Here is a 144179-nt window from a genome sequence, read left to right as displayed (position 1 = left end):
TCTACCTATTTCTTTTATTTCTTCTATCTCTGTTAGAAGACAAATTTCACCTCCTTAAGTCACCCGGTGTGTTTCTTTGATAAAGCCATCCTGGCGAATTTATACAGGTTCCTTCCTCCACGTCTCTAAATCTTGGTTGTTTCCTAGAGCAAATTACACATAGCAAGAGTGGTTAAAATGGGCTTCATTACTAAGAAAAGAAGAAATACCAACCCATGGTCTAATGCCTACTATAAGTCTACAAAGTGTTTTCCCGGAAGAATTTCCGCGTGGCTTTTCAACATGGGATCTTCCCCCAAGCCAGATCTGAGGCTGCCAGCTCACTTTCCTGTGTGGAGTTTAGCACGAGGAACTGCTAAGTGATTGACAACATATGGCCACCAGCAGAAAAGAGAAAGAACAGAAAGCTATCTCCCAGGGGGAGAGCATTGTTCTCCCACACTCTCCCCAGCTGGTCTCTCACAGAGGAGCCAGGCTGAAAAGAAGAAAGTGAGGAGCTCTTTAAAATGTGAGTCCTGTGAAACAATCCTTCTCACTTCCCCACTACTTGAGTCTTTGTCCAGCAACAGGAACAGGAGAATGGCCCCGGTGGAGCGGAACAATAACCTATTTATTCTGATATCCTGTCTCCTAAGGAGACGTTCTTTTGAGCAAGGGCTAAAAGCCACATGGGCACCCTATTGTGTGCTTGGAGTCAGGAGTTGGGGGACTTGGGAGAGGGTGGGAAGGGTGGTTTTCTTCCTGAAGCACAGGGGCTGGGTAAACAACATCCAGTCATTTGTTCCCCTAATTTGGATTTCTAGAGACCTTTGCTAGCAGGATTACTGAGCTACAGAAAGAATGCAAGAATGCTGTGAATGGTGAATCTGAATGGTGACCACACACACACAAGTACATGCGTGTGTACGTGTGTGTGTGTGTGTGTGTGTGTGTGTGTGTGTGTGTGTGTGTGTTTTACTGGAGATTGAACTCTCAGAGCTTCACCCCAGTATCTTTTTTGTAATTTTTGAAAGAGGGTCTCACTAAATTGCTGAGGCTTTCCTGGAATCTACAATCATCCTGACTCAGCCTCCCAAGTATCAGGATTACAGGTACACACCACTGTGCCTGACTAGGAACTGGAACTTTATTTTATTTATTTTTTATTTTATTTATTTGTTTATTTACTTATTTATTTATACAGTCAGCACTGGGGATTAAACCCAGAGGCATTCTACCTCCAAGATACACCCCCAGCCCTATTTTTTCTTCTTTACTTTGAAACAGGGTCTCACTAAGTTGCTGGCCATGATCTGTGATCCTCCTGTCTCAGCCTCCCAAGTACTGGGGTTACAAGCATGCGCCACTACATCCAGCTAGAGTTGGTATTTTAAATGACTCTGTTTCACTTCAGGAAGCCACACATGTATATTCAGACCTTTTAGAAATCTCTTTCCAGTCTCAACTACCCAATTCCTAGTCTGCCTAGCAAAAACGCTATTCATTCTTTAAAAGCTAATTTAAAAAAATTGCTTCCTCTATGAAACTGTCTCTTTTTGCCCCATCTCCCCATTACCCACCTCATGTAATGATGGAGCCTTTGGTTTGGAATTGTATAGCCCGGGGTTATAATTATCTGTCCTGATATCTGTCTCCTCAATACAAGGGCAGGTCCATCTTGAGATCACCTATTCTCAATATATTAAATTCTTGATGGTCCTTAAATATGTATTAAAATAAAATAAATTGATTTTTTTGGCACGGATTTGTTCTTCGAGTTTTATAAGTTGCCACTTTAAAAAATCTCGCTCACACCACGCATGCCAAAAAGCAGCGCCCCAAGCCCCGGGGGAAGCCTGCGTGGCAGACTCTTGGCTCAAATCCATGACCACGGCCCACACTTCGTATTTTAACAAGCTGATATACCACCCACTAGCTAATAATTATCCTCTCATTTTCTGATGCTATGTAACTCCTAATGAGAAACTCTGAGAGTCCAAGCGTGCTATCCTTTACTAGAAAAAGTTGCATGGCAAACTGTTTTTCAGAGTTATTTATCCAAATGCTGCGATGACTAGAAATTTCTTCATAATGATTGAGTAGGGCAGAAGAAGAGGAGGCACCCAATGATTAGTGAAGGGCATAGAAATATGAAAGTTTATTTTCAGTCAAGGAAAGAATGAAAACGAAAATAGCTTCCCCCACGCAGGAGGGAAGGGTCCCCCAAAGAGGGTGACCACTGAAGGTCTTGGGAAGTGAACCAAAATATCTCTTTGTAGCTCCCCCCCCATTTGCTCTTCCATGATTGGTCAGAATTGGGTCTTGGGAACCCAATATCTGTTGCCCAGTTTTAAGCCTTAATTTGAATCGTTATCTCGTGTGCTAATTGGCTCTAACCTCCTGGTGCCACGTGTCTGCTCATTTCCCCCATCCTTGTCTGCACAGGTTGTCCTCAGAACACAGCCCAGAGAAGAGGCTGAAGTTTTGTTTTCATTCCCATAGTCCTTCCCTGGGCATTGTTTCCCTTGTATCTCATTAACTTTCCCTGGTCTTGTTTCTTAGACAAATGACCGCTTTAACCCTTCCTGTTCCCAGATCCTCTGCCTTGCTTCATTTATTATTACTGTTATTGTTATTATTGGAACTGGCGATTAAACCCAAGGTCACTCTACCTCTAAACTACACACCCAGCACTATTTTATCATTTATTCTGCAACAGTGTCTCACTAAGTTGCTGAGGCTGCTCTTGAGCCTGCAATCCCTCTGTCTCCGCCTCCCAAGTACTATGATTACAGGTGTGAGCAGCTGTGGCCGTCTGAGAATTATTTTTTCTGGTACTGAGGATGGAACCCAGGGGCATTTTACCTCCAAGCTACACCCCCAGCCTTATTTTTTATTCTTTATATTCAAACAGGATTTCACTGAGTTGCGAACAGATTCCCTGAGTAGCTGAGGCTGTCCATGGACAGCAGTCCTCCTGTCTCAGCCTCCGAAATACTGGGATTACAAGCGTGCACCACCAAGAAGATTGGTTCTGATACACGGGCACTTATTCCCTCAAGTTTTGCGTTATGTTTGAATTTTTCCATCAAAATTAATAAGAGAATTTTAGTTAAAAAAAGAAGTAAAAGTCCGGGCATGGTGGCACACGCTTGTAATCCCCGCGCTTAGGAGGCGGAGACAGGAGGATCACGCAGGTTTGAAGCCAGCCTTGCTGGCTTAGGAGATCCTGTTTCCAAATAAATATATAAAATAGGTCTGGGAGTATAGCCCAGAGGTAGAAGGGTTTCCAGGAACCCCAGTACCACCAAAAAAGAAGGAGGAGGAAGAGGAGGAGGAGGAAGAGGGGGAGGAGGAGGAGGAGGAGGAGGAGGAAGAGGAGGAAGAGGAGGAAAAGGAGAAGGAGGAGAAGAAAAAGAAGTACTTTGAATTCTGCCTTTGCTCTTGGTAAAAATATTTTTGAGAGGCCAATCCATAAGGGAATAGATAAGCAGATGAAGCATTTTTGTGTGTGTGTGTGTGTGTGTGTGTGTGTGTGTGTGTGTGTGTGGTGGTACTGGAGTTCCTGGAAACCCTTCTACTTCTAGGCTACACTCCCAGACTATTTTTGTACTTTTTTTAAATTTGGAAACAGGGTCTCTTAAACCACCACGGCTGGCTTTGAACCTGCGTGATCCTCCCGTCTCTGCCTCCCAAGCGTGGGGATTACAAGCGTGCGCCACCACGCCCGGCAACAGATGAAGCATTTCTAATTAGACCCATCTTTCTCATTTTAGTTTATCTCATCCAAATCCTTTCTAGACTTTTATCCATTGGACAAGGCTTATGTTCCCAGGTCTGGTCATTTTCTTATTGCTTAGAAGAAAAAAAAAAAAAAAAAACAATAGTGAGGCATAATGGGAGTAAAAAAAAAAATACCTCTTGCATTAACACCAGGCAGCTTCTGTTGATTGTCTAATACAGACCAAACCATGAACTACTATTTAATAATAAACTAACCATCCCTGTACTAAAGCCAAATTAATAGATCCTATTAATTATCCTGTTTTAGAGAAGTCTTGATGTTCCTTACAACGAACACACAACTTACAAATGGAAGAGGTGGAATTAGAGCTCCCGAGTCTGGTCACAGAAGCCCCTGCTTATAAGCACTCTGCAGCCTGAAATAAAATAAGACACTATGGCACAATTTAAGGAATTTGCCAGAACAAATCCAAGTCCCTGTCCTTCATAGCCTGGCGCTATTTCCACCTTCTAACCACAACCTCCTCCCTTGATTGTGGCTTTTACACTTTTGCAATTTCCTCATGGATTGCTTCCTGTCACTGGGTTGTAGGTTTCTCTCTGTATGAGTCAGTTTTGCTGCAGTAACAAAAACTCTAAAATTGAATTGACTGATAGCCACAAAGGTCTGATCCTTGATCGGGTCATGTTTCGGTTGTGGTTTCATCTTGGCCAGGCTGTTTTCTCCTTCACTGCCTGGACAGGTGGGGAGGTTTCAGGAGAAGAGTTAAGAGCTCTGATGAAAATTTGTGGTGCTTCCTAAAGCTATTGTGAGTAACTCTTTGGCCAAACCTGGTCAATCCCCAAGTTGTTAAGGCAGTCAGTGAAATGATTGCTTCTCTCCCAGGAAGCCCATCCAGACATATGGAGTGATTAACTGTGAAAAGTGATTTAATCTAACACTTCCTTTTACAGTATCCACCTTGTTCTCATAGTACTTGCTCCACTAATGCCCCTTAGTCAGTAGATAATGAGTTAACATGCCCCTAGAGTCTATCTTTATCCATTCCTCTGGTTCAAGGTTTTTCTTGAATCATACAAATAAAACCTTCAGGGTTCTTAAGTCTAACCCTGATCTTAGAGAAAATGAACCCTCTTACTCATTCTCCTAAAGCCATTCAAGATATGTCCTCTAGATAGTGAAATCAAAAGTTCATCGGCACCCAGACCTTTGGAGAGTAAGGTTACATTTATCATCATCATCATCATCATCATTATTATTATTATTATTATTATTAATTATACTGGAGGTTGAACTCTGGAATATTTTACCTCAAAACTATAACCCATCCCTACTTTATTTTTTATTTACAAACAGGATCTTACTAAGTTGCCAAGGGTGTTGCAAAATTGCTGAGGCTAGCCTCAAGCCTGTGATCTTCCTGTCTCAGCCTCCCAAGTACTGGGATTATAGGTGTGTGTCATCATGCCTGGCTCCCAAGGTTACATATAGAAGAAAGAAGGAGGGAGAGGATTATTGGAAATTTCAGGCAAAGCAAAGAACATAAGCCCTATAACAAGGCCTTAAATACCTCACCTCACCTCTGGAACCTATTTTTCTCACATGGTAAAAATCTCAGTAGGTTGTTCTGGTATAATAAAGTAAAAAAAAAAAAAAAGTTACTTCTAATGGTGTATTTCCATCTATCTTTGCAACTTTATTCTTCATACTTGCCGGAAACCAACTGCATCCCTGACACATGTCTGTGTTATACACAAGAAGAAAGGTAAAAGAACGAAGGGGTAATCATGTGCAGCAAGCTACTTCCTGTAGACAGGACAAAATAAATCACCAGCACTACAACCTGTACAACTCTGCTTACATATCATTGGTCCAAATTAGGTCACCAGAGCATCCTTATTTCCAAAGAAGTCTAAGGCCAATATCTTTATTATTTATTATTATTATTATTATTATCATTTTATTTTTTACTTTGAAGGAATTACAGAGTCATACAAGGCTATACAATTTTTTACCAAAAAGCCCTTTGAAGGCTGGGTGTGATGGTACATGCTTGTAATCCCAGCGCTTGGGAGGCTGAGACAAGAGGATCACACAGGTTCGAAGCCAGCCTCAGCTACTTAGTGAGGCTCTCAGCAACTTAGTGAGACCTTGTTTCTAAATAAAGTATAAAATAGGTCTGGGAGTATAGCCTGGAGGTAAAAAAGCCCCTGGGTTCCACCCCCACTACCACAAAAATAAAAATAAAAAAATAAAAAGGTCCTTTGAAACCCTTATGCTTTGTTGTTCAATGGTGACTGATAACTATAGTATATCATCAAAATTAAGAAACATGCACTGTAGCTGGGTATGACGACGCATGCCTGTAATCCCAGTAACATGGGAGACTGAGACATTAGAATCACGAGTTAGAAGTTAACCTCAGCAACTTAACAAGACTCTAAATAAAAACAGGCTGGGAGCTGGGCCTGGTGATGCACTCTTATAATCTCAGCATTCAGGAGGCTGAGACCAGAGGATTGTGGTTCTCGGACAGCCTCAGCTACTTAGTGAGGCCCTTTGCAACTCAGTGAGATCCTATTTCAAAAAAAAAAAAAATTTTAAATAGGGCTGGGGCTGTAGCTTGGATATAGAAGGCCCTTGGATTCTATCTCTAGCACAAAAAAAAAAAAGGAAAAGGAAAAGGAAAAGAAAAAGAAAAAGAAAAGAAAAGGCTATGGGGGTATGTATAGATTAGGGGTAGAATGCCTCTGGGTTCCATCCTCAGTATAAATAAATAAATAAATAAATAAATAAATAAATAAATAAATAAATAGAAAAGGAAAAACACATTGACATATTACAATTAACTAGATCAAACTAGAGACACCACAAAGAATTCACTAGCTTTTGCATGCCCTCAGTTTTCTGATTTCTCTGTCTTTTGTGTAAAGGTGTGTGACATTTTCTCACCTGTCTAGAATCATATAATTGGGGTTGTAATCAAGATATACAATAGTTCCATGACCACAGAAGAGCTCCAGGAGATAAGTCTTTTAACCTACATACATTGCCGCCCTGAACAAAATCGGGGCTCCTGATAGGAAGGAAGAAGGGGAGGTGGACTGAGGTTAGGTAGAAAGCAGCGCCCGCCACAGAAAGCAGCTATTTTTAGTAGAGGGAGTTTTTCCTCCATCTTAGATGTATGCACAGATTCCATCCACCCCCATCCTTCCTTCTGACATATACACTCCTTTTGTTTTTTAGAAATGTCTCAAACAAATGCCATACGATTTGATTTATCTCTTGCTTTAGGGCTGTAATGACCCCATTGAGACATGGAATTCAGAATTTCAAGACAGGGCAAATACATGTCTGATTCAATACCACTAAAAACACCCAAGAGACCAGTGAAAAAACAAAGGGATTTTGTTGTTATTGTTCTAATGAGAATAATTCCTTGACGTGGGACCAAAAGGCAACAAGTATAAAAATATGGAAAACACAGAGGATCTCAGACTTTATTGTGTTTGGACGGGGTGTTGCATATAAGAACAGCCATGACTTTCAACCCAATTCTAGCATTACATGAATGAGAGACAGCTTCGTACTTGCTTAGGGACTGAGGAAAATTTCATCTCGTCTAACAAGAAAGTTCTTACAGTATCAATAATGCGAAGAACGGATTTAAGGTATACATACCAAATAATACTCATATTGGAAAAATTATATTTCCCAGAAGGTATGAATAAATTTCTTAAAGGATAGCATCTCCAGTCATGGTACAAGCCTGCGATCCCAGTACTTGGGAGACTGAGACAGGAGGATCACAGATTCAAGGACAGCCTCAACAAGGTAACAAGTCTCTCGTCAATCTAGTGAGACCCTGTTTCAAAATAAAAACTAAAGGCCTGGGAGTGTTGCTCCCAAGTAGAATGCCCCCTGGTTTAATCTCTGGTACAGTAAATAAATAAATAAATAAATAAATAAATAAATAAATAAATAAATATGTTTATTAAGTGTACTTTGTTTAAATACATTTGTTCTGTCAAAATGGGTGGGTTGAATCTTATTTGATTGATTGATGACAGGTAAAGGGAATCTCATAAAATTTTAATAGGTTATACAAGAGTCAATCTCCCTGCAACTATTTGCTATTGATGAGTCTACCGTAAACACTCTTAATAGAATCAGGAGCAGGCTCAGACTGGCAAAATGATACCAGCCCAAGTAATAGACTCTAGGAAAACCAGTTTATCCTCCTGAACTTGTCCTTTTAAGATACTGCCTTTCCCCTATATATGGAGGAGGTCTTCAGCAAAGTGGTGGTTGATATGGGTCATGTAAGACATCAGAGTAGGCATTGTAAAAATAAGGGCACTCTGTCATCAGAGAAGAGATGATTGTGAGAAGGATCTGAGAGTTCCCAGTGAGAGAGAGAGAGAGTGAGCGAAGGGAGAACTCAGCTCAGGACCAATGGGGTTTGGGGCTTATGTGATGGGAATAAAAAAATTAACATGAGTGAGTCAGAGGCATAGAAAGAGATTTATTCAGGAAAACAAAGGACCACATTTAAGAGAGAATGAGGGCCATCTTGAAAGTGAGAGAGAGTCGCTTTGGGGATCCATAGTTCTTTTTTAGGGACTCTTGGTGAAGGGTAGGCATGTGAGGTATGTGAAGATATCAGTCTGTAAGTGACCACAAGACAGTTTACAGTGTCTGCTCATCTTCCGTATTCTTGATGTGGTCTCCATTGTCTGATCAATAGATAACACCAGTTCATCCCCTAAGTCACAGGTTTCTCAAGACATCCTATCTGTCTTGCTTCAACTCCTTATTGGAAGGGTTAATTAGTAATGCACGAAGTAATTATAGTTTTTGGTTAAATATGACTTAGCTTCATCCAGCAGCACCATGCCACTAAAGAAGATACAGAGATGACGATGTGGAGGCTCACATCTCAGGTTGGACCAAAAGGACCTGAAATGTAGTAGATTCAAAATTATTGCAAATTCTTCATTCTCTTGCCACTGGAATGTGGAATGCGATTCCCTTTACCTGGAATCTACACTTACTTTTTTTTTTTTTTTTTTTTTTTTTTTTTTGCTTGAGCAATAGAGGGCAGCAGAAGGTACACGCTTGACCTTCCAAGGCTATGTATAGGATGTCTTGATACTGCCAACCACGTCTTAGAGAACACTCTAAAAATAAGCTACTCTCCAAGGCTTAAGTCACTATCGCATTGGGGCTGCCAGGCTAGACGGGCCATGTACAGATCTTTCACTTTTTAGTCCTGAGCTCTAAACCCTTATCTGCCCTCCTAAGGGGAAGCCCCATGACTGAAGCTATCTTAGATGGTTCCAACCAGACTAGCCACCAGTTGAGTACCACTGAATGGCCTCTGTCTCTGTTTAGAGTGGCAGGTATTGGCCATTAGAAGCCTACCAAATTCCTGACCGATTCCATTATGAGCTATGAAGAAAATGGTTGCTTTTCAAACCCACAAAGTTTGGAGTTATTATTTTATGAAGACCTGTGACTAAACTATATCACAGTTTCCTTCAAAGCTGGGCTCTAAATAGGAAACCAATGAACATAAAGTATGAATTGTGTTCCTGGCACTGTTGTGAGGTACATGAGCGCTTCTTACAGAACTCCATGACTAGGTACTGTTATTAACATCTCCAGGAAGCACAGCCATATTATGTAACTTGTCCATGGTCAATCTGGTAGTAGAAAGCAAGACTTGGGAAGGTAGCGGGAAAAATTCAAACAAGGCAACCTAGTTGTTATAAAAAATGTAGATCCCAAGTCAGGTGCACCGTGCACGCCTATAATCCCATGACTCGGGAAGCTGAGAAAAAGGATTGCAGGTTCCAAACCAGTCTCAGCAACTTAGTGAAACCCTGTTTCAAAAGAAAAAATAAAATATAAAATAAGGGATAGGGGTGTGGCTCAGAGGTCAAATGCCCCTGGATTCAATCCCCCCCCATACCATACACATAAAGACAAAGATGGATTCCACTTAATCAAGCAAAGGAAAGTGATCCTGTGTGCTCTGTTTTTAGGTGGTCTGTTTGAGCTGTTTGCCTTCTGTTTCTCTCTGGCCTGTGTGGAAAGCTTCACATAGGACACTCTACTGAAAGACTGAAGGAAAATGTCCACGGTGCCATATTACATATCGCATGACACAATGCCCTATTTATAAGGATCCTCGGGAAAAAATATCCTTCCTGATACTTGGATCAGGAATAGTTACAATTGTTCTGAACAATTGGTTTGCTTTGAATAACAGTGACTGTTTGGCTTAAAAACAAATATAGGGCCCTATCCCTTAGCATCTCAGCTTCTGCAACCTTTACCTAGGTCCTAGTGTGTGCTTCCTTCCCGAATTCTTTCTATGTTATGCGCTTGTCACTTGTGAATAGCCCTAACTTTTTTAAAAACACATTTTGGAGCCAAGTAAGGTATAGAGCAATCAATTAATAAAATGATGTCTAGCAAGTTAGTTTTGAAGCCGGGCGTGGTGGCGCACACTCGTAATCCCGGCATTCGGGAGGCTGAGACAGGAGGATCGCGGTTCGCGGACAGCCTCAGCTACTTAGTGAGGTCCTCTGCAACTCAGTGAGACCCGGTTTCAAAATAAAGAATAAAAAATAGGTCAGGGGGTGTAGCTCAGAGGTCAAATGCCCCTGGGTTTCATCCTCAGACCCGTAAATAAATAAATAAATAAATAAATAAGATACTTTTGAGGACCTGTGTAAGTTACAGATATACTTTTGAGGAGGGAGATATGCTGGTGGTCCACAGCCCCTGTGATGCTTCCTGGGTACCACTGGAGCTTGGAAGACAACCTGTGATCCTCATATCTTACCTCTCAAGTACTGAAATTACAAGAGTTCCCACCACTCTGGGCTCAAGTTTCTCTACTTTTAAACAATATCTAAACTTATAAGATTTCTTTTAACACCTCTTTTCCTCAAAAGACACTCAGCTCAGTTATTAGAGTGAACAAAGACAGATGTAAGGATGCCAATTCAGGTTATCTTTATTGATTTTTTTCCCTTCTGCTTCATTACATTTTTATGCTCACTCTTTGCCCCTGAAATTCTCATACAGATTCTAAAACTGGATCTCTAGTTTCTCTGAGCAAGTGTCTTGGTAAGCAAAGTAAAAGGTAAACTTTTCATTGAAAATGTTGCATATAAATTAGTTCTTGGCCCCAGCCAGGAAGGTTTGATTCTCATCATCAATGAGAGAATATTTTACAATAATTGTTTTCAGGGCTCGATAAGGCTGCCTACCACCAGCAGGAGTTTAAATGAAAGAGAGAATCACATAAAAAAAAAGTGTTTTGCAAATGGTTGAAATCCGGGTATTCTTTTCTTAGATTACAGCACTATGAGACAGATTCGGTTTCAAGCGTAGAGACTCAGCATTGTTCTTGTGCTTACCAAGCATCCAGAAGCATTCTTTTGCCTAATAATTACCTTCTCCAATAATGCAACAGTTCCCAGAAATTAAACAGAAGGTTTTAAGTTAATGATAGTGTCTTTTTATTTATCACAATACTAGGAAATCCAGTGCAGATTAATTAAGTGTTCCTACATTAGTTTCTATATGGTATTGATTTTCTATTCAGAGTTTAAAGTTTATCCTCTCATGGTAAAAAGCCTGTTTATAAAATCGTTTGTAATCTTCTTCTGAAAAGGTTTAATTTTTAATTCAGTGTGTTCTCTCCTCTGCTTTAATTGTTCTTAATAAATGATGCAAACGCATATGGTATGCTTTTAAAATTCTCTTTACGACATGGTAAATGGGGAATGAGAGAATTCTCAGGCATTGATTTTTAGTATGGTCACATAATTTTTCTGGAAATTCTATGTGAATAAGTGTCTTGTACCATTACAATGAAAATGTAGAACAAAAGAAAGATAACACGGGTTTCTGTCAGAGAGGAAAGTCCGCCAAGACCCAACATGATGACCTAGAAAAATAGTTTTGATTAATGACTAAAATGCAAAATAATGTTCTTCCACACTGTGGCCCCAGGATTTACTATTTCTTGGTTACTAACTTCCTTTTCCTTCTTCTTAATTCCAATTAATTTTTATCTTTTGTCAATATTTAAAAATCCTTTGAGCTGGGCATAATGGAGCACACCTATAAACCCAGTAGTTGGGAGACTGAGACAGAGGATCAGCAAGTTCAAGGCCAACCTCAGCAGGCAGAGAAATTCTCAGCAACCTAGCAAGACTCTTATACAAAACAAAAAATAAAATTGGGCTGAGGGTATAGCTTGGAGGAAGAATGTTCAACCACCAGTACCGCACACACACACACACACACACACAAAAGCCCTTTGTAAGATTCCCTTAAAATAGTATTTTGTATGTTTTAGAAAAATACTAAGGCATTACTGGAGGAAGAGTTGAAATCAGCAGTGAGTTACATGACATTGCGAGTAACCACCACAACAAAAATGTTAATAACTAATCAAAAACAATTAAACTGGAAATGTTAGCACCAAAAAGTACATGAAACACAGCCAAGACATTCTTTCCTTTAATTCTCTTTCCCACTATGAAAATAAAAGAGACTCATTTACATGTAAAGATCCTGATTTTTTTATTTTGACTGTCCCGTTGGGGAATTTCCATTCATTTCACTGTCATTTCCATTTGTATCTATATCTTAAGAGAAAAAGCCAACCTAATCCCAAATGGGCCTCAAAGTCATGATGTGGAATGGAGACCATTGATAAAAAGATAATTCTCCTTTTCTCCCAGCCCGGTGGATGAGATCTGTGTGGATTAAGTAGATTTGGACCAAATCAACAATAGTTTAGAAAAGGCCAAGCTGTGAACTCGGTGTTGGAACAGAAATCACTTGGGGAAGTCCTATCCAAGGAAGAGCAAGAAGCTTCCTTATTTTCAGCAAACAGAGTCACTTAAGAAACCCAAAGACAAAATGCTTGGAGACCATGCACTGGCCTGCAGATCCATGTCATTTGGCTTATGTAAATTTCAACTTTTTTTTTCTTTTGCGGTACCGGAAATGGAACCCAGGGGCATTCTACCTCCAAGCTACATCCCCAGCCCTATTTTTTATACTTTCTTTTGAAACAGGGTCTCACCGAGTTGCAAAGGGTCTCACTAAATAGCTGAGGCTGGCTGCCAACTGCGATCCTCCTATCTCAGCCTCCCGAATGCTGGGATTACAAGCGTGCGCCACCATGCCCAGTGTAAATTTTAACTTTTTAAACCAGGCATGGTGCTGGGGGTGTAGCTCAGAGGTAGAATGCCCCTGGGTTTCATCTCCAGTATTGCAAAAAAAAAAAAAAATTCGTTCCAACATTGAACTTCTCGACTAAAAATGTTAAAATTTCACTGTTAGCAGGTAGTTTGTGGCAAAGATGGCTAAATAAAGAAGCAAAATTTGAATCTGTGTATACTCTTTTTTTTTTTTCTGTTGAGACTATCATTATTTGTCTTATGTGAGAGGCAATTATTACCTGAATTGGATGTCTGAAATATAACTTATGCAGGAATAGTTCTGTAAATACATTTAAATACACTGTAAAGATATTTAATAAATATAGTATTTATACTAAAAAATAAAAAATAAAAAAATAAACCAGGCATGGTGGTGCACACTTGCAATCCAAGTATTTGGGAGGCTGAAATAAAAGGATCTCAGGTTCAAGGCCAGCCTTAGCAAGCAATGAGACTCTCAACAACCTCACAAGACCCTGTTGCAAAATTATATTATTAAATTAAAAATAAAAAGTGCTGGGGGTATAGCTTGAAGGCAGAGTGCCCCTAGATTCAATCCTTAGTACCAAAAAACGATAACTTTTTAAAATTTATTTTGAGCGCTCAAAAGCATGAGATTTAACATAATAAACAGGAGATCGGCTTTTTCTGGAGAAATAAAAGCAGGTGACACGACTGAGCCTTCATGTGGCAGCGACTGGTCAGGATAGAGTGCACGGCTCCTGTTTCGATGGATGGAATACATACAGTTCTGGGGTTCTCACCACTTGGGCTCCTCAACTTGACCATCCCTGGCCTTCTTCCTTCACAGTCCTCCCCCCCTGGCTTCTGTAGGCAGCGGAGTGTACCTGCTGAGGTGGAACAACATTTGCTCTCCCAGATGGGAGGCCCAGATAAAAGGATGTGGCCACTGCTGACCTTGTGAGTTGGGCTTTGGAATAAGCTGCTGGAGTGAGAGGGCACAGTAAGCCCAAGGCCCTGGTGCTGAGAAGGTGATGCTGATGCGGTGACACTCTAGCCACAGTGGGGGTGAGAATCTCAGGAGACAGGCTGTGCTGACAGTGGAATTCCTTACATAGATATGCTGATGCTTTCTACCAGCTTTCTACGGATGGACCTAAGGTCTCATACAAGGGCTTCAGGGTTTTTGTCAACATTATTAACAACATTATTAATCTTAATGGAAAGGCAAGGCCAAATTCCCAATGCCTGGTTGGATGTACGTTAGCTCTACCATCTAATCAGATCTTCTAAGAGCAGCAATCTCTGAAAGTGGAGTCTTAGGTATAGTCTATTTCCTATAGAGAATGTTCACATAGCAATCGAACTCATGGAAAATCAGCCTACTTTTATTAATACCATGTACTAGAAAAATCTAAGTAATAGAGATATGTCTCTCCAAATAATTAAATTATGTTAATTTTTTCTTGTGGCACTGGGAATTGAACCCATGGGCACTCTATCTCTGAGCTATTTTATTCTTTTTTTTTTTTTTTTTTTTTTTTTGGTGGTACCAGGGTTTCTAGAAACCCTTCTACTTCTGGGCTATGCTCCTAGACCTATTTTTATACTTTTTTATTTGGAAACAGGGTCTCTTAAGCCAGCGTGTCTGACTTCAAACCTGCACCATCCTCCTGTCTCTGCCTCCCAAGCTCAGGGATTACAAGCTTGCGCCACCACGTTGGGCTTGAGACTCTGTTTCAAAAATAAAGAATAAAAAATAGGGCTGGGGGTGTAGCTCGGAGGTGGAATGCCCCTGGGTTCCCTCCCTAGTATCATAATAATAATTAAAAATAATTAATAATAGTAATAATAATAATAATGCAAACTGGGCAGTTATATTGAGAATAAGTTTATTGGCTTACAGTTTTAGGACCTAGGCAGTGTAAGACTGAGGGGCCAGGATCTGATGGGGACCTTCTTTCTGTCACCCCAAGGCAGAAGTGCCAAGAAGGGCTAGAAAAAGAGGGAAAGGTAGCTGGACTCACACTTACAAGGAGCCCGCTCACCTTATGAACTCACACCTGTGATAGTGGAACAACACTCACACCGCCCACCTGGCCCACTCACCTTCCAGCGGACTCCGCCTCCCAATCCTACTACAGTGGAGACTAACCTCCTAACTACATGCTGTTGGAGAGGAAAGGTTCAAGTCATAGCAATCCGTAGGAGACACACTAGAATATCTCTCCTGGATTTGATTGCTTACTCTGCATGAAAATTGTGAAGATTCCCCCAGCTGGACAACCTGACTCAGAGAACCTAGACTCTGCTCGTAAACTCATTTATTCTGAGAGCCAGGCTGTAAGGTTTGGAAACCCTGCAAGCTTGCTTCAGGCTAAATTCCTGTCCCTAAGCCCTGCTCTACCTCATATTCCTGAGTTTAAACAGTAGCTTCAAAATAAACGATGATAGCTCCGTGACTACACAGACAGGAAGCAGATCGTGTGTGGCATTAATTCCATATCCCATGATGTTTTAATTTCTGTTTACAATTCCTCAGTGGCAGAGACCTCTAAAGCCTCTAGAATCAATCACGTTATCTTGAAGAAACAAAGATAGGGGAAGTGGTGCTTTCTGGGAGTTACTGTTAAATGGAATTTTTATGATCTTGGCCAAATTTGTCCTTTTGTTTAAGATTTTTTTCAGAATTATTTCTGGGAAATTAAAAATAATAAATATATTCTTATCAATCGAGTGGAATAAATTGAAAAAATGTGGCTACCCTGTCATTTATTCAGGGACATGTGAAAACTAATATTTATAAAGTCATAAACAAATGACAGAAATTCAGTCTTGAAAATAAAATAATGTTATTAATCACTGCTATGACTGATCAATATGATAATATACATATTTTTCTTTGTTCAAAGAATATTTTAATGTAATTAGAATTCATTATTCGGTTTCTTTTCTGGACATTTTTATTAATTCTTTTACACTTCAAGGTTATTTTTCTATTTCTCTCTTTCTCATGGTACAGGGAATTGAACCCAGATGAATTCTATCTCCAACCTATATCCAAGCTATATTTTATTTATTTTTTATTCTGAAATAAAGTTTTACTAAGTTGCTGAGGTTTTCACTAAATTGCCAAGGCTGGCCCAGAACCCACAATTCTCCTGTTTCAGCCTTCCAAATGCAGGGATTACAGGAGTGTGCCACCACACTGGGCTCGCTTCAAGGTCATTTCTAAAAGCGATTTTTATTTTAGAAAGAAGGATGGCGTGTAAACCGGGCGTGGTGGTACATGCTTGTAATCCCAGCATTCAGGAGGCTGAGACCTGGAGGATCGCAGTTCGTGGACAGCCTCAGCTACTTAGTGAGGCCTTCTGCAACTCAGTGAGACCCGGTTTCAAAAATAAAGAATAAAAAATAGGGCAGGGGGTATAGCTCGGAGGTCAAAAGCCCCTGGGTTCCATCCTCAGACCCACCAAAAAAAAAAAAAAAAAAAACCCAAGAAGGATGGCGTGAAGATCAGCTCTGAACAACAGTTATGCTAGACCTCTCACATCATATAGTACTATCTTACCCCAAATTAGATTGCCATGCTTTAGCAGATGAAGGTAACAGGTTTTATTTTGTTCGTGTGTGTGTGTGTGTGTGTGTGTGTGTGTGACTGAGGATTGAACCCAGGGGCATTCTACTTCGGAGCTACACTCCTGGGTCTTTTTATTTTCTGTTTTGAAAGGAGATCTCTCCAGATTGTTGAAATTCTTTGCTACACAGCTTCCAAGTACTGGGATTACATGTGTACACCACCACACACAGCTTTACATGCTAGGCAAGAGCTTTACTACTGAGCTACACCTCCAGCCTGAGGAAGCAAGTTTTCAATTGCCCTGCATCTGTACTGAATTTCATGCCAATTTATTGTCTACAGTAGAATTATCTCCACTCTGAAGTTTGATCAGAGGCCCCGTTTTTAGAAAGTTAGAGAGTATTACAGAGCACAGTGATGCACACCCGTAATCCCAGTACTAGGGAGGTTGAGACAGAAGGATTGCAGGCCAGCCTCAGCAACTTAGCAAGGTCCTCAGCAACTTAGTGAGAGCCTGCTTCAAAATAAAAGATAAAAAGTCTGGGATAGCTACCTCTGGTAGCTCAGAGGTAGAATGCCCCTGAATTCAATCCCCAGTGCCAAAATTTTTTTTTTAAATAGAGAAGGAATCTCACCTTCGTTGATCCCATAAAATTTTGCCCACAAATAACTGCATCATGAATAAGTGTTTAGATAATTGTCTCCCCCAACAGACATAAAGTCTTAGAATACAAGGAATGTGCAATAACTAATAAGTATCTACTATGTTTCAGGTACTCAATAAATTCCACTTGAATGTATGAATGAAAGAATGAATGAATGGAGACAGTGCTCTCCTCTGTGAATGGCCTGTCATGAATACGTGAGACTTACATTCCTATATAATTCAACAGATACTTTTGAAAGGGATGATCAGTTTTCTTTAAGAGCATACTCTGACCCTCATATCACTGATACCACTTTAATTTTTTATGCTTTTATTAGTGCCTTATATCTCACATCAGGTTAATCATGTTGACAGTGGCTGTATGCACACAGTACTTGGTACCCTCCTCCCGCCTCCCCATCTCCTCCTTCTCCATACAGATACTGACACTGACACTGGTATTTCACATGTGTACGCATACCCAGTGGTAGTAATTCCTTCAGTGAACCTCACTCCAGATGTCAGGTATAAGTACCAGTGATTTCTCGAGCTTCGATCAATGCCTACCACCTCAGTTTTTAATTTACTTATGTGATTATTTAGTAAACATTTTTCTCTAAGTCTAACGCCCTTTGGAAATAACTGAAATGCACACCTCATCCCTGTTGTAAGAATATCAATAAATGTTTGGCTTTTAGGTGCTCGTTACATTATTTTTCAAATGCACACTAAAATCATCGCGTAATTACCGAAACATTGCACGTCCATTCTATGGCTGCCTGAAATCCCCTTGTGCATACTGTGGGAAACTATCACAGGATCTCCCATACTGTTTTCCAAAGTGGTTGCAGTGATTTGCAATCCCACCAACAATGCTCTGTAAAAGTCAACCTTTCACATAGCTATGGAGATCAAAAGATGGACCTCAGAGGAGGTGTGTGAGCATCGAATGAAGGCCATGTAAGTCTCCTGCATCTCTCATGTGCTCCACAAGTCCTACCTGCTGGAACGGTCCTGATATTTCCAGCTGCAGCTTCTCTTTCAACACATCTCGCTGCCTCTAATAATCTGTTGGCCACTTTCAGACACAAGATAGCCCAACTGTATGCAAAAGCAGCATTGGCCATAGCAATTGCATGGAACAAAAATAAAATAACTATGGTCAATATAGTGCAGGAGCAAGGGACAGAATAAAAACTTCTTCTCTGGGCGCCTTCCTCCCATAATTATCTGCTGTTCAAGATGTACCGCCTGCGCTCTCTGGGCTCCAGTGTGCGTATTTAGTAAAACTGAAGAAGTTGATTATTTTTTTCCTTTCTAAATTTTATATGTATTTATTTATCTATTTATTTATTTAACTTTGAAACAGGGGTCTCACTAAGTTGCTGAGGCTGGCCTCCAGCCTGTGATTCTCCTATCTCGGCCTCCCAAGTTTCTGGGTTGACCGGGGTCAACGCCATTGTGCCCAGTCAGCTATTTTTCTGCTCAAACTGTGGGTTGACAAAATGCTTCAGTGCTTTGTATTCCATCCCTTTGCTTTCTTGTTTTGTCTCTTAACTTTTTCTTCATCTTAGTATGCAAGTCCACGTAGAGCAAAGTTCACCGTGAAAATGAAAAGGTCTCTCTCTATGGGGATTTCAAGAAAGGGTTTTGCAAGTGCAAACAGGTTTTAACTTCGAGTCTCTTAACCCTTCTCCTATTGAACCATTAACCAAGATGCTTACAAGGCTTCTCTAATCCCCTTCCTTCTTCCACCCAGGCAGCACTGACTTGCCATTATTTATTCTTCCCTTGTTGGGGGACTTACAATCTCAGAAAGAAAGTAGGTTAAGGACGAGAGCAGAAATCAATAACTTGAATCCAAGCAATGGACAAGAATTTTAGTTTGCTTTTTTTTTTTTCCAGAGAGAGAAAGTACTTAGAGTTTTGATTGTATGGTAGAGACCTCTAAAGCATTTAATTAAGATGTCTCAGGCAGATAATAACCAATGTGAGGGGCTCCTCGGATGAAAATCTGGCAGACATCCTTGAGACAAACATATTGCAAAGCAAGAACTTATTTCTCCTTCTGTCTCCTCATCCTTCGGGTCCAGGACGCATGACCCTAAGGCATGTCCTTCAAAGGTCAGCTCTACTGTGTTGGAAAACCAGAGGTTCTGTATTGGCAGATCTGAGTTCAAATCCTGGATTCTTCATAATCAATGGTGGGATTAAAAGGTACTTAATTTCTCCAACCCCCAATTTCCATCCAGAGAGAGACAGAGGGGCTGGCCCATCTGTCTTTCCTTCAGCTTTTTAAAAATCTCTTCTCCCCTTTCCCTTTAATAATTTCCAATCATTTCCCCCCATCCCACACCTAGACTCCAAAGGGCCGTCCTTTGCTGAGGTTCCTTCAGGTGTACTGTGTTAGTCAGCCCTTACTCACTGTGACAAATACCCAACAATCAACTTATCGAGATAAAAGGTTTACATCAATTTCCAGCCCTGGAGGTTCCAGCCCATGATCTCTTTGCTGTGGACCCCTGTTGCTTTGGACCTGGGGTGGGACAGCATGCCACGATAGGGACACTTGGTGAAGCAAAACTTCTCGTCTCATAGTCAGGACACAGAAGAGGGAAAGAGAGAAGAACCAGGGTCCAAGAGTCCCTATGAAGGACACATTCCCTGTGACTTAAAACCCTCCACACAGCCTCACCACTTCAAGGTTGCACCATCCTAGAACCAAGACTTCAACTCATGCGTCTTTGTGGGACATTCAAAACCAAATTATAGTGGGTGCTCTTGAGATTTCTTGATAAAGAATAATTATTTTATAATCAGGCATTGGTCATTATTCTGCTCTTATTTCCTATTGCTCTCCTTCTTTCTTTTGCTATGAATCCTTCTGAAAACTGGCTCAAATGTTAATTCTTTATCAAAAGGGCAAAGTCAAGTGGAAGAATTGAAGAGATAAAAGCAGGCAGCTAGCAAAAAAGTCACTAAGTTACAGCTTGGAAGGAAGATCACGTAGTCCAGTGGCTGCCTGGTGATGAGGTTTTGACTGTGAAAGGTTGTTAAACTCTTGTAGGAGAGAAGCCAAGTTTCTAGGAAGGCAACGAGAAGAGCTCATTGGAGGAACAGCAGCCAGCTCCCCTCAATAGCAAGCATGTGGATACTGAGCTCACTTTCATCATAACAAAACATTCTCTCACTTTCATCTCTCTCTTCTTTCCTCTTGGACTTCATCTATGGCAGATGAAATTTTGGTTTTTTAAACCAGAATATTTAAGTTTCATCTTCACTTCTTCCTGTCCAATACTTCTTTCTGATTCCCCAAATAGACCAAATGTAAGGCTTTCTTGAACTCTTTATTAAATCTTACCATAAGTCTTTCCCGGGTTCACCCAACAAATAGAATAGCCAAGTCCTAGAAATTAAAACCTTGCCTTCATAGAGAAACAAAAAAATATAGAGAAAGAAAAAAATAATAACTTAATAGAAAGAGATATTGATACAGATACATATATATGTGTAAATAAATTCTTTCACAAAATATTTTATCTCTATGTTAAAAAAAACTGAGCTCCAAGGATTATATGGTTAAAGTTTCCACAGTGGATAGGAAAGTCATAATTTCAGAGTTCCAGTCATGGCTGCAATGAAACAGTGGTCTCATCTTTCTTTAATATAAAGGATCTGTATTTACATTCTTTTCATGTTGACTGAAGTCTGTATTTACTATATTTGCATGGACTATTTTACCTAGAATAAAGTTTCATTTCAAATGCAACGGAGATTACTATCAGTAAAGACTTGTTAAATGTATCTAACTGAAAACCCAGATTGATTAATATGAAAATCGATCAATGTATTGACCAGCACGGTTGGAAACTTCGGAACTAGGGGAGCTTTAGGTTTGACTGAAGGTCCACAATGTCTTCAGGTCTCAGTTTCCTGTAATTCTCTTATCGTTTCCTTCACTTGTGTTTCTCTTCATCCTTAGGTTGTCTGTCTTTATGTGGAGAAAGTAGAAAGATTTCTGCAAGAATGTCTAGACCTCAAAACTTCCTTCACTTCTTGATGGAAGAGATTTGCTTTTGCCTCAACCACCAATGAAAAATTGGAGTTACATGGTATGGTGATACACATCTATAATCCCAGTACTTGGGAGGCTGAGATAGGAGGATGGAAAATTTGAGGACAACCTCAGCAATGTAGCAAGGCTCTCAGAAACCTAGTGAGACCCCATTTCAAAAGAAAAATAAAATTAGGGCTGGGGGTGTAGCTTTGAGGTACTACATCCCTGGGTTCAACCCCCATAGCACAATAATAGAAATACAATTCAAAGCCAGACATGGTGACACATGCTTATAATCCCAGCATTTAGGAGGCTAAGACTGGAAGATAGTGGTTCATGGACAGTCTCAGCTACTACTTAGGTCCTTTGCAACTCAGAGAGACCCTGTTTTAAATATAAAGAATAAAAAATAGGGCTGGGTGTATAGCTCAAAGGTAAAATGCCCCTGGGTTCCATCTCCAGTACTGAAAAATAAAACTAAATAAAATTCAAAGTCTTATATTGATTGCACTAGCTTTCATCAAAATATTATCTCCAGGACTTGGGGGAAGATGGTGACCGAGGGAAGGAGCACATACCAGTCCTGCTGATACCCGATCTCCACTGCCTTAAAAACAGCACTCTAAATACTATCGGTAGAGGAATAGAACTATAAGCATGAGGCTGCAGGGGAAAAAAAGGTTAGAAGACCATTCAGTGAGCAGAAAAATAACCTGCCTGGCTTACAGCCACGGGCAACACAACAGCGCCATCTTACCTCTCTGTTCCAGAGACAAACAGGAAAACATCCAAGGACCTGAAGTGAGCAGCTGCAAATCATCGCACTTGTAAGCCATCAGTTCTTCATGCACAAACACTAGCTACAACTTGCGGTAGTGGCTGCCGAGCTCACTACACTCTCCAGGGATCCAGAGCAGCATTCAACATCAGAAAAGAAACCTGTCCGCCTTTCGGCCGCTGGCACCACATCTTGCCTCACTGCACCTGACTCCAGGGACTATCAGGAAAACATCCAAGGACCTGAAGTGAGCAGCTGCAGATCATCAGAATTGTAAGGGACTTGTGCAGCCACGAAAAACTCCCTGGATCTGGGACTTTGCGGTTCAACTCAGTGAAGGTGGGAACAGAGTCTACAATTTGCATCAGTGAAGGCACTCAACAATAAATACCATAAGTGAAGCCACGCCCAGCACGGTACTCCCAGGGACTTGTTCAGCATGAAAAACTTTCTGGGTCTCGGTTTAATCCAGAGAAGATCAAGTATAGAGTCTGCTTTAGGACATAACAGAGGCTCAGACAGACTCAGGTTCTGCATCAGTGGAAAGTGTGGGTGTGTGGGGGGACCTATGCTTAACACTAGACCCTACTAGTAGGATCTTCAGGATCACCACAGACAACAGGGAGAAGTCAGACCAACTCAGCCCTAGCTGTGGAGAACAAAGACTCTTATATTAAGTTTGGTTTTAGAGGCATCCGCCACCTACGGAGGGAGGGAGAGACCAAGACTCCACATCTGTGGAAAGCATAGAGGCTGACCTGCGCTTAACACTAAGTCCAGCCCCATTGATATCAGCCATCTGCATAAGAAAGACTCAGAGAACCAGGCTTACAACAGGAAAGGTGCTGGTGGCACTCCGTGTCTACACAGAGACAGACTGCAGAGGCCCAGTCTGCTGAGTAGTTATATATTTGTAGAGTTGCATTAATTTTTTTGGCATTGCTCTGGATTTTTATTTTTGTGTGTGTGAGTGTATATGCCTGTTTTTTTTACCCTCTTCCCAAACCCTCTCCCAAGCTTCTTCCCTTGTATATACCTACTCTCTTCTCTCCATCCCTTTCTTCTTTTTTCTTTTTTCTCTCTTCTTTTCTCTTGTGTGTCTTGTATTAAATCCATTTATATTAAATCACTATACTAAAAACTACATTTGTTACTAGAATACCACTACATATTCACTATTACTAATTTCTATTCTATACTACCTTACCAAACCCATATTCTCATTCTATGTGATCCTATCTGTGGCTTTACCCTATTTTTGCATTCACAACTTCATTTCCCTCCTCACTCAACCTTCACTATTGAATACAACACAGTTTGCTCTTGGATATACCAGCTGACACCTAGAGACTTAGAGAAATCTATCTAAAGCAACAGTTAGAAACTTCTGAAATCACGGGAAGGAGGAATGATGGAGGACATGGACGAAGCCTGAGGAACGGAAGGTTCCTGAAAGAGTTAAAGGAGATTCTATGAAAGGTCGAATTCTCCAAAACTCTGGGCTCGACCATTGTCTTTCTGGAATTTGCCCCCCAGGACCCACCTGCAAGGTCAGGGGACTGATCTGAATCACAAGGCCAGGGGGCTGACCTTAATCACAAGATTTGGGGCTGATCTTAATCACAAGACCTGTGATGTCACAGCTCTTCCTTTTGTCTTGTTTATGATTGGTAATTTACATGTCTTTCACTTCATGCCTCACTATTGTTCTTTAGTGTTTACACTTTTCTACTGGGAATTTCACTGGAGAAGGGTACAAATCTTGGTTTTGGAAAATAAACTTTTGTCAGTTGCTCATCAGGTGATTGTCCATGTGTTCATTTTCAGGGTAGTTGCTCATCAGGCAGTTACATTTGAGTACGGCTGCTCATCAGGGGCTGTTGTTTCATTTCAGGACAGTTGCTCATCAGGCAACTGTCCGTTGTTCGGGGCAGCTGCCCATCAGGTAGCTGTTCGGTTTCCCCTCTCAGGTCTCTCTCCCTCCCAGGTCCCAGAGAAGAATCTCTACAGAGGAATAGCAAGGAAGCAATGAGCCCCCACAACACCACAATAACAGAACCCGACAACACAGAATTGCAGGGATGTCCAAAAGGTCAAATCAGGATAACTATAAAAATAATACAGGACTTCTGAAAAGAATTTAGAGAGAGTCTGAAAGAAATAAAGGATGCAATCATTGCAGTGAAGGCATCAATTCAAACTATAAACAATTGATTAGACCACATGGAGAATAGAATCTTACTCCTAGAAGATGATTGCTCCAAAAATGAATGCATTGTATATAACTTAGAAAAAACAATTTGACAGCATGTATTGGACATTGAAGAAATACGGGCCCATTTTAAAAGAGCTAACCTAGGAATAATTGGCATAGAGGAGGGAAAAAGAAGGTGAAACCAAAGAGATCAGCAATCTTTTCAAAGAAGTAATATCAGAAAAGTTTCCAAACATAGAACAAGAGGTCAATACACAGGAAAACAGTATGAAGGATCCTCAGAAGAATGGGAATGAACTTACCATTGATCCAGCAATACCATTTCTCGGTATCTACCCAAAAGAAAGGAAACCAAACTACCAAACTAATGCATGCGTATCTATGTTCATAGCTGCACAATTCACCATAGCCAAACTATGGAACCAGCCAAGATGTCCATCAACGGATGAATTGATTGCAAAACTATGGGATATGTACACAATGGAATTTTACTCAGCCATAAAGAAAAACACAATTAAATCATTTACACGGAAGTGGATGGAACTGGAGGACATTATGCTAGGTGATATTAGTCAGTCACATATATAAAAAATCGGATGCTCTCCCTAATATGCAGTAGCTAGGGAGAAAATGGATCATAGGAGGAACTCTAGATAAAGAAGGAGATTCTATAGATGAGCAAATAAGGTGACCTAACTGAGGGGATGGGAGGGGAGAGGAGGGAAATTCTGTACTGCACATGATGTCCTTTAACAAACATATCAATGTCAATCACTAAGCCAAACATGAGAAGGAGGGATGGGGAGGGAATGGGGTGGGGATAGGGTAAGGGATAAATGGGTGATGCATGCATGTATGTCTTCACCATATTGCATCCCATTAAGTATATGAATATAATGCACCAATAAAAATTCTTTTAAAATGTTATCTCCAGACTATAAACTTCAGAAGGAGGATGGAATTATTTTGATAAACTTAAGCCAATTCCTACCTCTAGAGCTGGTGATATACTGAATTTCATATACATCTTACATCTGCTATTCTAAGAAGAAAAGGTGAAGAAAATTATTGGGAGCAACCAGAATGTCCACTGCCAAGGAAGATGAGGCCATCGTTCTAAAGTGCTCATGTACTTTGCCTTAGATCTTGTCCGAACCCGCAAAATCTTGAAAATATGTAGTTGGTGACCAGGAGGAACACACACATTAGATTTTGTGAAATTTACTCGGGACACTATATGATTATTCTAGTCTAGGAGAGGAGTTCGCCACCAAGTGACCAATAAATGCAATGTTGTGTGATAAGCCCTTGTATTGAACAACAGAAACATAGCCTTGAAAGACACAGGGCTTAGATCCGAGCTCTGCGACATGCTACTCAGGAGGCCTTAGACAATCAGACATAAGTCTTCATCATCAAAATGGTGCAGTCAAACATTGTCACTTATGACAAGTTCAGCTGCAAGTACTCTAAACTGAACTGAAATTGTTTTCACAGTAATAACGTCAGTTACCCCATGTTGGAGAACACCAGAGTTGATGAATCCAGCCACTTGATGACATCATTAAGGGCTAAACTTTTTTTGTGTAGTACTGGTGTTGCCCTCAGTATTATCCTTTTGCTAAATGGCTACTGGGGCCTGAGCCATCCGTTCACATAGCATGTCTATAGACACAAAATGAAAAGCTATGCATCTCTTCTCTCTCTCTCTTTTTTTTTTGGGGGGGGGTTTGGGGATGGAACCCAGGGGCCTTTGACCTCCGAGCTACACCCCCTGCACTAAGTTGCAGAGGGCCTCACTAAGTAGCTGAGGCTGTCCGTGAACCACGATCCTCCGGTCTCAGCCTCCCAAATCCTGGAATTACAAGCGTGCGCCACCACGCCTGGCTTATGCATCTCTTCTTAAGAGAACCAAGATTCTGTCAAAAGTCACTCTACTAGCCGGCGTGGTGGTGCACACTTGTAATCCCAGTACTTGAAAGGCTGACACAGGAAGATCTGGGTTTGCGGCCAACCTCAGCTACTTAGTGAGGTCCTCCACAACTTAGTGAGACCTTGTTTCAAAATAAAGAATAAAAATCAAGGCTGGGGGTGTAGGTCAATTCCCAGCACCACACACGCAAAAAAAAAAAATCACTCTTCTGTCTACTACCTCCATCTCGGTAAACTTCCTCGTATTTGTGTTGAATTGCTCAACACAAATGAGGCTCATGTCTGACCTGTAGCTGCAAAGCCAGAGAAATGCATGATCAGCCCAGACTAATGAATACATATTCCTTTGGGATGTGTAGAGATAATGTTCCCCTCTCCCTGAACATCTGAAGATACAGAGAAAAAGCACTTGCATTCTGGAAGAAAATTCACTCAGAAAAAAATTGTGCAGGGTTGGAGGTAGAGGCAGACATGGGTCATGTGGACTTGGGAGACAACTGACATGCCTATAAACCACCCCAACGGGGAGTTATATAAAGAGGTTAGAATAGCACATAGTATATTCAAATAGCTCAATAAATGGTCATTAATGTTTCCATAAAATGAAAGACTGGTGCGACCAGTGGAGTTTCCCACAAGATCAGTCATTGAGACCTCGCAGGTACAGGTGTTATGAAATTGCCTAGGCAAGATGTTATAAGCGAAGGGACAAGGCAGGGATTGTGAGGAAAAAGATGGCTAATCAAAGATGTGCTCAGTTCTTGACTTCTGGTTTGAAATGGGGTAGCAGTGAGGCGGCTAGAGAGATTCCAAGCTTTCTGGCCCGACATGAGCAATGACTATGGATACTGGTGTTTTTTGCTACACAGAGAAGCTTGAGGTTTGGTTACAGAGGCACAGCTGCCAAGTCAGGGATGGACATTATGAGTGGGAGGTGTCTTTAGAAAATTCCAGTACACGCTTAATGGCAGTATCAAGCTGCCACCATTTACTTAGCATCCTGCTCTTCATCCAGACAGCAAAGACTGGCGGCAAGCCTACTGGGTGCTGGGGACTGAGCTCAATTATTTGCTCGCGTGCCCATTCCATCCTTAGCCTTGCTGTGGGGTCCCTGCCCGAGGATCTCCAGCCATGGCCTTTCGGCTCTGCTCTGGAAGCCATTCACTGGCGCATGGTTGATAGTTAATCACGTTGTTGGCAGCGGCATTCTCAAACACAAGAGCCACCCTGTGCATGTTAACTCCAGAGTGTGTTTATCTGTCTCTCATTATAATTAGAATCAGCCTCGACCCATGAATTATTTCTGTACACTCAGAACCTGACAATCAAGTGCTTGAAAATGCACCAAGTGTAGACTGTGGACTGGTGAAATATGCCAGAATCAAACATCTGTCGTTAAAATCCTAATGTGGATAATAAAGTTTGCACACATACACAGAGATCTATATTCACATACACAAATAAAATGTAATATTTACCAGTACTTTGTGAGTTATCAAGAGTTTTATAAATGTTATCATAATTTTCATGTCAGTAGGCACTATTTATTTATTTATTTCTGTATTGAAGATTGAACCCAGGGTCATGTCATTCTATCCCTGAACTACACCCTCAAACCTTTTCATCTTTTATTTATTTATTTTTTCCAGTACTGAGAATGGAACCCAGGGGCAGTTTACCTCAGAACTACACCACTCCCAGCCCGATTTTTTATTCTTTATTTTGAAACAGGGTCTCTGAGTTGCAAAGGGCCTCACTAAGTAGCTGAAGCTGACCTCCAATCGAGATCACCCTGTCTCAGCCTCACAAATTCTGGGATTACAAGTGTGCACAACCACATCTGGCTATCTTTTATTTCAAAACAAGGACTTACTAAGTTGCTGAGGCTGGCCTCAAACCTATAATCCTCCTGTCTCAGCCTCCTGAATACTATGATTATAGCCATGTCTGGCTTAATTTCTTTAATTAAACCTTCATTTTGTTTTAGATTTACATATAGTTATAAAAAATTAGCCAGAGAGAGTAGAATACACCAAACCTAGTTTTCCATTACCATATCACAATTGAGATGTTGAGATTGAGCCAGTCAAGATACAAACATTTCTTTTACCTTGAGCTCCTCTCATGCTGCCTTCTGATAGTTATACCCCTCCCTAATCTCTGGGAACCACTAATGTGGCCTCTATTTTTATATTTATGCCTTTTCAAGAGTGTTCCATAAATAGAAGCATAAACCATGTAACTTCTGTAGATAGCCTAATTTACTTGGCATATTTCTCTGGATATTTATCCAGGGTGTTGCATACATCAATAGTTGATCTTAAGCCGGACGTGGTGCACGCTTATAATCCCAGCGTTCGGGAGGCTGAGACGGGAGGATCGTGGTTGGCGGACAGCCTCAGCTACTTAGTGAGGGCCTCTGCAACTCAGTGAGACCCTGTTTCAAAATAAAGAATAAAAAATTGGGCAGGGGGTGTAGCTTGGAAGTCAAAGGCCCCTGGGTTCCATCCCCAGACTCACAAAGAAAAAGAAATGGTTGATTCTTCTTTCTCATGACACAGATAGATCACAGTTAGTTTATGATTTTGCTATTGGATGGATATATCATTTCTAGTTTGGACCTATTACAAATAAATCTACTATAAAGATTCTGTGTGTGTGTGTGTGTATGTGTGTGTCATTGGGGGGTGAAGGGTTGAATAACACAGGAGCTTTCTACCTCTGAGATACACTCCCAGGCCTATTGCATTTTTATTTTGAAACTACATTGTGGAGGGCCTTACAAGTGCGGAGGCTGGCCTTAAACCTGTGATCCTCTGTCTCAGCCTTCCAGGTACTGGGATTTCAGGTGTGTGCCACCATGCCTTCAGTCTTCTGGAACAAATACTCAGGAGTAAAATTATTCAGTTGGTTCAGAAACTGCCCAAATGTTTGCCAGGAGTTTGATGATATTAAGGTAGATATATTATTAGATTCTCACAGGTCCCTGAGAACAATCCTTTGTTCATCTTTACTATACATTTAACTTTATTAGTAGTTTTCCATGATATATAGGTAACTTATTACAGTCTACTGGGGTCATTTTATCAGTTTGAGTGACATGGAAATATCACCTCTTTTATCATCTTTTACCTCCTCCAAACATAATATGATTGTTTTAAATATTCATGCTACATTCCTCTAAAGCCACATAAGGTAGTGTTATACATTTAACCATGATTTAGAACACCCAAAAGAAATAAAATGTATTGTTTCTATCCATATTTTTACTATTTTTCTTGTACTTTCTTTCTGATTTCCAATATTTCTTATTTTATCATTCTCATTGTGTTTAAAAAAATGTCTATAGGAAATAAATTCTCTTATTTGTACTTCATCGGAGGAAATCTTCACTTCTTCTTTCCTAAAAGATATTTTTATTGAATTTGGCACTTTGTTTGCATTTTCCCCCTCACTGCCTGAAAACACTGTGCCATTTCATTCTGACCTCCATAGTTTCAGAAAAAAAAAATTCACAGTTTTTCTTATAGGTAAGGTGTTGTTTCCTCTGGCTGCAAAGAAGAATTATTAAGTTTTTTCTTTGCCCACAGACCACTTTGGGAATCTGATAAAAGCTGGGATTTCCTCTTTTGAAAAATATGTGTTGTCATTTGAATCTGAAATATCCCACAAAACCTCATGTGTTAGGCAATGTGGCAATGTTTGAGAAGTGAAATGATTGCTGCATTGCCTGATACATGAGGCAACGATGCTGGATCAATTCAATAGTGGGTTGACAATCTGAATTTATTTACTGGCTGGTATCTGTAGGCAGGTGGAGCAGGACTGCAGGAGGCCCATCATGGGGACCATGGCCTTGGAGACCCTATCTGTCTCTGGTCTCTTCATCTTTCTGTTTCCCAGCTGCTAAGAGTTGAGCAGCTTTCCTTTACAATACCCTGCCACTATGATGTTTCTGACTTGAAGCTCACCAATAATAGACTGAACCATGGAAATAATGAGCCAAAAACACCTTTTGTCCTCTACATTGTTGTTAGGTAGTTTAATCATAAAAACAAAACATGAATATGCTATTCTCAGGTAAATACACAAACATTTTGCCTATTGTGAGTAAATTTCATAAATTGCAGGTTTAGGACCTCCTATTTTGGAAACCAAAAGCATGCTGTAGTCCCATGTGGGAGAGAAAGAGAAGCCAGATTTATAAGGATACAGCAGGAAAGCACTTTTAACAAAGGAAACTTCTTGGCACAAAAGAGGATCTCAGTATCAAGAAGCTTTGGGCTCATGCATGAGAAGAAGACAACCGTGAAGGAAACTTGGGAGAGCCACGGCAGTGATCACACTGACATGTAATCTTCCCCAGTACCCCACTCTCACGAGGGATGACTCTTGGCTAGGCAGCTCCACTAGTTTTTCTTTGCTCTATGGACAAAGATACTGTTTTCTTAATCCCCATGCTGGCTATGCAATAACCATTATTCCAGGGCATTCTGACTGCACAGCATTTTGGGGCTTCTTCTGGAGCAGAAGCAAAGGACAGACAGTGTTTGGATTTTGGAAATGGACTTAAACAGCCCTTGGCAAGTGACATAAGTGAACATCTAACTTAGAGACATGAAAGACAGTAAAGAGTCAGAAGGCCACCGAAAACAGAGAAAACAACAGTCAGCTAAAGTGAGGGATCTTTTAAATTTTCGTAGCTGTTTGGCTTTGGAAGAGTCACTACCATTTGAGAATATCAATTTATTCTCTGCCATTACATCAACAATAATATTTGCACATCAATAATCCCTTATGTTGTTGGTTTTATGACAAGTAGATTAGATCATCATGTGGAGATCGTGGTGGACTAGAAAATGTTACAATAATATTATTTTTAGGTCTCTCTGCCAATTGTACACTTCAACCAGAAGTAGAACTGCATGTACAGAACTGTTCTTTTGAGTAAGATATTTATGTAAAAGACTCGATATGGAAACTAAATCCTATGCTAATGACATGACCTTGTTTGCTCTTCTTAGAGAGAAAAAAAATTCCTAAGGTACACGAGTGTTTCCCATAAAAAAGTAAGTGCATTTTATTAGAGCAGATGGCTGAAAAGAAAAAAAAATAGAGCATAATAAAAGGTATCTATAAAATGAGTCAAATAAAAATTAAGTGTTGAGTGAAAACCACCTAATGTTTTAATTATCTTTCAGGACATTGTTTTATGTGTGGAGACAAAATGATAAGGAGAAATTTCAAAGACTGCTTCCTCTGGAATCATAAAGAACTGGTAGCATTCCACTAGCTTTTAAGTGATACATGACTAAGTCCAGCGCAGGTGTTTAAACTTTATTATGACTCAGAGCTAAGTATTTACCACGGCAATTCTAAACAATAACCAGGGAGTTCTTTGTCAAACCAGGAAGGAGGTGATGCTTGAAAAGCCTGAAGGCCCAAGTGGCACATACTTTTCCAGTGATTCTTTAGGTTGATAAAGGTTAATAATTAATATTCTCTGGAGACTTACAGCAATCGTTGTGCAAGAACACAACACTGAGCGTTCTTCATCCTGACACACTAAAGCACAAGTGTTTCTTTATCAAATAGTCTTTGCAAACATTCCTTCCAATCATTCGTTGTTAATCCAAGGTTCCTGCATGTAAAGAAGTGCTGTAAGGGCAACGAAGTGAATTTATCATTGATAAATATTTGGATTAAGTTTGGTGGATGGGGTATTAAAAACGGGCGGGGACTCAAGGCCTCCCCACATCTTTGCAACCAGGCAAGACTGGAAGATGAAAGTGTCAGATAAGATTCTGCCACACGCAGGCATCGACCTCTTCTGTAAGCAAATCTAAAACTTTGCTCTTGGTCATTTCACACTCTCTGTAATTTACAGGAACTGGCCACTCCAGGAAAATGCAAAAACTTCGTAGCTGGGGAATACAATTAGTCTTAGGTCAGTGCCAAAATATTCCAGAAATGGCTGATCATAGGGCTGAGCACTTAAACCTAAGGATTCACTCCATAGGACGTAGAATCTCAAGCCACATTCATGCCTCAGCAGAGGGGGCTGGACAGGCCTGTAAGCCAATGCACATGTCCTGAGCATTGATCAAATTCATTTTTGGGGGGTGGTACTGGGATTCCTGGAAAACCGTCTACCCCCATGCTATACTCCCAAACCTATTATATATATATATATATATATATATATATATATATATATATATATTTTTTTTTTTTTTTTTTTTTTTTAATTTGGAAACCGGGTCTCTTAAGCCAGCGCGGCTGGCTTTGAACCTGCACATCCTCCTGTCTCCGCCTCCCAAGCACGGGGTTTACAAGCGTGCGCCACCACGCCCAGCATATTTTTGTTTTTTAATACATTAGATCTTTTAATTTTTTTATTCTTGGATTGGTACAGTATAGTCTCAACTCATAATATAACTCACAGTGATAGTGACGTCCATGCACCCAGCACTTGGTAGGTTTACCTCGGGCTCTCCCCAATCCCCCCTTCTTCATACAGGATATCGACGTTGGCGTTGTTATTCCTACATATGTACTTAATTATATTAGAAGTGATTCCTTCACTGACCCTCCCTCTCCTGCCTCATCCCCTAGACTACCTTCCTAGTTCCACTGGAGTTTCTCCTCCATTACTTGATGTCCCTCCAGTATCCTATGACCTTCTAGCTTCCACACAGAGAAAACACATGGCCCTTCACTTTCTGTATCTGGCTAATCTCACTTAACATAATGTTCTCAAGGTCCTTCCATTTTCCTGCAAATGACATCACTTGTTCTTTATTGCAGAGTAGAATTCCATTGTGTGAATAGCACCATAATTTTGCAATCCGTTCATTTGTTGATGGATGCCTAGGATGGCTCCATAATTTGGCTACTGGGAATTGACTTCCATTCTGCAAATTAACAATCTTCTCTGGAATCCACTGGAGACCAAAATGGCTGAGGTATGGCAGAAGCTGCCTAAAGCTACAGCCTTAGATAAACGGCGACCACCGCCTTTGAAATATTTATCTGTGATTAGGGTACAAAATTTGTACCAGAAAATCTCAAAGATTCATTGAATTTGATTAGCACACATACATCTTCTATGTTCTAAGATGTGTCATACCATGGATTTGTGTGTGTGAGGGGAGGCCTTAAGGACTGAATTTAAAGACATTCTATTTCTGAGCTACACCCTCAGCCCTATTTTATTTCTATTTTAAAACAGAGTCTCACTAAGTTGTTGAGGGACCTGCTAAATTGCTAAGGCTGACCTCAAACCTGTGCTCATCCTGTCTCAGCCTCCCAGGCATGCACCACTGCACTTACTACTATAGGTTTGAGGTACACATTGAGTAGAAGTCTTAACATGGTTACTATTACCATTTATCTGACAATGACTACATAAATCTACTTTAGGATACATTTTAAAGTCAATAAACCTGTATTGTTAAGTGACTTTGTACTTCTGTGAAATAAGCAATTGAAACAGTTGGTTGTAATTAAAGCAATAACTTATGTTTGATTAAATGTCTACCTTCTCAGGTCTGTGATAGAATTTCTCTAATGGCTACTTACACTGAATGATTATGAGACTTAAAAAGTAACGTCCACATGAGAAAGAAGGCCAGTGTTTCCAAGGAAGCAAGTGTTGAGATAAACAAAAAGATTCAAAACTCTCTTACTGTAATTTTCCCCTCTAAAAAGGTTAAAAATTAGAGATACCTGTTTTGACGGGATGAAACTGATTGGCGTAATTGTCAAGGATATAAATTCTATCTCTGAAGTGAAATCTGTTTTCATTTGTTTACGTCATTCTCCCATTTAGGAAGCTTTTTTTTTTTTTAGTATTTTTGGAGGAAGATCCTGCTAGTGTTTACATTTCAGAACCAACGTCATTGCTAGCCTCGTTTTGTGATCAGGTATTGAGGGCCACGGAGTCCTAGTACTTGACTATTGTAAAGTATAGTCATTGAATCCCTTCAGATCTGTACTCTAGGCACTCGGACATCTTTCTATTTCCTTGACCACTCCGAAGTGTGTACACCTTCTTGTCCTAACATTGCTGACCTGTGTACCTATAACATCTTCCTTGTGTGCCTTCAACTGTTTATCACTCAGGATTCAATCCATGAGGCAATTTTATTCATTTATTCATTCATTTATTCATGCATGCCCTCATGTATTTTGGTACTGGGGATGGAACCCAGGGACATTCTGTCTCTGAGATATACCCTCAGCCCTTTCTAATTCTTTTGAAACAGGATCTTTCTGTGTCGCTGAGAATCTTGCTAAATTTCTGAGGCTAGCCTCAAATCTGTCTTAGCCTTCCAAGGACTGAAATTATTGGTGTGCAGCCTCAAGCCCAGCTCAAAAGCATTGCTTTCCCTAGGACTTCTACTCTGAGGCCTCTCATGTCTGCTGTGGTGGTACCTTAAGCTTACCACCATGAGACCATTAATAACATCATATTTATGATTAGTATTTGCCTAGTTTTCTATGTCTCATGTTGGATCATAAGAGCAGCTTAATGCCCTTTGTTAGGGTCACATTTTCTGATTCTTCATGTCTTTGGCATTCAATACAATCCCTGGGGCATAGTATAGAATAAAATATGGGATGAGTAAATAAATGGGTGGATAGTAAGTTAAAATTCTACCCTGGACTTAATAAAAAGCTGGTGAATAATTTTAAATGTAGCTGGAAATGCTGGCTTAAGCTAGGAACTGGGAGGATGAGACAGGAGGTTTGAAGATAGTCTCAGCAATGTAGTGAGACTCTCAGGAACCTAGTGAGATTCTATTTCAAAACAAAATAAGTAAATAAAAAATTAAATTAAAAAAGGACCGGGGCCGGGCATGGTGGCACATGCTTGTAATCCCCGCGCTTGGATAGGCAGAGACAGGAGGATCACACAGGTTCGAAGCCAGCCATGCTGGCTTAAGAGACCCTGTTTCCAAATAAAAATATAAAATAGGCCTGGGAGTGTAGCCCGGAGGTAGAAAGGCTTCCAGGAACCCCAGTACCACACACACACACACACACACACACACACACACAAGGACTGGAGGTATAGCTTGGAGGTAGAATTCCCCTGAATTCAATCTCCACTACCACAGAAAAGAAGAAATTTTAAGTGTGATTGCTATTCTTTTCTTTTGGCAAGGAGTATTTTAGTGGCGGATGTACAGGGGTGGGGTTAGACTAGCGAGTCAAGAAGATATCAAAACTGAAGTAATCTCATATGAAATAGCAAGAGGACTAAGAAAATGTCAGTGCTGAGGGCAAGAACAGAACAGATTCAAGAAATGTTTAAAAGATAAATAGAATCCAAGTGGGGCTGGTTCTGAATGGTGAAGAACAGTTCCTAGCTAACTTTTATGTTTCTGGCTGACATTACCAGTTGGAGAGTCTCTGTTCTTGATATGGGGAATATACCAAGGGATATACATTTTGGATTGCTTTATCATAAGAAGCACACAATGCCATCAGAGTGCCTATGAAGAGTCAGGGAGACACCTGGATTAATCGTAGCTTAGGTGAAACCAGAAGTTGGTCATTAGACTTGGAAAACCATCACGTCTTCCATGTGAAGCTGTGAAAGTAGATATTGTTATGGTTAGATAAAGAATATCCTTGAAAGAGCTCGTGTATTAATGTTCAGAGTTGATGTAATTAAGTCATGAGGGTTGACATCTCATCAGCAGATAGATGCATTGTAATAGACTTACTGGGTGGTAACCTAGGCAGGTGGGGTGGGGCTAGAGGAGGGGTGTACCTGGGTGCATGGCCTTAGAAACTGTGCTTTTATCTTTGCATCCTCTTTCTTGCTTTCTCTGTTTCCAGCCTCCTTGACATAAGCAAGCTCTTTCCCTCTCTCTGCTTCCTGCCCCCATGTTCTGAGCTCCACAGGCCCAGCCTCACATGGACTGATTCTGAAATATCCACACATACACAAAAAAAACTGTGAGCAAGTACATCTTCCTTTCTCTAAGTTGTGTAGTCAGTTGTTTTGGATTACAACAGTGAGAAAGTTGGCCATGACAGAAACGTTCCTGAGAAAGAGTCAAAAAAGGTCTGAGGACAGAATTAGGATTTATCAGCATGTGACCAATAAGTAAGCAGAGGAAACCAAAGCTGTTGGAGATATTGAGAGGAGGCCACTAGAAGGGCAGGCTGCAAATGGAGTGTACTTCTCTGCTGAGACTGCCATAAAAAGACTGAAGACTAAGAACCTTAAATAATAAAAAAAAACATTTCACAGTCTTAGAAGCGGGAATTCCAAGACCAAGATGTTGGCAGGTTAGATTCTCGGGTGGTTGCCTTCCATCTGTGTCTTCTTGTAATCCCTCCTCATCTTATAAGACACCAGCCACACTGGATTAAGGACCTACAGGTACGGCATTTAATCTTTTTTTCTCCTTTTTTTTTTATTGGTGCACTGTATTCATACATCATAGTGGGATACAAACTTTTGTAGACATACATGCACACATTGCCCAGTCAGCCCCCACCCGATCCCCACCCCATTCTCTCCCCATCCCTCCTTCCCATGCTTGGCTTAGTGGTTGACATCTAGTATTATAGCAATTTATCCAAAATTAAAAATGATAATCTCACATAACAGTTTCATTTGTCTGATACCAAGCTTTTGATGACTTAAAGATAACATTTCAATATTTCTTTTTGCTTTCTTTCTTACCAGAGAATATTTTTTTTCTATTTTTTTAGGTGAAACTATCATATATTTATATATTTATTTTTCAGAAATCTCTAAACACTCAACTGCTAAATATAGTTCCACTGGGGGTTAGAGTTCCAAGATGGGAATTTTAGGAAAATATAACATAATCCGTAACATGGGGCTGGCTTAACAACATGGAAATCAAAGAAAAGAGAAGCCCGGGAGAGAGAGAAGAGTAGAGTATTTAGATAATTTAGATAAGTGTGAAATTTAGATAAGCTACTGGATGGAAAGTGTCCATGGCTTGTGTCAGGTAAAGACAAAGCATCATCTAAGCAGAAGAACTTTCCAAAGTAGAGGAGACTGCAGTGGGATGGTTAATTAGAGTAAGAGGTGCTGGAAATAGGAACAGCAAAGGGCAGCTTGGCTCATTCCAGACTCTTCCAAAACTACTATAGTTACAAGGCCAGGGGAGGGGAGACCTTCCCTCTCCCCTCTGAGAATGTAATAGCCAACTCTATGGAACACCAGGCAAATCAATGGGAGGAAAGATATGCCTAGTATGTGCATGAGGACCTCACAGGCACTGAAGAAATCTCAACCCAGTAAGATTTAGAAGTTTATCTACCCTCTCCGGGAGAGGAGGAGAGAACAGGCAAAGAGAGTAAACGTCTTAGGGGGAGACACCAGTGACCTTGGAAGAAGCGTTGACAGTTTGTGGCAAAGCTTGGGCTCGTATCAGCTTCTAGACCCTTCTCCTGTGATACGAGTTAATCTGCCCTGGTTGATGAAATTCTCAAGAGGGGGACTGAGGACAATCGCGTGCCTTTTGGAGGATCTGTCTTTATACAGAGAGGGAGAGTTCAGAAAACGTGCCTCTCGGTGTTTGCTGTTCTCCAAATCCCTGCAACTCAAAGTAATCAATATGTCAAAGCATCCTATTTTGGGGTGGTGTTTACTGATCAGAATCAACCATCTGATCAACTTTTTCTAAAATGCAAGCTCTGGAGCCAGACAGGCCTGAGGTCAAATCTGGGCTCTGACTCTTACTATGTGACCTTTGCCAAATACTCGAACTCACTAATCCTCAAATTCTTCATCCGTAATGGGGAGATTACGACACTACTGCCAGGACATGTTCTGAAACGTTAATGATGATTACCTTTGGGTAACAGGGTTAAAGATCCTTTTTAAGTTTTTCTTTGGTTTATCTATTTTTTTCTCAATTTTTCTACCCACAAGTAACACGCATTACTTTTGGAAATATACTTTTATTGGAGTATTGTGGTCTCACATTATAATGTAGTTCAGAGTGATAACAGACATACATGAGCACACCACTTTACTTCTGTAATTTTAAAAAAAATTATGTTTTATCCAGGAATGGTGTTACATGCCTATAATCCCAGTGCTTGGGAGGCTGAGACAGGAGGATTGCAGTTTGCAGCCAACCTTAGCAACTTTATGAGGCTATCAACAACTATCAAGACCCTGTTTCTAAATAAAAAATAAAATAGGTCTAGGGGTATATCCTGGAAGTAGAAGGCCTCTGGGTTTCATCTTCAGTAACACACACACACACACACACACACACACACACACACACACACACAGAGTTACTTTTTTAAAGAATCCTTTAATACTTTCTGTGAATATGTGACATAGTTACAGATTTTATTAATATCGGTAAAGAACTGCAAACAGGTGGATGATTACTAAAACAGATACTCTCATTTTTTTCCCCTCTACTAAAACAAGAAACACGCACTGAGTCTCTATTATATGAAGGACATTGCATCAGGATCTAAGTTGAAATAGAGATACTTTGCAAATGTGAAGACTTTACAATTGGTAGTGTAGAATTTTAAAATTAAAAAAAAAAAAAACATGATGTAGCCTGTGTCCCAATGGGACCAACCTTTAAAAATAGGCGAAATACTCTTAGTAGTTTATAGGTGAAATAGCTTTGGTCTCCTTGGGAGAAGAATGACCATAATTGCTAGAGAAATCACTAAATGCTTGCTGGAGGAGCAAATCAACTATCATGTCAGGCTTGTAGTAGGCTCACCTCACAAATGAAGAAAAACAGGTCAGCAGATAAGAGCAGAGAAAGCAGGATGATTGAATCTCTAGAAGTGGCTCTCCCCGCAGACTCTACAGCCTCAGGTCAAGAAGTTTAGGGGAGCTAAAGCAGAGGATCCAGGGTTCGAGCCCAGTAACTTAGCAGCAACAAGGTCGTCGGCGACTTAGTGAGACCCAGTTTCAAACTAAAAAATAACATGGAGCTGGAAGTGAAGCTCAGAGGTAGGCTGCCCCTGGGCTCCATCCCCAGTACCACAAAAGAAAAAAATAAAATAAAAATTAAGGGCAGCAAAATGTCCTTCCCTCTTTACAGTTGAGATATTTGAGCTTTAAAATCGACTGCTTGTTGATTCAGAAATGATTCAGTCATTTCTCTGTGTGTAGAGTTTGCAAAACCAGAAAAATAAAGATTGTCAAGATGTTTAACTTTGGTTCAAGTTAATTTATATTAGTTACCAACTTGGTAAGGGCTTAAAAATTCCCTTCCTTTTTTTTTTTTTTAATAGTACTGAGTATTAGACTCAGAGGCATTCTCCCTGTGAGCTACACCTACCCCAAGTCTTTTTTATGTTTTTGATCAAAGCAAGGTCTCCCTAGGTTTCTGAGAGTCTCACTACATTGCTGAGGCTGCCTTTGAACCTGCAATTCTCCTGTTTTAGCCTCCCAAGTACTGGGATTACAGGCATGCGCCTTTCTTACTCTTAAACTCTGAGTGAGGCTTTTATTTTTGGTTTCTATTTGTAAATAGTCCAGTTTTTTGCATATATGTATTAGCCAGCCATGTGAGTACAAAGAAAATGATAAAAAGTAATAACAACAACAACTCTGTGAGACAAAATCTTGTTGGAGGGCATCAGGCCTCCATTTCACTGTGAATTCTAAAGGAAGGGCACGTTGACCATGTGTTTTTGGAGCGTTAAATAGTAATATGCATGAGTTATTTGCATCTCCAGGCTTTGAGTATGACCCTCAAGGACTAGCCAGCACTTGGCTCTGCTGAATTTAGATGCTCCTCAATTTTACAGGTGACTGAGGATTAAATCAGAAACCCTAAAGGTAAACCAAACTAAAGATCAATATCAGTGCTATCTGATTAAAAACCCACCAGTCTACCCCATCAGGGACTCAAACAGCTCAAACTCAGCATCTAACAATGCAAAATATCCCTTTGCAATAACTAAAAGTCTTCGAAAAAAATTTGTGTGTGTGTGTGTGTGTGTGTGTGGTACTGAGGATTGAAGCCAGGGAGGTATTCTACCTCCAAGCTATATCCCCAGCTTTATTTATTTCTTTTCATATTCCTTTCTTTATTTTTTTTTATTTTTGAGGATGGAACCCAGGGGCACTTTTTTATCTTAATTTTGAAACAGGGTCTCACTGAGTTGCAAAGGGCCTCCCTAAGTAGCTGAGGCTGTCCATAAACCATGATCCTCCTGTCTCAGCCTCCCAAATGCTGAGATTACAAGCGTGCGCCACCATGCCCGGCTCCAGCTTTATTTTTTATTCTTTATTTTGAAACAGGGTCTCACTAAGTTATGGAGAACCTCACTAAGTAGCTGAAGCTGGCTGTGAACCTGAGATCCTCCTGTCTCAGCCTCCCAAATACCGGTATTATAAGCATGTGCCACCAGGTCTGGCTTTAAAGTCTGAAATTTAGTAGGTGTTTACTTGCCTCGTTATGTTTTGGAGAATAAGAAAGATGTCTGTACTGTTCGGAGGAATTTAGACAAATTTAAGTAGGGGGGAGAGTTGAGTGTGATGACACAGGCTTATAATCCCAGTACTTGGGAGGCTGAGGCAGGAAGATTGCGGTTTTGAGGCCAGGCCAGAAATTTAGCAAGACTCTATTTAAAAATAAGTAATAAATAGGGCTTGGGGTATGGGTCAAAGGTAGAATGCCCTTGGGTTCAACCCACAGTACAAAAAGCAAAATACAAAAAGAGAAAAAAGAAAACCCACATACTTCTCCATTCTCAGTAAAGGAAGTAGTGTTGACATCACCCTTAGCTGAAATCTAATCTGTTTCCATCTCAGATTATTAAATAACAAAAATGCCTTCTCTGAAGTTATGAAGTAATAGTAGGATTGAGGAATACTTTCCTTCTGAATCTTTCTTACTTTATTTGCTCACTTATTCAGCAAACACTTATTAAGCCCTCTGATGTGCTTAGGGCTAAGAATGTGGTCCTGAGCAGAGGGAACTAGATACTGCCTGCCCTCAAAAAAATCTATAGCTGAGTTGGGGGACAGGAAGAGAAATTAAAGAATGACACAAATATTTATAAACTCGCCGCTGTCATAAGTGCCTTAACAGAAAGGCGTAGGGTACCAAGGGGACTTATAATGCAAGAGCTACTCAAGCAGGCGAGGGACACATGCCCATCAAGGCGGACATGATTCAAATGAGGAAGGTGGGGAGTTGGCTGGGTGAAGAGGAAGGAAGAGAAGGAGGAAGGGAAGACTGCACAGGCTGAGGAGTCATGTTCTAGGAATGTAGAGAGCCTTTCAGCAGGCAAACGGGTAGAGCCAAATGAAAGTGGACCCAAGAAGCTTTGTTTTGTTTTGTTTTTGCGGTACTGGGGATGGAACCCAGGGGCATTTGACCTCTGAGCTATACCCCTGCTCTATTTCTTCCTCTTCCTCCTCCTCCTCCTCCTCCTCCTCCTCCTCCTCCTCCTCCTTCTTATTTTTCTTTTTTCTGTTTTCTTTTTTCTTCTCTTTTTTTTTTAGTACTGGGGATGGAACCTGGGGGTATTCTACCTCCAAGTGGCATCTCCAGCTCTATTTTGTATTCTTTATTTTAAAATAGGGTCTCACTAAGCTGCAAAAGGCCTCACTAAGTAGCCGAGGCTGTCCATGAATCGCGATCCTCCTGTCTCAGCCTCCCAAATGCTAGGATTATAAGTGTGTGCCACCACACTGGGCTCCAGAGCAGGGTTTGAAGGCACGTCCAAGGTGTTGCTTTCTCTTTTAAGCAAAGACTGAGGACAACCAGGTTTGTCTTTTGAAAAGCTGATGTTAGATATGGTTTCAGAAAAACTGAGTGAAAGGGCCCAGAGTGGCTGAGGGATTCTTGCTCAAGGGAGGCAGAGGTAGGCAGGGCATGGGGGATGCTGAGATCAGTCTTCTCCCATCAGGAGAAGTGGCTCCAGCTTTGGCAAGGTTGTTGGTGGGCAAGGAGACATCTATCTCTCCCGAGAGCTTTGCACCTGTCTGCCTCCCAAACCTAAGAACAGAAAGCAGCATTTTCCTAAAAGACACATTCGGAATTAGCTTTTGAATTCTTAAGTTAGAGAAGGACTTCAGGTTCCAAGATACAGCAAAAGAACTCTCCGACTTGACAAGAAGTTCATTACACAAGTAGCTGGAAAAATTCCCGACGAGAGAGCTATACAAAACTCTCCATCTTTGAGAACTGGAAGGTTGACCTTATAATTCATGACTTAAGCAGAACATGTCTGAAAGAGAAAGGGGTTCCTATTCATACTGCCACGACAAAACAGATGTCAACTGGAATCGTCTGGGCACACCTGAACACCCCAGGGACCTGGAAAATCTGGAAGTTTATTCTGTCCTCTCCCTACACTTACTTATCCCGATTTATTTGGAAACAAAGTCTTCTCTTACATCATCGAATGCAAGCACAGGCACCTAGTTGACACCAGAGACACTTTCATTTTTCTGATTTCTGCCATATTTGATCGATTTTGAAAATAACATTTGCATCACGATCACCCTGTGATGGCTGGTTATTTACAATTGCCCCAGGAAGAGGCCGTTCAAAATAGAGAGTGCTACTCAGGCGCTCATTAGAAATGCAGAAAATGAGCCGGGCATGGTGGCACACGCGTGTAATCCCAGCATTTGGGAGGCTGAAGACAGGAGGATCGCGGTTTGAGGACAGCCTCAGCTACTTAGTGAGGCCCTCCACAACTTAGTGAGACCTTGTTTCAAAATAAAGAAGAATAAAAAAAAATAGTGCTGGGGGTGTGGCTCAGAGGTGAAATGCCCCTAGGTTCCATCCCCAGTACCACAAAAAGAAAAAAGAAAAAAAAAAAGAAAAGAAAGAAGAAAAGAAACGCAGAATATGGGGCTCCGCCTCTTAGACCCCCTAAACTGGAATCTGGTTTTTTTTTTTTAACAAGATTCCAATATGCGCCTTAAAGTTGGAGGAAAGAAACTCTGGACTTTGACCTACTGTAAGAAAACGTTTCACAATGTGGGCTTGTCTGCATATACGCACAATAGGAACTTAATGAAGCAATACTTACCGTTATTTTATTAGGAAAAAAAAAACAAAAAAACAAAAAAACAATGTGCTTAGGACTCCCTAACTGGATTTGGGGAACCACTCCTGGAGGATCTCAACTTGGAGTTTGAAAGCACGATTCCAAAGCAACTAGAAACAATCCAGAGGAAATTTGGGGGGTAGGGGGCCAGATGCTCCCCGGAAAGTGTAGGCACTTTCTACGTGGTTACTTTGGGAAACTCGTGCACTCAGTCACTCCGGAGTTTAGTACTTGGAGCGAAAAACTCCCCAGAGGTGCCTAAGGGCGACGAGGGGCTACAGAAAGCTGGCCAAAGCCCTGGCAGGGGCTGGTCTAGGGGACGTGATTGGCTGCTAGGAGCCAGCGAGGGCTGGAAGCCTGGGAGGGGAGAAGGCTCTGCGGCGAGAGGTCCTGCCCAGCTGTTGGCGAGGAGTTTCCTGTTCCCCCCGCCCTGCGCTCTGCGCCCGGGTAAAGTTGAGTGAGTCACTCGGCTCTAGGGCCGACGACACCCCCGCGCACACACGCTCGGGGCCGGAGCCGGCCTCCTGCGCAGCTCGCCTCGGCCGCCGGGGGCCTCCGCCGGCCTCCAGGCCCCCTCCTCGCTGGCCAGCCCGCGCCACAGCTGGCCCGCACATCTGCCCGGGTCCCGAGAGGGCGCGGCGCGGAGGCGCAGCCCGGGGTCCGGGGAGGCTCCACCGGCTGCGCTCGCAGGGGCTCGGGGCTCGGTCTATGACGAGCAGCGGGGTCTGCCATGGGTCGGGGGCTGCTCAGGGGCCTGTGGCCGCTGCACATCGTCCTGTGGACGCGCATCGCCAGCACGATCCCGCCGCACGTCCAGAAGTCGGGTGAGTGGTCCCCTGCCCTGGGCAGCCGGCGCTTGACAGTCGGCCTTGGGCACCGCAGCTGGAGGGCGCCGGGGCCAGATCCGGGGAAAGCTGTCCCTGGAGGCGCCCTCGTAGCGCGACTCCTGTGGCCGCGGGGACGAGGGGTCCGATTTGAAAAAGAGAAGCCAAGTGTGAGCTGGAGAGGGGCGCGGGGCGCGTCTGGCTGGCTTTGTGCGAGCAGGAAAGGCGTTGCGCTGGCCCGATCGGTCCGGGCGAGCTCTCACCCCCGGAAAGGGAAGTTGGAGAAGTTGGTTATCTGCAGGCAGCTCCGGGGAGGGAGGCAGCCGCCCAGGCCGGCCGAGCTGCTGCACACCTGGGCCGGCTGCAGCCGGGGCGTGGGGAGCCTGCGTGGCCCACCCAGGGGGGTCTTCCCCAAACGCCCCTGCAAAAGCCCACTGCGTCCTGTGCGCCTGCAGATGCCCCTGCAACCCCCAGGCCGACTTCCAGGCCCACAGTCTAGAGGATACAGATTCCAGAAAAGAAGTGCTTTCCAAGGGGAAGTGCTTGGCAGGGCCTGCCAGGATGCCCGGGGAGTGGGGGTGGCCAGGTGGAAGGTTGTTTAAGGAGCGCCTACTGTGTGCTGGACTCCGGAGATGTGGCCTAGAGCCAGACAGTCCTGCCTTGTCTTGGGGAGCCGATGTGCCTGCAATGGACTGCTTCCAATCATCCATCAGCGCCCGTGGTCCCGGTCTCCAGAGGTCTTGGAATTGGGTTCTCAGCGACTTTGTTTTGAAAAGGGCAGGACCCCATATGAAATCAGAAGGGAGAGATCTGGCAGCCTAGAGAATCTGAGAATCTGCGGCTGTGGTCTGTGCAGCAGAGTATTTTGGAGGGAGGATATCTCTTCTCTGGGACTCAGTCTCTTCATCTGTAAAGTGGCAGGGTGCAGTTTGGATAATTTTACATCCCTTCCATCTTTAATACTTTACATCCCCACCCACCCAACCCCCACACAATTTGGTGACTGGGAAATGCCCTGTATAGTTTGGATAAAGTGTAGAGGGTTCCCTAAGTCACCTGAAGCCAGCATTTTATTTACCAAAGGGACACCGTCAGGGTTTATCTTGAAGTTTATTCAGAAGAAATTTGTATCAGAGACTAAGCAGTACATTTTATAGTATTTCAAGTAGATCGGGAACTTTTTAAGACTGTGGATTATATTTGAATGTGTCAGGGAGATGGAATTTCTAGTGGGATGGGGAAGAAGAATTATTGCAAGCAAAAAAATCTTCACACAAATTTCACTTCTACGGCTTAGTAAAATCTCTGCGTTTTTGTTTTTTTCCTGAGCCGTTTTCCTGTATATCAGGACCAGAAGGTTCGACAGCATCTGATTTCACTCCAAACTCTTAAAAGCAGAGTTATATTTTGTTAATAAATATAAACATGGCGCCCTTAATTTTCTGTGTACATAAAACTTCTGTTTCAGATCAGGAACGAGAAAAATTAGCAGGCCCTGATTGTGTGAGTTGGGGTTTGTTTACAAAGATAAGATTTATGATTAGCAAATTCCAGATGCAGACTCACATGAGTGAGTTTCATTCTATCTATGCGCACACTTTTAAACAACTAGCATGGAAGCCAAGCATTTTTTAGTTGGGTTTTAAAGTTTTATAAAACCAACAGATTTTATTTTTAAGCAACTGAAGCTTCGAAATGGTTTCGAGAATCGTACTTATTCGATAGGAATTAAATTTTCAAAGTTGATTAAAGATTGAAGGTCGCTATAATCAAGGTGAGAAGCCTAATTCCATGTGGATCTTACTTAGTTTTCCATGTAAATAAATAATTCCAGGATTCTTCTAATATAATTGGTAAATATATATATATATATATATATATATATATATGGCGATACTAGGAATGGAACCCAGGGACATTTTACCTCCAAGCTATATCCCCAGCCCTATGTTTCATTATTTATTTTGCAACAGGGTCTCGCTGAGTTGCAAACGGCCTCACTAAGTAGTACCTGAGGCTGGCTGCTAACTGTGATCCTCCTGTCTCAGCCTCCCAAATGCTGAAATTACATGTATCACCACACTCTGCTCCACAATATTTTTTTTTAATGGTCCTAAGCATTGAACCCAGGGGAGTTCTACCTTTGAGCTATGTTCCCTCCCTGAGCTAAGGTGCTCAGGACCTTGCTAAGTTGCTGAGGTTGACCTTGAACTTGTGATCCTCCTGTCTCAGCCTCCCTAGTACTGGGATTACAGGTGCATGCCACCATGCCCAGCTTCCCGCAATACCTTAAAGAAAAATGAGATCTGAGGAAGAAATCACTGACAACTTTCTATTATCATTTTAAAAAACTATTTTTTACTTAGTAGCTTCAAAAGTAAAAAAAAAAAAAAAATTGCAGTTTAAGAATGAATCTCACCAAGAAATATATTTTTAAACTTAAAAAAAAATGTTTTTGGCTTCCAGCTTAGTACTTCCTAAATTCTCAAAAATTAGAAATGCTTCTTTGTGGAGGGGCATTGTGAACTGCATATCTGAAAAAAAGGACTTTTTGCTATTCATATACATAAATATGATTTTTGTGGGGGACTAAACATTGGTAACAGTGTCACAGGGATTACCTGTGTCTCAAGTCACTCTCCTGATATGCTTACCTTGTCAGAGGCTAGAAACCATTAGGCCCAGAATGTGATCTTTGGTTTACCTGCTTCTTCCCCTTCTGCACGCCCCACGATGCACATTCTTAACTCCAGGACACTCTTCTAATAACATCTTATTTTTTAACAATTTTTTATTGAACATAAATAGTATACATTTAATCTATATTTGGTGCCCTCTCCCCCCCGCCCCCGTTTTCCCTTCTCCCCTCCCACCAATGGTTGTCTAGGTTAACCATGTCTTATTCATAAATAACATCTTATTTTTAACAAGTTATAGTTTCTACAAAATACTCACCACATTTTGAATTAATTACCTTTTTGTAAAAAAAAAATTAGCATTCCTGTCTGTGCAGTCAAAATATCTCCCCCCAGTTTTCTAACTTCAGTTTACCATTGCTTGGGTATCAGTATGACTCCTTACATCTTTCTTTATTTTTGTATTGAGGTTAGAACCCAGGACATTCCACCTCTAAGCTTCACTCGGCTCTATTTTTATTTTTTTTTCAATTTGAAGCAGGGTCTCACTAAGTTGCTGAGGCAGCCTTGCTAAGTTGCTGAGGCTGGCTGTGAACCTGATATCCTCCTGTCTCAGTCTCCCAAGTACTGAGATTGCAAGTGTGCATGGCCACATCTGGCTACATTATTTTCTTTAAGTTTTATTTTTAACTTTGTTTTTCCAATCAGTAATGGCACTCCTTTGATGCCATTATGAAAAGTAGATCTTTCTTTCTTCCTTTCTTTTTTTTCTTTCCTTCTTTTCTTTTTCTTTTTTCTTTTTTTTTTTTTTTTTTTTTTTTTTTTTTTGTGTGTGTGTGTGTGGTACCAGGGACATTCTACCTCCAAACTACATCCCCAGCCCTATTTCATTTTTTTTCTTTGTTTGGAAACAGAGAGGGCTTTACTAAGTTGCAGAGGGTCTTGCTAAATTACTGAGGCTGGTTTCCAACCTGAGATCCTCCTCTTTCAGCCTCCCGAATGCTGATATTATAAGCATGCACCACCACGCCCAGCCAAAAGTGGTCATTTCTTATTCTTCCTCCTTAACCCATGTGTTGAGTATTTCCTTGTGCTGGGCGGGGTGCTCAGTCCTGGAGACCAGTGTATGAGGCAGATCTGTTCTCTTGTTCACTGAGTTTATGAAAATAATACGTATTTTAACCCTAAAATACGTTCATTGCATACTAACATTTCATTTTCTGGATCCTGTTTCCAAAAGCCCACTTTTCACTGAATGTCCTGGAAGGGTGGGTATGTTGAATGCTTCTCAGAACCTCTGAAAGTATTTCACACTGGGGAATGAAACTGACTAAATTATGAAATTATGTACATGGACAAATATGTAACAACAAATTCCACTGTCATATACAAGCATAATGCACTAATAAAAAGAATTTTTAAAAATGCATAGCCCCAGTCTCCATCCCCAGACCCGCAAAAAAAAAAAAAAAAAAAAAAAAAAAAAATACACAGCCCCAAACAACAACTAAGTGACTTGTTCTTACTTTTCTGTCTCAAACTTGCTACAGACCAACGGCTGGGCCACCTTTAACCCCTGTCTCCATTCTGTAGCCAGCCAGATGGGCTCAGCATCCTCACCCAGGGTGTTCTTTGTGGACAAGCTGTAGGGCGCAAGCTTTGGAACCAGGCCGTCTTGGGTTCTGAAACCACGTCCCATTTACTGGCTGGTAGCTGGTGGCAGTCACTCTATTTTTTCTGTCTCACATCTGTAAAATGGGGATGATGGAGTCACAAGATTAAACACAATAGCACCACCAAGGGCAGAACTGAGTGTGTGCAGCCTATTAAGTGCCAGGTAATGCCGGGCGTGGTGGCGCACGCTTGTAATCCCAGCATTTGGGAGGCTGAGACCGGAGGATCGCGGTTCGCAGGCAGCCTCAGCTACTTAGTGAGGCCCTCTGCAACTCGTGAGACCTGGTTTCAAAATAAAGAATAAAAAATAGGGCAGGGGCTGTAGCTCGGAGGTCGAATGCCCCTGGGTTCCGTCCCCAGACCCACACACACACACACACCAAAAATAACGTGCCGGCGATTATAATTGTTAATGTCTTCATCAACCCTTTCAAGGGCCGCAGAGACATGGTCCCCATGTGACTCTGTGTTTCCACATCCTACCTAGGCCTGCGCTTTCCATCTGTATTTGCATACTGTGAGCAATTTGGGCTGTCGTGTCTTTGTTTGAGATGTAACCTCTTTCTGGAACTCCTGCTACCTCGCTAATTTTCTCTCATCTTTTAAGACCTGTGTTGTGCTTATTAAAAAAACAAACAAACAAAAAAACAAACTTGCTTTGAATAGCCCAGGTGTAGCAGCACACACTCATAATCCCAGCGTTTGAGAGGTTGAGACAGGAGGATTGCGCAGGTTCGAAGCCAGCCTCAGCTACTTAGTGAGGCCCTTTGCAACTCAGTGAGACCCTATTTCAAAATAAAAGAATAACAAAATAGGGCTGGGGGTGTCGCTCGGAGGTAGAATGCCCCTGGGTTTCATCCCCAGTACTGCAAAATAAATAAATAAATAAATAAATAAATAAATAAATAAATAAATAGAAGAAGAATCTCTTCTTGTGGCCCATCTCCTCTTATGATAGCAAGTAAAATTCTATCTTGATGGGACTCCCTTGCCCATTAGAACTTTTGAGCAAGAAGAGTCGTCTATCTTAGGATGCCCCAGTGCTAGCAGGCAGTGGAGCATCCTGGAAAAGCCAGGCCCACCCAGCCTCCCCTTCGTCATGCTGCAGGATATCAAACAGTTTAGGCCTTGTATTTAACAACCAAGCGGTTACTGTTTACTCTTTGGGCTGAGTGGCCAAATTGTTCCCTTCAGTTATAACGCTTTGACTTCTGATCAGTTTGAACAGCAATTGGCCTCTTTTTAAAAAACCCATATAATTGGTTCTTGCATTCTGATGAAGGAAGGAAAAGATATTTCAACTTCTAACAAACACGGTAAAAAGTTGCTAGAAGTTTCCATCTAACTCTTCTGAGCTATAAATTATAAACTAGTCTCGGGCATTCAAAGCTGTTACAAAACCTTTTAAATATTTTCTTTTTGTCAACCCAAATTACCCAGTAAATATTCTCTCTCCTCTCCCCTCTCCCCTCTCCCCTCTCCCCTCTCCCCTCCTCCCTCTCTCTCTCTCTCTCTCTCTCTCTCTCTCTCTCTCTCTCTCTCTCTCTCCTCTCTCTCTCTCTCTCAGAAAATGATTATAAGGAGATCTTCATGTAAAGATGTAATACTGAATCTAAATTTAGTTTTTAGGTTTCTGCTTTTCACCAGGGTTTTGTGTTTGGATATCTAAGCAGCAAAGCAGAGTTGGTGTACGGAAAATGTGGTCCTGTGATAACTACTGTCTTCTATTTTTATTTTTTGTAATGCTGAGGATTGAACCCAGGGGCATGCTACTTCTGAGCCACACCCCCAGCCCAATTTTTTATTCTGAAAGAGGGTCTCCCTAAGTTTCAGAGGGCCTCACTAAGTAGCTGAGGCTGGCCACAAACCCGGATCCTCCTGTCTCAGCCTCCCAAGTACTGAGATTACAAGCCTGTGCCACCACACCGGGCCACTGTCTGCTATGAAGCAGCTCAGACCTTACTTAGGTCTGATGCAAACCACCAGCCAACCTGCTTTAAAATAGGGTGCAGGAAATGTACTTCCTGGCCTTAGCTTAGCATGCTTTAGCCAAGTTCCGCATAAAAGCATAGCTCCTACACCTTGTCAGCTTCTGCCCTGTAGGTCCTGATGTACAGATTCAGCAGATTTAAATTATGATTTTCAGTAGCCATATCTTAGCAGATACGAATCAGCAGCAAAAATGCTCACCCGGTACTTTGTTCTGCCTCCTTGCCTTGTAGCGTTTGGTGCCCCAGATATGTGTTACTTCTGACGGAAGCAAGAGAAAAATTATTATATTCCCTTTCTCTGGCGTGTCTGAAGGGTTTGGAATGCTGCACCAGCAAACGGGTTCATCTCGAGGAGAAATTAAGGAGCAGAGAGAAGGGGAGTACTAACATTGGGGAACCTAACACTGAGCCAGCCATTAAACATTACTCATTTAGTGCAATCCGAAGAAGTAGCTCACAAGATAAGTTTTATTATCTTATCTTAGAAACGGAGAGGTGGAGTCTACTCAAGTTCACTTGGAGCCGGGTGTCCTGGCGCAGGTTTGTAATCCCAGTGCTTGGGAGGCTGAGACAGGAGGATCACAGGTTCACAACGAGCCTCAGCAACTTAGTGAGGCCCTCTGCAACTTAGTGAGACCTCGTTTCAAAGAAAAAATAGGGCTGGAGGTGTAGCTCAGAGGTACAATGCCTCTGGGTTCAATTTCCGGTGCCACACACACACCCCAAAAGAAATTTCTTTTGGGGTGTGTGTGTGTGTGTGTGTGTGTGTGTGTATGTGTAATGGGAAGGAAGTTATAGAAACTTAAAGGGATGCCAGGTCTGAGAGAGAGGAAACGTAGTAATAGCATTTGTTCAGTGAATTAATGAATAGATTTGCTCATCGTACATGATCTTTCTCTTCTTGTTTTGGTACCATAGAAAATCAAGGTAGGGTAGCATTTCTTAGCCAAGAAGTTGCGAGTCTGGTAACAGCATGGTGGTGATGGGAGCTAGTACAGATGGCCTAGTCTTTGACCTTTTTTAGCAGTTGGACGGCATCTTTTTCAAAGAAGTATATGATCGACCTCGAGCAGGAAGGGCCATCGCTTATACTCAGGGACCAAAGAGTGGCTGATGAGGCAGGGTGAGTTGATTTTATCCAGAATGATGAAAAAGACAGTCTGACTTCTGAGGCACAGCTGGCTTGAAGAATGCAGCTGGTTAAGACATCCTCCTCACCACCACATGAGATGGCTTCTGCCTTTTGCTGGCCACGATCAGCACCCAGCAAGGGCCAGCTGACCCTTTCCATGTGGCCAGTGTAGGGCTTTCTGTTTAGGCTCCTAAGGGCTTCCTCACATCTGCCTTGCATTTCCAGGGTTGAAGTCACAAAGCCTCAAAGGGGTTGATCTAAGGCTAGTGCCTCTGACTGGTGAGTCTACCTGAGAAGAGTCAGGCATGTAGCTCCTCCAATTTTTTTATATTTAAATTTCCTCTCTTTTTTTTTTCTTTTTGTGGTACTGGGAATGGAACCCAGGGGCCTTCTACCTCTGGACTACACTGTTAGACAGACCTATTTTATATTTTTTTATTTGGAAACAGGGTCTCACTAAGTTGCTGAAAGCCTCACTAAGTAGCTGAGGCTGGCGTCGAACATACAGGATCCTCCTGTCTCAGCCTCCCAAGTACTAGGATTACAAGCGTGCACCACCACACCTGGCTTATTTCTCCTCTTTTCTAGTAGAATACTTTCTTCCAAGAATTTTTAGCTCTATGACTGAAATACAGGCCTACCATATAGGCACAAGGAAATCCTCTGGCCTGGGCTTTAGAAAGCACTCTGCTCGCCGGGCGTGGTGGCGCACGCTTGTAATCCCCGCGTTTGGGAGGCAGAGACAGGAGGATCGCGCAGGTTTGAAGCCAGCCGCGCACGCGCTGGCTTAGGAGACCCTGTTTCCAAATAAAAATGTAAAAATAGGTCTGGGAGTGTAGTCCGGAGATAGAAGGGCTTCCAGGAACCCCAGTACCACCAAAAAAAAAAAAAAAAAAAAAAAGGCACTCTGCTCCTGGGCCTCCCTAGTCTCTGCCTACCCTTTCCTTTTACATATATATAATTTGTCATGTTTTGGTTCCTATAAACCCCAAATTCTTGCTCCTAAAACTGCATCTGCAGTAGGAGGACCCTTGGGTCCATTTCTCTGAGGTCTTTATGGCAGCTGGTTGTGCCTTTGCCTGACAGTGGCCAAAGATAGGCGTGTGTGTGTGTGTGTGTGTGTGTGTGTGTGTGTGTGTGTGTAATGCTCTGGGTTGTTTGTGAATATCTACCTCACATTCTTTATTTATTTATTTTTGTAAGTACTATGGATTGAACCCAGGGGCATTCTGCCTCTGAGATATACCCCTCAGCCCTTTTTAGTTTTTGAAAGAGGGTCTCACTAAGGTGTCGAGGGTCTCCCTAAGTTGCTGAGGCTGGCCTTGAACCTGCGATCCTGCTGTTTCAGCCTCCCAGGTACTGGGTTTACAGGCATGCGCTACCAGGCCTAGCTTCACAAAATCCTCTTGATATAGGAAGAAGCAGGCCATGAAGATAGGCACAATGCAGAGAAGGCTCAGATTCTTGTTGCCCCGACACCAGCCATGATCAAAGAGAAACTGTGTGTATCATGGGAGTTTTAAGGTTGGACCTGGTCTTTCAAAACGTTGGGAAGATACATTTGCCGGTGCACGTAGAAAGATAACGCTTATCTCATTGGGAAACCCATTGGCTTGACTCATTAACTTCAAGTATTTCGGCCCAGGGTATGTGTTTGCTATTTCTACTTGCCCCCTGGGCCCCCCAGTATTACAGATGGGTTTAGCAAGAACAACATTTCCTTTGTAGAAGTGTTGGAGAAAAAAAAATAGTTTCTGCTAATTTCAGTATATTTTTTCTAGCGCAGAGAGCATGCTCATTAATGGAGAAAGCCACGTGTGCACATGATGCTTGTGTCGTGGGAGATTTAGGTCTTCGTCGTTCATGTTTTCACGTCCTCTATTCGTTGGACTTGCTCTGCCGCAATTTTACTTACACAGATTTTAGATTTTCCAGTCTCTTTGTTTCATTTCCTCTGTGGATTGAGACCACTAGGGCAAGGTGGGGCTTATCAGAATGTTTTCTTCTACTACTGTAAATATTTGATTTAGCAATCTGTGGCCTTCCCAAGCCTCTTTGAATAAAACAAGCATATTAGGAGTGTTGAGAGAGGTAACAAGTCCTCCCATGCTAGGAAAGAGATAGAGGGTGGTAAAAACTATGTACTTTAGAGAACTACCGATCTGGCTGGAAAAATTCAAATGCCTCTGATGGAAAATAAGGGGTCAGGTCCATATTTTCAGCACAGGCCATAGCAGCTCTTGGTATCTTAGAGTTGTCAATCATTACAAAAAATTCATTGGTTTGAGGGGGCAATTGCTGCTTTCTCTCTATCGCCCCAGAACTCTATAAAGCTTTTCTACATTAGGAAATGTAATCGGTTTATGCAGTGTGTCGTTTTACTCAGGAGACTTCATGGACCCGTTTCCCCCATAATGATAGTGGCTCTCACTTGCTGGGACCTCGCCATTGTCTGCATTCTGCTGAATACTTCATGGGTATTATACAACCTCCAGGCAGGTTTTATAATGCTCATTATAAGTCCTCCAGAGATGAAGATGTTTACCTAAGGCTACCCAGTTGGCAGGTGACTTTGCTGGGCCTGGAACCAAGTTGGTTTAGTTTGGGGCTCTAATCCTCGAGTTCTGATGTTATACTGAGACTCAGCTTCTTCAACTGACATAAACTACTTGTACTTTAGAGCAGGGTATTGGAAGACCCCAAGGACTAAAAGAAATGATGATAACGGGACATTTTTCGAATGTCTTAGCATTTTTTCATATATTATCCTACTTAGTTTCCTTTGGGAAATAAAATAATGTTTCGTTCATACAGCAGGTAGTTAAACATCATGCCTGATTCGTGACCACAAAAGGAAAATAAAGTGATATATTAAGTGATATATTCTTAGCTGAATCGTGAAACCATCACGCCCTTGGGGACTTTAGGTATTTTGAGTAAGAGGCATTTTATTTGGTAGGATTGGGGGAATTCAATCCTGCATCAAATATTACAGTGAAGTGTTTGGAATTTAACTTTTAAGCCCCTGCCCGGTACAGGTCTATGGCCTGGCCCTAGGAGAGAGGTCCTGTTAGTGTTTCCAACAACATTTGTTTCCAACAACATTAGTTGTTTCCAACAACATAGTGTTTCTTAAACATGTAAGAAACCTTTCAATACTCTGAACCTTACAACGTATTAACTCCATCAAAGTTTTTTTATCCAAAATTTGGAGACAATCCAAAAAAATTTCATGCTACTAACTATAATAAGTTATTAAGCAGAGAAAGCTTTTCCAAATTATTCAAGAATAAATTACAAATTCTGATGAACACTTCTAGAGAAAAGACTGAATTATTTTTCTATTCTCTCAGTAGGGACTATTGAAAAGTATTGTGAGAGGTAACTCAAAAGCATTCAAACAAAAAATATAGAAAAAACATTTGAGAGGTGTGTCAAGGAGTTAACAGATAAATATATTTATTTTGTATTTGTGAGATTTGCAACTTTTTAAAGCTTGTAATTTCATACCATGTTAATTCTAAATATATATTAACTTTCATAACTGAATTTCTTTTTTGTTTCTTTCCTTTTTTCTTTCTTTGTTGCTTTTTTATTTATTTATTTTTTTGTACTAGGGATGGAACCCAGAGACATTCTACCTCCAAGCTACACCCCCAGCCCTATTTTTTTATTCTTTATTTTGAAACAGAGTCTCACTAAGTAGCAGAGGCCTACCTCAACCTGCGATCCTCCTGATTCAGCCTCCTATGTACTGGAATTGCCATAGCCACCGTACCTGGTTCTCGTACCAGAATTTCTATTCTTAATTTTGTATTCATTTTCTCAAAGAGTGCCCCTGAAATCTCCAGCCTTCAGCTTCCACAAGACCCAAATCTTCACCTCATAATAGGGCTTACTTGATGGCTTAGAAAATAAATTTTAAATTGCCTCCCCTGCCTTTCCCCAGATGTAAACAGAAAAGTAGTGTGCATGGTTATGTTACCAAACCAGAACTTTATTTTACCCCAGGTTTCTGTAAACCCTTCATCATTTTCCTAGTTTAGAGCCCAGGGCCAAGTAGAAAAGAGACTGTCAATATGTAATTATCACAAAACCTTGATCTTGAATAAAAGGCTACCCGGCGCTGACCCTTAGTTTGAGATCAGAGAGACGCTGCCTTGGAGCAGGCCAGCAGGACCTGAGCACCTCACGCCAGGAATCGGGGTGTCTCGCTACCAGGTGAAATGTGGTCCCACCGCGTCTCCATTTCCTTCTATGGACAGCAATAAGAATTACACTAGATAAGATCTTCTGTGTTTTTTTTTTTTTCCAGTTCTAAAACATTTAATTTTTTTCATCTCTTGATTTTAATTATTTAATATACTTTTGTCGGTGCACTGTAGCCAGTCCCACGTCATAGTGGAGGTCAGAGTGGTAGGAACGTAAGGTCACATAGTGTTGCTGAGCTTCCCCACCCCCGGGATGCCCTCCCCTCTCACACCCTTTCTCCATACATGTCATTGAGATTGAGAGAGACTGGCACCGTTAATTTCACATAGGTATGTAACTTCAGCGGAGATGTGAAACACTTAATTTTTGATGTTTGTTGACTTAGACAACATTTATAAAATTTTTGTTTGTTTGTTTATGACACTGGGGATTGAACCAGAGACATTTGTACCTCTGAGTCACATCCCCAGCCCTATTTTATTTTGTATTTTGAAACAAGGTCTCTCTAAATTGCTAACAGTCTCACTCTATGGCTGAGGACTCAGCCTCCCAATTACTGGGATAATAGATGTGTGCCACTATGCCTGGCCCGGAATTCTGGGGTTGTTGTTGTTGTTTTGTTCTTTATTATATTTATTTATTTATTTATTTATTTATTTATTTATTTATTTATTTATTGTAGAACTGGGTTAAACCGAGGGATATTTTATCTCTGAGCTACACCCCCAGCCCTATTTTTTATTCTTAATTTTTCTTTTTTGCGGTACTAGGGGTGAAACCCAGGGGCATTCTACCTCTGAGCTATACCCCCAGCCCTATTTTTTATTCTTTCTTTTGAAACAGGGTCTCTCTGGGTTGCAAAAGGCCTCACTAAGTAGCTGAGGCTGTCCACTAACCGTGATCCTCCTGTCTCAGCCTTCCGAATGTTGGGAATCACAAACGTGCGTCACCACAATCGGCTTATTCTTCATTTTGAAACAGGGCCTCACTAAGTTGTGGAGGGCCTCACTAGTAGCTGACGGTGACCCTGTCATCCTCCTCTCTCAGCCTCCCAAGCCCTGGGATTACATGTGTGCACCACCACGCCTGGCTCAGAATTCTTACCTAACCAAAATGAAGACTATAAAAAGTCACACCAGATCACAACTGACACAGACCACAGACATCTACTTGGAGTTGGTTGGAGATGACTACTTGTCAGAAAAAAAGAAAAAAAGAAACCATAGTTATTTTGAAAATTCCCTCCTGCAGGTGTCTGAGTGTCCATCCTGACTAAATAGCATGTTTACTTCAGCTGAGAACTCATTCCTTCTGGCCAAAGCAAAGCCTCACTTGGCTTGGGTGGCTATTTCATTTCTCTGCTTAATTATGGTGTTTTCGTTCTCTCCTTCCTCCAAATCGGTAAAAATGTCTGCAAAGGTTTTTTTCTTAAGGTAGAAAATGATGAAAACCTTTGCCCTGTCTAGGAGAACTGAAAGTCTAAAGAGCTTCTATGTTTTGGGGGGAAACGGTAGGAAAGCTTGTCTGTATTTAATTAATGTTCTGTTGCCTTTCAAAGATTTCTCCATCACTTCTCTTAAAATATTCTTAGAAAAAAAAACCCCAGAATTTGCTACCGTAGCTTAGCAGTTTGAAGACTGCTGGTTTGGCAGGGGAGGAGCTTCAGAGGTTTACAATTGTATTTGTTTCTAGTTTGCCAAAGAGGAGGAAAGTGCTCAACTATTGCTTTGGTTGCCCATCTTGTTAACACAGATCGCATTTCTGTTTTGTTCTCTAAAACCCATAGAATTGAGGGTGTGGGGGAGGAAGAACCATCTGATATGATTTATCCTTCAAAGGGATGTAAAAGAAATATTTTGTATTTAGTATGCTGGAATCTTGTTAAGTTTCATTGTTAAAAAATAATTGCTGGCCAGGCGTGGTGGCACACACTTGTAATCCCAGCATTCGGGAGGCTGAGACAGGATTGCGGTTTGCAGGCAGCCTCAGCTACTTAGTGAGGCCCTTTGCAACTTAGTGAGACCCTGTTTCTAAATAAAGAATAAAAACTAGGGCTGGAGGTATCACTCAGAGAGAGAATGTCCCTGGGTTCCATCCCCAGTACCAAAAAAAAAAAAAAAAAAAAAAAAGAATTACTAACCATCTTAACCACCCTGGGCACTTTGACTTTTATTTTTATCATTCTTATTCTTAGAATAAATTCTATTGTCATAATTTGTTTTCTCTCTCTCTCTCTCTCTCTCTCTCTCTCTCTCTCTCTCTCTCTCTCACTGTGTGTGTGTGTGTGTGTGTGTGTGTGTGTGTGTGTGTGTGTGTGATCCTCGTGCCTCAGCGTTATGGGTCCTCTTCTGACCTGCTTACTTCTTCTGGTGAGCGAAGGGCTGATCTTCTGCTGCTCTTTTCTGTGCCATCTCCTCCAATCCCAGCCTGCTCTACGTTTTCACTTCAGATAGTGCGATAATATTTCATGTGTTCTCATTGGCACCAAGGCCCAAATTTGAACTCAAGCATTTGGACACACAGTGAAGATGGTGGTTTTCTGTCTCCTCCTGATAACACCAGCAAGTGATGCCTAATATCTTGCTTCTCTCTAGTCCGGGTACCCAGGGGATGATGATGGACACAGGTGGAACAGCCCCGCTCCAACATCACTGGAGTGGTTTCCACGGGGAGTTCTGTTATCCAGTTATCCACAAGGATCTTAGTGGACCCCATTAAGGGATGTTTCAGCCAGTAAGATCTAGGAAGAATCCAGGGTCATTTATTCTCCTAAAACTAAGTCTGTTTTAACTATGTGCAACCAATATGCAGGCTGCAGAGGAGAGATATCTGGTGGCATGTCCACTAACTGAGTTGGTTTTTGGCCAGTCTCTATATATTTACAAAGCATTCTTTTCCTTCCTTCTCCTTCCTTCCTTCCTTCCTTCCTTCCTTCCTTCCTTCCTTCCTTCCTCCTTCCTTCTTTCCTTCCTTGTACTGGGGATGAATCCAGGGGTATTCTACCTCTGAGTTATACCTCCAGCCCCCCATTTTTACTTTTTTGTTTTGAAAAAAGATCTCATTAGGTTGCTGAGAGTCTGGCTAAGTTACTAACTCGCTAAATAGGAGGACTTACCTATTTCAGCTTCCCAGGGACTGACATTACAGGCATGCGCCACCATGCCCGGCTCTTTCATGGTCTTTCATTTACTGAATGTCAGTCTCTCGACCATGAACTCTAGAACTCAAGGGTCTGTTTCTTTGTGGAACTCACAGCATTAATCATGTGTGCTCCGTTAGGTTTTTAATCATAGACTGCCCTGACACACGGAGACCTTAATTCATTCTGCAACTATTATCCTGTGGCATTTCTTAAAATTCATAAATGTCTGAACCATACAAAATATGTAGCCAATAAATTAATGCATTAATGACAAGTTTTTAAGGGAGTGGTTCAACTCTTTGACTTTTTTTTTAATCCTCTTCGTTTGCCTTCAGAAATCCATTTGTCTGAAACTTAGTAAGAATACATCTTTCTTGACTGTCCTCATCTATTTTAAACTGCTTTGAGAGGGTCCCTGCTGCAGGCTTTTTCCTTGACTGGCTTCTGTGTTTTACTCAACATAAGGCAAGTTTTTGTGCCTTGATTACTTTGTCTTCTAGGGTTATGGGATTTTGTTAGTTACCGATGCCTTTAACACAGTGGCCACAATTAACCAGTTCTCACAGCTATGTTCTGATTTTTCCAAATAATTTAATTTCTCACAATTTGTTTTGTACCTTTGATATATGAAGTATACTTGGGAAAAGGAGAGAGAAGAGAGAAGAGAGAAGAGAGAGAGAGAGAGAGAGAGAGAGAGAGAGAGAGAGAGAGAGAAGAAAGAAAGAAAGAAAGAAAGAAAGAAAGAAAGAAAGAAAGAAAGAAAGAAAGAAAGAAAGAAAAGACTTTCTATTACAATACACATCGCATGCTGTTTCCGGTTGCATCAAATCTCAATTTCTTAATGAGAATAACTTTCAGATCTTACTACCAAGAACCTCTTAATCAGAAATGTATTTGCAAAAGACACAAAGACACCGAGTTACATGAAGTACGTAACCACCCTTTGGTTTCGTTTTTGCTTTTGTGCATCGCCACCTCTGTGCAAAGCAGAAGGCTTATACCGATCATCTTCAGTACTCTCCTGGTTGGTGTCTGCCCAAGGACACCCACTGCCCCTTCTGTCCTCACTGTACTGACACCTACATCCCCGGTCATCCTGGTTCTGAACAGGTGGCCCCTGCTGGGAAGTCTTCCATGAAGTCGCTCCTGAGTCCTAGGTTATCCTTCCTCACTGAGCTCAGTGTCCTTGGCTCCCGTGACAGTGCCCAGCACTCAGATGGGGACAGAGGACTGATTCGATGGCGACGTGTAGGGCCAAGACCAAGTCTCTTCCAATTCCCTTTTTTCTGCTCGAATTTCTCAAAACCTCGTCCCACTTGAACCTTAAAGCTTCCTGACATCTCCTTTTTCCTTTCAGAGGTCTCCCCTGCAACTGCGTTCCACCCTCCACACGTGTCCGGTCTCTCCTCACGCCCTGCAATAACCGCACCCTTGGAAATCATGCCTGGCCTGAATGATGCGTCTCCTGGGGCTTCCTTTCTCATTTTACCCACAAACCCCTCTTTCTCCTGCTCACACCTCCTGTAGCGGCTCACTCCTGTGGCCTTGCTCACCAACCTGTGGTTACACTGTGTGTGTGCTCAGTTCCCTTATTGGACTGCAAACTCTTCCAAGGGGAACCTTCTGTCTGATTCTGCACTCACACTTAGCACACCCTCTTGGCCAAAGTGTCTGTTTCTGTGCTGTGTGTGTTCATGCTTATAATTCATGGCTTTTATTTTATTTTTACACTCGGTGCATTATGGCCTCCCAACACAAAGTAGATCACAGTGATAGTGGCCTACAGCCACGAGTAACTTGGCGGGCTTTACCCCATCTCCCTCCCCACTCTTCCCTTCCCCATACAGGATACTGAGATTGGCTTTGGGATTCTCATACACCACGCATAAATAATGTCAGTGCTTTTAAAGGCCAGGGAAACTGCTTGTAGATGGAAGACCAGGGGTGGAGGTTGTGTTTTGTTTCTATTTTGTTTATTATTATTATTTTTGTGTGTGTGTGGTACTGGGGTTCCTGGAAACCCTTCTACCTCCGGGCGACACTCCCAGACACCTAATTTTTATATTTTTATTTGGAAACAGGGTCTCTTAAGCCAGCACGGCTGGCTTTGAACCTGTGCAATCCTCCTGTCTCCGCCTCCCAAGCGCGGGGATTACAAGCGTGCACCGCCATGCCCAGCGTGTTTTGTTTCTAGACTGCTTGCCTGCTTATTGCCACAATCAAGACTCACAGACTCTATTGCTTACAGCCACATGCATGCGGCACCCCGGGGACCTTAGGCTTATGGGGAGCTGTGAACACTCTGCTTCCTGTAAGCTGCTCTTTATGGGGGGGGGTTTGGTCTGCCTGCAGCCTTTGGCTTCTGTGGATTTGGGGGGCTGCTTCAGCACATGGGTGTTAAGGAAGGGGTCCTGTTTTTCTGTCCACCACAGACTGCCTTCGATTCATTTAATCTCCTGCGTGTGAATCCTTGGTAGACAGCCCAGCACATTTGGACACTGCAGGCCACGAAAAGTCATAAAGTAAATCATACCATCTGACTCAAGACAATTATTTACCACTCACTCGGGCCTCTCCTTCTTATGAGTCATTGGATTGTCAGAGAACAGGCAAAGAAAGGAGCCTTGGGGTAGTTAGAGAGGGTCTGATGCAAATATCCCCCATTGCAAAGGTGACCCCTGGCTGCACTTTTGGGGGAAGCCTTCTTGAAAGGAAATCTGCTAAGGACCTTGTATGTGCAGCTTTGATTAGACGTTGGCTTAAGAGAAGTGAATTTGTAGGGCCATGGGGCCCTTTGATCTTCTCCATCATAGACCCATCAGCTCCCTGAAACCCCACCCTGAGTAGTCAAGCTTTCTGGGCACCACGACTCTGTGCTCTCTCTGCAACCAGCTTCCAGGTGAGCCTCCTGCCTGGCTTTCTGCTGGACCCACACTCGTGACGCTCCTTCTTGGTGGGGACGCTAGTGCTAACCCTGACAGAGACGAGCAAGGTCCTGCCTGCCTCGTGAAGGGGGAAGGGGAGATGAATAAGAGTTTTCATATTCTTTAAGCTTGAGACTGTGTGGCAGTTCTTGAAGTAAAATGGTTTTAATTTGACATTACATTCGGTTGCTTTTAAAACTGCTGAAAATAATTATCTTTCAAGGTTTATTTTTCTTAATGGGACACTCTACCTCTAAGCCCTCAGCCATTTTATAGTTTTTTTTTTAATTTTAAACCATGGTATTACTAAGTTGCTGAGGCTGTCTTCTAACCTTCAACCCTCTTGTCTCAGCCTCCCAAGTACTAGGATTATAGGTTTGTCCAACTGTGCCCCACATCTTTCTAGACTTTTTTTTTGTTTGTTTTTTTGCGGTACTATGGATTGAACCCAGATGCATTATACCTCCAAACTACATCCCCAGCCCTACTTTTTATTCTTTATTTTGAAACTTGGTCTCACTCAGTTGTGAAGGGCCTCACTAAGTAGCTGAGGCTAGCCACGAACTGCGATGCTCCTGTCTCAGCCTCCCAAGTACTGGGATTATAAGCATGCGCCACCACGCTCAACTTCTTTCAAGATTTTAATGATGCCGGTGGTGAGGATGTTTGTGGCAACTGTATAATCACTTACATTTTTTCAGCACTTTACAAAGTGTCTTCACAAATTGAGACAGGTGTCAGTTAACAATTTATTAGTGAGATACCCCGGGGTCTTCAGGGCAGGGGAAGAGAATACAGTTATTTGTTTTATTTGGTTTGGTGCTGGGAATTGAACTCAGGGGCATTCTACCTGAAAACTACACCCTAGCCCTATCTTACTTTTTATTTGAAAACAGAGTCTCCTTAAATTGCGCAGGCCCTCACTAAATTGCTGAGGCTGACTTTGAACCTGTGATCCTCCTATCTCAGCCTTCTGAGTACTGGGATGACAAGCATGCACCACTACGCCCAGATGAGAATACAGTATTTTAACATTTTGCTGTTAAATTTTGGAATAACTGTTGCAGTTAGGATGACCTTTAACCCACTCTGAGCTAAGCTCATTGGCTTGGCCACTCCTGAGGTATAAATAACTTCTTTTATATAAAAACAACTGGACTAGGTATTACATGTCAGGGTAAGTCGTCCTTTGCCAGTCAAAACAATCTTGTTTCTCTTTATCTTCTCTCTCTCTCTCTCTCTCTCTCTCTCTCTCTCTCTCTCTCTCTCTCTCTCTCTCTCTTCATCTTTCAGATGTTCTGGGAGAGGGAGTAGGAAACAGGACTTGACCTCTCGTAGAATGTACTGTGTTGATTGTGATTGGAACTTAGAATTTACCCTCAAGGGACTCTTTGCAGTGCGCTCTGAAAAGCTTGGAGAAGTTGGCTTGATCTAGCATCACTTCTTAAGTCATCTTCAGTGGTACCCAACGTGACCGTGGAGACTGGCTCGGCTTTTGTGCTCTCTCAATGAGCATCTTAAAGTTATGATAAAATGAAGGGATCAGAGCGAGCAAGTGAGCAGCTGATGTTTCTTTGGGCTCATCTGGGCTGCTTAAACCTCAGTTTCTCCAAGGGGGTTTTGTTTGTGTACCCTACCAGGGATGGCATATACCCTGAAAAGACCATCGTCATTTCAGTAAACCTCTATACCCCCAACCTTCCTTGGTAGCTATAATCCTGGGAACTCACAAGATATCTTTTCACCATTAATATAGCTATTAAGTGAAGATTAAAGCAAAATTAAAATGTATGCAAATAACCATTTGCATATTTGGCCAAGCAGATTAAAACCCAATGCCAGGAGATCAGAAGAGTGATTTGAATAATTTTTCTCTCATTGGAAGTGTGCATGTGTGTGTGTGTGGGGGGGGTATGGTACTGGGGATGGAACTCAGGACATTCTACCTCTGAGTACACCCCCCAGTCCTATTTTATTATTTTAATTTGAAATAACGTCTCACTAAGTGGCCGAGGCTGGCCACAAATCTGGCAATCCTCCTGTTTCAGCCTCCCAAGTACTAAGATTACAAGTGTGTGCCACCATGCCAGGCTTTCATTGAGATTGAAGGGGAAAGAAAACCAGTGAAAGCGTGTAATCCCAGTAACTGGGAGGCTAAATAGGAAGATCGCAGGTTTGAAGCCAGCTTCAGGTATTGGGCCCACTGCAACTTAGTGAGACCCTGTTTCAAAATAAAGAATAAAAATAGGACTGGGGATATAGCCTGCAGGTAGAATGCCCATGGGTTCCATCCTCAAATACCACAAAAATATTAAAAAAAGGAACACCAGTGGAAAAATAAGTGTAGTCTGATAACTTTGAAGAAAACATACTGATTGTCGGGTTAGAATATAATTTTAAGACGCCCTGACATGAATGAAGTGGTTTAGTATTTGCAAAATAGTTCCACTTGCATGACCTATTAGATCTTGCAAACTGCCCTCTGAAATGGGTGTAATTATCCCGTTTTGCAGATGTGGAAGTGGAGGCCCAGAGAGATGAAACCATCTGCCTAAGCTGTAATAAGACCATCCATCCACTGAGACACTGTAATGTATCCCGATTTATCTTCTCATCATTTTTACTATGTCTAGTTATTGCTTTCCTTTGTCGTTTAATTTGTCATTTTTCAGTCTAAGAGAAAAATCTGGGATTCCATTGTCTTAGTTTTCTGGGGGGGGTCTAGGGATTGAACTTGGGAACATTTTATCTCTGAGCCACACCCCCAGCCCTATTTCATTCTTTTTAAATTTTGAAACAGGGTCTTTCTAAGTTGTTGAAGCTGGCCTGGAATTTGCAATCTTCCTTTCTCAGCCTCCTGAATACCGAGATTATAGGCATGTACCACCACGCGTGGCCCCACGATATTTTCTTAGGTTTTGTTTTTTTTTTTTTGGTAACTGAATTAAAAGAAAAGGCCGTGAAAGTGTTTATATCAGACCCCCTGATCTTGCCTTTAAAACGAGAAGCCATATTTAGGACTGGAGAATTCCCCAATTCAAGTCCTTCTTCTTTGCGGTTTTTGTCTGCCAGTCTTACTGGAGTTCAAACTATGAAATGAGTCATTTTGCTTTTCCCCTCTTTCTTGTGGGGATAACGATGTGGTCTGCCATCTTGAGGCTTCTACCACCATTTTCAGTAGACAAACGCTGCCATTTCCAAAGGCTATTCCAGTTGTTGCATTCCTGTGGTTTTGCCCTTCCCCCAGGCTCCCAGGTGCTGAACATCCACCTGGGAATAGGGGCATCTTACTATCAGAAGGGTGCTTCACCACATAGGCACAGGAGTCAAACATGAACGTTGCCTTCCTCTCCCTGAACTTCTTAAGCATGCATGTCTGCATGTAGATCCAGAAAAGAGCAGAATTGTTTCTGAGGCAGAACACCAGTAGCACAGGAATGTGATATTTAGTCAAGTTGCTTTTTTATGAAAGGAGTCATACACTGAGGCCTAGCAGGTCCTGTCTGTAGAACTCTGACATTTTCTAAGGACATGGTATAAGGAATGACCTTGGTTACAGAAACTGCATTCAATTTGCAAGCATACCGAGTTAGTTTTGCTCCTGCTTGACCATTTCTCTGCAAAAAAAAAAAAAAGTCATTTTTCCAACAACACAAGAAGGAGAAGTTGAGTCATATCACTGTTTAATTTAATTTTGGTTAAGTTACAGGTGAAGTGATTAGCACCCATTCTCTGATTCGAACTTCTTTCTCTTCTTTTCCAACAGTATTCCTTACCGTGTTTTCTTTGTTTGTTTTTTTGTTTGTTTGTTTTTCTGGTGAGGTTGCTTGAGGCTAAGAATCTTTGTCCTCCTTCTTCTTCAAGGCAAATTTTCCAGGAAAGATGAGCTTTATTAAACTAGGACAAGATTCATGAATTTAATGTTATAATCCACAGAATTTTCTCAAGTGATAATAGATTTCAGTCTTCTTTTTGTATTTACTTTTTTTTTTTTTTTTTTTTTTGGTGGTACTAGGGTTCCTGGAAACCCTTCTCCGGGCTACACTCCCAGACCTAATATATATATATATATATATATATATATATATATATATATATATATATATATATATTTTTTTTTTTTTTTTTTTAAACAGGGTCTCTTAAGCCATCAAGGCTGGCTTCGAACCTACCCGATCCTCCTGTCTCCGCCTCCCAAGAGCGGGGATTACAAGCATGCGCCACTATGCCCGGCACATACTCACTTTCTTAAAAGAGATGCCATAGAAAACTTTCTGGAATGATATATTTTATGTAATATCCTTAATAATTATAATTTTATCTACTGATTCTTATTAAGGCAGAAGTCATTCTGAAAAAGTATTCAGATTTTGAATGCCTCTTTTTTAGAACCTGATATCGATGTGTGGTGTGTGTGTGTGTGTGTGTGTGTGTGTGTGTGTGTGTGCATGTGTGTGTAATCCTTAATGATAAAATCTACACACTACACAGAAGTAGGGAAAGAAATTAAGTTGTGGGAATATTTTGACTGTAAGTATATTTAATGTGTATTGTGTCCATGTAGCATTGTGGTTTTTCTGAAAGAAAAACTTACTCAGCTCTGAGCTGAAGAGTTCTTGCTGGATTATGGAAGGGGCCATGTGCTTTCTCACGATGGTCTGCTTAACTGAATATTCATCCTGCCTGCTGAGGTCAAAGCACTTAAGAAATCCAGCTCTCTCAGGAAACCTGCTTCTCAGATCTTCCCAACAGATCATCCTTTAAGCCTATTGTCTCTTTGTCAATTGGCACAGGATTTCCACCCTTAAAAAAAAAAGATAGGAACATGTGGAATAACTGCTTACAAAACCAATCCTCAAATGGTCTTCCAGGAAGAGTTTACACAATGACAGGTAAATGCCCTGAAGCCAAATGTGTTTATGATTCCTGTCTCATCCCGCAAATATTATTAAGAGTTTAGTCATAGAAGAACATGCCCTGGGTTGGGCTGGAAACTGCATACATTTCTAATCAGCTTCTATTATGAGGAATACATTTCCCTAAACATTTCTAATAAGGTTCTGTTATGCTGAAGTTCACAGTCTCCCTTTCAGCCAGCTCAGTGCAAAGTTGGATAGGATCATCTTGTAGTCTACCTCTGACCCCCTCTGAGTGCGGTACTGTCTTAATTTCCTGCTGCTGTAGAGTGAGCCCTTCTGTGGAGTCTTTACTCTTTCCTTCCTTCCTTCCTTCCTTCCTTCCTTCCTTCCTTCCTTCCTTCCTTTGTTTCTTTCTTTCTCTTGCAGTACTGAGGATTGAACTCAGGGCCATGCTACTTGCAAGCTACACCCCCAACCCTACTTTTTATTCTTTATTTTGAAAACAGGGTCTTACTAAGTTGCTGAGAGACTCGCTAAGTAGCTGAGGCTGTCTGTGAACCCAGATCCTCCTATCTCTGCCTCCCAGGTACTGGGATGACAAGCATGTGCTACCACACCCAGGTTTTACTTTTCAACCCTGGCTACACATTAGACTCCTCTGAGTAGTTTGAAAACCGTCCCAACTCCTGAACCAAAGCCCTAGAAGTTCTGACTCATCCCTCTCGGCTAGGGCCCTGGCATCGTTATCATTGTAAAAGAACCCTAGATGATTCTGATGTGGATGCCAGTTGTGAAACACTGATCTAGCCTAATCCAGATCGGTTACAAATAAAGAATTTGACCATGGAGGTCAAATTCCCAAAGCAGAGAAGTTAACGTCTGGGTTCAAAACATCCCATTGAATGGTGATATTAAATATAGTCTAACAAAAAAAAAAAATGAGCAAACTTTCAGAATGGGCTATGAGAGAATTAACATTCTTTTTTATTTTTTATCTGTGGACACCCACCCACAAATGGGGTAAGTGCAGTCCCACCTCAAAGGAAACCTCACAATAAAGGTAGTTAAAAAGCAATGCTAAGCCAGGCGTGGTGGCGCACACTTGTGAGCCCCGTGCTTGGGAGCCAGAGACAGGAGGATCCCGCAGGTTCGAAGCCAGCCTCACTGGCTTAAGAGACCCTGTTTCTAAAAAAAAAAAAAAAAAAAAAAAAAAAAAAAAAAAAAAATTATAAAAATAGGTCTGGGAGTGTAGCCTGGAGATAGAAGGGTTTCCAGGAACCCCAGTACCACCAAAAAAAAAAGCAATGTTGGCTGTGTGTGGTGGTGTAATCCCAGTACTTGGGAGGCTGAGACAGGAGGATTGCAAGTTTGAGAACAGCCTCAGCAGTGTAGCAAGGCTCTTAGCAACTTAGCAAGACCCTATTTCAAAATAAAAATATAAAAAAGGGCTGGGGGTATAGTCTAAAGGTAGAATGCCCCTGGGCTCAATATCCAGTATAAAGGAAGGAAAGAAGGAAGGAAGGAAGGAAGGAAGGAAGGAAGGAAGGAAGGAAGGAAGGAAGGAAGGAAGGCAGGCAGGCAGGCAAGCACCATGGGCTGGACTGGAGATGGATACTTAGGAAAGCACAGCTGGCCGGGTCCTAAAGCGTGGGTTCTGGGGCAGCATCACTTTCTACTCCATAGCCTTGGGATCATTCTTCCCAACTTTCTTTAAGGAGGCAGAGAGAAGTAGTGAAGCACCTGCCAGGGCTATCTGTCCACCAGCCATGCAGAGGCGGTCCTCAGCTCGATCCGCCATGCACAGAACAGCCAATCAGCATGTGTCCACTCTGGACCACCAATCTTCAGCAGCGCCGGACACCAGGCATCCTTGCAGGGGACATTATCAGAGTGTCTTCCCCTGTCTTGATAACCTTACCGCCAATAACAAGGGCACCCAACTCCTTCCAGGGGCTGGGAAGGCCACCGTGGGGAAGGATGGTTTCCTTGACCTTAGGGTTGGCCTGGGAGTTTTGGTGGGGAGGTGGAAATATGAGGGGTGGGCAGGACAGAGGGAGTTAATAGATCAAAAAGCTTCTGATAAAAGGGGTTGCTCAGCAGAAAGTAGTCAGATGATGGGGGGCCTCACAGGCGGGGCCATATGGCTGAGGCTTAATTGTGAGTCACCGGCAAATTATAATTAGGGGGATGATGTAATGAAGCTTTCACAAGTCTAGTAGTTTGCAGCATGATTGTAGGGAATCCCTTTCTTCTTCTGCCACCATGTCTCTGCAGTTACATAGCAGGCGGGGACTGTTCATCGGGTCAGCACCTGAGCCTTCTGGTTTCCTGTCTTGGAACCAGCATCCCAACCTCAGCACTTTATGAGGTTTTTAAAAACAACGGTTCTAGCCAGGATGGTGGCACATGCTTGTAATTCCTGTACTTGGAAGGCTGAAACCAGAGCCTTGCAGGTTTGAAGCTGGCCTCTGCAACTTAGCAAGATTCTTAGCAACCTAGCAAGACCCTGTTTCAAAAAGCAATAAATAAATAAATAAATAAATAGGACTGAGTTTGTATCTTTGAGGTAGAACACTCCTGGTTCAATCCCCACCACAAACAACAACAACAACAATAACAACAACAACAACAGAAATAATAGTTTCTTCATTACACCTGCAAAGACATATGGTCAAGGTGTTAAGAGTTTCAAGGCTTTCAATATCTCTCAAAGTATCTTTGGGTTCAGTTGAGATCCAAGGTAGCCACAGACACCTTAAAAAAAACAATCCAAGGACACAAAGCCATCGATTCCAGAGGGCGCCATCTTTGTCTTGGACCTCATTCACTCCTAGACGTTTTCCCAACACGTCCCCTCATTAAATATCACAAAGTTATGCATCCTTCTTTGACATTCTGAAGAGCCTCGAGTTCCCATTGGTGGAGCCTACAGGGAACACACTTCATTGCATCTGATGACATTTTAATGAGCTCGAGATGGGAAAGTCTGGGGTGATTGGACAACACATAAACCACAATGAGGAGTTCCCCAGAGTGGAGAGCCACTCCTGGTCCAGCCAGGAGCCTAGACACTCTGCATTTAAGGTGCTTTGACTTTCTAACCCCCATGACAAAATCAAGACAAAGGATGTAGTCATTTTAGAGAGCAGCACTGTTCAACAGAACTTTCTGCAGCAGCTCAACTATCTTCTATCTCTGCTGCCCAATGTGGCAACCGTATGGCTTGAAAGGTGGCATCTGTTAACTAAGTGGTTAACTAAGCAACTTAATTTAATGTGCTGTTGTGTTTTCATACATTGAAATAGCCACAAATGGCGAAGAGCTACCCTAATGACCAGTTCAACTTCTTGTTCTCACCAGGTGTAGTGTGCACACCTATAATCCCAATACTGGGGAGGCTGAGACAGAGGAGGATTGCAGGTTCAAGGCCAGCCTCGGCATTTTAGCCAGACCTTGTTTCAAAATAAAAAATAAAATGGGGCTGGAGAGCTGGGCATGGTGGCGCATGCTTGTAATCCCAGCATTTGGGAGGCTGAGACCGGAAGATCGTGGTTCGTGGACAGACTCAGCTCTTTAAACAGTGAGACCCTGCTTCAAAAAAATAAAAACACTAGGCCGGGCATGGTGGCGCACGCTTGTAATTCCCACGCTTGGGAGGCAGAGACAGGAGAATCGCGCAGGTTCGAAGCCAGCTGCGCTGGCTAGGGAGCCTGTTTCCAAAAATAAAAAAAAAATAGGTCTGGGAGTGTGGCCCGGAGGTAGAAGGGCTTCCAGGAACACCAGTATCACCAAAAATAAATAAATAAATAAATAAATAAATAAATAAATAAATAAATAAATAAAAAAAAGACTAAAAAATAGGGCTGGGGGTGTAACTTGGAGGTGCAATCCTCCCTGGGTTTCATCTTCAGTACCGCAAAAATAATGGGGCTGTGTTGAGTGTAGATCAGAATTAGAATATCTCTAGGCTCAATCCTTAGTAACAAACAAACAAAAAAAAGAAAGAAAGAAAGAAAAGAAAAAGCTAAAGAAAAAAACAAAAGAAAGCAAGCTTCTCGTTCTCTTGAAGTCCTGAACAGACACACTGAGGTCCACATTAAATTCTTTGCCCCTTCCCATTCCTGTGTTCTGCAATTAGAGGCCGTTCTGTCCTGGGAACCTGATAGTCTAATGTTTGCGGAAATGCTCTTTAATAATACGCTCTAATTATAATAATTTATTGTAGGAGGATCCAGCCAGGCCCCTTTCATCGTTGGTGTGTTTAGTTTTCATCTTAAAAGGGCCGTAAAAGCAGTCTTGTCCTGTGGGAGAAGAGTGCGCCTAAGGTCTCTACACAAGGATTGCAAACAGTTCAGACTCTCAGGCCCGCAAATACCGGGGAAGGGGAAGCCAAGGGCAGGTAGTGCCAGGAGGAATGCTGTTAATTGCGTTTAGCTTTTATCAGCCCAGGCCAAAGGAACACTTTGCCATGGAGCTGGGATTTCCCCCTGTGAATAGATTTTCCCCACCGTTACTCATCATTCTGCTATTTTCCCCTAGAAACGCACCCTTACTTGGCATGCCATGACTTACACCTCCAAAAACCTTGAAAAAAAAAAGTTGCTCTTTTTTTTCTTCTTTTCCTTAAATATTAATTTCCTTGCTTTAGGCTTCTGCCGGCTTCGTCTGGAAACTCAATCCATGCGCCTCGGCTCTGCGTTATGTTTCGGCTGTTGAAATGGGGATTAATAAGACTTACTTGATACCTTAGGAGTCAGCCTGGTCTGGCTTTTTAGAAAAAAAAATTTTTTTTTTTAAAACAGGCTTTTATGTTAGGCCGGGGGATTGGCATTTTGAGAAGTTGAGCCAGCTGACTGGAACCCTGGCAGGTTTCAACTTGTTACATGCGTGGTTGGGTTCATTTCTCTCGTTTCTGGGGTCTGCTGCTGCCCCCCCCCCATGATTTGCAGGTCGAATGTGGAGTTCTAATCTTTGCCTCGAATCGTCTTCTGTGCCAGACACAGCGGTGACCCTAGGAACAACCAACCATTTAACAGAAGACACATTCCAGAAGAAGTTGGGATGGGACTTTGATTACTGGCGGCATTCGAGCCAGTAGTTAAGGCCGTTCTCCGTGGAATGACTTCCCTGGCTCTGCCTACAGATGGGAGGGCTTCCTTTTCAGACCTCCCGGGAAGCTGGGGATTCCAGTTTCTTTTGGATTTCTCTAGATCAGCATTATCCCATCGAAGTTTCTGGCAATGATGAAAATATTCCCGTCTTCTTGGTGACCTGTGACTATTAAGTTCTGGGAAGGGCTGGTGCGACTCAGAACTGAATCTGCGATTTTATTTAGTGTAGTTTAAAAAACTGTGTGTTCTCAGAGATGCTGTGCTTCTCGGGAGATTTCCGTGACTTGAGGACAGTGTGTCTTGGAAGAGGCCTTGGCTGTCCGAGACTCCAAGGCCCTCCGTCGTCTTGAACCAGCTCCTCCCAGGAAAGAACTCTCCTTGACTTCTAAACTGGTTTCCTTTTACTGCTAATTTTGTCTGATTAAACCTTGAGCTTTTTATCTTTGTAAAACTATCTATACCCTCATACCTGCATTTGATTTTTTTTTAATTCTATTGTCCTGTTTCCTCTGTGAACATATTCTTATTCTTTGACCTGCAACTGAAAAATATGCGTTGGTTTTTTAATTTTTATTTTATTTATCTGGGGTGTGTGTGTGTGTGTGTGTGTGTGTGTGTGTGTGTGTTGGATCCAGTGGCATTTCACCTCTGAGCTACATCCACATCCCTATTTTATTTTATTTTTAATTTTTGAAACAAGGTCTCACTAAGTTGCTGAGGCTGACCTTGAACCTGCAGTTCTCCTGTTTCATCCTTCCAAGTACTGTGATTATAGACATTTGCCTCCACACCTAGCTGCATTAAATTTTTAAGTAAGAGGAAATTTTCAAGGGAGTAAGGTTTTTTCCTGGGACTTAAGGATGGGCTATGAAACTCGGGTTTTTTGTTTGTTTGTTTGTTTGTTTGTTGTTTGTTTGTTTGTTTGTTTGTTTTTGCGGGTCTGGGGATGGAACCCAGGGGCATTCGACCTCCGAGCTACACCCCCTGCTCTATTTTTTATTCTTTATCTTTGAAACAGGGTCTCACTAAGTTGCAGAGGGCCTCACTAAGTAGCTGAGGCTGTCCGCGAGCTGCTATCCTTCAGTCTCAGCCTCCCGAATGCTGGGATTACAAGCGTGAGCCACCATGGCCGGCTTGAAACTCAGTTTCAAAGGACTTAGGGCACGAGAGAGCTTTGATACTATCAGCAAGTGTTCTTCGACCACTAAAGTACTGTGTGTGTGTGTGTGTGTGTGTGTGTGTGTGTGTGTGTGTGTGCCAGCCAATGTTCGAAATCCAAGGAGATCAGGAGTGATCTAAACTAAGCCAGCTTTCACAAGTTAGCAAACAGGATTCCCCTAATATGTCCGAGAATAAGTACAGGCCCAGCAACAGAGTGATAGTAGGTGACTGTAATTTTAGAAAGAGTTGTCAAGAAAGAACTATTTGAGAAGAAGGCTGCATTTGAGCAGAGAGTTAAGTCAAGGCAGAGGATGATGAAGACACATCTTGGGGGGCATCGTAGTTGGAGGAAATGGCAAACCAACTCCTAAAATCAAAGTGTGCCTGCCTCCTCCCACGCCCACATGGTTTATCTAAGATAAACTTCTTTTTGTAAGAGTTGCTTTTATAGACGCACTGTTCACAAGACCCGAGATTAGCCTGTAACCTCTCTGGTGCTTGGTATAAGATCTGGCTGAGATGGGCGAGATACTAAGAAACTAGTCAAGACAGGCTTACTCCGTCACTTCCATCCCTGCCGCACGGGTTTCAAATCTCCAGTGCGAGGGAGGTAGAAAGATAAAAATTATTTGAGTGGGGCGGGGAAGAGGCAACTCAGAGGTCAAAGCCAAGCGCCGCTGCTCGCAGAAAAAAAGCATCCTGCAGAAGCAGGTAGCACCATACTTTGACTTCCCAGCCAAAGGCAATTTAAGATGCTTAAGAGTTCAGGGAGCCCGGCATGATGGTGCTCGCCTGTAATCCCAGCATTTGGAGGCTGCGACAGAAGGATGGAGATTCGAGGACAGCCTCAGCTACTCAGTGAGACCCTGTTTCAAGATAAAGGATAAAAAATAGGGCTGGGGGTGTTGCTTGGAGGTAGAATGCCCCTGGGTTCCATCCCCAGTATTGCAAAAAGATGGGAGGAGCTTAGGGTACTTACTGCACCCTTATCTCTAATTCAAAATGATTTCAGTACTCAAACGCAGTCCTTCCCTGTAGATGGAAGCAGCCAGCTATGTTCCACTCATATGTTAGAAGATTATACCTCAAAGACTTTGTAAGTGGTTCTCATTTTCTTTCTGTGGTTTTTGTTTGTTTGTTTGTTTTGCTTTGTTTTGTTTTTGGTAGTACTGGATAAACCCGAGGACACTTTGAGCTATTGAGCTGCATCTCCAGCCTTTTTTATTTTTATGTTTTTAATTTTGAGATAGAGTCTCACTAAGTTGCAGATGATGGCCTCAAACAGGTTCTCCTCCTGCCTCAGCCTCCTGTGTTATTAGGACTCCCGGCATGTGCCACCACACCCAGCTGGTTCTCATCTTCCATATTAAAATCATCCCTGACGTGCTTTCATAGTCCATTGACAATCGGTGTCTTCATGTAATTGCTATGTTTTCTTCTCACAAATTGCTGTGGTTTTTATGGGTCTTCTTCAGCATTCACAAGTGAAACTTAATCTCCCTTGTGGGACTATTAAGAGGCGGCACCTTTTGGAGCCTGATAGACTGGAGCGGATGAGTGCCCTGTAAAAGGGCTGCTATGTTAACTAGTGTTTAGGAGCCTTTTGCTTTTCTGCTATTAGTTGTTTGAGTCAGAGTGTCATCTAAGAAGCAGAAGACAGGTCTTTCACCAGACATTGAATCCGCCAGTGACCTGAGTTTGAACTTCCCAGTCCCCAGAGTGCTGAAAAATAAAGCTCTGTTCTTTATAACATTCCCAGTCTCGGGTATTTTGTTACAGCAGCACAAACAGACTAAGACACCGACCTTAGTGGGATTGTTTTCGCTTGGAGGGGAGCTGATTTTTTTTACGAATGGAAGGACGGTATTGTTCAAGCTGTAACGCTTACCCACGACAGACCTTTATGCTGTTTACTGCAAAGAACATTAAGGTCACGGCGGCACAACCCTAAGAAAGGCCCAGGAAAGCTAGCGCTCAACCTCACACTGTCTCGCCCAGCTCCACCATGAGAAAAAAAAAAAAAAAAAAAAACAAGCAAAATTGCCCAGTTTGAGGGGCACATTCTCAGATTTCATTGCAAATTTCCTGCCCTTTGTGGTCCTTTCTAGAAGCCTTAACAATGCGTGAAACTCATTTCTTTTTTTTATTTCACTTCCTCAGCTTGAAAAACACAAAGGGGGAGGTTTCAAAGTGCTCCGTGTGATCTCAGAAACCAAAATGAGTTTGAAAGCGCCTTTTTTTGCCCTCCTTGTGCTTTTTCGTTAAACGTAGTTCGGCTCCCGGTAATCCAGTAAAAGCCTCCCCAAGTCCTTCTAGAAAAGGATCACCGTTTTAATGCCGCTTTCAAACTGCAGCCGGAGCCGTTTCACTTTGACTTCCTTAAAACTGACTGTATTTCTTTCCCTTAATTTGCATTTGGGGGAAATCAGTGTTGAATAGGTGGCAGAGGAGAGAGAGCTCCACTTAAGATTTTGACTTCTAATCGAACTAATATTTATTGAGATGCCATTACCTAGCAGACCCTGGGCTGAAGTGATCCATCATGGGGCAAGACAGATAACAATCGGTGCCTCCAGTGGCTTACTGCCTGCTACCGGTGCCAGCCTCTGCGAATTACTGAAACACGTTCCTCTCTTGTGAAATTACGAACAGTGATACTAATCTTCCATAACCACTCATTGGCACAATCGCGGCGTTGACGTTGCAATAGGATGTTTAAACACAATCATGCCTGTTTGCTCGATTTCTTATTTATCATTCAAGCTGATTTCAGAAAGTCTATTCTACTTGAAGAGGCATTTCTTTTTTTAAAAATTTTTATTGGTGCATTGTAGTCATACATCTTAATGGGGTACAAGATGGTGGAGGCACACATGCACACATCACCCAAATAGCCCTTCCCCAATTCCCGCCCCATTCCCTCCCTTTCCCTCCTTCTCATGTTTGGCTAAGTGATTGACTTTGATGGACATGTTGTTTAAAATTCTTACAGTAAATGTCTTGGCTATAAGTCAGAGTTTCCTCCACATCCCCCATAAAATTAGAGGAAATGCCTTCAACACTTGTATGGAAAGTGGTCTTTTGTCGCCTGACATGATTTTCCTTCCTTCTGACCTTGTGATATGTAAATGACGTTGTAATTTTTCTTTTTTTGCAAGTCTGTTCACTTGCACATGTGTCTGAGCAGGCGGCAAGGGATGTGGTATTTAAATTGTATCTGAAGACGTTCTAAAGAGTGGGTTTCTCGACTAGCAGAGAAAAACAAAATCTACATCACATGCTCCTGATGGTCTCAAAGTCATTTTTCTTAGAGACTGAACCCTCAGGTCTCATTTTGGTTAACCAGGTCTAAGCTGGGAGCATTTGTAAAAGGTAGCTCTCTTGGCTTCAGAGAGTTAAATTTTGACTTTTTTTTTTTTTTAGGCAAAAGGGAGTCTTAAAAATTATCCACATTCGAGCAGGGCATGGTGGTGCACACTTGTAATCCCAGCATTTAGGAGGCTGAGACAGGAGGATCGCCATTTGAGGACAGCCTCAGCTACTTAGTGAGGTCCTTTGCAACTTTATTATTCAAAATAAAGAATAAAAATAGGGATGGGGGTATAGCTCAGAAGTAGAATACTTCTGGGTTCCATCCCCAGTGTTGCAAAAAGAATAATAAAATCATCATATTCACCCCCCAGGAAAAGTCAGAAAATAGGCATAGTTCCATCCCCAGTATTGAAAAGAAAATGATCATATTCACCCCACTCCATTAAAGGTCAGAAGATATACACATGGACTAATAATTGCCCAGGAACGTGGAGCTGGCTCCCCGACAGGTCATAACCTTTTCTACCATCGCCTGCGTCCATGGTGAACTCCCTTCCAGTGGGAGTCCAACAGCAATATCACAGCATTGATTTTCACATGGAAACATTATCCCAAGGAGAGGAATGTTTGCTTTCCAGATATCTGGATGGCACAGAACACTTCCCCACTGGATGCTTACATCTCGAAAAAGTTTCTTACCCATGTTCATCTCCAGTTCCCTTGTCAGCTGTGGACCGAAGTATACCGGTTTTATTTCCTTAAGGAAGAAAAACACCAAACCTAATTTTACTTCGATATTTTTTAATGACGCACTTTTAAGGTGCCTCATTAGCTCCCCATCTCTACGTGTCAAAACCTCGCCAAGTGTTTCAAAGCCAAAGCAGATAAGCTCTGGCCTGGAACATCTGCACGAGTCAGCAAAGGACTTGAAAACTGAGTGCCAGTCTCAAGTTACTGCCCGTTTGCCAGACCTCAATTGGTCATGAACAATGTTTGAAAACCAGATTCGTTAGCTGTAGAAAGGTTGACTAAACATCTCAAAATCTCTTAGGAACTTTATTGTAACAATGATTGATTCTGTTAAATCTCTTTGAAAAAAAAAGCAATAATAAAAATGATTATATTTCAATTTATTTATCAAATTTTTGGAAGAGTTTTTTTACTCTTGTATTTTAAGAAGTCAAACCACTGCATTCAACTGATGAGTAGGAATAGATTCAACGTGGTGTGTGTGTGTGTGTGTGTGTGTGTGTGTGTAGTATTAGGGGATTGAATCCGGGTATTCTGCTATTTTGTATTGAAATAGGGTCTTGCTACATTGCTGAGGCTATCCTCAAACCTGCAAACCTTGTGTCTCAGCCTCCCAAGTACTGGACTTACAGGTGTGTACCACCATGCCTGGCTTCACTGTATTCTTGATTATATTGTCCTTTCTTTTTTTCTTTACTTTTTTTTTTTTTTACAATTACATAGTAGTTGAATTTATTAATTTTTAATTGTCCTTTTCTTTAGAATTTTTTTTATTGGTACATTGTAGTCATACCTCTTCATTGAGTACAAGATAGTAGGGGCATAAATGTACACATCACACTGGATTATTATTATTATTGTTTTTTGGGTGGGAGAGAGAATTGCAGGAAATGTTACTTTTCAAACAACAGCCTGCTATGTGGCACTCTTTCCTGTCTAGGGGATTTTCACATTATTTCAAACATGTTTGATCTTCATCTTGACCCTACAAGGCTCTGTCTCATAGATCAGGAAATAGAGGTTCCAAGATATTAACTGGGTCGCCCGTGGTCCTGCAGCAAGACACAGAAGAGCCTGAACTTAGGTTTTGACCTCAGGATGCTTGGGCGTCACTAAGCTTCCCTTCTTATATATGTTTTCTAAAGCAAGTGAATTACCAAGGGCCAGAACCCTTTTCTAAGAAATTTACTGCTCCTCTGACCCGCTAAATGCTCCCTCTAAGTCCTACTGATGGGTCCCAGCATCTTCTTTGCTGTCAGTGGGATGACGGTACAGCTCTCTTGAACTGGCATAGTGGGGTATCTGTCTTCTTGCTGAGATTCGGGACTTCCCTGCCACCGACAGGTTCGCGTCTCCTTCTCTGTCTCTCGCTGCCCTTGGATCTTTGTATTCACCGCTTTGATCCTGAATATCCCCATGAATAAAATGGTGACGACAACATGACATGACTGTCGTCATGAGTAGGATGGTCATCGCCACATTTACTCCGGGGCTGAGCATTGGGTCCACCTTCAGTGAACGGTGTTAATAATAATTATCCTTATCACACAGATCTGATTTCTAACGCAGGCTGTCTCTTTTCTTGAACTGAAATGTGATTTTTCCACCTTAAATACATATCAGAAAACATCTGTCTTAGAGAGTACAATCATGACTTCTTAACACTCTAGTTAAGTCACTGCAGTGTTACTAGAAGAAAGAATTGAATGGGCAGGTTAAATAACTATGAGTTATGCAAAGTCAGGTGGCCACAGAGAAGGGTAAGGGGTCTGCGAGGCAAATAAGGGTCCAGGCCCCATCTCAAGGGGACCACAAGCTGACTCCTCTCAGGGGGTGAGGAGATTCACTGTTTCCAAATGTTTTTATTTGCCAGCGGAGTTGAAAATCAGGCTTCTCGTGTGAAATCTCCTAACTTTAAAAGGTGGGTCACATTTTATAAAGGAAAGGGTTTGAGTCAAGAGAGCGCTTCTGTGGGCTACCCCCAGCTTGTGCACCCACCTGGAACAATCCCAGCGTCAGCTTCTCCCGGCTCTCTCTGGTCTCAAGTTATTGGGCTACCAAAAATCAGGTGTCTTGAAGCTTGTTACCCTTTCAAAGGATGCCTCCTCCTGCTATAGTAGGGTTTCTCCCATTTTTTTTTCCCTAGGTGGAAATATGGGAACCATCTGCTTTGACCTAAATTTTAATTTATTTAATAAAAAGTGTGATTATAAAACTTCCAGGCACTGGGCTAATCCAGAACACCATGACACATTTTGGAAGAGAGGAGGGAAGCCGCCCCAGAGAATTTTATTGGAGAAATTCCCTCACATAGGAAATTGATATTCAAGCCCAATTCCACTCTGACTTGAAGAAAACAGTTCATCTCGGGTGCTTATTTTTCTGATTCCGTAATAGTCACTACTTTTTTTTTTTAAATCTACTTTTACTGGATGTTGTGTGAGTTTTTGCATTTTCCATGAATTTGCCTTAGTGCTGTAAGGTATCGTTTAAATCCTACAAGAATAAATTAATTAGAAAGGACATCTTCATTCAGACCTTTCCCAGTTCCAAAGTGCTTTGACAGAAATCATTTTTAGGGCATATTCTTTTATTTCCCACAAGCTCATATACATCTTAAGAAAGGTGCAGGTCTAATCCTGCCCCTCCCATCAGGGTGAAATATGAGGTCCCTTGCAAAGCCAATAAATTGCATGTTTGTTTAAGTTGGCTAACTTGGCCGTAAGTAAAGTGTTGTTTCGGCTGACTTGGAGCGTTGTGGCACTTCATAAACTGCGCCCTCATTATCTCGCTTCTGTATGACTGTGCCACTCACCAGCGTTGTGTGGACCGTCACCGAGAGAGTCACTGAATCATCTGTATTTCCAATGATCTCTGAGTTATTTTCCATGTTGCTGTAGCACATCGTTCAAGCCATCTTAACCGAGGGGAAATTGTTTTCTCAGTTGCTTTCTCCTTATGAAAAGGGCCAACTTGAAAGCACTTCTTGGCAGAAGCGCCAAGTTATTATTTTGAAAGTCCATGAAACGGTGCCACATTCCACCCTTTTGCTTAATATACTATCCAATTCGCATGGAGGTAGTTCATTTCTTTTTCAACAGGATTCCTCTTCTCCTGAGTCCCAGCCCTTCCATTTTGATTTGGAATGCATCTCATGGTCCCAACCATGCCAGGATATTTCAGCCAAATGCACTGTCAAAATCAGCCTTATCGATGAAAACCACAATTGCCAAGTATTGATGACAGTATTTGCTGCAAACTGTCCACCTCCCCACAACTTTGGGGAGCATATCGTATCCATATAATCCCTATTACAGAAAAAGGCATGGAACTAAGAGAGCTAAAAGTATTCCAGGAGTTTGAATAGGGCAAAAGTTTTAGTATTCTAAAATACTACCTTCTCAATGATATAGGTATTTCCACCAATAGGAGTATTTATTTATTCATTTATTTATTGGTGGCACTGGGGATAGAACCCAGTGGCATTCCAACTCTGAGCTATACCACTAGCCCTATTTTATTTTATTTTATTTTTAAATTTTGAAACAGAGTCTCACTAAGTTGCTGAGGACTTTGATAAGTTGCCGAGGTAGGCTTTGAACTTGGAATCCTCATCTCAGTCTGTCAAGTACTGGCATTACCGGCATAGGCCAATGTTTAGATTTTGTTTCCTGTTATGTGACCTGAATCTGAAACAATTCCAGAGAAAGAAGGGGGATGGGGGAGGGAGGGAGGGAGGGAGGTAGGGAGAGAGAGAGACAGAGACAGAGAGAGACAGAGAAATATAACAAGTTTTGGGAAAACTCATACTCACTTCATTTCTAACTCAAGGATAAGCAAGATAACAGTGTGCATGTTGAGGAGTTTTTTGGAAATATTATTTAGGTTGAGGAGTGTTAAATAGGAGAGGCTGGAATAGAAACTCTGGCTCAGTTATTTTTATGTTTGTCACCAAAGAAAGCAATTACTTTTCCATTCGGCTACAGTTTGTTTTCGTCTCTGGATGTCTTCTCTAAAATTTCCTTGCAAATGAAAAATTACATTTAAAAAAATCTTAAAGGGACAGTGAGGTTTTCAATTTAAGTATACCATTGGATTAATCTGTTGGAAACAAGGTGAATTATTTCTTGGTCTTGTAATTTACTTGTTCAGTGAATATAAATCTATGTTTATATGCTTTTTTTAAAGCAATCATAGTGAGCTATTAAACTTATGCACTAGAAACTTACCAAAACCCAAACCCTCAAAGCTAAATTTCCTCAGTTGAACAAATTCCAATGGGAAAACATACACAAACACACACACACACACATGCACTCGTGCGCGCGCACACACACACACACACACACACACACACACACACACACACCTGCTCTCTACTTCATTCATAATTACTTGAATGATAGTGAATTTAGGATAAAGATGCATTCAGTTGATCTCACATGTCCAGATTCAGTGGTTTATTTACAAATCCATTGACTTTCAAACCAGACATAAACTCGATCCAGATCATTTTCCCAGTAGAAGGATTGTATTATGAGTTTCAGTGAACCAAGTCTGGGATTCTTTTCTTGGTAGTTGTGCTTCTGCTGGGATTTTTCCTGTACCTCCTCCACTCTCCTTGCTGTTTATAAGTCTTGAAACTGAGGCAGCCCTATTAACAGGGAGCAAACCCAACACATCTGTGTCCCTCTGTCTTATCATCCATACAACACATGACCTGTGCTGGTCAAAAGCTCTGCTCTCTTCAGAAATCTGAAGTTGGATGGCTGTTCTCCCTGTTTTGGCCCAATCCCTCCTGGCTCTAGGTCTGTTTCATGTGGAGAGTCATCTCTCCCTTCCCTGCCTCTCAAAATCATCCCATCCTTTGAGACCTGACTCTCCCAGCAAACCGCATCAACATGGATCAACCCTCTCCCAATTCCTGAACTCACATTTGCATGTAGAACCAAGTAACCGATTTTCATTAGATTATATATGCTGGTTTTGCCTCTTAAACTAGAATATACACCACAGAAGGACATGGACCAACCTGGTATTGGTTTAAAATATCTTACTGTATTGAGACTATCAGACACTCGATGATCCCTAGATGTTGACCAGATGGTAGGCAATTTCAGTGTGGGAAAACTGTACCTCATTTCTTACTAGGTTTCCGACTTAGAATGACTTCCTCACTCTTCCAGAGAGATTATAGAGTACTGATTGTGTCATCCTCAAAAGGTTTGAAGAACAGTATCATTATTACAAAAAAAAATAACATGAGAAGGAAAATTGATGTCTTTGGGCTACTTATCTGTTTATTTCCTGCCCACATTATGGTCTCCCCATCAGGTAAAGGATGGTGTCTCCGCAGGTGGCTCTGGTACCCTGAGGAACCAAGTGGGACCTGCACATATATGAGAATCACATGCATCTGCCATGACAGAATCTGCCTGGCATTTACTCGTGTTGAGTTAAAACAGTTTGTTTTTTTTCAGTTCATAAAGAGGACAGAGCATTCAAAATTAAGAAAGTGCCATGAAATAAACTTTCTTGTCCATCTGAGCTTCCTGGCCATTTGTTTTTCTTTTCTAGAGCCAATTTTTTTTATTCCCACACTGTTAACATCTTTTCTCAGAGACAGTCTACATATTGAAGACTACATATACATGCATGCATATATAAGTTTGTGTATGTACATATGTATGGATGTATGTGTATAGACTGGTAAATAGATGATACAAATATCCTTCTTAAATAAACAACCAGCCAGGCGTGGTGGCGCACACTTGTAATCCCCGCACTTGGGAGGCAGAGACAGGAGGATCACGCAGGTTCGAAGCCAGCCGCGCGCGCTGGCTTAGGAGACCCTGTTTCCAAATAAAAATGTAAAAATAGGTCTGGGAGTGTAGCCCGGAGGTAGAAGGTCTTCCAGGAACCCCAGTACCACCAAAAATAAAAATAAAAAAATAAATAAACAACCAAAGAAAAATGGTAAAATATTAGTCAGGGTTCCAGTACAGATGGAAACCCTTCCATTAGGAAGTTTTGTAGAGAAATTTTAAAGGGGATCTTTTCAATGATATGGACAGGATCCAAAGAAACCACACTAAAGTAGCCATAATGGTACAGATAACTGAAATTAATCATCACTGTCTTGACTCCCTGTCCTTAAAGGGACACAGGGAGGCAGACTTAAGTTATAGAACCCATTACCTCAAGGAGAGCTGCGACCTTCAGGCTGGGGACCCAGCCAGCTGCAGAAGATTCTGCAGCCATGGAGCCTGGGCAGGAGTACACTCTCCTTTACTTCTCTGGTCTTGCCACTAGAGACTTAAATGCAGCTTGAGGTCAAAGGAGCTAGTAAGTGTAGTTCACCGAGATCAGTCCCCTGCAGCAGAGAAACAGGTGGCCAAGGTGGAAAGCAGACCCCCTAGGCAGAAGAGAAGCCATCCAGTCCAGGTGTCAGTTCCACAACTGAGTCTCCACCTTGATTTTTCTCTCAAATGTCTGGGCATCAAGGCAGAGCTGCCACCTGATTTTTAACCATTGCCCTGAAGTCCTTGTTTGAGTGTACCTAACTTATTTTTTTCCAGTTCTTTACTGATGAACAGTTAGGATATTTGCAAGTCATTTGCTCTTACAAATAACACCACAGTGAATTTATCAGTGAATGTCATAGATTCTTGGAAATGAAAGTGCTGGGTGAAAGGCTCTTTGCATTTGTGGTTTTGATAGATATCACTGATGTCTCCTCCTGGCAAATCATATATCCCAGCTGTCCGAGAGCACCTATTCCCCACAGCACACCGTGGACAGAACTTACTGCGTTATCTGACCGTTTGATCTTTTCCACATGACACGGTGTGCATTTTGAGCATACATGTCTCTTATTAGTAATGCAACCGGAATATTTTAGTTCTAGGGTCCTCTTTCTCTGGAGGCATGGCCAAGAACTTGTATTTAAGGCGGCATTTTCTTTTGCCAACAACTTTAGAACACTGTGGGATGTCTCGTTCATGTTCGGCGAGCACCGATTCTTTGGGCATTTGTTGAATACTTATTATTTGCAAAACATGAATGATAAAAATTATATAATATTAATTATATCACCTTTGGGACATTTTAACAACGTGTTATTACTACAAAAACAGTTGCATGAGAAGGAGAGTCGATGCGTTCAAGCCACCTGTGTCAGTTTCCTTCCTGTGCACACACCGTGGTCTCTCAGTTGGCTAAGGGACCTTTCTCCTGTACTAATTCTAGTACCCCAGAGACTACAATGGGACTGTCACAGGAAGAAAACCCCACCTCTTTCTTCTATGTCAAAACACTTAATAATCACATGGGAAATGAGGGCTCGGACATATTCTGAAAACTAAAAGAAAGTATTGTATTATATGCAAGGTTTTGCTTATGCAATAGATGTTCAGAGAAGGGAAATCTTCCAAAACTATTTCTGCCCTTGACTTAATCAGGTGATGCTCTTTGGTTGGAGAAATCCCCCAAAGCATCTGATAGGCTTGGGAATGTCTATCTTTCGTGAAGAGCCATCAGGCTGTCCTCCAAGATTGCTGAACTTGCTTCTTTGTTCTGGCCAGGAAGAAGTGTGGCAGGCATGTGGACCTGTCCCTCATGGTCCCAAGGGCGTGGGTGTCTGTTGCCAGCATCACAGACATGCCGGCTGTCTGCCAGATGGTTGCCTCAGAGTCTGGCTTTGAAATGCCAACTGCAATTAAAAGCCTCTTTCAGAAAATAAGTCTTTCAATTGGAGGTCCCATATGGTGACCAGTGCCTCTGGGCCTATGATCATTTAAGAGGCCAGGCTCAGAAGAAAAGCAGAAAGAACTGTAAGATGAGACATGCCTACAAGAAGGCTAGGAACTGGTATTGAAGTTTGCTTCTTGCAAAGTCAGCAGAGAAAGAAAAAAGCAGGATCAATTCTAAACTGGCATCTCTGTATCCTTTCTGCTCAGCATCTGATGGGTGCACCAGCAGCATCCCTGGGGAGCAGTGTCTCCTTCCTAGTTGGGATGGGCAGTGTTAAGTGTACTCAGCCAGGCTCTGGTACCCAGGACTTTACTGGACACTAATCTAGGTATTTCTCTGAAGGTATTTTGTATAGATGATGGACAGCTATAATCCATTGACTCTAGGTAAAGAAGGTTGTCCTTCATCATATGAGTAGTCCTCATCCAATCAGTTGGATGCTGTTAAGAGCAAAAACTGAGGTTTACTGGAGAAGATTTCTGCCTCTAAACCACTGCTTCAACTGCTGAGTTTCTAGCCTTCCAGTTGGGCCCCGTAAATTTCACTTGCCAGGCCCAACAATCGTGTGAGCCAATACACTGCCCCACACCTGCAGCTTAAAAATATCCCCAGGGGGTTTGTGTGCACATTAATATTTGAGAAGCAAAGCTGTAAGGCATGGTGAGTTCTATTCAGTGGTTTCCATGGCGTTATTCTTTAAGATGCTACACTTAACCTGTGTCAATTTCAGTAATCTTGCTACGAAGTGGATAACACTAAGCAAGACGGCCACAGGTGTGTGCAGAATCCGTAAATGCTTACGATTCCTGCAAAACATGCCAGAAACCAGTAGCAAATAGATGCATGGATCTCATGTTCCATGAATGCATTTCTGGCAAAGTGCTTGGGATGACTTGTGAAATCATGATATTTCCGTTCTCAGTTGAGCTACTAAGTGGATATCGCGCCAGAGATGCGGACTAAGGGGTCATATTCAGAGTTCCTAATATGTATATAGAGAAAGTTCAACACTATTGGACTGCACATCTCTGAGCCCCAAAGACAAAAGGGCTCTTCCAGAAATAGATGCAGCTAAGCGCTCACTTAATTCATATTCTCAAGACCTGGAACCTCTTGCTGTCAGGCAGACAGTCTGGGGAAAATGAGAGTCAACGGAGGAAGGCAGCGTGACCTGGGGTGAAGAGCTTGCTATGACTCATGGGCTCAGCTGAAGAGAAGTGAAATCCACCGGGCATGTGATACTGTCATCTGCTCAGAGAAGCTGCCCATGACCCCTTCCTTCAGCGAAGACTCTGTAGGTGAGAGATACTCGTCTTGAAAACCCTTTGTGAAGAACTTTATGACTAGTTCATTTGCCTCTTACGGGAAGAAAATTCCTGAAGGAGGGTCAGCTGCTCACTGAAGAACTTCAGTAATTCAAAGTAAACAGTAGTTTTATTGCCTTAATAGTAAAGTGTGTGTGTGTGTGTGTGTGTGTGTGTGTGTGTGTGTGTGTGTGTGACCCAGGAGCATTCTTCCTCTTAGCTACACCCCTAGCCCTATTTTTATTTTTTATTTTGAAACAATGTCTTGTTAGGTTGATGGGCGTCTCACTGCTTGCTGAGGCTGTCCTCAAACACGCAATCCTCCTGTCTCAGTCTCCCAGGTACTGGGATTATACGCAGGCGCTACCACACCCAGCTAAATAGTAGAACATCTTAACTAAAGATCTGTAGTGTCATTTAGCAATCTAGGTGGGAAGTCTTGTGACTTTGGGTCAGGGTTTGCTGAAGAGTCAGGTCGGTGGTTTTCTTGGTTGTTATTTAGAATAATAGTTTTGTTCCTAGGTATTCACTCCTCTGTATTCTCTTGTTTTTCTATTCCTTTGGCTTTCTCAGACAGTATATATTTAACATAAGACCACGTTGTGTGATGCATGGGCCGTGGCTGGTACCATCTCATCCTGTAGATTGAAAGGCATGGTGGGATGTTGTACGCAGCGAGTCAACATCTTCAGACCTTCACCCTGGCTGGCCCTCCACCCCACCCCATCAGGGCCTCAGGGTGCTGCTTGGCATGTTATCAGTGGTTCTTAAAGTCTCTGAGTAACCTCCTTCTTCAGCTGGGGCTCGTTGGCTTCTAGGGGATCTTCAAACTCTCTGAAATAATAAGTAAAAATTTATATATGGGTCTCTTCTGGACAGCCCCCAGAGTGAGTTCAAGAAACTTTTGTCAAAATAGAGTGATCTTAACAAAGGTTGAGAGTTACTGTGCCCCCTGCACATAACTACCTACCCCACCGCACACAAATGCACAAAGGGACCCAGGCTTTCTGTCATATCTGAAAGAGAACGGGCTGAAAACAAAGACCGAAAATATATATGCCTTCAGGGCTGGCTGCAAATGCTAGGGTCCACAGCCTCCTCTGGGCCTCCTCTGGCCAAGGAGCAGAGAGTCACAGGCTGTTGGCGGTGAGCTGTTGTGAACAGGTATAAAGGGTTTTTTGGTTTTTTTGGGGGGTTTGTTTTTGGACTGGAGATGGAACCCAGGGGGGCATTGTACCTCCGAGTTACACCCCCAGCCTTATTTTTTGTCTTTTTATTTTTGAAACACGGTCTCACTGAGTTGTGAATGGCCTCGCTAAGTTGCTGAGGTTGTCTGCAAACCATAATCCTCTGGTCTCGCCTCCTGAATGCTGGGATTACAAGCATATGCCACCTTGCCTGGCTAGGCATAAAGTTTTATATTTTATTTTTTAAAACTCCAGTCAAGCCAGGCATGGTGGCGCACGCTTGTAATCCCCGCATTTGGGAGGCGGAGACAGGATGATCACGCAGGATCGAAGCCAGCCTTGCTGGCTTTGGAGACCCTGTTTCCAAGTTTAAAAAAAAAAAAAAAAAAAAAAAAAAAGGTCTGGGAGAGTAGCCCGGAGATAGAGAGTTTCCGGGAACCCCAGTACCACCAAAAAAAAAAAAAAAAAAAAATCCAGTCGTACCATATACATGCTTTTGGTAGCTCTTGCTGTAACAAGGAGAAAAAGGAAGGTCTCCCTGGATGGGTATTTATGAGGTGGTGTGCTCCAACTTAGGCATACTTCCTAGGACACAATGTGTGCTCTAGAGGTGTGAATTCATGTGCATGCTGTCCTCTTGCCCCCACCAAGCCTGTGCCTCCAGGTACTCCAGGTTGGCTGTTTGCCTTTTTCTAAAAATTCAACAGGGCCTTTCTCTCGGGCCTTGTGCAAGGCAGCATGCAATGTGTATTTGCACAACTCCAGGGTCCTGTTTACACAGGTGGAGATTTGTTCCAGAGCTGTACAAATCTGTGCTCTTCTTTTCTTTCTTGTCTTCCTTTCCTTCATGTAAATATGGTCTTAGTTGTCTCTGGCCCATCCGCTGGGCTTTGCAAGCATCAGGTGTCAACACCTGTGGCCATGGCCGCTTCCAGCACCAGTCTCCTCTGCCTTTATTTTTACCTTCTTGCTCCTGCCTCGGGTCCCTTCTCACACACCTCCAGGCCTTCCCTGTAGAACTATCGGCCATCCTGGAAAGCAATTGTTTTCAATCAGAGGTGTAAAGGCGCTAGGCACATCTCTTTAGGTGCAGGTTTTTCCAAGGGAAACATCTTCCAGCTTTAAGCCATTTCTTCACCATCAGATAAGTCACGTATGTGTCTTTGATGAAGAAGTTTCTGTTTGATGCTTGCTGTGTCCTCTCTCTTTCTAAGTCTAGGTCAGGGTTCTCAATCATTAGTATCATCTGGGCAGCTTCTAAAAATCCCTAAGTCCAGGCCACTTTCTTGATAAATATATCAGCATACCTAGCAGGGGAACCAGGCTTCATTATTTATCAATCTCCCTATGCGGCTGATCTCAACTATCCCCAGGATTGATAGCCATTAACCTAGGCTAAAGTCCTACAGCGCCAAAAGGCTGAATTCCAAGTCACAGAGGTTCACGTTTTTATTCAAAAAACATCAAAACGTCCTGATCAGAAAATAGCATTTCCCCCAAAACATACTTTCTTTCAAAAAAAAAAAAAAAAGAAACACAAATCAAAAGTAGAAAAACATGATCTCACTTTTCTTTGTTTTGTTTTGGCAATATCTCATAACCTATAAGGTTAAATAAGTTGTCCCACAAATGAATCCAAACATAACCATTGTAGAACACACACACACACACACACACACACACACACACACACACAACACACTGTTGTGTTAGTCCTAAATTTAACATAAGGTCCAGGGAGCATTTCTGCCTGTATTTTTAGCAAAGCACAGAGCTCTGGGTCTGGAATGGGAGACATTGAGAATTTCAAAATAGTTTGTTACCTAAAAATATACTTCCTGAAATGAACTTGAGGCCTGAACGGGATGAACGAGTTTATTTTTTTTCTTCTTCTTCTATATTTAATGCTGCCACAAGAAATCAAATCTTAAATACAAGCATGTTTGCAATTTTAGAGACCCAGGAAACAGGTGCAGAGCCCAAGGGACAAAGAGGGTTGTAGCACAAAGTACTGATGACAGAAACCTAAAAGTGATGGGTGGGATGAGCGAGGAGGGGCGTGGAGACAGCTCCTCTCTGGGCAGGAGCACTCTTTACTCAAGGAGAACACAAGAGGTTCTGCTGGAAAAGGATCTCCCAACTTTCTAAGGACCAGAAACTCCTCCAGTATAGCATGCGATCTAGATGCCCAGCCTTTCTTCATCCTGCAGGGAATCGATGTGCTAACGCCTACTTGTTGGTTACACATGTCTAGTAGCCTTGTCTTTGCTTGGCTCTCCAAACGATATCTTTCATTACTCCTCTCACCAATGGAAGCAGATTGCATTAAGGACAAAGATAAGGAGCAGGGAGTTTGTACCTTTTGAATTATCTCTGGGCATGCATGCACATTGCAAAAAAAAGCCTTTAATATTTTATTGAGCAAATGTGAATGAACATTAATTTATAATCACACTCCTCTTGCACACTGAAAAAAGAAGTTCACTATCATGTCCCACTTGGCAGAGAGGGCCAGATATGTACGTCTGATAATTACACCTATGTGTGTTCATCTGTTCATTCATTTATTTAGTAAGTATTTTGGGGTTCTTTTTTTTATGTGGCAGACACTTTTCTTGGCACTGGAGACTCAGTGTTAAAACAAGATGTTGGTGGATAGATTAGAAGCAAGTAGGTGACCTACATTGTATGTGGAAAGGGTAGTTTTAAGATGAAGAGTGACATTTAATTCACATCCACAGAGGTGACAAAAGAAGCCAGAGGTAATAAAAAGCGCAAGGGCCTGTGGGAAATGTATTTGACTTCTTCCCAGAGGGCCCTGTGTGTCCCTGAGGATGAGAAGCAGGGGGTGTGGGGCTGGTGTGGTGGAGTGATACCAGCTGAGGTCTGGAGAGAGCGGGCTGCAGTTCTTCAAGGGTGGAAGTAGCTTTGATTCGCCTTCAGGACTCCAACGCTGTCTCAATCAATATTCTGACGGCCAGTCACCTCTGGGGAACTCTGGGTACAGTAGTGGGAAGAAAAGAAACAGAGCGATGGAAGGGGATGAAGGGTCAAGATAGAGTTCTCAAGACCACACCCCTAGTAACTGACCCCTGCCTGCCTCCGTCGCCGCCATATACATCCATTCAAATAATCAACCCATCAATGGATGCTGAGATTAGAACCCTCATGAGTGAATGATTTCACCTCTGAACATTTTCTCATGAGCGTTTCCAGGGTACCTTCTATATCCAAACACTAACAAGTACCTCCCAGTGCTTGGGATTATGCCTTGGGATTAAGCACTTGGTGTTGCTTAATGACCTCCAGGCAATGGGCAAAAGCCAGAAGCCAATAGGGCCCATTCCTGATGCAGAAGGCCCTTCTAGCTCTTCCAGGTGCAGGCCAGGAGAACGACAGCCATTTTCCACCATTTTCCCTTTGAGTTGGTCCACTCCTTTTTACACCCCATGGTGCAGCTTGGCTGTGAGCTCTCTCTCTCTGCCCATTCGGGCAACAGCGTGGCCCTGGTTCCCACACCCTCTGCGCCTCTCTGTATTTTGGGATGCTCTCTGGTCTGGATTATTTCCTTGACTCTTCACCCGGCGAAACTGTAATTTTCTTAAATGTTACCTTTTCTGTATGCGTTTGCTTCCACATCCAGTACTGCGCAGCTGTTTCTTTATTGGATGGTGAGTGTTTTTAGAAAGGAGGCCTTACGATCCTCATCGCCAAAAGCAAGACGCCGCAGCCCCTCTCTTGCTACACCACCCCCCTTACAATGGCTTCCCTTACAGATCACGTCCATGGGGGAATTCTGATCTGATGTGAAAGAATCCTCTTGGCCTGTCTTCATCTTCTTTCTCATGACATCAAGTTCATTTGAAATTGCATAACATAACGTCTTCAGGAATTCACTGGCAGCCTGCCTAGCCGTCCCGTAATTATTCACTGTTCCTTTCTCTCCCCGTAGTTAATAATGACATGATGGTCACTGAAAACAACGGTGCGGTCAAGTTTCCCCTGCTGTGCAAATTCTGCGACGTGAGACCCTCCACCTGCGACAACCAGAAGTCCTGCACAAGCAACTGCAGCATCACCTCCATCTGCGAGAAGCCGCACGAAGTCTGCGTGGCAGTGTGGTAAGGAAGCCTCTCCAGAGATGCTTCTGGCTGGGCCTGGCCTGTAATCCTAGTTAGCTGGGACTCAGGAGGATCACGGGTTCGAGGCCAGCCTCAGAAACTTAGTGAGGCCTTTCGAAACTCAGTGAGACCCTCCCTGTTTTAAAATTAAAAAATAAAAGGCTGGGGATGTAGCTCAGTGGTAGAGTGCTCGCCTTGCATGCGCAATGCAATGGATTCAAGTCCCAGTACAAAAACAAAAGAATAAAAGAAAGACACATACACACATATATTAAAAAAACAAATCGGGGAGGAATCAAGCTTAAATATAAATAAATAAATAAATAAATAAATAAATGAGAGTGTAATTTGGTAGCTCGGAGGCAGAATATTGCTGAGTTCAATCCCAAGAACAAATAAACAACAAAAAAGGGGAAAAACCATTCCCTCCTGTTAGTAATATATGTTTATGGTAATAAGTATAGACACCAATCGCATTTCCTTTCTTCATTTAGACCGTCTTTCCCTTTATTATTAAATGTGCTTTTTAGGAATATTCTCTACATTTTCAGTCACAAATGGGCATGGGTGTATGAGAAAGAGTATATAAGATGACCTTTCATATTTGTAAGCAATCTGGCAACATTTCCTTGTATCAAGAGACGTGATTGGCCACTTGATGGTCATTTAAATGACACCTCCTCAGGACCCCACAGTGGCAGCAGGAGCCTTGTTTTCTGGAGCCAATCTCAGTTCTGTGTTGTGGAAGGAGAAGAGGTGACAGGGTGGCTGTTGGAAAAGGAAAACACCTGCCCCAAATGGGGGAGCTACTAACGTGACAGAGAAGCAACCCATTACTAAGGTCACCACCCAGCACCTTCCTCCTGGGATAGAGCTACACAATTCTCTTGGGTCAGATCCTCCTCCTCCTTCTCTTCCTCCTCCTCCTTTTCTTCTCCTTTTTTTTCCTCCTCTTTCTTCTCCTCCTCTTCCTCCTCCTTCTCTTCCTCCTCCTTCTTTTCTTCTCCTTTTTCTTCCTCCTCTTTCTTCTCCTCTTCCTCCTCCTCCTCCTCCTTCTCTTCCTCCTCCTCCTTCTCTTCCTCCTCCTCCTTCTTTTCTTCTCCTTTTTCTTCCTCCTCTTTCTCCTCCTTCTCTTCCTCCTCCTCCTTCTTTTCTTCTCCTTTTTCTTCCTCCTCTTTTTTCTCCTCCTCTTCCTCCTCCTCCTCCTTCTCTTCCTCCCCCTCCTCCTTCTCTTCCTCCTCTTCCTCCTTCTTTTCTCCTCCTCCTTCTTTTCTTCTCCTCCTCCTCTTTCTCCTCCTTCTCTTTCTCCTCCTCCTCTTTCTCCTCCTCCTCTTTCTCCCCTCCTCCTCCTCCTCCTCCTCCTCCTTCTTCTTCTTCTTCTTCTTCTTCTTCTTCTTCTTCTTCTTCTTTTCTCTCTCTCTCTCTCTCTCTCTCTATCTCTCATACACTCAATCTCACTTCCATCCCACATACAAACATCTCAAATGTTACTTTTATAGCCAGATGTGGTGGCACACACCTGTAATTCCAGTTACTTGGGAGTCTAAGACAGGAGAATCCCAGATTCCAGGGAAGCCTCAGCAATGTAGTAAGACTCCATTTCAAAATTAAAAAACAAACAGACAAACAACAACAACAAAAACAAAAACAGTGAAATAGGGATAGTTGTGAGGCTTAGTGGAAGAATGCCTTTGAGTTCAATCCCCAGCAACACACACACAGAAAAGTTCTTTAACATAGTCAGCGGGCACTCATCAATTATTTTATTAATTCGTGGTTGTAGATGAAGATCAGGATCAAGTGATAAACAACATTAGTCATTAAAATAATCCCTATTAAGCCGGGCGTGGTGTGGTGGCACACCCTTGTAATCCCCGTGCTTGGGAGGCGGAGACAGGAGGATCACGCAGGTTCGTAGTCAGCTTCACTGGCTTAAGAGACCCTGTTCCCAAATAAATAAAAATATAAAATAGGTCTGGGAGTGTAGCCAGGAGGTAGAAGGGCTTCCAGTAACCCCAGTACCACCAAAAAAAAAATAATCCCTATTAAAAATGTGTGCATTCAGCCAGGTGTGGTGGGGCACGCTTGTTTTCCTAGAACTTGGGAGGCTGAGACAGGAGGATCTTGCGGGTTTGAAGCCAGCCTCAGCTACTTAGTGAGGCTCTCAGCAACTTAGTGAGACCCTGTTTCCAAATAAAATATAAAAATAGGTCTGGGAGTGTAGCTCATAGGTAGAAAGCCCTTGGGTTCCATCCCCAGTAACACACACACACACACACACACACACACACACACACACACACACACAGTGTGTGTGTATTCATTAATAGGATTTAACACTTTGCAGATTTACAATTTATCCACTTTTTTTTTTTTTTTTTTGGTACTCGGGATTGAACCCAGAGGCATCCTACCTTTGAGCTACATTCCAGCCCTTTTGTTTTTTATTTTGAAAACAAAAATTAATGCTAAGGCTGGACTCAAACCTGTAATCCTCCTGTCTCAGCCTCTCACAGGGGTGTACCACCATGCCTAGTTTATTAGCTGTTTTGAAAAAATACCTTTTCTGTTTTCTGGCAAACAATAACATAACCAAATATCTCTGCCATGTGGGGTATGAGTCATTTGAGACTTCCTCCAGTCCACAGGTTCACCTTGATGATAAATCTGGAAACCATGCATGTTTCCATTCATTCCAGGGGATGAACTGGCTTCTTAAGAACTAAGGGAAAGTGAACAGCAAAGCCCTGTCGAGACAGCCTGCTGTACCTGCCAGCCGCACGCAGGTCCAGTCTGGGCAATAGTTTGAAAGAGTGTTTTTAACAAAGACCATGTTTCAAGGGAGAGAGAAGCAATGTGATCGGAGATTTACGAAGCATGCCTTTTGAGGAGTGAATGGGCAACGCAGATGCATAGAAAGAGGACCGCCCAGTAGAGAGAGGACATGGGTTCTGTTGAGGGAAACTGAAAGGCTGTCAGGTGGGAAAATATAAGAAACTTATAACTCCGAGGGGTAGAGAGAAATCTGTAACATAGGGTTGGGGACAGACCTATGGCCAACATGAGTCAAACATTTTCACAATCATAGTTTCCCAACACCAGGGCGGGCTTCCTGCCTGGAAGAGTCAAGTGAAATTCCGGGGAGGCTGCATGACCTGGGAGGAACGACTGAGACACCAGAGGGGTGGGACTCAGAGTTTCCTCTCAGGGCTCCATCCCTGGCTGCACATCTTTCTTGGCTTCCCTGTGACAGCTTACTTCTGCAGCCAAGAGCAAACACATGCACGTGTGTGTGTGTGTGTGTGTGTGTGTGTGTGTGTGTGTGTTTTCCCGGGGATTAACCCCCCCCAGGGACAGTCTACTTCTAAGCTACATTCCAGGCATCTTTTATTTTTATTTGGAAGCAGGGTCTCCCTAAGCTGCGGAGCCCCTCTGGCTAAGTTGCTGAGGCTGGCTGCGAACATGCAATCCTCCTGTCTCAGCCTCCCAAGGCTCTTTGAATTAAGATGGTTCCCCCCTATATTTAATACAAGCCCTGATGATTGTGAATCAAGTCTCTCTTTGGAAGTTGTCTCAGGAATTGCAAGGATGTAGGGAAAGGAAACCTTCCTCTCTCTTCAGGGTCTTAGCTCTAAAGAGTAAATATAGCGGGCAGTATTTTTACCTGGCTTAGCAGAGGCAGACACCCCATGGACTGAGCCCCTCACTAGAGAGAAAGAGAAGTAGAACAGGTATTACCTTTTAGAAACTCCATGTTGATGAGGGGTACAGATTGCCAGCCTGCCAGCCATTCTGCCTCAATTTGGGACATTTCTTTTTCAGTACTGGGGATTGAACCCAGGGGTGCTCTATTAATGAGCTAAACCCCAGTCCTTTTTATTTTTATTTTTATTTTGAGATAGGATCTCCCTAAGTTGTCCAGGCTGGTCTTGAACCTGCTATCTTCCTGGCTCAGCCTCACAAGCTGCTGGGATTACTGGGGCAGGCCACTGAGCGTGGCTTGGACAGCTGGCAAGAGCTGTTCCAGTTTCAGAGCTGTTTCTGTTGCAACCTGCATTGTGCTTCAACTTCTCTCTCTGGTTATTGCTTCCTTCCGTCCCTGCCAAGTGCATCTCCAAAAACCTTCTGCACAAAAAAGCTCACTGCCTCACTGTCTGTTCCCAGGAAACCCAAATAGACATGGGACAGTCTTAAAAACAGGCAGACTGTGGCGCAGACTTGTCAAACCAGTATTGGGAAACTGAGACAGGAGCATGGCAGGTTCACGGCCAGCCTCAGCTACTTAGTGAGGCCCCCTGCAACTCAGTGAGACCCTGTTCCAAAATAAAAAAAATTAAAAATAGGGATGGGGGTGTAGCTCGGAGGTAGAATGCCCCTGGGTTCGATTTCCAGTACTGCAAAAATAAATAAATAAAATAAATAATTAATTAATTAAAATTTTAAAAAGCAGCCAAATGTGGAAACTCAAAGGCTCTACCATGGATTAGGGTCCAAGGCTTTCATCCTTCCTTCCTTCCTTCCTTCCTTCCTTCCTTCCTTCCTTCCTTCCACTATCAGTTATATACCCATCCCACCTAAAACACCCAAGATTTTCCCCAGGATAGAAATATTTTGGAGGCCAGGCGTGGTGGCACCCGCTTGTAAACCCAGCATTTGGGAGGCGGGAGACCAGAGAATCTCCGTTTGCAGACAGCCTTAGCTACTTAGTGAAGGCTTTCACAAAACTCAGTGAGACCCTGTTTCCAAAAAAAAAAAAAGAAAAAAGAACTGGGGATGTAGATTGGAGGTACAATGCCCCTGGGTTCCATCCCCAGTAATGCCTCCCCCCAAAAAAAGAAATATTTTGGAACCAAAGTTTAGTTCCTTATGGTAATTCTCCTTTCAGTAGACACCGGCGAGGAACTCTGGCTCAGGGTGTTCGTTGCAGGACAAAAGGCAGGAGCCTATGCATATTTCATTATACTTTCTCCTCCTGTGCTCTCAGCTGTATCCAAAGCCGCTTTACAAACTTAGTTCTGCCTGGCAGGGAGCGCGGCTATGAGAGTAAATGGAGAAATCAGTTGAGGCCTTTACTCAGTGTTATCGTCGTTTTCTCTCTGGGATCGTGGTTCTCTAAACAGCTAGGATGTGGACAGGAAAAGGCTCTGAGAAATCTGGCTGGTAATTACAGAGAAACTTTATTTCAAGGCTCACCGTTCCTTCTTTGGCCTCTAGAAGCTTCCCAAGGAGGAATCACCAGGCTTTTCTCTGGGAGTATAAATGATTCCGCATGCTTTCATTTTATCACCAGAAACAAAAACAACCTACCCACACAGCTACCACATAAAACCATGGGGCAGGGAAGGTGCTCTTGGTCTCTGGCCACAGTTTTTGCCAAGACTGCCCAGCAGCGTCAGCAGGGTTAAGGCTGGGTCGGTGTTAAAAGTGCATCTTCTGCTGTGTGATCATGGCAATTCTTAGGTATTCCTTTTAGTTCCCTGATAGCCACCCTGGAGTACGGGTTCTGACGGTCATTCTTCCTGTAAGAGTAGGGACCTAGCAATGGGGTGCTTCCCTGGTGCACTGGAGTTGTTTTTCAAAAACCCTTGGATTCTTTTATGAAAGGGGCACACGTGCCTCTGCTAGAGTCACCCGTGGGCTGCATGGGTGTCACCAGTAGCAATTCCAGTCCTGATTGGAGCTCCACCTGCCCCACACACCCACCGTTTTTAACCTCCTCTAGTTATATGGAGAGACTGACATTCCAAAGGACAGTATTTGGCATCTGAGAAGGGCAAAGGTTAGAGCGAGGGTGTCAAGCCACACTCAGAGCTGGACCGAGTCTTCCAAGATGGCGCCTGGCTCTTGAGGGAAGCAGGAGGAAGGGGTGGGGAGGTGGCGCCCTTTTGCAAGAGTGCTCAAAGTTTGATTTGGGCTTCTGTGATTGCCATAATGGGCATTAGGCATGTCAGTCTGAAGTGGTATGTGCATGGAGAGCTAGCTGAGCATTTCCTACAGCCCAAGGAAAGTGCTTTGGGAGAGCAAGTCCTCTGCTAAATTAGTCTCCAAATACGTGATGCAAGGGGACACTATATGTAGAAGTGATTCATCTGTAAGCCAGGCGTGGTGGTACACGCTTGTAATCCCATTACTTGGGAGGCTGAGACAGGAGGATATGGATTCGCAGCCAGCCTCGGCAACGTAGTGAGACCCTGTTTCAAAATAAAGAACAAAATTCAGGCTAGGGGTGTAGCTTGGAGGTAGAATACCCCTGAGTTCAATCCCCAGCACCACACAAAAAAAGAAATGATTTGCTTATGACAACATAAAATATTACCCTGAACTGTAAATGAAAAATAACCTGCAAGAGTTTCCCTTGTGTTTTGTTTACTCACCACTCTCTCTCTTCTTTTTCCTCTTTTTTCTTCCTCCCTCCATCCTTCTCTCTCTCCTCTCTCCTTTTTCCTCTCTCTCCTCTCTCTCTTTCCTCTCTCTCATCTCTCTCTCTCCTCTCTCTCTCTCTCTCTCTCTCTCTCTCTCTCTCTCTCTCTCTCTCTCCTCCCTCCCCTCCTTTCTGTCATTTGGGAAACTAAAATTCACAGTCTGAGAAGTTCCTTCCCATTGTGTGGGCAGAACCTGCCACTCCCCTGCGGCCCAGCAAACACACACTCACAGAAAGGATCTGATATTACTCCTCTGACTTCCTCTTAGGAAACAGTCTACCTGGATAGGCTTCCGGTTCTACCAGATAAATTATCTAAGGATGCCGCCGAGTGTGGTGGTGGCGAGCATTCGGGAGGATGGCGGTTCATGGACAGCTTTGCAACTCAGTGAGACCCTGTTTCGAAAAATAAAAAAGACTAAAAAATAGCACCAGTGATGTAGCTTGGAGGTAGAATGCTCCTGGGTTCCATCCCCAGTACCACACACACCAAAAAAAATTATCTAAGCATGTGATATGAGGCCTGCGGTACACTCGGGGCCAAAGATTTAAAATTATCCTAACTACCTAAGGAATCTTCTGTTCTCCCCTGCCTCCCTCTTTAATGATTCAATTAAGACTTAATGTGTAAAATTCTCCCTCCGGACAGCAAAGTCTCCATGTTTACCATCATAAGTGGGTTCTGGGAATAAGCAAAAGAAAACAGAAATGAGGGAATTAAATACAGGAGCTATTGGGGCAGCCTGCTACTGGCGGAAGACAGGGAGGAACTGCTTTTGTTAGGAAGGATCTTATGATAGACACAAAACCAGATTGCCTTTCCGTGCAGAGACCATATTCATTCATCCATCCATCCAGTCATTCATTCATTCATTCATTCATTCATTCATTGTGTCTCTCCCCCCCCCCAACCAATGAACCTCCGCACTACAGGAGGAAGAATGACGAGAACATAACACTAGAGACGGTGTGCCACGACCCCAAGGTCACCTACCATGGATTCCTTCTAGAAGATTCTGCTTCTCCAAAGTGTATCATGAAGGAAAAAAAAGTGCTCGGGGAGACTTTCTTCATCTGCTCCTGTAGCTCTGATGAGTGTAACGACCACATCAGCTTCTCGGAAGGTGAGTCCTCTTGAGGGTGAGCCCCCAACTTCCTCTGCGTCCCCTCCTTGGGCCACCCTGGGCGGACCCTCAGGGGACAGGCTGGTGTGGCTGGTGCTGCGGAGGGAGTCTCTGCCGTGTGGATGATGAAGCCATTCGCCCTATGGGAAGAAGGACCTGGAAGGTAGCAGGATTGGCAGCTGTTCCAACACATCTGTCGCACCGGGGCCCACGTGATTGTTGCCCTTAGCAAATTATGTCTTCCACTCAGGGCAATGTTTCTCCAAGTTCCTGGAGCAGCAGCTGACTTGGGAATTTGTAAAAAAAAAAAAATGCAAAGCAAAGGGTCATCTTTTATCTCATATGCAGAAGCTGGAAAGTAATGGGGATACAAGAGAGACTTTGGAGAAGGGAGGAGGAGCCCCAATGGAGAGAGGGAGGTGGTCTAGAGGAGGGCGGTGGTGGGGGTGCGGGAGAATTAACGAAGGGAACCATCCCCATTGGCACCCTGTACGTATATGAGAATACCACGCACTGTCAGTCTCAGTATCCTATATGGGGAGGGGGCCACGGTGAAAGCCCCCCAAGTGCTGTGCGCATGTCCCCATCACTGTGAACTACGTTATGATGTGACACTACAATACGCCAATACAAGTATAAAAATATGCAAGTCAGACATAGTGGCATATGCCTGAAATCCCAGTCCTTGAGAGGCTGAACCAGGAGGATCACGGGTTCAAGACTAGCCTCAGCAATCGAGCAAGACCCTGTTTCAAAATAAAAAAAGCTTGGAGGTAGAGGGTCCGGGTTATACCCCCAGTACCAAAAAGTCAATGTGAATTCTTGAGTGTCACCCCAGAATACTAAGTTAGACACTCTAGGAGTAGGGCCCAGCAACCTGTGTTTAGATAAAATTTGAGAACTACTGGTGTAAAGAATGGAGAGGCGTTGGTTGATGAGGTGTTGGGGGGGGGGGCTCTTTTGGAATGGACAGAAGTTCTCTACTGTGCCCAGATTTGTCTGAAGGGACCTTCATCCTTGGTTCCACTCGAGAAAAGACTTGAAATGCAAAGCGAAAATAAAGTTGACCCAAGAAGCCAGAGAGGATCTCGAGGTTGGCCGCCATCTCTGAAATTCAGTGTTCACTCAGCTTGAAACGGAATTGTATGTTATTCCCTTGATTTAAAAAATTGCTCAATGGTTTCTAATTATAAATGTAGTATATGCTTCTTATCTAAAATTCCAACAGCCCAACAGCATGTGAAAATTAAGAATCAAAGTACAATTTCCTCCTCCCTTACTTCTATATCATTTATCCCTACTATGTCTCCCTTTTTCCTCTTTCTCCCTACATTCTTTTTATATTCTTTTATCCATCCATCCATCTGTCCATCCATCCATCTATGCATCCATTTATCCATCTGTCCATCCATCTATATATCTGTCCATCCATCTGTCCATCCATCTATCTGTCCATCTATCCATCTGTCCATCCATCCATCCATCCATCCATCCATCCATCCATCCATCCATCCATAGTTCAAATACTTGAACATACTATAAGTGGCCACCAACCACTTTTAGACCTCCTTCTAGACATGAGAGTACCTATAGATACACTGCCCATCTTTTAATTGTCATCTACAATTCCAGAATAAACGTCATTTTCATGATTTAATTAGCCATTTCTCTATTTGTAGATGATTTAGGTGCCTCCGGTTTTCTGCTTAATGTTGCATCAAATATGTTTGTAAGGAAAATAATCCCTCACATTTGTGGCAACAGTTCTTTGAAAGGGCTTTCTAGTAGTGAAATTTCTAGATCAGAAAAGACGCACATTTTTCATACGGATAACCACTGCTAAGTTATTCTTCTCTCCAAGGAAACATCTGAGCATATGGATTTCTATGTGCCTTCTCCAGCACTGAACATTTTAAAGCCTTTTGTTAATTTTGTCAGTCTGAGGGTGAAAATTATATTCTCTTGGTTTTAGGAGGTAGATTTATAGTGGGGAAAGGTTAGTTTAAATCATCGGGGGGCTGTGGCCGGTCCTCATGCTTTGTGCTTCGTACTCTGCCGTCCAGTTTTCTTTCTCACCTGCTGCTGTCTTCCTCTCTTCTATCCATGGATCAGATCTACACATCTGATTGGCCCAGCGCCTTCCAAAATCATTCCTCCTTCCTGTTTTCTCATCCTATAGCACTCTGCTTCTCTAGTGTTCCGTATGTGATCTGGGTTACGAGGGAAGATGGGTACAGGTGGCACCCACACTGAAGCGGGAAGGCTCCCGACGTCCTGGCTGAGCAAGCCACCTGTCCTCTCTCTCCTTCCGCACCCTGGCATGTTTGCAACAGGTAAGTTTATTTCACCCAAAAGGACAACGTTGACAAATGTCCTATAAGATGGATAACTGTTTTACGAGCCCTTCAGACACCAGCAACGTTAGTTTCCAGTGTATTTCAACTCGGATGCTCACCAGAGGCATCTGCTCACATTTTCCCTCTTACTCAGTAATCAGGAGTGATTTTTCTTTTCTTAGGGGGTGAATTAATCGGCATGAAAGCAGTTTCGCTTCGTACAACTCAGGAGAGTCCAAACCGCAAATGAATCACAAGTCTGGGTGATTTCAGAGTACTCTACCATGTTCTGGGGTGAGGAAGGGATGGAGACACTTTTTTAATCATCTCTCTTTTCTGAGAAGAACAAAGATAAGGAACAACACTTTGGGTTCCATTTCTTCTAGTACCACCACGTCTTTAATACATAACTAAAAATATGAAACTCCAGAAATACATTTTATTTCTCCACTCCAAGTTAAACAAGATGACAAACAGAATTTATGGGGCAGGAAGGGCCGTGTTATTAGTAGTGCAGTACCAACCAACGATCAAAGTGCTTAAAAACAAATTGTGTCTGTATCGAACGTGTATCAGTATCATAATAATCTAGATTTGATTTAAAGTATAGGAGGGTGTATGTAGGTTATATGCAAATAATATGACTTTTTTTGGTACTGAGGATTGAACCCACTCTGAGCTAAAATCTCAGCCCTGTTTTATTTTTTTTATTTTGAAACCGAGTATCACTAGGTTGTTGAGGGTCTAAGTTGCTAAGGCTGGCCATGAATCTGAAATTCCTCTGTCCCTCCCTCTCAAGTACTGGGATTACAGGCGTGTACCACCACACCCAGCTTCCTAGGCAGTTTTAAATACGAAACTTCAGCATCTGAGAATGTTGGTATCCACAGCGGTGTAGAAGTAGAATGCCTCTGAATTCAATCCCCAGTACCAAAAAAGAGAAGAAAAAAAGAAGAGAAAAAATAAGGAAAAAAAGGGAAAGGAAAAGAAAAGAAAGCGTGGAGAAGCTTTAACACTTAGTCCAGGATGAAACAGCGGGAGTGTGGCAGAGCTAGGATTTATTTATTGGTCTGGGGGTGGAGCCCAGGAGCATTCCACCTCTTAGCTACACTCCCAGCCCTTTTTTATTTTTTAATTTTCAAATAGGGCCTTGCTAAATTGCTCAGGCTGGCCTCAAAATCTGCAATCCTTTTTTCTCAGCCTCCTGAGTGCGGGGATTACAGGCATGCACTGCCATGACTGGCCAGAGCTAGGATTTATAATAGGCTACGAGTGGTCTTAAAACCAGCGTCCATTTTCCCTCTTCCCTGCACACCCTCCCTTCTCCTCCCCTTCCTTCCTTTCTTCATATCATTGTATTCCCTTCTCTGTCTCTCTCTCTGCTTCTTTATCTTTCTCTGTCTTCTAGACCAATAATATTTGCACATGGTATAAACTATTAATATGCTACAAAAGAGCCAGGCGTGGTGGTGCACGCTTGTAATCCCAGCTTTCGGGAGGCTGAGACAGGAGGATCACGGTTCACAGACAGCCTCAGCTACTTAGTGAGGCCCTTTGCAACTCAGTGAGACCCTATTTTAAATTAAAAATAAAAAATAGGGCTGAGAGTGTAGCTCAGAGGTAGAATGCCCCTGGGTTCCATCTCCAGTACTGCAAAAAAATTTTAAAATTAAAAAAATTATATACATATAAATGTTACAAAACAGTGTACAGCTCAAAATAGGCCTTCATTTTAGTTACTCCCTCCTCTCTCCACTTCTCCAGGGCCCTTGTTAATAGGTAATCATCTATTTTTCTAAAAATATATATTTTTATATTTACATATAAATAAATATATATTTTTACATTATATTAAATACATACATATATTTTGCACAGAATTATAGGTGAGTCCTAAATGTGGCCATGCAGATCACCGAGGTGTTTAAAAAAGTCAGATTCATTGATGTGCAACTGACATAAAATAAAACTCACGTTTGGAAGCGCACTTGTGGTAAACGTAGGCGGCTGTTCAATCGCTACCACAGTGGAGACGGGGAACGTTTCCGTGACTCATAAGACAGCAGTTCCCTAGTGCCCTTTTGCAGTTATCACTGGGATTTTTATTCTTAAATTTAAAACGTGTTTGCTTTCTTCCTACATTTTGTGACTTCAAGAACTTCAGTCGTCTGGAAAATGGGTGCCAGGGCTGCACCCCATCCTCTGGTGACAAGGGGTGGCTTAGTCCCGTGGTCTCTGGACACTCAAATCTGGTCTACAGAGTAAAAAGTGGGGGTGAGGCAGATGCCCTTTGCCTTCTGCATGTACTGAGCATCAGTAGAAGGGAAAGAGTACAATAAGCTCTTGCTTATCATTTATTATTATTATTATTATTATTATTATTATTATTAGAGTTTGAAAACCATTGTGCTAGAATTAAATAGAGTTAAAGACCTGATTTTTCTCTCTTATCCCTTGTGGGGTCTTGAGCCCTGCCTGGCAGCATTTCCATTCATCATTTACAAAGGCCTGGAGACAACTGTCAATCAGACAGTAGCAGACAGGCACAGGATTGAAGCCCAGCGTAGGAATCCTGAGCAAGCAGTTGGCCTGTTTATTTTGCAGAGGCCCGGCTCCTGGTGTCTCAACTCAACCCGTCTTTAAGAATCAAACATCTCCGTTCTTGTTGGGTTCATTTCTTAAGAGGGAACCCAGAGGCATTCTCCCACCGAGCCCTACTCTCAGCCCTTTATATTGTTAAATTTTTGCTTTTTCAAAAAGATTTTATTGGTGCATTGCAATCGTACATCATAAAGGCAGGTGTCCTGGACTTAACACCTGTTCTGCTACTTTTTAGCTGTGCCATCTGGCCAGAGACCTGGGGTCACCATTCCCTGGTCCCCTCCTCTGGTAAATAAAAATACAAAGAAGACTGGAGGGGCCCTGAGGACTGAATACATTAACACAGAGTACTGTCATCTCAGTACTTTAGAGGCTGAGACAAGACTATCTCAGGCTCAAGGCCAGACTCAGCACCTTAGGAAGGCCCTCTGCCACTTAGTGAGACCCTGTTTCCAAGAAGAAAATTAAATAGAGTTGGGAACGTAGCTCGGAGGTAGAATTCTCTGGGTTTCAATCTCCAGCACCACCAAAAATTAAAAAACAAAGCAAAACGAAAAACAATACACAGAAAACTCTTCCCACAGCGTAGGGCATGGGGTAAGCCGTCATTATACCTTGGCTATTAGTACCTTCTGTGATTTTTATGAAAGCCTGGGGACTTGTGTTTATCTCAGGATGGAAGCCAGGCCCCTTTAGCCTGCAGATCTGTGTTGGCATTGAAGTTCCGTAGTTGAGTTTTGATCCAGCCCAGCAAGCAGAGAGCTCAGACACGGAGGTACCACACCACGAGTGTTTTGAAGGGGCTCTCTTTGTCTCCATCCCTGCCTTGCCCAGTCCCCCCTTTTCTCTCCACATGCCTACAGACAGGCAAGAGGAGCCTGCTGAGTCTAGCATTTCTAATCAAAGCCAACCACAGCCCTGACGGTGTTGGATAATATTACAAATTAGGCACGTCTGTTCCTGGTTTGACTCAGTATCACAGCGGGAAACAGCTAAATAAAACCGGAACGACTCACAAGTGCCTTTCAGATGGGTGATTAGAGTCATCTTGGTTCCATGCTGGCCAGAGGGATTCCTTTCCCTCTGCTCCTCTGCAGCAGAGGTTGCGCTGGGCCACAGAGCCTTCTCCATGAATGGCCACTCCGCTGCTGGTCAGCTAGCACTGATGATGTACCTGCTGGTTGTTGTGAGGAGTCAGGGTAATGATGCTCAGGAGTGCCCGCCTGGAACAAAGCAGTTGTTTTCTTTCCTAACCCGTCTAACCTCCAAGCCGAGGAGCACACCTTTCTGAACCGGGTAGACCCTTGCTACCCAGAGCGTGAGACTGAAGCAGCAGCTTCCCGGGACCTGTTAGAAGTGCACAACCTCGGGACCCCTTGGCCCCGTCACATCAGCATCTTCCCGGTGACACAGGCCTCCGTGGTGTGTTTCACCCTGAAGTGGGACAAGTATTGGTTGTAGGGATGTAACAGGAGAAGGGTGATTTCTCCACTCAGGATTGGTGGGGTCCTTGGCTTATGGAACAAAAGAAGAATTTCAAGATCTAGAGATTTATTTAGGCAGATAAGAATTATACATTCAAGGGACAATGAGGGCCACTCCAAAAATGAGAAAGGCCTATCTTTGGCGGCTCGTAGCTCTTTTTTTTTTTTTTTTTTTTTTTTTTTTTTTAAGGAAACTTGGGACAAGGGTGGTTATGGAAAGGTGTCTGGGGATGACTTCAGTCTGGTTTCTGTTTTCTGCTCACCCTTATCATCCTTAGCATTCCATCCTGTTCTCCATTATCTGATCAACAGATAAGTGAGGAAGTTCTCTAAATTATAAGTTTCTTAAGATAGCATACTTGTTAACAGTGGACAGGACAATTATGAGTTCTTCTGGGTTAACTTAAAGGCTTACAGATTTCCCAGGAATTTGGGAGAGACAGGCCTGAGGAAGGGCTGAGGAACTTTAGCACCACGTTCTTATGGTAAAGTTATATTTTACTTCTGTTGTGTCTTCTTTCTATTTATTTCTTCTATCCTACATCGAACTCACCAGATAAGAGGAAAACAGAGATATATCTCGTGTTAACGTCATGGTACAAACTCACTGAGCTACTTTGGACCAAGAGGAGTAAATTTGACCTTAAATGTGGTCATTAGGAAATGAGCTAAATATTCCTTATTTGGTCTGTTCATGTAACAGTCCTCTCCAGGGTCATATGAATCTTATATATATATATATATACTCTGTAAATTTTTTAGTACACATCTGATCATAGAGAAGATGATAAACCTCTTCAGTAAACATTTCTACTTTTAGAATAATTTGTTTTTTAATCTGCATGTAGTAATTGTACAGATTTATGGAGGACAGTTGGCATTTTAATACATATACTATATGTAATGTTCAGATCAGGGTAACTGACATATCTATCAACTCAGTCATTAATCACATCTTTGTGTTGGGGACATTCAAAATCCTTCTACTAGCTAATTTGAAATATTCCATTAGCTGTCAACTATAGTTATCCTACTGTGCTATGAACATTAGAAGTTATTCTTCCTAATCAACTGTACTTTTCTACCAGCTAAAAATCTGCCTTCCCACACACCCTTCCCAGATCTTGGAACCAGTATTCTATCATTTTTTTTTTTACCTCTATCAGATCAACTTGTTAGCATCCACATAGAAGTGAGAATATTGCAGTATTCGTTTTGCTGTGCGTGACTTATTATACTTTACATAATTTCCTCCAGTGCCATCCATGTTACTGCAAATGACAGAATCTTATTCTTTTTTTGCTACAATATTCCATACACATATGAACGCAAAATGAAATGTTATTCATATATATTCATGTATTCCTATATATGTATGTCTATTTATATATATCGGTACTCATATATTATTCATATATATTTATAAATAGGAATATATAGATAGTCACATTTTCTTTATTTATTCATCCATCAGCGGACTCCTAGGTTGGTTCTGTGTCTTGGCTCTTGTAACTCATGCTACAATAAACAAATAAGTACAAATATTACCTCCATATATTGATAATATTTTGAGATACAAACAAAGTAGTGGAATTGCTGGATCCTATGGTAGTTTTATTTCTGCATATCTGGGGGACTTCCATATTGCTATTTTTTTATACCGGGGATGGAAACCAGGGCCTTGTGCTCACCAGGCAAGCACTCTACCACTAAGCTACATCTCTGTCCCTGTACTGTTTATCATAATGGCTGTACTGACTTCCATCCCCACTGGCAGTATGTAGGAGTTCCCCTTCCCTCCCCATCCTCACCAGCTAACATTTGTTAGTTTGAGTCCTTTGAAAATAACCATTCTAATTAGGGTGAGATGGTATCTCACTGTGGTTTTGATTTGCATGTCCTTGGTGATTAGTGACTGTACTCAGTAAACATGTCTTCGGTTTCCATAATCATGTTTGTGTTAGTTTATCTTCGGGGTTGTCCCCTGTATTTCCCAAAGCATGAAGATATTTAGGAATGGTTTCTTGATGCATTTTGCAAGATACTATTCTGAATTAGCTCTAGGAGAGTTTGATAGCTTGGGAAAGCCCTGGAGGGGTTATGGTGCTATTAAAAAGCGCTCACCGGAATTATTTTGATGTACAGTTGTTTGTTATGCTTATCTGCTAGAGTTGGGAACATAAAAGCAAAAATGGGAGCCATGGTAATTAAAGGAGGTGTGCTTTAGGACTATCCCAGCTCCCAAGTGACTAGATCCCTGGCCATTCTGCCTTTCCTCCTAAATGGGAACTAAACCTCTTAATCTTGAAAATTAGAGGCACCATCGCCACAAAAGAAGGGGAATTAACATTGGACTCAAACCCCAGAGTTTCAACAGACTGATTATAACGCCAGGAATCTACTTCTTCTGGAACTGAAGGGGAGGCGGGCGGTACCAGGAACACAGAGCCACAGCAGTGACGAAGGCCGCCCTGGGTTGTGATCACCTGTCACCTTTCAGATGTGTTGTCCTGTCTCCTCAAGTCATACCTTTTTTTTTTTTTTGTTTTTGGTGGTACTGGGGTTCCTGGAAGCCCTTCTACCTCTGGGCTACACTCCCAGACCTATTTTATATTTTTGAAACAGGGTCTCTTACGCCAGCACTGCTGGCTTCGAACCTGCGCGATCCTCCTGTCTCCGCCTCCCAAGCGCGGGGATTACAAGCGTGCGCCACCACGCCCGGCTCCATGTCAACTTTTAATTCCTTCCTGAAAACATTCCCATAGGGATTGTGTTTAGTGCCACTCATCAGAAGCGGCCCAGGGAGTCAAAGCGTTACGTGCCCTGTAGAGAGCAGGCTTGAAGATACCGTTCATTGCTCTGTCTTGCTGTCTCCCTGAGGAAGAAGTTTCTTTTAGCTGTGTTGACAACATTGTTCTCTTCATAAGGACCTGTTTGCTTGTGAGCTTCAGGACACTTTGAAGGTGATTGAACAGGGATCAGCAAAAGTTCTCTGATAAAATGCCAAATAAAGCCGGGCGTGGTGGCGCACGCTTGTAATACCAGCATTTGGGAGGCGGAGACAGGAGGATCACGGTTCGAGGCCAGCCTCAGCTACTTAGTGAGGCCCTTTTCAACTCAGTGAGAATAAAAATAAAGAATAAAAATGAAGATAAAAATAAAGAATTAGAAATAGGGCTGGGGGTGTAGCTCAGAGGTAGAATGTCCCTGGGTTCCATCCCTAGTACCGCAAAAAAAAAAAAAAAAAGCCAGATAATAAAGATTTCCGCTCCCCTGCTGCAGCCACTCTTTCTGTTGTTGAAGCGACCACAGGCAGCAAGCAAAGTATTGGACTTGGCTATGTTTCGTACAACTAACGTGGCTGTTTCGTACAACCACTTTACAAAAACAGGTCTCATGCACGCTGTATATTATTATCGTCCAGGCTGTACCATCTTACCCACACTCAGATTCCATTTGTCATCGTTTCAGCTCCTATTTTGACTTTTATATCTTTCACTGTGTCTATTAATAGATTACATGTAAATTTTTTTTTCTCTTTTGGAACAGAATAGGACTGTAAGTAATGTTATCAGTCCTAGCTAACTAGCTTGGAAAGAAGGCTCTAGAAACTTCTTTTTTTTTTCAGTACTGGGGATGAAAACCAGGGGCATTATACTTCTGAAATATATATATATATATATATATATATATATATATATACTTTTTAGTCTACATAGAGAGAATATATATATATATATATATATATAGTGTGTGTGTATATATATAGTGTATATAGTGTATATATATAGTGTATATATAATGTATTTATCTATTTATAGTGTGGGGGGTGTACTGGGGGTGGAACCCAGGGGCTTATTTCTACTCCCTGAACTATTTTATAATTTATTTGGAAACAGGATCTCACTAAGTTGCTGAGAGCGTCACTCAGTAGCCGAAGCCTCGAACCTGTGCGATCCTCCTGTCTAGCCTCCCAAGCACTGGGATTACAAGCGTGCGCCACCAAACCTGGCTGTCTTTTTTATATTTGAAACCAGATCTCACCGAGTTGCGAAGGGCCTCGCTAAGTAGCTGAGGCTGTCCGTGAACCGCGATCCTCTGGTCTCAGCCTCCTGAACGCTGGGATGACAAGCGCGCGCCACCACGCCTGGCTTAGAAACTTCTGACTCAGAATCCAGAATCCAACCCATGTGGTTAACCAGGGCAGCCAAGCATTAGAGCGCACCAGCACCCGATGCCCGTGGCCGGCCTGCCAGCTACGCGCGGGCTTCATCACTGAGCATGGGAGGCTCACCTTCTACCCCGAGCTGTTGTGAGGAAGGAGGAAAGGACTTCCTGAAGTTTCATTCCTTCCTCACTCATTGTTGTATAATTTTGTTTTTAAGTGAAAACAGCCTCTTTGGTTTTGCAGGCCTCACTCTGGCAGGAAGACGAATGATTTTTTTTTTTTTTTGGTACAGTATCAGACGTGCGGTTTCCTGTCTGTGTTTAACTTGCTAGCGGGACATCGCAGCTAGCTGGCTCCCTCTGGACCCATGGCAGCCTTCATGGCGTTGCCCGTCGCCATCCAGCGAGCCCCCTCTGAGTATCGATCACATGACCGGAGCATTTTATTGACTTGCATGGCTTTCCGATGAAGGGGAGACTTAAAAAGGCCGCCCCCTCTCTCCCAAGTCTCCTTCGGCCCCGACGTCAGGGAGCTGACTTCTTAAGGGAAACATACCTCTTACATGTAAGAAAGGAGAATAAATGGCGCTTTGGAGCCTTTAGGGGGTTCTGGGGAAGCTTCCTTTGAATTCTGCACTTGCCTCCCCTTCCCCCAAAATAGCTGCTTGCCAACTATGTGTGTTTGTTTTAAGAGAAGCAAACTGGATTCACCTTCTAGTGTAAAAGCAGCAGAAAAAGAGAAGGTGTGGAAATGTGGTTGACGAAGGTTGTTAGAGAAAGAAGAAAATCATGGATTAAAGTCCACTCGACTCACCCCTGAGAAGAGGAATCAGTTTTCTGAGGGGATGACTCAGAGCTGAAGGAGCGAAGGGCTGAGCACAAACTCTGGTTAGAAGTGTATTCTGAATCTCTCAGCGCAGACCACGTCTGGCCGAGGGCATAATACAGTATGTGCCAGGGGCGTCTTGACTCAGTCAAGGAAGTTTGGAATGTATTTTTAAGTGACTTAGAGTAAAGCGATTCATTTTGTAAGGACTGTTTTCCCTGAGCAGCAAACTAAACAGAGGCACCGAGACCAGATGTGGTTATTGGTTGAGAGTTTGTGCGTTCTAGAGACTTCTCTGACAGGATTCACCGCAGGCGGCAGCCCAGTGTGGACACAGATGTCTAGAACCATCCACTGGATGTGAGTGGCCAGAAAAGCAAAAAAAAAAATAATAATAATAATAATAAAAATAAATAAAGAAAGAAAGAAGAAAAAGAAAGAAAAGGAAAGAAAGAAAGAAAGAAAGAAAGAGAAAAGAAAGAAAGAAGAAAAAGAAAAAGAGAAGGTAGCAAGAATGGCTTCAGAGAGCAGATTACTGTCTGCTTTAAAAACAAAATAGGGCCTATCATTATTGAGCATTTATTGGATGGTGTGCTATGGAAGCAGATTTTAGGATCTGATACATACGTCAGCTTCAGAGTCTGGTAAAGACGGCTTTTGAATAGTAATTGAAGATCTGAAAATGGTAGAGCGTGCCTGAGATCCCAGTAACTGGGAGGCTGAGACAGGAGATCGCAGGTTGGAGGCCAGCCTCAGCAACTTGGTGAGACCTTAGCGATTAAAAAGGGCTGGGGTATAGCTCAGAGATCAAATGCCCCTGCGTTCAATCTCCAGTCTCATAAATGAAACAAACAGAAAAGGAAGAGTGATTGAAGGAAACCAGGATGTTTAGATTGAAAAATAAATGATTGAGAGAAATGGATTAAAAGTCCAAGAGTAGTTTAAGGTCTCACTCCCTGTAGGAAAAGGAATCATTATGTTGTCTTTTTTTCCTTAGAGAGTATCGTGAGGACCAAATAAGCAGAAGTACAGAGAATATTTTTTTAATATTCCAATATTTAAACATTATCTGTGGTTAAGGGATATGGGTTCCTCTATGATGACATTTCGACTACAGGTTTTCCCTCTATTTTTCAGCAATATTCCAGAAGAGGTTGTTGTATTGGGTTAGACTGCATGTAAGACTCTTTTGTTGATAAAAGAAGCAAGATATAATATGAAGGGGCTGGAGAATGTGGGAATAGCTTTCTTTTGAAGTATGTTCCGTTGGAATAAAACAATTGCATGGAGAGAAGAATTCTTCCATCATTGGGGGGGGGGGATATTCTCAAAGTCAGTCCAGAATGTCTAACAGTCCTGCCAATAGGCTGCTGGTTAAATTAAATCCCATATGCCCAGTGAGCTTTCTGTTCCTCTGTTGTTTAGTTAAAATGGTTTTTATTGTTTGCATTTGTTTGTTTTTTATTGAGATGATGAATGAGGACTCATAGCTCAGTCTACACTCCTCCTTTACTTAATTGAGTAGGAAATTCTCACGGAGCATTCTCGTATTGGCCAGTACTGAATCCAGCTGTACCCGGGCTTGGCAAGAGATTGCACTCAAACTTCCTTGTAAGAAGGAAGCATCTTATGGCAGAGTACCAAGGAACTTGTTCCACTTTTGCTAAAACAGTACTTCTGAAAGTAACATGCAAGTGAGCCATGTAGGAAACTTTTAAATGAAGATTCTGACTCTGCCCCTTTAAGACAGAGCGGTGTGTCTCCGCATTTTGATAAGTTTCCAGGCATGTGATGGCGCTGGTCTGGGGACCACACTTTAAATGACACAGTAACAAAGACTCAGCAAGGTGCTGACAAAATGTTCACAGATGCAGAGGGTGGCGGCGAGATTAATGAGTTCTACACCTGTAAACCATGTTTGTGTGTCTGTGTGTGTTTGTGTGTGTGTGTATAATATAATAGAACTAACACATAGTTATGTTAGATGGTAGTAATATTTATGAGTGCTGCATCTGTAAACCATATAAACCAAATATATTACATATAAACCAAATATATATAAATATATATATAAATATATGTAAAATCATTGCTGGGGATTTCTTATGTGTCTATGCATGTTTGTGTATAGACGCTCAGCCATATGCACATATATGTATATACCTGTAAATATATGCATAGATACACTATTATGCATATTAAAGTTTCTAAAACCAGAGCTATGGATCTATGGAAGTTAATTAAATTCAGAATCTCATCAAGGGACATACATAAAATTTGTTTTGCCTCCTCAGTTTGTACTTTTTTTTGTCTTTCATGATATTGAATTGAAATAGGCCAGATATTTTTATATTTTATTTTGTTTTACTTTATTTTATTTTATTTTCTGGAGTTGAATCCAGAGGCATTCTACCTGTGAGCTATATAACCTCATAACCTCAGCACTATTTTTCTTTCTTTCTTTTTGTTTCTTTTTTTTTTTTTTTTTTGCAGGTCTGGGGATGGACCCAGGGACATTCTACCTCTGAGCTATACCCTCAGCCCTATGTTTTATTCTTTATTTTGAAACAGGGTCTCACTAAATTGCAGAGGTCCTTGCTATGTAGCTGAGGCTGTCCATGAACCATGATCCTTCTGTCTCAGCCTCCCAAATGCTGGGATTACAAGCGTGCGCCGCCACACCTGGCTTCTTTCATTTTTGAAACTGGATCTCACTAAGCTGCTGAGGGACCTTGCTAAGTTGCTGAGGTTGTTACCTTGAACCTGCAATCTTCCTGTTTCAGTCCCCTAAGCACTGAGATTGTAGGAAAGCATCGCTATCCCTGGATGCAGGTTATTTATCATAGAGAGGCACTTTTCTGGACTTGTCTCCTGGATCCTGTTTGATTATATATATATTAAATATTCATGTAATGATTTGACTATTGTTGTTATTTTAGAAAGTTTTTTTTTATATAATCCTGCAGAAAACATACTCTTGCATATGTCTCCAATCCTATTATTACCAAGGAAACTAAAGATGCACATTCAGATGATGAAACTATATTATTTTATTATTATTATTATTATTATTATTATTATTTTATTTTGTGTGTGTGTGTGTGTGTGTGTGTGTGTGTGTGTGTGTGTGTGTGTGGTACTGGGGTTCCTGGAAGCCCTTCTACCTCCGGGCTACACTCCCAGACCTACTTTTACATTTTTCTTTGGAAACAGGGTCTCCTAAGCCAGCACGCGCGGCTGGCTTCGAACCTGCACATCCTCCTGTCTCCGCCTCCCAAGCGCGGGGTTTACAAGCGTGCGCCACCACACCCGGCATATTTTTGTTTTTTAATACATTAGATCTTTTAATTTTTTTATTCTTGGATTGGTACAGTATAGTCTCAACTCATAATATAACTCACAGTGATAGTGACGTCCATGCACCCAGCACTTGGTAGGTTTACCTCGGGCTCTCCCCAATCCCCCCTTCTTCATACAGGATATCGACGTTGGCGTTGTTATTCCTACATATGTACTTAATTATATTAGAAGTGATTCCTTCACTGACCCTCCCTCTCCTGCCTCATCCCCTAGACTACCTTCCTAGTTCCACTGGAGTTTCTCCTCCATTACTTGATGTCCCTCCAGTATCCTATGACCTTCTAGCTTCCACACAGAGAAAACACATGGCCCTTCACTTTCTGTATCTGGCTAATCTCACTTAACATAATGTTCTCAAGGTCCTTCCATTTTCCTGCAAATGACATCACTTGTTCTTTATTGCAGAGTAGAATTCCATTGTGTGAATAGCACCATAATTTTGCAATCCGTTCATTTGTTGATGGATGCCTAGGATGGCTCCATAATTTGGCTACTGGGAATTGACCTCCATTCTGAAAATTAACAATCTTCTCTGGAATCCATTGGAGACCAAAATGGCTGAGGTATGGCAGAAGCTGCCTAAAGCTACAGCCTATTTTTTACAATTTTTTTTTTTAAGTTTGGAAACAGGGTCTTGTAAGCCAGCGTGGCTGGCTTCGAACCTACGCGATCCTCCTGTCTCTGCCTCCCAAGTGCGGGAATTACAAGCGTGTGCCACCACGCCCAGCGAAACTGTTTTAGTTTTAAATACAAGAATAAACTATAACCACAAAAAGCAGGAATAGTGGTCCCTATTGGAAGGAGGGAGGCAGGGAGGGAAGCCTCTGTGGTTAGTTGGAGACACCAAGGGACCTCTGAGGTGGCTGGCCAAGGTTTATTGTTTAACCTACCTGGTGATTTATAATAATTGGCTATGAATGCATGGTTTGTGGCTTTTCTGTATTTATTTTTTATTTTGAAATGAAAACAAATTTGTATAAAAGAGAAATCAGAGTATTCATTTGTGGAATGAATGTTCCCGGGCTATGTGTATTATTTCAGATACCTTTGAGACAAAGGAATGAGGACAAGGGAGTTGTTTGTTTTGTTGTTAGTGCTGTTGTTTCTTTGTCTTTAAGCATCTTCTACGTGCCGGGAACTTTAAGTATGTAATCTCACTTGACACTCAGAAGAGCTAGGGTGATCTCCTAGTGGGCGGCACCTAGCCAGCAAGTAGAGATCCATCTCCCCCAGATCAGAATAGCTCCAAACCCTTTCTTCTTGTCTCATCAAGCTGTCTCCCTAGTAGCGAACCTTTAGGACCAACTACTAGCTGAAAGTTTCCAACCACAGGTATCCTTCCCACATAGAGAGGCCACGCAGAGTTGCAAGTGAAGACCCATTTGCAAATGTCAGCCTTACTCTTAAATAGGTTTGAAAGACAAATGTAAAATTCCTTTTGTAAAAAAAAAATTGTCTTTGGTCTCCAAAAGATAATTATTAAGTATGCTATAAAAACAAAACAAAAGGAACAAAAAAAAAAAGACAGAAAACCCCAAGAAATCCCATGATATACTGTTCTCTGGAGTGATTAAAAGTAAACAAGTTGACTTCCAATGCGAGCATGTGTGTAAACCACACACACACACACACACACACACACACACACATGCACTTATGCATTTATACACACATATACACACCCACACATACACATGTACACACACACACTCATGCATTTATACACACACACACACATGCACACACACACATATACATGCACACACACACATACACACAAACTCAGGAGATAGTGAAAACAGATTACCTCCAGCTTTTTTTAAATCCCTTGTTATACCCAAATACGACATTCATTTCTAAGCAGAACTTAAAACTGAACCTCTCTGATGGTTTTTAAATAAAAGTCATTCAATTAAAACAAAACACCGTTACATTAGGGCCCACAAGATTAAAAAAGAAAAATATTAATCAGACCAGTTAATGTGTCCTGAGAGATTGTAGCCAACACAGGTGGCTTTGAGAATCGGGCTCCTGCTTTAATATTTGAACTTTGTTGGCGATTCTTCCACTAACTACAGGTTTGGGGAGGCAAAAATTTTACTAAGACAATAGACAATAGGCTCACATGACATCTGCAAAGATTCTTGCTAAGTTGTCATAGGCGCTGTAAGTACAAAGATGTCCACGCACCGGCATGTTCATCTAAAGCAACAGAAATGTATGTGCATCTGGCCATGACCCAAGGAAGGAGACTGTGCTCCCCAGAGATACGCAGAGAGGAAGCGAGAATTTCCTGTCTCGAGTCATTATGTTAATTATAACATGAAAAGGATGGCGTTTGTTTATTTATTGAGCACCTACTGGGGGAAACTTTTACTTAGTAAGAGTCTGTATTTACTAAGCAAACGCAAAGGCTGTAGCAGCATCCAGAGCTCAGGAGTCTCCTCTGTGAAGTGGGAGCATCTACGGAGATGAGATGATGTTTATGAGATGTGTTGCTCAGTATTTGGACCAGTAAAGCGTGATGCATGTCACTCATCTCCATCACTGTTAAGAGACAGTCCTCAAAACAAGGCCTTCCCTTGTCACTAGAGAGCGCCCGTCTTACCTGCCGAGCACTGGCAGAGTCCAAGGTAGCTCTTGTAGAACGTACCCAGGCAGCCAGGCGGATCTACCTCGGTGCTAGCTACCAACTTCCCAGAGAAAAGATGATTCTCAAATTGCTGCCGCAGGACAGCCTGGCAGAAGCCAGAGCTCGAACGCCTTCATTGGACAACGGCATTGTTTTGTTTTGTTTTGTATTTGTGCACCATGGACTCCTTGGAGTCTGGTGAAGGATGGAGACTTCCCCTTCCCAGGGTGATGTTTTTATTTTTATTTTTTTAATTTTGTACTGGTGCATTGTAGTCGTACATCTTAATGGGATCAAAGATGGTGGAGACAGACATGTAGATATCACCCAATTATCCCTTACCCAATCCCCTCCCCATCCCTCCTTCCCATGCTTGGCTTAGTGATTGACTTTGATATATTTAAGTACATCATGTGCTTTAGAGAGCACATGATGCTCTCTATATGCTGCCTTATTTGCTCCTCTATAGGATCTCCTTTTTCATCTCGAGTTCCTCCTGTTACCCCTTTCTCCCTAGCTCTCGCATATTAGGGAAAACATCCGATTTCTTATTTTTTGTGGCTAACTAATTTCACTTAGCATTATGTCCTCCAGTTTCATCCATTTCCCAGGGTGATGTTTTTAAATGCATAAAATAAACGGGGCATAGTGGTGCATGCCTGTAATTCCAGTCCTTGGGAGGCTGAGGCAGGGGGATCGCAGGTTTGAGGACAGCCTCAGCTATGTAGCAAGGCTCTCAGTAACTTAAGGAGACCCTGTTTCAAAGCAAAAAAGAAGGGGGGTATTAGGGGTGTACCTCCAAGGTAGAATGCCCTTGGGTTAAGTCCCCAGTCCACCCCCACAAAAGAGCATAAAATAAAACACATAGTATTTGAAAGGAAACCAAATATATTGAAATACAGTGATCAAAGATACATGTATGTCATTGTCAACATGATTTACATTGTAATACACCAATAAGAGCACAATGATATATCTTTTAAAAAAGATGTTTAAATGAGTTTACTAAACAGTAATATTTGTTTCTATAGCAATGCTTCAATAAGGTCTAGCGAGCAGCAGATCTCAAGAAAAATAAGTGCTTAATGAATATAAGCAGTAAGTCAGGACATGTGTAACAATATGTTATGAAAATACCTATGCTTTTATTGATGACAAAGTCACAGTTACAGCTAGTATTAGGAAATGTTAAATTTTAGTTAAAGTTTGGAGAATATTAAGGGTATACATTTTACTCACTTAAATTCATTAGAGGCACAGTGCTGCATGCCTATACACAATCTCAGTATTTGGGAGGCTGGGACCGGAGGATCTCAGGGTCAGGGCCAGCCTCAGCAACTTAGTGAGGCCCTCAACCATTTAGTGAGACCCTGTTACAAAAGTAAAAAAATAAATAAATAAAATAGGGATGAGGATAGAGCTCAGAGGTAGAATGCTCCTAGGTTCAACCTCGACATTCAAAATTTATTTTTTTTTTTTTGGTGGTACTGGGGGTGGAACCCAGAGGCTTTATACCTCCGGGCTATACTCCCAGACCTTTTTTATATTTTATTTAGAAACAGGGTCTCGCTAAGTTGCCGAGAGCCTCACTAAGTACCCGAGGCTGGCTTCGAACCCATGCGATCCTCCTGTCTCAGCCTCCCAAGCGCGGGGATTACAAGCATGCGCCACCACGCCTGGCTCAAAATTAAATTTAAAAAATTGCAGAACTACCGAATTTTATTCACAGAGAGCCAGGCTGAAAATATTTAATATTAGAGTATAGTTTTATTTTTCATAAACAGAGAAATTTCATCCAGTGCTATATCTAATTTGTTGTTCATAGTAAGAAACTATTCATGGAAGTTTTTGAATGCAGCGCCTTAGACCGCTCGGCCATCCTGACTGCAGACATGCAAGTCTTCTATAGTGCAATATTGATGTCTTGAGCCACCATGTGTTAGGCTCTAGGATCGACTCTGAGGGAAAAAAGAGAAAGATTTTCAGATTCTCCCTCATGTAGAGAACCTTTTTTTTTCCAGTCAGGGAAAAAACACACATTTTCAGGGACGTTACTCAATTGTGGGTCATAGTGAAACCCAAGAATAATCTGCACACATAGAAAAATGCCCCTTTAGACAGATTGTTCAAAAACGTTCCATATCACCGAACGGGATAGAAAAGCACTTAGCCCAGCCTCTAATAAAGAAAACTACTTTATCAAATTGAGAGGTTGTATGAAGCCATTCTTATTCAACTCTCACCAGGCGAAGTTTACGGACACATGGCATTAGTTTAAGAGTGCCATCCAATCAAACAGAACTTGTTTCAGATAGAGCTCTGCTATTACCTGCGTTGATTATTTGGGGAAATTACAACATCCATGTCTGTAAAACAGTGTTTGTAACAAGAAGCAGTTTCTACCGCACAGAGTATTTCTGCCAACTCAACGTAAATATTGCATAAAACACTCAGCACAAGCCGGGCGTGGTGGCGCACGCTTGTCATCCCAGGTTTGGGAAGCTGAGACAGGAGGATCATGGTTCAAGGACAGCCTCAGCTACTTTGCGAGGTCCTTTGGAACTCAGTGAGATCCTGTTTCAAAATAAGAATAAAAAAAAAAGGCTAGGGGTGTGGCTTGGAGATAGAATGCCCCTGGGTTCCATCCATAGTACAGAAAAAAAAAAAAACACTCAGAACACCAGCAAGTGCATAGTAGGTGTTCAGTTTGAGTTTCTCTGTAACTGGGATTTGTCAAGAAGCACTTCCTCTGCACCCTCTAAGTGAAGGAGGGGCAGCCGACACCTTCAGCTGCTGCTTGCTCAAGCAGCAGCCCAAGAGTTAACACTGCAAGAGGGTGTGGGTGGCTTCTGTTTAGATAGACACATCCCAGAGCTTCCTTCCAGAAGGTCTGCTATTGTTAGTATATTGTTAGGGTACTTTACCACCTCTTTGAAGTTTCAAGATTGACAGACGTTGTTCAAGAATTTCTCTCCCCACAGAGTTTTACATGTAGGTTTTTCAAAAAGAAAAATCACGGAAAATTTGAAGGGGAAAGTAAAATTTTGGTTTCCGACATTGAAGCGGGGATTTCTAAAATCTTCTGAAGCCAATACCACACCTAAACGGCAAGGGATTTCTGGGTTTGTGTTTTTCTTTAACCTGAAAATAAATAGAAATGACCAGTGACGAAGATCCTTTGTATGGCTAGGAACTATAAATGAAATCACCCACCGGAGACCAATGAACCCTTCACTTGGAGGTGTTCATGAAGACATAGCTAAGTAATTATGAAGTTATTGTTTAAAATGTTCTAATTTTATTTCCGTGTCTGTGAAAAAGAATGTCACATTGAAACAACGTCAAGGTTCTCCAAACTCTGCCAATGTATTACAGGATATTAAAATAATATCTGTAGAATAGGGGTCAGTAAACATTTTTTTTTTTTTGGTGGTACTGGGGTTCCTGGAAGCCCTTCTACCTCCGGGCTACACTCCCAGACCTATTTTTACATTTTTCTTTGGAAACAGGGTCTCCTAAGCCAGCGCGCGCGGCTGGCTTTGAACCTGCGCGATCCTCCTGTCTCTGCCTCCCAAGCATGGGCATTACAAGCCTGCGCCACCACGCCCGGCCAGTAAACATTTTTATAAAGGTTCAGATAGCAAATATTTTAGGCTTTATGGACCATGTGTAATCTTGGTGGCAGGAATCAGTGTGTGTGTGTGTGTGTGTGTGTGTGTGTGTGTGTGTGTGTGTGTGACGGAGCTTTATAAATTAAGGGAAAAAAATCTTAGGTCACAGGGCTATACAAAAACTAGCCATGAATCCTCAGAACGCAATTACCAAACTTTGCCACAGAACATCAGAAATTTGAGAATTGCCTTCATTCAACATATACAGCAGACATTTGTCAAATACCATGAGTTGGCGCATCCTGCATCAGGTTCAGGGTGTGTCCTGATGATCAAAGTGGACCCGCTCATTGCTCGTACACAGCTTATTGTATCCAGAGAGAAACAGTAAGTTGGATAATCAAGCCATTTTATGATAGGATGCATTTCCTACAATTATGACATGGAGAATTGAAACAGGTGGGTACCGGGGGCAAATGCATCCATCGGACATTTCAGAGAATAGAGATAGAGATGGAGTTCTGAGGAGTGAGCCCCGTCCTCCACCATTGCTATTGAATGATTTTTCATCAGTCTTTAATTTTTAAATTAATTAATTTAATTAATACTGGGTGGGACAGCAGGGACAGTCCATATATTTACACAGAAACATTTTTTTTTCTTTTGTGCTGGTCTCTTTTCTTTTTTTTTCTCTATTTTTTATTGGTGCATTGTAGTCATACATCTTAATAGAGTACAAGATGGTGGAGGCGTACATGCACACATCAATTAGCCCTTCCCCAATTCCCACCCCGCTCACTCCCCCTCCCTCCTCTTTTCTGTAATTACTTTGGCACACAACGTCTATTGGTACTTCCAGTTCCACCTGTCCTCTCTCCCGATCCAAGACTCCTAGGAGTGTAAGAATTTGTTTTCAAGGCTTAATCATCAAATTAAATACCTTTTTCTATATTTAAAGTGCTCTCCTCAGGACAATGATTTTTTTTTTTTTTTTGACAGTCTGAGGGTTTACGGTCACATCTAGTGGCATCAAATAGCTTTTTAACCTTAGCATGGACAGCCAATGGAAGCTGACATTTCCATTTAGACTACCATGAAGGACAGAGAGTAAATCATCTTATATCCACACATCCCGAATTGGTATGCACAGGCTTTATTCTGGCCGAATTTCATTAACTGATGGTATCAAGGGCCACTTAGGTCATGAATTTTCTTTGAGAGCTAATGATCATTTCCAGTCTACCTGGACTCTGTTCTCACCACGTTTTTTTTTTTTATATCTGCTTTTTATTTGGGGTTTTTGTTTGGTTGGTTGGTTTTTTGTTTTGATTTTGTTTTTGCTCAAACACCTACAGTATGTTTATACTGCCAATTGTATAAATCTGGTTCCATCCCACCTACCAAACTTTTTTCTTTCTCTTCCCCAACACAGAACAAGTCTAAAAGAATCCCTCAGATAAATCACGGGTTCATTCTCTTTGACATAACGCGATTTCTGCCCTGCATTGATCCTTCCAATCTTTTGGAGACCAGCTCAAAGGCTGTCTTCACGACAACGCCCTCCGTGTTCCTCTAAGCCTTTTCACACTCCACCAATACACAAGACTGCACCACGTGATGAGCTCCTATCCCAGAGTGCCATACGTCGTCACTCAGCTCTTTGGCATTCCTGCAAAATAATAATAATTAATAATAATAATAATAATAATAATATTCACAAAAGCTATGTAGATAGATGCTAATTCATGTAGATGCTTGTGGCATGGTCTTGGTTTTCATTAACCCCAACTCCTTCTCTCCCTTTTTTTGTTCCCCCATCAGAATTTACCACCAGCAACCCTGACTGGCCGGGAGTCATATTCCAAGTGACAGGCATCAGCCTCCTGCCACCGCTGGGAATCGCCATAGCCGTCATCGTCACCTTCTACTGCTACCGAATTCACCGCAAACAGAAGCTCAGCCCATCCTGGGAGACCAGCAAGCCCAGGAAGCTGATGGAGTTCAGCGAACATCGCGCCATGATTCTGGAAGATGACCGCTCAGACATCAGCTCCACGTGCGCCAACAACATCAATCACAACACAGAGCTGCTGCCCATTGAGCTGGACACCCTGGTGGGCAAGGGGCGCTTCGCTGAGGTCTACAAGGCCAAGCTTAAGCAGAACACCTCGGAGCAGTTCGAGACGGTGGCGGTCAAGATCTTCCCCTATGAGGAGTACGCCTCCTGGAAGACAGAGAAGGACATTTTCTCAGACATCAACCTCAAACACGAGAACATCCTACAGTTCCTGACGGCCGAGGAGCGCAAGACGGAGCTGGGGAAGCAGTACTGGCTGATCACCGCCTTCCACGCCAAGGGCAACCTCCAGGAGTATCTCACACAACATGTGATCAGCTGGGAGGACCTGCGCCAGCTGGGCAGCTCTCTGGCCCGGGGCATCGCGCACCTGCACAGTGACCATACCCCCTGTGGCAGGCCCAAGATGCCCATCGTACACAGGGACCTCAAGAGCTCCAACATCCTGGTGAAGAATGACCTGACCTGCTGCCTGTGTGACTTTGGGCTGTCCCTGCGCCTGGACCCGACCCTGTCTGTGGATGACCTCGCAAACAGTGGGCAGGCAAGTTAGAGTTGGCGCTGGCTTGCTTTGCCCTGATGTCTAGCCTCACCCTACCTCTTCATTCGTTTCTCTTGTACTCTGCATGCTTAATTAGGGAAGCTCGCCAAAGTAGAGTCTAGCCCAGGCACCTCTGTTAATGGACAGGATTTCTCCTCCTGTCTTGTCTAGAGTGGGCACCGTTGCCAATGGACGGAATTTCCCCTCCTGTCTTGCCTAGCTCCTACACCTTTGCTAATGGACAGGACTTCTCCTCTTGTCTTCAAGTCCTTTCCAACTCAGAACTGACATTTTTATCCCCGAGTCAATCAATCCTCATTTCTCTTCCATCTGCAAAGGATGTTTTCTTTGCTTTGAGCGCCGCTGGCATTTAAATTTTATATTTTTCCCCTCGCTTATTATTCCTGGCTCTTTCTATTCTCTACCACGGGTAGTTCTGTTTGTTTCTGGGTCCTAGAAGGCATGAATCCTTGAAGCACACGAATCCATATCTGGGTGGTCACACAAGGTATCTGACACAATGCCCTGAAAGCGATAGTGACCCCCAAGTATTGGCTGAGCAAACAAAGGGTTCTACTTTGGGGACACTGTAGAGTGTCAAAAAACTTTCACAGGTTGAAATGGAAACTTTTTTGGCTAAGGACCGATTGGAAAGTGATTATGAATTACCAGGACATCCTTTCTTTATGACGGGCCCAGTGTTTCCACACAGTGGAGTCCGGCATGACCCACATCCTAACCCTAACCCTTATTTCTGGCTAGGTGCAGGGCATGCTCCTGCAGCATGGTTACTGCTCAGTCAGCCCTTTGTGTCCATGGCAGCGCACGCAGTGTTGAGGTAAACAGGCTGACACACAAACAATGAATTGCCAGGGTAATGAGTCATGCAGGGACCTGTGAAAAAGAAAATTTTCTCCTCTACACACCAATAAGAAACGCGTCTTGGAATGATAATAGCAAATTACTTGACTTTCCGGAGATCCGTGGGATGATAGGACAATGCTTATTCTTACTTAGTGAAGATGTGCATACAGCGGATATTAAATATTTTAAGTTTGAAATGGTCTCCTGAAAAGTATTTTCTCCTTTGTCCTGGGGACACATGTTTTTCTATGATTGGTTGTAGAAATTAGCCCAGGCCCGAAAGTCAAACTATAACTAAATGACATACCCACGACAATATAATATGATTTCAATTTATGAAAATACTTTCCCACGATTTTAATTTAGTAGAGAGTTATAAAATTATACTGCATCCTTGGCACACCAGAACGTGCCACGGGGTAAACAAAGATTAAAACAGTCTTTAAGTGATCAAAACTGATGGGTATTATTTCCATCATATGTCTCGGAGTTTCAAGGATGAAAAAATATTTCATTTGCAAAAGCCAAAATAAACATTTGAGCTATCGCAGCTATATTGTGATAGCTCTCAGGTTAGGATGTTGTTGAATTTTCCAGGCTCTGCTTTTTAGGTAAAGAACATCTTTTTTTTTCTTTTGTAGTATTGGGGATGAAATCTAGAGGTATTCTACCTCCAAACTTTACCCCCAGCCCTATTTTCTATTCTTTATTTTGAAACAGGGTCTCACTGACTTGTAAAGGGCCTCAATAAGTAGCTGAGGGTGGCTGCGAACCGCGATCCTCCTGTCTCGGCCTCCCAAATGCTAAGGAGCAATTGAAAAGTGATTACAAATTACCAGAACATCCTTTCTGGATGGCCAGCCCAGTGCTTCCACAGTGGAGTCCGGCAAGACCCGCATCCTTATTTCTGGCTAGGTACAGGGCATGCTCCTGCAGCATATCTGGTTGTGGTTGTTGTTGTTGTTGTTGTTGTTGTTGTTGTGGTTGTTTTAAACCCAGGTGTGCTATATCTGTCTGTGAAGTTCTCGCCCTCTAAAACGCCATGGTGATTATTTTTAAGAGTATCTACACATGTGAGGGAACTGTATTGGCGACCCAATGAAAATAAAAAATCAGCTGGGATTAAGTGATGGATCTCAGTGCCTGTTTCTGCTTTAGGTGGGAACTGCAAGATACATGGCTCCCGAAGTCCTCGAATCCAGGATGAATTTGGAGAATGTCGAGTCCTTCAAGCAGACTGACGTCTACTCCATGGCTCTGGTGCTCTGGGAAATGACGTCTCGCTGTAATGCGGTGGGAGGTACGTAAGGACCGCGCTCACGGGCCAGTGGTGGGCCCGCCTTCGAAATGACGCCGGGCTTTTGCTTCAAGCCTGTGTTTAACCACACAGCTGTTAATTACAAGAGCACAACTGTTAATTACAAGAGCTCTGGTGGTACACAGTCATTTTAGAACTATTTGGAATTATGCTAGGTAGCAAAGTGTTTAAGCTAGAAGCCATGTGGGGAGCATAAGGCTTTGCGTCTCCTCTGCTAGGGCTTTATACCATGACTTTTCTGTTGATGCATCTCTCCGTAAATATTTTCACATCTAGTAAGAGACGAGCCCTAATATGTATAAGAATTACTTCCTTTTATCAAGTGGAAAATACTCAGATAACCATTTGACTTTTGTTTTCTTATGTTTGAACGTTTTGGTGAATTATAAAGTCTGAAAAAAATTTTGGCTAAAATACGACTTGTATAGACATGACTTTTTTTTTTTTTTTTTTTTTTTTTGCAGTAATGGGGATGGCTCCCAGGGTCATTCTACTCCGAGCTACACTCCCAACCCTATTTTTTATTCTTTATCTTGCAACAGGGTCTCTCTGAGTTGCCAAGGGTCTCACTGATTAGCAGCTGAGGCTGGCCGCGAACCGCGATCCTCCTGTCTCAGCCTCCCAAATGCTGGGATTACGAGTGTGCGCCACCACGCCTGGCTAGACACGACTTTGGTTGTTGTTATTTTTAGGCAAAATAAGCAGAAGGGTTTGATATATTTGTTGAGGGTCGGAAAAACCTAGGAAAGAGAGGGTGTTAAAGAACACAGTCCCCTCACTGTCTAGGCCTCTGAGATTGATTGAGTGACCGACTTTTCTCCTGCCTTTCCCCCATAAACCCCAGTGGCCCGGCTAGCTCGCTCTTTGCCCCCCAAATTTAGCACTTCTTTTTTTTTTTTTCTTCTTTGAGCATTCTCTCTAAACACACTGTCATGGTCTTCCCAGAATCCCTTGCAAATTGCACCCAAGTGCTCACTGTTGTCAGAAACTACGCTTGCTCTTGACCATGAGAATATATACAGGTGGCCATCACCGGGAGGCAGAGCCAAGTCCATCACTTTGGAAAGTGTCATCTCCTGATGGTCCAGGAGAGAATGGCAGATCTCTCCATCACTATAGCTTTTCCTTTTTTATTAATGTTTTGATTGATGCATTGTAATCATGCATCAAGTGACGCAAACATGCATGCACACAGCATCTGTCGTGATTCTCGGTCCCACCCCGTCCCCCACCCCCTTTCTGACTCTTCTTCTCTTCCCTCAGGGATTTCCATCAGCATCTCACCTGAGGAATATGTGCAAACTTGCCCGGTCTTGACCGGCCGCCAAATGAAGTCAAAATAAACTTAATTCTATTCTTCACTTTTTGTTTGGCAGCAATTTTAGACTTATAGAATAGTTGCAAAAATAGCAGAGAGTTCCGGTCTATTTTGAAGCCATCTTCCCCTATTGTTAACATCTAACTGAAACCCTACTGTAGAGCTTCGAAAAACAGGAAATCAACCATGGCACAGTGCTCTTGATTAATTATAGGCCTTATTTTGAGCTTCCACGTCTCCGGTGGCATCCTTCTCAGCCAAGATCTGGTCCACGATACTCACCACGGTACTGTGTACACCACTCTGGTTGCCTTCACCTCAGCCTATCCTTGTCTTGTGAAAAGTTCAGATCAGTCACTTTGCAGACTGCCTCTCACAATGGAGCCTCTGATGCTTTCTCGTGATTAGATTGAGATCATGTGTTTGGGGCAGGACTACCACAGATATCGTATCTTTTCAGTGCGTGATATCAGGAGGTACAGATTCACCGGGATCAGAAGTTAAATCTGAGCACGTGCTTAGGGTTGTCTCTGCCAAGTTTCTCCCTGGTAAAGGCACAGTGTTTCCACTTGTAATTCATATTTACCTTAGTGGGAGATAGTTTAACCTATCACCTAACTAAATACTGATAAGAAAATATAATACACCTTTTCATTAATTTTTCCACTACTTTGAGGATACATCAATAATTATTATAATTATACGTAATGCTTGCTTACTGGAGATTGTCCCTCCCGCCTTCCCTTTCCTTCTTTCCTCCCTTCCTTCCTTCCTTCCTTCCTTCCTTTCTTCCTTCCTTCTTTCTTCTATACTGAGAATTGAACCCAAGGGGATTCTACCTCCGAACTATACCCCAGGCTCTATTTTTAAATTTTGAAGTGGGGTCTGGCTAGGTTGCTGAGAACCTTGCTTAGTTGCAGAAGCTGATCTCTAACTTGCAAGCCCCCTGTCTTAGCCTCCCAAGTACTTGGATTACAGGTCTATACCACCACACCCAACTTTAATGGAGATTTTCCATTCTCATTTTTCCTTTGTTTATGAATAGGTATACTACTGTAAGAAGCTCTGTTCCTTCTCCCAACATCCCTGTTCTTTTTTTTTTTTACTAATATTGTATTTATATCAGCTTGGAATCATGAATGTTTATTTCAGTCTATATTGTCATTATTTATTTTGTTGCTCAGATCGCCATAACATTGGTTATAAGACCAAGTGCCTAACACCTTGTTCGAGGCAGATTCAGTTGACACCTTGGTTGGCTCTGACTTTTTACCACTTTTCAGACTTATATAGCTGACCTGGTCTGGTCACCGTCCTATTTCTCTGCTCATTGCTGAGCCATCATCTATTTTCCCAGGCCCCAGCATTGGAGATGGGTCTTCCTAGGTGTCTGACACTATTTTTTTCCAGTTTCCCTGCCCTAGATCTTTCTCCACGATGCTTCCCGAGGTAACTTTGTTTGTCCTTGCTCAGTGAAATTTCTTTAACCGGGTTTCAGCCACTGCGAATCATTTTGTGCTTGAAAGCTTTGACAGTTCCAGATGCACCTTTAGACCTATATAAGTCGCTTCAGAGATGACGCTCTTGTCACCGTCAGAATAAGATTGTGTCTCAGTCTTTCCCTCGGCCTGCACAGCCAGCTTATTAATGCTCTGCGTGAGCTCCTGGCCTTCACTGTTATCAATGACTGAAGCTTTTTCCTGTTGATATTTGCTGAGTCTGGAAGAATTTCGGCTAACTGGGGGAGTGCCATGCATTTACCAACTTTTACGAGTTCTAAAAAGGGATGCAGGATAAACACGTTTTCCTAAGGAAGGAACAGATCTAGTTTGTTCAGCTAGCCTAAAAAAATAAAATAAAATAAAATAAGAAAACGTTATGATAAGAACAGACCTCATTTGGGGAACCGGAAAAAAGGTCATCCTGGTTCTGATTCTGTTTGATCTTGAGCCCACAGGCCTGTTTTTTCCCCAGCTTGGGCTGCAGAAGCCACGGCTGCATATCCGATCTCTCTTTCATCCTGACGCAAAGCTCTTTGCTTGATTAAGCATGTCAACTCACATAGTAAGCCTCTTCTCTTATGCTAGCCCTTCCTCCAAAAAGCATTCAGTTTTTTGTTTGCTTGTTTGTTTTTGAGCTATTGGGTACCTCTCAAAAAGCTTAAAGACATATTTTATTCCAGTCTTAATTTCAGAAACTTTTTATTTACCTTCAGAGTTGCTTGAAAAGCACATGAGCCCAGGAGACAATTGATGGGTATCCTCCAGATACAAGTATCTTGTGTTGTCCTCTCTCATCTATTTTATTTTATTTGGTTCTAAGGGTTGAAGTAGGGGGCATTCTACTTCTGGACTATATCCTTACCCCTTTTTTATTCTGAAACTATGTCTTACTAAGTTACTGAGAGTTTGGATAAACGGCTGAGTTTCTCCTTGGACCTGTGATCCTCCTGTCTCAGCCTCCCAAGAACTGAGAGTATACATGTGCACTACCATGCTCAGCTCTCTAGCTATTTTATTTTATATTTTTTGGATTTTTTCATTGGTGTATTGTCATACATCTTAATGGGGTACAAGATGGTGGAGGCATACATGTGCACATCACTTATTTAGCCCTTCCCCAATTCCCACCCAATTTCCTCCACCTTTCTTTTCTTTTCTTTTCTTTTTTTTTTTGGTGGTACTGGTGTTCCTGGAAACCCTTCTACCTCCAAACTATACTCCAAGACCTATTTTATACTTTTTACTTTATTTTTGGAAACAGGGTCTCTTAAGCCAACATGGCTGGCTTCGAACCAGCGCGATTCTTCTGTCTCCGCCTCCCAAGTGCGGGGATTACAAGCGTGCGCCACCACGCCCAGCTTCCCTCCTCCTTTCTTCCTTTTCGTTTGCTTAGTGATTGACTTTGATATGTTTATGATTATACAAATCGCAAAGAGAAAACTACATTTCGACCTCAAGAAGCCAATAGTCTGCTAAAAAAAAGGACTTTGATTCCCCTTTCTTGCCTTTTAAAAATGCAAATGTGTTTCTGCCTTTACTATTAAATAAATAACAAGCCCCACCCAGTTGATATCAGATTGCATAAGGTGTAAGGCAGAGGGAGAGATGTAGACGGACCTTCTTAAGCTTTGGCATCATTCCTGCAACTTGAAATGACCAGAAATCCAGAAATACAACAGATATAATTATAGCTTTCCTCTGGATGCCTCATTGCAAAAAAAAAAAAAAAAAAAAAAAAAAAAAAAAAAAAAAAACCTGGAATGTGCTCCCTTCAGGTGTGATAAATATTGATCACTACTTTACTTCAAGACGGAGGCTAACTCATACTCTACCTGTTTTATTTTAAGTGAAGCATTAAAGGACAGAAAATGTCATGAAAAACGAGAAATCCCACCTCCCCTGCCGTTCAGGACCTCTGACAAGTCCATGTCTTGTCAGGGGTGTAAAGACCCAGCCCTCCTTCCTCTCCTGGCTTTTGGCCCCATGACTTTCTGTTCTACATCCCTCCTTACAGACGCCTTTTAGTCTCAACACTAGCCTCTGCCTCCCCCTATTATGTCCTGGGACTGCCACACTGAGCCACCCACTTTGACAGGCAGGTGCCGGTCAGATCTAAGCAAAGCTGCAAAAGAGAAGGCAACAGAGCGGAGGACAGAACGCCCAGGTCACTGGAAGGATTCTGACCAGAAGTCAGGCAAGCGAGGCTCGGTCAGCTCTTGAAGGAAGAGTGACTGACACTCGGGGTGTCTTGTTGGGTTTCTTCTTTCTCAGCCAGCCTCTTCTCCGTGCAGGGCAGCACAGGAGAAAAATACAGCACCTCCCTAGAGAAGCTTCCCTCTTATCGGGGAAAGTGTAAACAGATGATAACAGCTTCTTCTGAGGCCAACTTCTACAGCTCTGCTCCACATGAAATTCCAAGAAAGATGGGCTGTCTTAAGCAGAGAGAGTGGACAAAAGAGAAAGGCTATCTGGAAGACAGAGGTATTTCCCAGTAGGAAAAAGCCACAAAGAAATAATAGTTACTGCTGCTTTGGGGCTCATTTAATCCACCGAAGATGCATTGAAAGATGTACTCTGAGTAGCCTCATTTTACAGATGAGAAAATTGAGGCTTTGAGAGGTGGAGATGTGGTGAAATTAGGAATCAAAGCCTCACCGTCTGCCGGACGTGGTGGTGCACACTTGTAATCTCAGCGTTCGGGAGGCTGAGATGGGTGGATTGAGATTCGCGGCCAGCCTCAGCTACTTAGTGAGGCCCTATGCAACTCGATGAGACCTTGTTTCAAAATAAAGAATAAAAAGTAGGGCTGGGGGTATAACAAGTAGGGCTGGGGGTATAACTTGGAGGTAAAATACCCTGGGTTCAATCCTCAGGAGTGCAAAAAAGAAAAAGAAAAAATCCGCTGTCTGGCTGGCTCTGTAGCCCACCGGCTCTCACTGTCCGGGGACAGAAGCAGCCTGGCTGATGGCGAACATGTCCCATCAATAGTAGCTGGAGTACCATCCACGTTACAGATGAGTCGTCAGAGATATTATGTACGTCTTGGCCTCTGATGTGAAGCCTTTCTAGGAGGATCTGGTGAGACATTTGTGCTCTTGAGGATTATGCAGTGATGGCCCGACTTCTGGAAGTCTTCACTGATTGATTTGTATCTCTCTTCTGCACGAGTCTTTGTTAACAGAGCCCCAAGGCTCTTCCTTTCTGAGCATCAGGGTCTTGAAATCTCTAACTTTCTCATCCTATCCTGCCAAAGATATATTCATTCACTCATTCATTCATTCATTCATTCATTGACTCAAGAAATATTTATCTGGTAATGTGCCTCAGACACTAGTTAAAATGCTAAAGATATAGCAGTTTAAAAAAGCAGACCTTTTCCCCAAGGGATGGGGTGTCTAGGGAGATAGTAGCGAGGTGGTAGAAAGATAAATAGCAAGCAAATAAAGATGCCGCATAATTTTAGGGGAGGGGCTAGGTAGGTGTGATGACTTTAAAAAGGAAAATAAAGTCAATTTAGGGGACAGAAGGTGTTATTTTTGACCCGTTAATCATTTGAAAGGACCCCAAAGGAAAACCAATAAACAGTTCTTCACCGTTGTTTAAAGAGGAAAAAAGACAGGAAGAGGCAATGGGTTTGTGTTTTATAAAGGAGAGAAATCATCAAGCCACCATTCAGCAAAGACAGGTCTGGAGACGGGCTCTTACAAGATGTCTTAGTCCTAAGCCTTTGGTTTGCTTGAGGTCCCTGAAGTGACTTGAAGTGTGTGGGAGGCTCTGAAGACCAGAGCCCAGTGCCCCATTCCATTCACAGGTGCTACCTATACTTCACGCAGGCCCAAACTGGCCTGCAAGCAAGACACCTCTCCAATCCCTGGCCACCGAGGCCTCTGAATAGAAGCTGACCCTGGCAGGCAGCTCGGCAAGTATTTAAGGAGCAGACACAGGACGCCAGGAGCAGCTCCGAAGTGCGCCCGCCGTCAGTCTTGTGAGCAGGACAAGAAGCCCAGCTTAACCAAAAAGAAAGAAAGAGAAAGAGAAAAAGAAAGGCCGTGCTAGGAGGAGAAGGACTCCATTTACTGGATTTCGTGAGGAGCGCCATTTGAAGAGCAAACGTAAAAACTCGGGGGTACCGCTTTGGGGGAAATTCATCAGCTCTGCTGTCTCGCTAAGTGGGAACTACAGTCAAAACAACAGCTGCGCACCAGATGCTGAGGCTCAGAGGAACGCACGGCTGGCCCGGGGGCCTGCCTCCTCCAACCCAGAGTTGCAGACCTGGGAAGTCGGGACCTGAACACTGTCTCTAGAGAAATTAAAAGCGACTGCAAGGGCCTGGCAGCTCCGGCTTCCACCAGAGGCAGGACTACAGCGAGACACAGGGCCGGGAGATGGAAGCGAGAGTTGTTCTCAGGAGCTGAAACAAAGAGGCTTCTGAGAAGAGCCGCTGTTTGAGGCCTTCAGGAAAGAAGCTCAGAGCCTCCGGTCCACTCAGTAGTTCTGCGCTGGAGCCGTCTGCTCTGGGTGGGGCACCCAAGGCCCTGGAACAGGAATTGGAGTGCAAGTAGTTTATTGGGGAAAAGATTGAAGGAGATGCTGGTCAGGGAATAAGTAAACGAGTCAGGAAAGGAAAGGAAACCAGAGATGGATGTCTCGTCAAGAGGGTCCCCACTGTGGGCAACTAGAGTATGAGAACATGCAGTGTAGCGCACGCGTCCACACTCACACCACCCCGCCCGGTGGACCCTGGGTGTTCATCTGCTAGCTCCCGTCTGTCCTTGGTGTGGGACTGCTCCAGGTCAAGGTGGATGTGCTACCTCCCAGCACCCCAGCCTGCCCCACTCAGCGCTGGCCCAGTGGGACACACAGAGAGGAAGTCCAGAGGGAGCATGTCCACCTGTGCGATCACACTAAGGAGTGCTGACGGGCACTCGAGAATTTCCTCACTGAGTGCATACAGAAAATCAGGCACCAGGTCTTTTTATTTTATTTTATGTTTTTATTTCTAATGTTTATACTTTTTTGGGGGGTGGTACTGGGGTTCCTGGAAACCCTTCTACTTCCGGGCTATACTCCCAGACCTATTTTATAATTTTATTTGGAAACAGGGTCTCTTAAGCCAGTGAGGCTGGCTTTGAACCTGCACGATCCTCCTGTTTCCGTCTCCCAAGTGTGGGGATTACAAGTGTGCGCCACCACGCCTGGCCTTCTAATGTTTGTACTTTGATTGGTACATTATAGTCTCATCATATAATTCATGGTGCTAGTGACATACATGCCCGTAGCATCTGTGAGTTTAACTCTGTCTTGTGCCCCCTTCTCCACTCAGATGTTGAGACTGACAATGGTATTCTCACATATATGTACCTGATGTCAGTGGAAGTGTTTCTTCGATGCTCGACGATGGTAGATGTGCGTAGGGTACAAGTGTGCTGTTTCTAGAAACGCATGGGATGCGTAATGATGGAATTAAAGTAACTGGCCTTTCGAGTGCTCCAGATGCTTATCAGATCAGCTCTTTGTGTCGGGAACATTCAAACTCCTCCCTCTCTCCTAGCTATTTCCAGACATGATTAGTCATTGTTAACTCTAGTTACAAAATCTTGACCTCTCTTAACCAAGTCCTCAAACCTAGTTTACCATAAAGCCAGGAACAAAAATAACTAATCACACTCTTCCTCGTGGTGCCTATTGTTAGCACTTTTTAAAGTGCTAGACTCACTCCTACTCTCTAACCTCTTTGCCTTTTTATTTTTATTTTATTTTTTTTTTACCTTAAAAGCAATTCCAAATTTTAAAGGTGCTTGTTCTTATTAGGTTAGCCAGGAATAGCAATCTTTCTGGACTGAGCCAACTCGACCCTTAAGTTGCTTTGTTTGTACAAAGGAGGAGGAAGGTTGGGCCTCATTGGATGGAACGTGGATAAAGGAGCCCTAGAAAACACCGTGTTAACTCTGTTGCCAAAAGATGCTCTGATCTGGGGTCTGTGGTTCAAACGAGCTGTTCTCATTCTTTTCCCACCACTCCCACCTCTCCCACCTGACTTCCCAAGCCCAGAACAAACAAGCATCGGTGTCTAATGTTGGTATAATAACAGTGAAAGCGAGGCTTGTCACCATCGGTAATGTTTTGCATAGCCCATTCTGACCTCCCAAGCCATAACCATCCAGCACATTCCACAAGGCCGCCCTTCTCAAAGTCAAACGGTGAGGACACTTGGCCAGGCGACAGAGAGATGCGCTTGTCACACTTGTGACGGGCACGCTCTCCCTGGGGGCTGCCCACCTGTGTCGACGTGGTTGAAGGGAACAGAACTTTCTGAAGTGCTGGGCAGAGAGGAGAAGTCACGGGCACTTCCTAAAAAGGCAAAGCGATTTCGTTACAGTAGCAGCGATCCTGTGTGCAGTTGTTGGAAGTGCTCTTCCCGGAATCTGAACCCAGAGTCTTGTCTGAGCCTCAGTTTTTGTTAACTGTGAAGTGAGGGGGTTGGATCATGTCTCTGAAGCCTGCTGTTCAGCAGTCTCTGTCTGACTCATTTGAAAGCCTTGAAATATGTCTAATCACTTACACTCCTTTTCTTCTGTCAAGATATAGGTCCCATTCCTCGTGAAACATTTGAAGCAGCACCGCTCCAAGTGTGGGCTGCTGGTTTCAGATATTCAGTAAGATCAGGACGGAAAGCGGGAGTGGGTGTCTCGTGACCTTAACTGCAATTGCAATGGGGCGTGGCCAAGACACCCAAGTGGGATTTGTTTTTCTTATAATTTATTTCTACTGTATTTTATTGAAAGGGGTCCCCAGTGAACAGAGAGAAACACCTTTTTTAATTAAAAAATAAATAGATTTCAGCTGGGTACCTGCCAGTAATCCCAGTACTTGGGAGGCCGAGACAGGAGATTCGCAGGTTCAAGGTCAGTCTCAGCAACTTATGAAAACCCTGTTTCAAAATAAAAAGGGCTGGGAGTGTAGGTCAGAGGTAGAACATCCTTGAGCTCAATCCCTAGTACCACAAAAATACATACATAAACAAAATAAATAAGTAAATAAATAAATGGAACGAAGAAAGAAGAATTGCAGAAGTCCCTGAGGAAAAAAAAAGCAAATGTGAATTTTTCATAGTTTTAAAAATGTATGTTATGTAAATATGACATTTCCCAGAAGTTGAAGAAATATCAGCATAAAACATGTGCACACTAGGAATCCCCAGCCCCGCTTACAACCTGAAAGTCTGCTTTGATAGTAAAGGATGGGAATGTGTCATTTGGCCCAGATGATGGTCACCCCAGACTTTTCTATTTTAAACTTAGAAAGAAGAAGAAAATTCACAGACCCTCTCAGTGGGGCCCAAGTACCCAGCCCCTCAGCCAGAACCTTCTAGACCCTTCTAGACCTTCCTTTCCTATAAACTCTCCCACAAGTCAAAGAGAGGAAACAAGCCTTATATCCCTTGGAACCACCAGGGATCCCACAACTTCCCAAGGTCTTTAGAAAAGCAGGAGGGGACCTCGTTGTATGTCTCTTTGCTTTGAGAAAGGATGCACTACTTTTTCTTTAAGCAAAAATACATCTATCTTCTCCCTTTCCATATGGAGACCAGTTTGTGTCCACACCAAACTTAAAAGATTGAAATATATGCAGGGGTTGATGTAGTGACTTTGAAGATGAGGACTTGAAATGAAATAAACTAGCCGTGGGTGGCAGTCTCAACCGTGGGGGCTTTTCCTTTGTTCCCAAGGGTGATCAGTCGTGAGGTTGACAGCTGGATTTTACTCTGACCCTGACATCTCCCCCTGGCCTGTCCCTTCTGGGCAGAGAGGGTGAGAATTGTTAATGCTGGAAATGTCTGGTGGAAGAGAGGAAGAGTCCTGATAAGGCAAAGGTGTTTCATCAGCATAACAGTTACGAGGCGCGCAACTCTGAAGGTTCTCCCTGGCTCGGTGCTTTCGGCTTCTCAAAAAGGGCTATAGGAGTCTTGCGTGGTGGCGCACACTTGGAATCCCAGCATTCGGGAGGCTGAGACAGGAGGATCGCAGTTGTAGGACAGCCTCAGCTACTTAGTGAGGCCCTTTGCAACTCAGTGAGACCCTGTTTCAAAAATAAAAAGACTAAAAAATAGGGCTGGAATGTAGCTCAGAGGTACAACGCTCCTGGGTTCCATCCCTGATGCCACAAAGAGGGGGGGCTATGGCAGAGCTTCCTTGGGGTGGCATTGCAACCATATCCAGAGCACACCTGGGGAGAAAGGAGAGGACACTTTCTTCGCAGCTGTCCTGGGCCACCTTTACTGAGAAGTAGAATCAGAGGCAAAGATTTTTTGTGCAAAAATGTGTTGCGGATAAAACCTCAGAAGAAGAAATTGAGAGAAGCTGGGAAGGTATTAAGCTTGTAATTTGGGGGAGCCCAGCCTCAGCCTTCTCTCTCTGCGGTGTGAATTGCCCTGAGAAGTTGTCCCACCCAGAGAGAAGAGGGTTGGACTGTTGAATGCCTGCATTAATTTGCCATTGGCTACTGCTGGGGCGAGACAGGCATGTCCAGGAATCTCCAGGCCAAGATGCTCCTGCCATCCAAGGACAGACTTAGAGAGAAAGAGGAAGCAACATCTGCAGCAGCTGGGGTCTGGTACTCTCGGTTTGGTAAAGGGGATCAAGGCGGGCGCCAACCCCAATGGCTACAACAGCCCAAACCGATGGAAAGAGACTCTGCGGACTGATACAATGTCCAAGGATCAATGGGTATCCTACACAAATCCTGAGAGCACCGTGCTACCTGATTGGGTTGGATTACAAGATAGATCTATAGGGGAGCTTGGTGGTCCTTCAGTTCCGTCCATGCATTTTATAGAAGACAAGGAGGTCACAGTAAGCCATAACTGAAGCCAGCTCTGACTCTCGGCTCCCAGCCTGTGCGTGAATTCAACCCAGCTCATATTTATTCATGACTACTGCCTACAAGGTGAAGCTTAAGGCCTAGAGCAGAGAATGGAAAGACAAAACACTCAGCCCTCTATCTTGGGCCTTAGAAATTTGAAGTCTAATGGAAGAAAGAACTGAGACATATAAGAATAGTGGAAGCTGGGCACTGGCAGGTGGTACACACCTATAATCCTAGTCCTTGAGAGGCTGAGACAGGAGGGCTGCAGATTTGCGACCAGCCTGAGCAACTGAGTGAGGGTCTACTACAGAATAAAAAATAAAATAGAGTTGAAGGTGCAGTTCAGAGGTAGAATGCTTCTGGGTTCAATCCTCAGTACCAGAAAAGAATAATGCAAATCCACACTCAGCTCTCAGCTCAGGAGCAGTACCGATGCAGGGCTAGGGCTCCTGCAGTCAAACGCAACCAGGCAGACCAGAGCTGCGGTTTGTTTATGTCTCAGCCAGAGGGGAGGCCTTTGTCCCAGATGTTCCTATATTCAAACCATTTAAAAGAAAATATCCTGGCAGCTCTTCTATTTGGGTGAGGCTGAAGGAAGACAAATATGGAACAGGGTTCTGGGAGAAAAGAAGACACAAGACAAAACAAAACAAGCAATGCATTTTTCCAAATGACATCTTGCCACAAAAATGTCTTCAATTCTTAGCCTGAAAGGGAAGGTGGTTAAAAACCATACTCACTAAGCAAGATGATGATGATTATTATTATTATTATTATTATTATTATTAGTGTGTGTGTGTGTGTGTGTGTGTGTGTGTGTGTGTGTGTGTAAAAAGGACTGGGAATTGAACTCAGGGGCATTCTACTTCTGAGCTACACCTCTAGCCTGATTTTTTTTTTTTGAAACATGGTCTCACTGATTTGGGGAGGGCCTCACTAATTTGCTGAGGCTGGCTGGGAACCCTGTGTCAGCCTCCCAAGTACTGGGATTACAGAAACATGACTATTTTAAAGGTAAAGGCCAAAGATTGTCCTTACTTCGGGGAAAAACAATATGAATTCAGCCTACTCTTTCCTTCGGCTCTGTGGCGTTTTAGTCCTGGAAGGTTTTCTGTCTTTTAAGTGGTCCTGTGCCCGCTTTGACATGTGCATTAATTTGGAAATTTAAATTACTATGTTGTTTTACTACTTTTCCAGAATTTATGGAGTTCCACTTTGGACAGGATCTGAGACTCATTAATTAATTAATTAATTCATTCATTCATTCATTCACTAAAGCACTTATTGAGTGACTACTGTATGAGTGGCCCTTGTCTTAGACAATAGACTATATGAGTAAGAAAGGGATTCTTCCTCAAGTGCTCGGTCTAGGAAGACAAATAGCTGGGTGTTTATATTAAAATATTAAACTTACTAAAGTAGGCCTCTGCCCAGGATATTTAGCCAAGAATGACTTGATGGTTGCTCAAGGAAGATTCCAGAAAGAAGTTGACCTTAGTTGAAACCAGAAGCCCTGGAGAAAGGTTATAGCATCCTCTATTATAGGTTAGAGCACCCTCTGTTATTTTTCATAGCATGCATCATCGAAGGGAAATTTTCACATTTTGTTCATTGATGTCAATGTTAATCTGTCCTCTCTGTTCACCCACTAAGACAGTATTTTTCAACCTTTGTCTTTATCATTACTATCATAAGGAGTCTTTGTGGACATTTTTTCCTTGCCATCATATGTTTTGTTTTCAATATGCCAAATATAATTTAAAATTTACCAGTTTACCCATTTCTTAAGAGCTCAATTCACTGTCAATAAGGACACTCACAATGGTGTGCCATTGTCTACTCTCTTTCCAGAATTATTCCATCTTCACCAACTAGACTCTACCCATTAAATGCCAATTCCACCTTTCTACCCCTTTCTCCCTACTTCCCCCTCCACCCCCTGGAAACCATTATTTATTTTTTTTTATTTACTCATTATTTATTTTTTTCATCCTGGGAATTGAACCCAGGGGCATTCTACCTCGGAGCTACATCGCCAGCCCTTTTTTATTTTTATATTTTGAAACAGGGTCTCACTAAGTACCCAAGGCTGGCCTCTAATCTGTAATCCTTCTATCACAGCCTTCCAAGTACTGGTATTACAAGCATGTGCCACCACAGCACCCAGCTTCTATTTTATGTTTTTGTTTGTTTCTATGCTTTTTCCTGTTCAGATGTCTCAGTCTGTTTTGTGTTGCTATAACAAAATGCCTGAGGCTAGATAATTTATAAAGGAAAGAGGTTCATTTTACCTCATGGTTCTGGAGACCGGGAAATCCAAGAGAATGGCATCAGTATCTGCTGGACTTCTAAAGGTGAAGTCCTTCTTGCTGGCAAGGACTCGGCCAAGTCCTAAAGCGGTGCATGTCACCAACCACATGGCAGTGAGAGAGTTCTATCCAAGACACAGAGCCAGACTGGCTTTTAGAACAGACTCACTATTACAATTTCCTCTTGTAAGGTTTACCTGGTCTCGCCTCTCCATGCTTCACAGTGACAATGCTATTTCAAAGTGAGTTTTGGTGGAGACCTTCAAATAATTGCATCAGGGTACCTCATGTAAATGGAGTCACACGATATTTGCCCTTGTTGGGATAATGCCTGCAAGGTCCATTCAGGTTGTAGCATCTATCATAATTTCCTTCCTTTTTAATGGCTGACTGTCCCCATGAAACTCAACACCACCTAGTAAATCTGCTTCTGTACTGTAAGCCTCTGGAGGACCACAAACTCATATCATATTTATGTTTTTTCCACCTCCAAAAAATGAATGCCATCCCTTTGGGGCAATGCATGCATTCACATGTAAACTGTGGGGCATTTTCTGTCTTATTCTCCAACACTCTCTTGCCAGCTACTAGCGCAACGCCTCTCACGGAGTAATCACTCAACAATCATTTCTTAAATGTTTCTCCGGATCCTTTCCCCAACACCCCTTCCTTTTTATTTTAACCCACTATATTTGTTTATTCTTTATTTATTTATTTATTTATTTTGCGGTACTGAGGATGAAACCCAAGGGCATTCTACCTCCGAGCTACACCCCCAGCCCTATTTTTTATTCTGAAACAGGGTATCACTGAGTTGTAGAGGGCCTCACTAAGTAGCTGAGGCTGTTTGCGAACTGTGATCCTCCCGTCTCAGCCTCCCGAATGCTGAGATTATGCGCACGCACCACCACGCCCGGCTAACCCTTCTCCTGCCACCCAATCATGCCTCATGACCTGCTCATATCCGTTGGCTGTGCATACCATCCTCAGCTGGTCTCTCTTCGCCTGCTTTCTTGCAGAAGTAAAAGATTATGAGCCTCCGTTTGGTTCCAAAGTGCGGGAGCACCCTTGTGTCGAAAGCATGAAGGATAATGTTCTGCGAGATCGGGGACGACCTGAAATTCCCAGTTTCTGGCTCAACCACCAGGTAAGGAGTAACAGCTTTAGAGGGCAAATGAGAGTCATCCAGAAGAGCCTTTTGGGTAGCAGGGCATTCTAGGATGCTGAGCTTACATCAGAGGGCAGGTTTCCTTATAGTCTATGACCCTGCCAGCTTTGTTTGTTTGTATTTGTTTGCTTGTTTGTTTGCAGTGCTGGGGATGGAACCCAGGGCCTCGTGCAGGCTAGCCATGCACTTAACCACTAAACCACATCCCCAACCCTTAGGTTTAGTCTAAAAGAAATTTTCAATAAAGTGCTTGACCCTGTCTTTTATAAGTTACAACCAGTAGATGTACGCAGCATTCAAAAAAGACTCTCAAATCATCTTTTTTTTTTTTTTTTTTTCCTGGCACTTCGGATAAAACCAAGAACTTTCTTTCTTTCTTTCTTTCTTTTTTTTTTTTTTTTTTTTAATGGTACCAGGGATGGAACCCAGGGGCCTTCTACCTCTGGGCTACACTCCCAGACCTATTTTATTTGGAAACAGGGTCTCTTAAACCAGCCAAGGCTGGCTTCGAACCTGCATCATCTTCCTGTCTCAGCCTCCCAAGCACGGGGATTACAAGCGTCCGCCACCCCACCCGGCAAACCAAGAACTTTCTACCTCTGACCTACTCCTCCAACCCCCAGCTCTTTTATTTTTAAATTGTTTTGTTTTGAAACAGGCTCTCACTAGGTTTCTGAGAATCTCGCTGAGTTGCTGAGGCTGACCTCGGGACCTGTAATCCTTCTGTCTCAGCCTCCCCAGGACTGGGATTGCAGGCATGCGCCACCCTACCACGCCTGGCACCAGTAATCATTTGGGGGGCATTTGTTACGTTTTCCGAGCCCCGTTGGTTCTGGGTGAAAACATTTGCTCGTGGCCTCTGCGCTTTACTCTCCTGCTTTGACCTCAGGAGTTTGTGTCTCATTCCCTCTGGGTTCCACATGGTCTCTGGGATTCTTCAGCTCCTGAAGGAAATGCGATTGCATACCAAGCCTGGGAAGTTGGCAGCAAGGCTGAGGAGCGTCCACGGTGTGCGGTGTCTGCAGACCCTGCGCACGGAGCTCCAGAGACCTGTGTGAGCCCGCCTGGGGATGAGGAGTCTGGACTGTCACTGTGGAACTCAGGGAAGCACAGATGAGGAAGATGCCCATGAAGGAACCAACAGGAAGCCTCTCCATTGGCAACATCCTAAAGGCTTCTTTTTTTTTTTCTTTTCAAGAAATAGAAGCCAGTGATCTGGACTTTCAGGAAGACCTGTCCAAATTCTTTGGAGGGCACTTGGCAAGAGCAGTGTTTAGAGAGAAAGAAGAGCACGATAGGTCATGAATGGGGGATGCTTTATGAAGTATCCAGGAAAACGCCCTCGACAAGAACAGAGAGAACCGTGTACCCCTATCTCACAGTAGGAGAACAGTGCACCCCCCTATCTCTGGCAAAACGATTCTACCAAGTAAAGCCTTCCATGACCTCTGTCTGATGAATTCCTTCAGCTAGGCAGGCTGAGGCTAAGTCATAGGTTTTCCTAAGGGCAATGCAAATGCAGATAAGAAGAAACAATAGACCAGGCCCAATCGGGAAGATAAATGGGGCAGGAAGCCATGTCTGAGGCGGGCCTGGCGCCGAGCCGCTTCAGAGCACAGATCTTAATAATGTCCCAGGCTTCTGAGGGTCAGGGTTTTCTCTGGGGTTTCAGGCAAATTGTCTTAGACTCTGAAATTGTGAGACTGTTTGCATAAACTCTGAAATCAGACGGTGCCGGAGAGGTGCTCAACTCCATTCTCTCCTCCGCTGTGCAGTTCTCATAATGAAGCCATTATTCATGATGATAAAATTCTGGAAAGAATTTGCATAATACATTTTTTTCTCTTAATGAGATTTGTTGCCCTATTGATTTCAAGTTAATGCTTAATATTTAATTTAATTTACTGCCTGTAATTACAGCGCCAGAATGAAATAAACGTTACTGTGTACCAACAATAACACTCTACTCTTAACAGGGCCATCAATCAATACCGTCAATTAGGTGAATTATGCGATTAATTCAATGTCAAGAACTCATGGGTTGGGGAGAGAAAGAGGGGTTCCAAAGTGTGTTGGGAAAGGCTTTGGTATTGGAAGGCACAGGCTAGCTCTCCAGGGCAGTGTTGGGACCTATCAGTCCCACCCTGGACACCTGTGTGAGGGAATCATCATTGGCAAGGTTGATCCTCTAAATGGGAGCGCTTATTTTATTTCTACCTGTTAAGAGTATCTGTATAGAAGATTCCTACCACCTGCTCTCTTTTCAGAAAGGACTTGAAATGGTAACAAAACCATTTGCATTGCAAAATAAAAATTAAAGTAGGGAGAGAAAACGCTTGCCATCTATCTGGGTAGCATCTCTTGAATGGGCTTGTTGGATGGAGGCCATATTTATTGAGTTAGGGTGAATCCTAGGCAATGGCTTAGAGCCAAGCATACCTGACATACAGACAGCCCTGTCATAAAGCTTCCAAGTGCTTGGCCCTTGGAAACTGCTACTGAGTCGATCCATGGAAGAGGGGGTTTACAGAAGGAAAGCAGGCTAATTAATGCCTGCACACTCCTGTGGGCTGGGCCGGTCAGACCCATTACAATAGAATGTGTGCATGACCCAACGATAGGACACTCTAGAAATGGCAAAATTATAGAGAGAATAAAAGGCGAGGGAGAAGGGGATGAACAGGCTCAGAACCAAGAATTTTTCAGGGAGAGAGACTATGCTATGTGATTCTGTAACAGTGGATGCAAGTCATTACACATTTGTCAAAACCTCTAGGACAGAGACCTGCTCTCACCTGCAGACGATGATTGATAACGATGTATCAGGCTGATCCCACGGAGTCTGGCGATTGATGGTGCCCTCCGTCTTTTCTCTTCTACTACAGGGCATCCAGATGGTGTGTGAGACGCTGACTGAGTGCTGGGACCACGACCCGGAGGCCCGGCTCACAGCTCAGTGTGTGGCGGAACGCTTCAGCGAGCTGGAGCACCTGGACAGACTCTCTCGGAGGAGCTGCTCCGAGGAGAAGATTCCCGAAGACGGCTCGCTGAACACTACCAAATAGCCCTTCCGGGGCCACGTGGGGCACGTCCAAAGAGACCACCCCCTCTCACCAAAGAACAGAGGCAGCGAGAAAGCCGCCCCTGAACTGTTGCTTCCTGGAAAACCACGGGGTCTCTCCCTCCCTGCGTGCTGCGGGATGGACAGAAAGACCAGCCACGGGGAGTGGGTGACCAAGAGCATTCTGTGCCTCTGATCTGTATCGGAGGATAAGCTGTGTTAGCACTTCCTCAGGAAATGAGATTAATTTTTTTTTTTACAATAGCCAATAACATTTGCACTTTATTAATGCCTGTATATAAATATGGAATAGCTATGTTTTATATATATATATCTATATCTATATATTTCTATATACCTATAGCCATACTCTGAAAAGAGACAAGGAAAAAGAAAACAAATATTCCCAGGAAACTGGTTTTATTGTAGAGCTCCAGAACCGAGCTTGGCCGTCGCCAGTGGTTCTCTGGCTCTCTGTGGTGGAAGGTCTTTTCAAAAGGAGAAAGGATCCATGACTCTGAGCCCGCTTTGGGACCGCCCTTCGAGAGCATTCTTCTCTGGCTGTGGAGAAAAGTATAGTTGCACTGTTTGGGGACCACTGTTCCTGGGGTTTCTGTATGCCCTTGCTTCTCCTGGTCTTTGTTTGACCTCTAAGTCCCAGCTTGATTATGAGCCTTCTTCTACAACCTAGTCCCAAAACTCAGTCCCATCTAATAGTTTATATGTCTTAAGCCCCCATTTTTCACAGGCTACAGAAAATGAGGACACATTGCCCCACCCATGAATTTGCAATATGTATACTGATAAGATGGTTCTTTCTTAATATTCCCCCTGTAATTATGTTATGATTCCCCCCCCACAGCCTTCATCCTTTCTTAAAAAGATACCCCCCACCCCCCCCACCCACCCCCGTGTCAGGGACTCGTTACATTTAATTTTTGGTTACACTTAGCTTGAGTCTCCAGCTCACCTTGCAAACAGCAGTGGGTGCCCTGTTTCTAGGTTCCAGAATTGACAAGTGGAAAAGATTTTGAACTCCACAATACTGCCGCTGTCAAAACGGTGTCCTTAGGCACCCAGAACATCTGGTTTTTCTCAGCCAGAGCAGCATTTTAAAAAGTTGAATCACTTTTTAAATATTGGAGATTTTGAAGTAAAAAAAAAAAAAAAAATCTGGATCCCAGGTAAGGATAGCAGATGGTTTCCTGTTCTCCACAGTCCACATCACTTACAAAATGAATGCTTGAAGGCTTGGACTCACTCACAAAGCTGCTTCACTTCTCCCTGTAAACATTTG

At 42.7% G+C, this 144179-nt stretch overlaps 1 protein-coding gene across 5 annotated transcripts; it reads left to right on the top strand.

Annotated features, from left to right (window-relative positions):
• Positions 1 to 43935: 43935 nt before the first annotated feature.
• On the top strand, positions 43936 to 142886 carry TGFBR2 (transforming growth factor beta receptor 2; the record flags this gene model as incomplete). 5 transcript variants are annotated; one of them, XM_080715722.1, is made up of 8 exons in its annotated part: positions 43936 to 44029; positions 64254 to 64328; positions 91129 to 91297; positions 98652 to 98842; positions 121681 to 122480; positions 124500 to 124641; positions 139673 to 139800; positions 142707 to 142886. In XM_080715722.1, the coding sequence occupies 8 exons, from the start codon at positions 43936 to 43938 to the stop codon at positions 142884 to 142886; spliced, it is 1779 nt and encodes a 592-aa protein (XP_080571848.1). The 5 variants fall into 5 exon arrangements, with proteins under 5 accessions (XP_080571848.1, XP_080571850.1, XP_080571849.1 ...); XM_080715724.1 differs by lacking the exon at positions 64254 to 64328 and having other exon boundaries at positions 139676 to 139800; XM_080715723.1 differs by lacking the exon at positions 64254 to 64328.
• Between the last annotated feature and the right edge of the window lie 1293 nt (positions 142887 to 144179).

Source organism: Muscardinus avellanarius, assembly GCF_963383645.1.
Source record: "Muscardinus avellanarius genome assembly, chromosome: 18".
Taxonomy (NCBI): Eukaryota; Metazoa; Chordata; class Mammalia; order Rodentia; family Gliridae; genus Muscardinus; species Muscardinus avellanarius.
Note: the sequence above shows the minus strand (reverse complement) of the source record. Positions and strands in the feature narration are given on the sequence as shown.